The sequence below is a fragment of the Pelophylax lessonae genome, assembly GCF_965119305.1.
Source record: "Pelophylax lessonae genome assembly, chromosome: 7".
Classification (NCBI taxonomy): domain Eukaryota; kingdom Metazoa; phylum Chordata; class Amphibia; order Anura; family Ranidae; genus Pelophylax; species Pelophylax lessonae.
Genome location: NC_138774.1, coordinates 282,398,454 through 282,529,328, shown reverse-complemented (window position 1 = coordinate 282,529,328; position 130,875 = coordinate 282,398,454). Strand labels below are relative to the sequence as shown.

General features: G+C 45.2%; 1 protein-coding gene across 1 annotated transcript; it reads left to right on the top strand.

Annotated features, from left to right (window-relative positions):
- Nucleotides 1-9,502: 9,502 nt before the first annotated feature.
- TSC22D3 (TSC22 domain family member 3) lies at nucleotides 9,503-103,355 on the top strand. The gene is made up of 3 exons (XM_082263947.1): nucleotides 9,503-9,828; nucleotides 97,725-97,776; nucleotides 101,989-103,355. Exons 1-3 carry the CDS (start codon nucleotides 9,527-9,529, stop codon nucleotides 102,232-102,234), a joined length of 600 nt encoding a protein of 199 aa, XP_082120073.1. The 5' UTR covers nucleotides 9,503-9,526; the 3' UTR covers nucleotides 102,235-103,355.
- Nucleotides 103,356-130,875: the final 27,520 nt, after the last annotated feature.

Sequence of the window (130,875 nt, the reverse complement as noted above, 5' to 3'; positions counted from 1 at the left end):
GAGACACCTGAACGCAATCATTTGGAGGAATTTCCACATACTTTTGGTCAGAGAGTGTCACAGTCAGGGGTCAGGCTCAGAGACTAGTAGCTATAGCAGGAGAGAGCCTCACAATGACCAGCAGGATAGATATACAAGCAGGTCACCCTGGCAGATGACGTGGGCTCACCCGAGGTGCAGGGTCTAAGCACTAGCCGCTATTCACCAGAGCTTCTAATGGTGGAGATTGGTTTTGCTGCGTGTTAGTACCAGGTCACGGTCCTCGGGATCGCCCCACCAGAAGGTTAGAAATCTGGGGTTCAGTAGCAGATATAGCAGGTTGGGATCAAGCAGAAGCATAGTCAGTAAACAAGCCAAAGGTCAGTAACAAGTGGTTGCAGGTTGGGATCAAGCAGAAGCATAGTCAAGGAACTAGCCTAAAATCGATAATGAGCAGTAGCAAAGATACAGACGGCAGGAGCAACAAGAGTGAGATATTGGCTTGAAAAAGCACAATGATCTGGCAAACAGGATGTGCAAAGGACTTAATAAGAAGTTTATGGGAGGAGCAAAGGGTTCAAGGGTCAAGATAAACAAGACACAAAGCAAGGTTGTTCAGGGAAATAAAGCAGGGAGCTGTCGAGCATCTCAGATGGTACAGCAAGAAGAGATACTGCCAGACACAGCAGAGGTTGCCGGTTCAGATCTAGGTCCTGACAGATAGATAGGTATGATGGTCAAGTTTCCACAAATCTTTCTCCATGTAGTGTACACATACAGCAAATTTATCAGTTGACTACTATCACTAATGTTTCTAATGTATGCCATGTTCTTTACTCAAGGAAATTACATTGTAAATGCACACAAATTATCTCACAATATCTAGAAGCAATGAAATTTCAAATCCCTCAGTACTAGGGACAGGTCAAATTGGCAGAAGGGATGCCGCTTAATCCCTCAGTACTTGTAGTGCCGGGTCAAGCAATCTAATTTTTCTATCATCCCCAGAAGGCTTTGTCACTTACCAGAGCATCGGCACTGAAACTATGTTGTAGTGGTTCTGCTGTCCCTCAAAGGTACCTATGTGCCAATGTAAGGGGGCACCTATTAAAAACCACCAATATAAGGGGCACGATACCAACCATAACAATAAGGGGGCCCTTCTCCACTGACCACCAATCAAAGGGGACCCTTCTTCACTGATCACCAGTGTAAGAGGTCTACTGACCAACAATCCAAGGAGACACTTCAATGACTACCAATGTAAGTGAAGATACAGTATTTCCACTGACTACCAATACAAGGAGCAGTTCTTTACTGACCACTAATGTAAGGGGTGTTTCTCCACTGGCCACCAAAGTATAGGGGCACTAGAGCATCCACAATTGAGGTAGAACTATAGGCAAAACATTTTTTTCATTTTGGATAGAGCAAGAGAGGGTTATAACCCCTGTCAGATTTTTTTTTCGCCATATGTGTCCCATTGCGGAGATTTCCCTCCACTTTCTGTCCCATAGCTAAACAGGAAGTGAGAGGAAAATCCAGCAAATTAAGTAAATTCCCTGGGGACTCCCCCCCCCCAGGTCACCAGAACTTGTGTCCTCATTGGAAGATTTCCCCTTTATTACTTTTCTGGGGACAACCCAGAATTTGGGATTTTCTTTTATTTTCACTTTCAATGATAATCGTAAACAGGACAAATAGAGAAGGTGAATCTCCCTAACAGGGACAAAGAAAGCAATATAAACTGACAGGGGGTCTAATCCCTTTCCACTCTATCCAAAACTAAAAAAAAAAAAAAAAGTGTCTTTTGTTTTACTTTAAACAATGTTGTAGAGGTTCTTCTGTCCCTTTTTACCAATGTAAGGGGGCACCCCTTCAAAACCCCAATATAGGAGGCATTACATTGACCACCAAAATAAGGGGGCCCTTTTCCACTGACTGCCTATGTAGGGGGGGCCTTCTCCACTAACAAACAATCTAAGGTCACTTCCCCAGTGCCTCGCCCTCAACTGCCTCATTTGGAACAATGTCCCTTTGTCCCTCTTTGCTCCTCATTTGTCTACATTTCTGAATTTCAAAAGTCAGAATAATGAAATTGTAGTGAAAAAAAAAGCACTTGTGGGTTTCCCAATCCACTAGCCACCAATAAAATGGGTCACTTCTCCACTGGCCACCATAATAAGGGGGCATGCCTCCATTGGCCACCAACATAAGGGGGCCCTTCTTCACTGTCCACCAATATAAGGGGGCACTTCTCCACTGACTGCTTATGTAAGGGGGGGATCCAGGTCACTTTTCTGTAAAGGAAGTTCCCTTCTTCGTTGACCATTATAAAGGGGCTTCCTTCACACCTGGCCACCAATATAAGGGGGAACTTCTCCACTGGCCACCAATATAATGGGGCACTTCTCCACTGGCCACCGATATAAGGAGGCACTTCTCCACTGGCCACCAATATAAGGGGGCACTTCTCCACTGGCCACCAATATAAGGGGGCACTTCTCCACTGGCCACCAATATAAGGCAGGCCCTTCTCCACTGGCCACCAATATAAGGTTGCACTTCTCCACTGGCCACCAATGTAAGGCGGGCCCTTCTCCACTGGCCACCAATAGAAGGGGGCCCTTCTCCACTGACCACCAATATAAGGGGGCCCTTCTCAACTGACCAGTGACCACCAATATAAGGGGGTACTTTTTCACTGACCACCAATATAAGTGGGCATTTCTCCACTATTCACTAATATAAGGGGGCCCCTCTCCACTGGCCACCAACATAATGGGGCTCTTCTTTACTATCCACTAATATAAGGGGGCCCTTCTCTTCTGGCTATCAATATAAGAGGTGCCCTTCTCCACTGACCACCAATATAAAGGGGCCCTTCTCCACTAACCACTGATATAAGGGGGCCCTTCTCCACAAACCACCTATGTAAGGGGGGGCCTTCTTCAATAAATAACAATCTAAGGTTACTTCCCCAGTGAACACCAATGTGAGCGGGCATGTCTTTTTACTGACCACCAGTAAAGGGGGTTCCCTTCTCCACTGACCAATATAAAGGGGCTTCCTTCTCCACTGGCCACCAATATAAGGGGGAACTTCTCCACTGGTCACCAATATAAGGGGGCACTTCTTCACTGGGCACCAATATAAGGCAGGCCCTTCTCCACTGGCCACCAATATAAGGTGGCACTTCTCCACTAAACACCAATATAGGGGGCACTTCTCCATTGGCTACCAATATAAGTGGGGCACTTTTCCACTGGCCACCAATATATGGGGTACTTCTTCCCTGACCACCAATAAAAGGGGGACTTCTCCACCGGTCTCCAATACAAGGGAGCTCTTCTCCACTGGACATCAACATAATGGGGCACTTCTCCACTGGCCACCAATATAGGGGGCCCTTCTCCACTGGCCACCAATAAAGGGCTTGAAATTGTTGCAAGAACCTAAATGAACTCAAAAGGCATAGCTATAAGAAACAAATCTTATACACTCCAGTAAAGTAAAGGGGGTTCCCTTCTCTACTGACGAATATAAAGGGGCTTCCTTCTCCACTGACCACCAATATAAGGGGGCACTTCTCCACTGACCACCAATTTAAGGGGGCACTTCTCCACTGACCACCAATATAATGGGGCCCTTCTCCACTGGCCACCATTATAATGGGGCACTTCTCCACTGGCCACCATTATAATGGGGCACTTCTCCACTGGCCACCATTATAATGGGGCACTTCTCCACTGACCACTAATAAAAGGGGCACTTCACCACTGGCCACCAATAAAGGGCTTGAAGTTGTTGCAAGAACCTAAACTCAAAAGGCAAAGCTACAAGAAACGGATCTTATACTCTCAGAGCATTCATATCTTATGTGTTCAATTTCTCGACCTTGGAGTGAGTGATCTTTCCATCCATGTGGCTCTACAAAGCACCTCAAGCCTGATAGAAAGGACCCCGGTGTGAACGAGACTAAACTGCTTCTACAGTTACACTGCTTAAAGGCGTTCACCTTCTCTCCGCACAGAAAGCTGCAGGGTATAGGATCATGGTAACAGCAGACAATGCGATAATCTAAAGTTTCTATTAGGAAGAACCTGGAGCACACCTCTGGCAGGCTTGCAATTTGGACAAAAATGCTGCTTAATCAGCAGAGGAAGAATGAGATTCGCCTCCCTGGGAGGGGCCCCTGAGAAGTATACTTGACCCAGAAATCTGTATGTGATACTGTGCAGTGACAGGACACATAGCAGTCTCTGTATGTAGTAATGTACAGTGACATGCAGGGGCTGACTGGCAACTTTTGGCCAAGGGGGCAAGTACAACCCAGAGGACCATGGTGCAGTGACTCGGCCCCCCACCTGCTCTCCCTCTTTGCTGCCCCATCCTGACCCCCATCCCAGGCTGAAGCTTCGCTCCAGGTACTCTCTGCTCACCAGGCAAGTTTGGCTAGACAGAGCGACGGCACCTACTCGAGGTTCCTGAACTGGGTGGTAGGGGGCAGCCAGGGGCTGCAGGGGGGAGCTCGGTCGGGGATGGCCTGAGGAGGAGAGCTTCTGGTGGGGCAAAAAGCTGACCTCTGCTTGGACACGGAATACACTATCCATGCCAGGGGGGGGGGGGGGGGTGACCTGCGCCCTGTCCTCTTCCTTATTCCACACTCGGTAGGACACCGGCAGCGACTTTTTACTCCTCTTTTACGGGCATTAGAGTTGCCCGGGAGGCAATTGCCCCCCTGTCTGCCCCTGGTGATAGAACACATAGCAGTCTCTGTATGTAGTACTGTACAGTGACAGGACACATAGCGGTCCCTCTCCTCTTTAGTCTGGAGGACACGGCACCCACGGTTGCGAAAAAGAATGTCAAATTTTGATTTGTCTTAACAAAGAACAGTTTTCAACTTTGCAACAGACCATTTTAAATGGGTTTTGTCCCAGAGGTATCGGGATCATATTCACACGTATTAATGTACAGTGACAGAACACATATGAGTCTCTGTATGGTATAATGTTCCTAAGATGGCACTGCATTAAAAACAGGCATGATTCTGTGATGGACATAACTGCATGGGTTTAGGAATATTTAAAAAAAAAAAATCACTGCCTGGAAACACAGCTCGCTGTGCCATCCAAAAATGCAAGGTAAAGCTCTATCATGAAAAAAGGAAGACATATCTGAACTTGATCCAGAAACGCCGCCGTCTCATTTAAAATGGTCTGTTGCAAAGTGGAAAACTGTTCTGTGGTTAGACGAATCAAAATCTAACCTTTTTGGGCACCCCGTCCTTCAGACCAAAGAGGACAGGGACCTTCCAGCTTGTTATCAGTGCTCAGTTCAAAAGCAGGCATCTCTGATGGTATGGGGGGGGGGGGGGCATTAGTGCATATGGATATGGAATGGGCAGCTTACACATCTGGAAAGACTCCATTAATGCTGAAAGATAAAACCAGGTTTTAGAAATTAGTTGTGTTAAATTAGTGCAGGGGGGCGTGGCACGGCGCAGGAGGGCGTGGCAGTGTTTTATTACTTATATACCTTAACTATAGTATAATTTTATATGCGGCCCGAGAAAAGTTCTCTAAACTCAATGTGGCCCAGAGAAGCCGAAAGGTTGGACACCCAATTTCTAAAACCTGGTTTTATCTTTCAGCATTAATGGAGTCTTTCCAGATGTGCAAGCTGCCCATTCCATATCCATACGCACTAATCCCCCCCCCCCCCCCATACCATCAGAGATGCCTGCTTTTGAACTGAGCACTGATAACAAGCTGGAAGGTCCCTGTCCTCTTTGGTCTGAAGGACGGGGTGCCCAAAAAGGTTAGATTTTGATTAGTCTAACCACAGAACAGTTTTCCACTTTGCAACAGACCATTTTAAATGAGACGGCGGCGTTTCAGGATCAAGTTCAGATATGGCTTCCTTTTTTCATGATAGAGCTTTACCTTGCATTTTTGGATGGCACAGCCCTCGGGCCGCAGGTTGGACATGCCTGTTTTAGAACATCTTATGCTCCCATCCAGACTACGTCTTTTTCAGGGAAGGCCTTGCATATTTCAGTAGGACAATGCTAAACCGCATACTGCATCTATGACACCAGTGTGTTTTTTTTTTTTTTTACCAAAAATATGTAGCAGAATACAAATTGGCCATTAGTCAATGAGATTTTGCATTGAAGTCAATGGGATGAGATTTTGCATTGAAGTCAATGTGACGCGATTTTGCATTGAAGTCAATGGGACGCGATTTTGCATTGAAGTCAATGGGATGAGATTTTGCATTGAAGTCAATGGGACGTGATTTTGCATTGAAGTCAATGGGACGCGATTTTGCATTGAATTCAATAGGATGCAATTTTGCATTGAAGTCAATGGGACGCAGCATACCATTATCGGCACCTTTTTTTTTTTTTCGTCTATAGGCAATAAAAAACGCAGATAAATCTTTTTTTAGCCGATCGTTTTCAGCGGCTGATATATCGGTGTATTCCTAAAATGGTTCAGAATACATTTTAGCCAGAAATTTTATATATTTGCAAAATTTGATAAAAGAAACAAAGAAAAAATTTTTTTTTTCTCTAAAAGTTTTCAGTATTTTTTTTGTTTATATTGAAAAAGGAGGCTGTGTATGTATTATATTCCGTGAGAGGACATTTTGGAGGCTGTGTATGTATTATGTTCGGTGTCAGAACATTTTGGAGGCTGTGTACATAGATTTTTGGTGACAGGACATTTTGGAGGCTGTGTATTATACTGAGTGAGAAGACATTTTGGAGGCTGTGTATGTATTATATTCAGTGAGAGGACATTTTGGAGGCTGTGTATATATTATATTCAGTAAGAGGACATTATGGATGCTGTATATATATTAATATTCAGTGAGAGGACATTATGGAGGCTGTGTATGGATTATATTCAGTGAGAGGACATTTTGGAGGCTGCGCACGTATTATATTCAGTGAGAGGACATTATGGAGGCTGTGTATATATTATATTCAGTGAGAGGACATTATGGAGGCTGTGTATATATTAATATTCAGTGAGAAGACACTTTGGAGGCTGTGTATATATTATATTCAGTGAAAAGACATTTTGGAGGCTGTGTATTATATTCAGCGAGAGGATATTTTGGAGGCTGCGCATGTATTATATTCAGTGAGAGGACATTATGGAGGCTGTGTATGTATTATATTCAGTGGAAGGACATTTTGGAGGCTGCGCATGTATTATATTCAGTGAGAGGACATTATGGAGGCTGTGTATGTATTATATTCAGTGGAAGGACATTTTGGAGGCTGCGCATGTATTATATTCAGCGAGAGGACATTTTGGAGGCTGTCTATGTATTAAAATTCAGTGGAAAGACATTTTGGAGGCTGTGCATGGGAAATATTCGGTGACAGGACATTTTAGAGGCTGTGTATGGGGAAATATTCAGTGAGAGGACATTTTGGAGGCTGTGTATGTATTAATATTCAATGAGAAGACACTTTGGAGGCTGTGTATGGATTAAAATTCAGTGGAAGGACATTTTGGAGGCTGTGTATGGGGAAATATATGGTAAGGGGACATTTTGGAGGCTGTGTATGTATTAATATTCAGTGAGAAGACACTTTGGAGGCTGTGTATGGATTAAAATTCAGTGGAAGGACATTTTGGAGGCTGTGAATGTTGAGATATTCGGTGACAGGACATTTTGAAGGCTGTGCATGTATTATTATACGGTGGGAAGACATTTTGGAGGCTGTGCATGTATTATATTCAGTGAGAGGACATTTTGGAGGCTGTGTATGGAGAGATATTCGGTGACAGGACATTTTGGAGGCTGTGTATATATTAAAATTCGATGAGAGGACATTTTGGAGGCTGTGCATGTATTATATTCAGTGAGAGGACATTTTGGAGGCTGTGCGTGTAGAGATATTCAGTGAGAGGACATTTTGGAGGCTGTGCATGTATTATATTCCGTGAGAGGACATTTTGGAGGCTGCGTATGCATTATATTCAGTGAGAGGACATTTTGGAGGCTGCGTATGCATTATATTCAGTGAGAGGACATTTTGGAGGCTGTATATGGGGAAATATTTGGTAAGAGAACATTTTAGAGACTGTGTATGTATTATATTCAGTGAGAGGACATTTTGGAGGCTGTGAATGAATATTCAGTGAGAAAACACTTTGGAGGCTGTGTATGTATTAAAATTCTGTGACAGGACATTTTGGAGGCTGTGTATGTAGAGATATTCGGTGAGAGGACATTTTGAAGGCTGTATATGGGGAAATATTCTGTGACAGGACATTTTGGAGGCTGTGTATGTATTATATTCAGTGAGAGGACATTTTGGAGGCTGTGTATATAGAAATATTCTGTGACAGGACATTTTGGAGGCTGTACATGGGGACAAATTTGGTAAGAGAACATTTTTGAGGCTGTGTATGTATTAAAATTCGGTGAGAGGACATTTTGGAGGCTGTGTATATAGAAATATTCTGTGACAGGACATTTTGGAGGCTGTGTATATATTAATATTCAGTGAGAAGACACTTTGGAGGCTGCGTATGCATTATATTCAGCGAGAGGACATTTTGGAGGCTGTGTATGTATTATTATACGGTGGGAGGACATTTTGGAGGCTGTGTATGTATTATATTCAGCGAGAGGACATTTTGGAGGCTGTGTATGTATTATTATACGGTGGGAAAACATTTTGGAGGCTGTGTATGGAGAAATATTCGGTGACAGGACATTTTGGAGGCTGTGAATGAATATTCAGTGAGAAAACACTTTGGAGGCTGTGTATGTATTAAAATTCAGCGAGAGGACATTTTGGAGGCTGCGTATGTATTAAAATTCGATAAGAGGACATTTTGGAGGCTGTGTATGGAGAGATATTCTGTGACAGGACATTTTGGAGGCTGTGTATGGAGAGATATTCTGTGACAGGACATTTTGGAGGCTGTGTATGAGGAAATATTCAGTGACAGGACATTTTGGAGGCTGTGTATGTATTATATTCGGTGACAGGACATTTTGGAGGCTGTACATGGGGACATATTTGGTAAGAGAACATTTTGGAGGCTGTGTATGTATTAAAATTCGATGAGAGGACATTTTGGAGGCTGTGTATGGAGAGATATTCGGTGACAGGACATTTTGGAGGCTGTGTATTTAATGCTAATAACGTTGTTCCTGTGTTGTTACATAAGGTCTCCTCAGAAAATGCTGCTGTAAATCAGAGGATTCTGTGAGAGAGGACACACACCTCAGAGAGGGGAGGACATTGTGAGGAGGACACACACCTCAGAGAGGGGAGGACATTGTGAGGAGGACTCACACCTCAGAGAGGGGAGGACATTGTGAGGAGGACACTCCGCCCTATATAAGCTCTGTCACCTCAGAAGGAGACTCCATCCCTCATATCACCTCAGAGCAGTCGGCGTCTCCTCACACACAGTCAGTGTCCCTCATATCACCTCAAGCACAGCCTCCTTCCCTCCTATCACCTCTCTCCTCACACTCAGCCTGACAGAACTTTTCTCCCGCCATGTCTGAGGCGGACTGCCGCTCTCCCATCGGCCTGGACTGCTGCAGCTGCTGCCTGGACCTCGCCAACCGGGCAGAGCCGGAGGACAACAACAACCCGGCCAGCCCGACCTCCCCCGCCAGCCATTTCCGAGCCCTGAGGGAGCGGCTGGAGGTGCTGGAGGACCCGGACCGGCTGAACCGTATAATGAGGCAGGACTCCTTGGAGCCGGTCCTTCGGGACCCCAACTACCTGCTGGACCAGGGACTGTGCGATGGGACCATCGACCACACCATGCTGTCCATCCTCCTCTTCTTCCACAGGTGGGTTCCTCTCCTCCATCTTCTCCTCAGCTCCTTCATTAACTCAACTTTTCTGCCATTTTGTTTAGTTATGTTTGGAAACAGGTTTTTTTATTTACACCCCTCCCCCCCCATCACCTCTGGTATCCAATATGGGGGCCCCAGGGCCACTTGTGGCCCTTTGCTGCCTCCCCAACTCCGCAGTCAAAATAGACCGACTGCTTCGTTTTTTTTTTTTATTGTACGGCCAGTTTCCGTTTTTTCGAACGTTTTGTGTCAATTGAACGATTTTCGAATCGTTTGTGGGTCAAAAAATGTATAAATTGTAAGCAAAATCGATTGGAAAAAAGATGTTTGAAGTCGATTGGAAGGAACGTTGAAATCGAACGGAAATCCGGGTAGGTAGACCGCCAGCTTCAATTCTTTTTCGAGATTGGAAAAAATGTACATTTGTGTCAGTCGAACGATTATCTAATCGTTTGCGGGTCAGGCGTTCGAACAAAAAAGAAAATATATAAATTGTAAGTAAAATCGATTGGAAAAAAGATGATTGAAGTCGATTTGGAAGGAACGTTGAAATCGAACGGAAATCCGGGTAGGTAGACCGCCAGCTTCGATTCTGTTTTGAACATTTTTGTCAGTCGAACGATTTTCTAATTGGGTCAGCTGTTTCACGCGAAATCGATCCGAAAAGGACGATGTTTGAAGTCGATTGGAGGAACGTTGAAATAGAACGGAAAACCGGGTAGGTAGGCCGCCAGCTTCGATTCAGTTTTGAACATTTGTGTAGGTCGAACGATTTTCTAAAGGTTTTTTTTTTTTCTTATTTTCTGTGAGTACATTTTTTTTTTCTCCTCCACTGATGTGCGCTGATGAGGCTGCACTGGTGTGCGCTGATGGGGCGGCACTGATGTGCGCTGATGAGGCTGCACTGGTGTGAGCTGATGAGGCTGCACTGGTGTGAGCTGATGGGGCGGCACTGGTGTGCGCTGATGGGGCGGCACTGGTGTGCGCTGATGGGGCGGCACTGGTGTGCGCTGATGGGGCTGCACTGGTGTGCGCTGATGGGGCGGCACTGGTGTGCGCTGATGAGGCTGCACTGGTGTGCGCTGATGGGGCTGCACTGGTGTGCGCTGATGGGGCTGCACTGGTGTGCGCTGATGAGGCTGCACTGGTGTGCGCTGATGAGGCTGCACTGGTGTGCGCTGATGAGGCTGCACTGGTGTGCGCTGATGGGGCGGCACTGATGTGCGCTGATGAGGCTGCACTGGTGTGAGCTGATGGGGCGGCACTGGTGTGCGCTGATGGGGCGGCACTGGTGTGCGCTGATGGGGCGGCACTGGTGTGCGCTGATGGGGCTGCACTGGTGTGCGCTGATGGGGCGGCACTGGTGTGCGCTGATGAGGCTGCACTGGTGTGCGCTGATGGGGCTGCACTGGTGTGCGCTGATGGGGCTGCACTGGTGTGCGCTGATGAGGCTGCACTGGTGTGCGCTGATGGGGCTGCACTGGTGTGCGCTGATGGGGCTGCACTGGTGTGCGCTGATGAGGCTGCACTGGTGTGCGCTGATGAGGCTGCACTGGTGTGCGCTGATGGGGCGGCACTGGTGTGCGCTGATGGGGCGGCACTGGTGTGCGCTGATGAGGCTGCGCTGATGAGGCTGCACTGGTGTGCGCTGATGGGGCTGCACTGGTGTGCGCTGATGGGGCTGCACTGGTGTGCGCTGATGGGGCGGCACTGGTGTGCGCTGATGAGGCTGCGCTGATGAGGCTGCACTGGTGTGCGCTGATGGGGCTGCACTGGTGTGCGCTGATGAGGCTGCACTGGTGTGCGCTGATGAGGCTGCACTGGTGTGCGCTGATGAGGCTGCACTGGTGTGCGCTGATGGGGCTGCACTGGTGTGCGCTGATGGAGCGGCACTGGTGTGCGCTGATGGGGCGGCACTGGTGTGCGCTGATGGGGCGGCACTGGTGTGCGCTGATGGGGCGGCACTGGTGTGCGCTGATGGGGCGGCACTGGTGTGCGCTGATGGGGCGGCACTGGTGTGCGCTGATGGGGCGGCACTGGTGTGCGCAGATGGGGCGGCACTGGTGTGCGCAGATGAGGCTGCACTGATGAGGAGGTACTAATAATTATGGGCACCGACGGGCGGCCCTGATGGACACTGATGGGCAGCACAGATGAGCAGGCACTGACTGGCAACACTATGGGCACTGATGGTGGGCACTGTTTTGGAGCTTTTCTGTAATCAGGGCACTGATGATCAGTGCCCTGATTACCTTTTCTAGGTTCCCCTTTGAGGAGGAGCCGCTGATCATCTCTCCTCTCCACACACTGATAGTGCGAGGTGAGGAGAGCCAATAAACAGCACTTCCTCATTTACATGTGATTGGACACAGCCGATCACATGGATAAAGAGCCAAGTCATTGGCTTTTTACCAAGATCCGGGTCGCGCCGTGTCCTAGCAACTGACGCCTCCCAAAACAATTGCCGCACTGCGCCGCCATCATTTGACGGTGGGTGGCGCAGTGCGCAAACCGGGTAGGTAGGACCGAGAGCTTCGATTCTGTTTTTGAGATTGAAAAATGAACATTTGTGTAAGTCGAACGATTTCCTAACTGTGGGTGTTCCAAAATAAAAACATTTTTAAGCGAAATCAATCTGAAAAGGACGATGTTTGATGTTTAAAGTCGATTAGAGGAATGTGGAAATCAAATGGAAAACCAGGTAGGTAGACCGACAGCTTTGACTTTTTTTTTTTTTTATAGTGCGGCCAATTTCCATTTTCGAGATCGAAAAATGAATGTCTGTGTCAATTTCAACGATTTTCTAATCGTTTCTGGGTCAAAATTAAAAACATTTTTTTAGGCAAAATCGATCAGAAAAAGACGACGTTTGATGTTTGAAGTCGATTGGAGGAATGTTGAATTCGAACGGAAAATCGAGTCGGTAGACTGACGGCTTTGATTCTGTTTTCGAGATCGAAAAATAAACATTTGTGTCGATTGAAAGATTTATAATCGTTTGTGGGTCAGATGTTCCAAAATAAAAAAAAACAATTTCAAAATCGATCCGAAAAGGATGACGTTTGATGTTTACATGTCGATTGGATGGATGTTGAAATCGAAACGGAAAATCGAGTCGTTAGACTGCTTCGAGATCGAAAAATGAACGTTTGTGTCAATCGAACGGTTTTCTAATAGTCTGCGGGTCGAAAATAAAAAAACGTTTTTTAACTAAATCGATCCAAAAAAAATGACGTTTGAAGTTGATTGTTAAGATCGAGTCTGGTTTTCGAGTTCGAAAAACGAACCCGGTGGAAAGTTTGTTTGGTGGTCGGGGCCTATCAATAGTGTATAGTCAGCAGCAACACATTCTGCCCATCTAAGGAGCGATATATAAGAACCAACGATATGCAATCAGCAGCGACCGCCGCCACTGATCTCACAGTGTTTACATGTCATCCCTGAATGGCCGCTAGTGTCCTACAAACTAAGGTACTTAGTGGTTGGGGCCTATCACTAGTCTATAGTCAGCGGCTACACATTCTGCTCATCTAATGAGCGATATGCAAGTACCAACGATATGCAGTCAGCAGCGACTGCCGCCACTGATTACACAGTGTTTACATATCAGCCCTGAATGGCCGCCGGCGTCCTACAACCCAATGCGCTTGGTGGTCAAGGCCTATCAATAGTGTGTAGTCAGGGGCAACACATCATTGATATCTAGGTTTGTTCAGATAGAGCGCTGCCATGCAGGCTCTCTTTGTTATTGCACCTGCATCGGCCCCAGGATGCATGCGGGCAGCCTATGAAGGTGGATGCAGACGCAGCGGCCGCACAGACACGGATGCATGTAACCGTATATCAAAATTTGATTGGTGGGCGGGAGCTGAATGTTCGCTGTCTATGTGCTAATCTGTGCACCCGCTCCTGGCTGCATGGCAAATTGCGATATAATATTATTGTTAATATTCTTATTTATTTTTTTCCTATTATTATTTATTATTATTATTAATATTTTTATTTAATAATAATTCATTATTATGATTTACTCATTCGTTATTAATGATCAATAAATAGTAATAGTAATACATTTTAATAACAATATTTATAAAATAAATAATAATTATATCAATAATATTCATGTATTATCATTCATTATGTATTCATGATTTGTTATTTTATTATCTTTTATTAATGAATAATATTAGTATTATTCAATCAAGATTTATGTTAATATTATTGTTCTTGTCTTTTATTATTGAATAATAAAATTTGTAACAATAATATGAATAATAATAATAATAATAAAATAAGGAATATTAAAATGGTTTTAAAGGCTGAAAGATGTTTTACCTTCATGCATTCTATGCATGAAGGTAAAAAAAAAAACTTCTGTGTGTTGCTCCTCGTCCACTCCCCCCCAATACTCACTTGAGCCCCCTCTCAATCCCGTGATGGGCACGGGAGCCTCGGCTGTCATTGGCTCCCACTGCTGTCAATCAACGAGAGGGATGGCAGGGCTGAGCTGCAGATCTATGTGTTTATGGATGCATAGAGCAGGGCTCGGGAGCGAGTGAGCACGCATCAGTGCCCCATAGCCAGCAGCTAGCTATTGGTGGCACTGGTCAAGGGGGAGGAGCCAGGAGCGCCAGTTGGGAATCTAAAAAGAAGTGGATTGGGGCTGCTCTGTGCAAAACCATTACACAGAGCAGGTAAGTATATCCTGTTTTTTTATTTTTTTTTAAAGCTGAAGCTTTCATTTCACTTTAATAAAAAAAATAAAATAAATAATATTATTGTTGTTATTCATTATTTTTTTATTATTATTTAGTACTTGATATCATTCGTTATCATTATTCATTACTATTATTATTATTAATTTAATTATTTTGATTAATATTAGTAGTAGAAATATTCATTATTTTATTACTTTTATTAACATTTTTATTATTATTCATGACCTAATATTCGTTACTTAGCGTTCTTCATTACTATTATTATTATTATTATTATTTATTTTATTATTATGATTAATATTAGTAGTAGAAATATTCATTATTTTATTACTTTTATTAACCTTTTTATTATTATTCATGACCTAATATTCGTTACTTATCGTTCTTCATTACTATTATTATTATTATTATTATTATTATTTATTTTATTATTATGATTAATATTAGTAGTAGAAATATTCATTATTTTATTACTTTTATTAACCTTTTTATTATTATTCATGACCTAATATTCGTTACTTATCGTTCTTCATTACTATTATTATTACTATTATTATTATTTATTTTATTATTATGATTAATATTAGTAGTAGAAATATTCATTATTTTATTACTTTTATTAACCTTTTTATTATTATTAATCATTATTTATTTTTTATTATTATTATTCTTTACCTAATATTATTCGTTACTTATCGTTATTCATTACTATTATTTTTTTTAATATTAGTAGTAAAAATATTCATTATTTATTACTTTTATTAACATTATTATTCAGGATTTGTAAAGCACGAACAATTTGTGCAGCTCTTTACAATATATAGGAAGACACTACAGTTACAATAAAATACAAGAGGGTTCAAAGGGCCCTGCTCATAAAAGCTTACAATCTAAAAGTCCGTGCAGCCTCTGCGTTTTTACATCCACTTCCCATAGGCTGCCCGCACACACCCTGGGGTAGATGCGGACACAATAACATAGAAAGTCCGCACACAGGATGGGTGTCAGCGCCCGTCTGGACGTAGCCTTACATGTCAGCCAATGGGGCCCCTGTACGCTCTACCCCCAGATGCATGTAAACGCACACAAACGTTGCATGTGTACAGAGAACTAATAACGCAGAATCTTGCTGCCGGTGTTGTGAAATACTCCTCCAGCTTTCTATGTCAGCAGCTGGGCAGCTTTATACGTTAGTAAATATAATAAACGATTGTGACAACAGATGTCTGCTGGTTCTGGCCTTCGAAGAAAACGTTTACAGCTGTCAGGCCCCGTGCCTGCGATCGGCTGCTCAGATAAGAACGGTGTCTTCAGGACATGTTATGAAAAAGAATGACAGCGGGATAAGACGGCGTTTATATAAAGCGATCGATCAAAAAGTAAACTTTGTTGCGAAGAGGACACGCTCTCCGTACGTGTTGTGTAGAGGAGGTAATCCTCCATATGTAATAAGGGATCATAGGATCAAAGTGGGATTAACAGATGACTGAGAGTTTGGGTCGTATTGATCCTTCCTATTGCAGGTTCACTATGCAGGAGTGAGAACATCCAGCTAAAGTGCAACTGCTAAGGCAAGGGGGGTCCTTAACCTGGGGTCTATAGATGGGTTTCGGGGAGTTTGTAAGGGTCCAATTAAAAAAAACATTTACATTCACTATACAGACCCCACTCTGGAAAAGGGGTCCGTAGCTTTCATCAGAAGGGGTCCATGACTCAAAAACAGGTGAAGGACCACTGTTCTAAGGGGTGTGGATTTAAGTCTCATAGGTAGAGTTTGGGCGGAGTCACCCTCTGGTCTCTGTTGAAATCCCTGGCTTTGTTCCCAGCCACTGTGAAATGTTGGATGTCGAGTCTTGCAGCTCCAGTCTGAACTTTTTTGGAAAGAAGCCCTCAAGTGGAACTTTTACACAGAAGTCTCTCATATCTGCTCCATCAGACTAGCGGAGTTTGAACATTATGGGGAAAGCTTTGTTGTGCAGCCCTCCTAGGTGACCGTGATGTAGGGATTGCCACCTCTGACTTCTGGCATATCTCAGTCTTAGTAAGGGGGACCAAGCATGTTGCAAGATCTTACATTGGTGGTCATCAGGAAGAATGCTCCTTTACATTGATGGTCAGTGGGAAGAATGCTCCTTACATTGGTGGTCAGTGTGAAGAATGCTCCTTACATTAGATTAGTGGGAAGAATGCCCCTTACTTTGGTGGTCAGTGGGAAGAATGTCCCTTACATTGGTGGTCAGTGGGAAGAATGTCCCTTACATTGGTGGTCAGTGGAAAGAATGCCCCTTGCATTGGTGGTCAGTGGGAAGAATGCCCCTTACATTGATGGTCAGTGTGAAGAATGCCCCTTACATTGATGGTCAGTGTGAAGAATGCTCCTTACATTGGTGGTCAGTGTGAAGAATGCTCCTTACATTGGTGGTCAGTGTGAAGAATGCCCCTTACATTGGTGGTCAGTGGGAAGAATGCTCCTTACATTGGTGGTCAGTGTGAAGAATGCCCCTTACATTGGTGGTCAGTGTGAAGAATGCCCCTTACATTGGTGGTGAGTGTGAAGAATGCCCCTTACATTGGTGGTCATTGTGAAGAATGCCCCTTACATTGGTGGTCATTGTGAAGAATGCCCCTTACATTGGTGGTCAGTGTGAAGAATGCCCCTTACATTGGTGGTCAGTGGGAAGAATGCCCCTTACATTGGTGGTCAGTGGGAAGAATGCCCCTTACATTGGTGGTCAGTGGGAAGAATGCCCCTTACATTGGTGGTCAGTGTGAAGAATGCCCCTTACATTGGTGGTCAGTGTGAAGAATGCCCCTTACATTGGTGGTTGGTGGGAAGAATGTTCCTTACATTGGTGGTCGGTGGGAAGAATGTTCCTTACATTGGTGGTCAGTGTGAAGAATGCTCCTTACATTGGTGGTCAGTGTGAAGAATGCTCCTTACATTGGTGGTCAGTGTGAAGAATGCCCCTTACATTGGTGGTCAGTGTGAAGAATGCCCCTTACATTGGTGGTCAGTGTGAAGAATGCCCCTTACATTGGTGGTCAGTGTGAAGAATGCCCCTTACATTGGTGGTTGGTGGGAAGAATGTTCCTTACATTGGTGGTCAGTGTGAAGAATGCTCCTTACATTAGATTAGTGGGAAGAATGCCCCTTACTTTGGTGGTCAGTGGGAAGAATGTCCCTTACATTGGTGGTCAGTGGGAAGAATGCCCCTTGCATTGGTGGTCAGTGGGAAGAATGCCCCTTGCATTGGTGGTCAGTGGGAAGAATGCCCCTTGCATTGGTGGTCAGTGGGAAGAATGCCCCTTGCATTGGTGATCAGTGGGAAGAATGCCCCTTACATTGGCGGTCAGTGGGAAGAATGCCTCTTACATTGGCGGTCAGTGGGAAGAATGTTCCTTACATTAGATTAGTGGGAAGAATGCCCCTTGCATTGGTGGTCAGTAGGAAGAATGCTCCTTACTTTGGTGGTCAGTGGGAAGAATGCCCCTTGCATTGGTGGTCAGTGGGAAGAATGCTCCTTGCATTGGTGGTCAGTGGGAAGAATGTCCCTTGCATTGGTGGTCAGTGGGAAGAATGCCCCTTGCATTGGTGGTCAGTGGGAAGAATGCTCCTTACATTGGTGGTCAGTGTGAAGAATGCCCCTTGCATTGGTGGTCAGTGTGAAGAATGCCCCTTACATTGGTGGTCAGTGTGAAGAATGCCCCTTACATTGGTGATCAGTGGGAAGAATGTTCCTTACATTGGTGGTCAGTGGGAAGAATGCTCCTTACATTAGATTAGTGGGAAGAATGCCCCTTACTTTGGTGGTCAGTGGGAAGAATGCCCCTTGCATTGGTGGTCAGTGGGAAGAATGCCCCTTGCATTGGTGGTCAGTGGGAAGAATGCCCCTTGCATTGGTGGTCAGTGGGAAGAATGCCCCTTGCATTGGTGATCAGTGGGAAGAATGCCCCTTACATTGGCGGTCAGTGGGAAGAATGCCTCTTACATTGGTGGTCAGTGGGAAGAATGTTCCTTACATTAGATTAGTGGGAAGAATGCCCCTTGCATTGGTGGTCAGTAGGAAGAATGCCCCTTACTTTGGTGGTCAGTGGGAAGAATGCCCCTTGCATTGGTGGTCAGTGGGAAGAATGCTCCTTACATTGGTGGTCAGTGGGAAGAATGCCCCTTGCATTGGTGGTCAGTGGGAAGAATGCTCCTTACATTGGTGGTCAGTGGGAAGAATGCTCCCTACATTGGTGGTCAGTGGGAAGAATGCCCCTTGCATTGGTGGTCAGTGGGAAGAATGCCCCTTACCGTTCAAGGAACCCTGGTTGAGAAAGGTGGGATATAGAACATTGGATCAGAGCTTCTGTCCAAAGTACTTTAATAAATATCATGTCGTCCACCCTTCCTGAACATGAGCTCTGAGTGACGTAATCCCTGGACATAATAACTATTGTTACCGCTAATAACATGTTGTTCCTAATTTCTTCCAGGATAATAATTACCGACATTTGTATGTACCTAGCAAACTAGTAAAATTACTAATCGAACAAATGCTGAATTTTTTAAATGAAAAAATGTGAAAGAGAAATAATTGTGAGTGCATCCTGAACAAACTGTAAAGGTGTCAAATTTTTGACTTGACATTTTAATTCATTTTTTACCTTTTACCTTATTTATTTATCTGAGGGGTTCGCTTGCTGAGGCATTGAATGTATTTATTTAAAGGGGGAACTCCACTTTTGTTAAGAAAAAAAAAAAAATCCCTCTGGGTGATCTCTGTACATTGTAGGGATTGTAATAAACTTTGTTGCAGATTCCTACCTTTTTGTTATTCTAAAGAAATAGCTGTTTTTGTACACCCCCCCCCCCCGATATGTCACTTTTTGCTTGTGTGATTGGCTTGCTGATTTTCCCAGAAGTCTGCACGAAGATACAAGTCAGATTTTTGGGCATCCCCTGCAACAAAAAATATCATTTTTGGTGGGATACTCCCAAAGGGAAATCGCATCTAAGGGGATGCAGACCCTGCCACTTTCCTCATTTGAACCCTGCAGGTGCAGCAGCTGATGATTATAAAATCACTCCCAGTCAAATTCACTTTGCACATAGACACAGATAAACAAACCGCTATATCTTCAGAACAACAAAGATTGTTAAAATCTCTGCAATGTACAGAGATCACCCTGAGAGGAGAAGGTTTATTTTTTTTCTTAACAGAAGTGGAGTTACTCTTTAAAGGAGAAGTACAGCCAAAGCTTGTTTGGCTGTACTTCACCTGTGGATCACTGCCTGCTGTCGGCTGACGTCACAGAGCCAGGCTCAGGCAAGATCGCGACAATGAAGTCATGAGTCGACCAACAAGCCTTGATTGGCACCCACTGTCGGCAAGCAGCTGAGAGCCTGAGCCAGCCGCTCCCACCCCTTCACAGCTCAATGATGCTTAAGTAAGCGGGGGGGGGGGGGGAGTTAAGAGCAGAGATCTGTGCTCACGCAGCTCTGAGAACCAAGCAATTGGCGGTGTTCGATCGATCAGGTCTCAGTGTTAGAGGTGCTGGGGGACTGATGCTGCATCCAGCTAGGTTGGTATGAATCTTTAAAGGAAAAAAACAAAAACATTCACCTCTTTTAAGCTCTTTATTGCCCCCTTTCTTATGCTACAGCACTCTAGCAATTCTTAGGTAGCAGCTGTGAAAACTGTGTAAAAATCCACACTACCGTTATCTATTTTTTCCTTATTGGCTTTTGACATTATTATTATTATTATTTAAATCAGGGATCCTCAAACTACGGCCCTCCAGCTGTTGTGGAACTATACATCCCATGAGGCATTGTAAAACTCTGACATTCACAGACATGACAAGGCATGATGGGATTTGTAGTTCCCGAACAACTGGAGGGCCGTAGTTTGAAGACCCTTGATTTAAATTAATACACTGTTCAAAAAAAATGTAAGGAACGCTTTTTAAAAAGAGTACAGCATCGATCAAGTCAATTAAACTCCTGGGATATTGATCAGGTCAGTTAAGTAACAGAGGGGGTTGTTCATCAGTTTCAGCTGCTTTGGGGTTAATGATATTAATAACAGGTGCACTAGATGGGCAACAATGAGACTACCTCCAAAACGGGAACGTTTTTTTAGGTGGAGCCAATGACCTTTTCTTCCCTTCACCTCTTTTCTGACTGTTTTTCCCTAGTTTTGCATTTGGCTGGGGTCAGTGTCACTCCTGGTAGCGTGAGGCGATACCTGGAACCTATAGAGGTTGCACAGGCAGTCCAACTCCTCCAGGATGGCACATCAATACGTGTCATTGCCAGAAGGTTTGCTGTGTCTCCCAGCACAGTCTCAGGAGCATGGAGGAGATTCCAGGAGACAGGCAGTTACTCTAGGAGAGCTGGACAGGGCCATAGAAGGTCCTTAACCCATCAGCAGGACCGGTATCTGCTCCTTTGTGCATAGAGGAACAGGATGAGCTCTGCCAGAGCCCTACAAAATGACCTCCAGCAGGCCACTGGTGTGAATGTCTGACCAAACAATCAGAAACAGTCTTCAGGAGGGTGGCCTGAGGGCCTGACGTCCTCTAGTGAGCCCTGCGCTCACTGCCCAGCACTGGGGAGCTCAATAGGCATTTGCCATTGAACACCAGAATTGGCAGCTCCACCACTGGCACCCTGTGCTTTTCACAGATGAGAGCAGGTTCACCCTGAGCACATGTGACAGACATGAAAGGATCTGGAGAAACCGTGGAGAACGTTATGCTGCCTGTAACATCGTTCAGCATGACCGGTTTGGTGGTGGTCAGAGATGGTCTGGGGAGGCAAATCCATGGAGGGACGCACAGACCTCTACAGGCTAGACAATGGCACCCTGACTGCCATTAGGTATCGGGATGAAATCCTTGGACCCGTTGTCAGACCCTACGCTGGTGAAGTGGGTCCTGGGTTCCTCCTGGTGCAGACAATGCCCGGCCTCATGTGGTGAGAGTATGCAGCCAGTTCCTGGAGGATGAAGGAATTGATACCATTGAATGGCCCCCACACTCCCCTGACCTAAATCCATTAGAACACCTCTGGGACATTATGTTTCTGTCCATCCGACGCCACCAGGTTGCACCTCAGTCTGTTCAGGAGCTCAGTGATGCCCTGGTCCAGATCTGGGAGGAAACACCCCAGGACACCATCTGTCGTCTCATTAGGAGTATGCCCCGACGTTGTCAGGCATGCATACAAGCTTTTGGGGGCCATACAAACTACGGAGGACCCTTTTGAGCTGCTGCAATGGAATTTTAGCAAAATGGAGTAGCCTGCCGCATCATTTTTTTTAGGTTGATTTTCAGGGTGATTTGAATTCAGCCCTCGGTAGGGTGATAATTTTAATTTCCATCAAACGATGTGGCGTCCTTTCATTCCCATCACATTACCCAGTCCATACCAGTATAGATCCTAACACATTACCCAGTCCATACCAGTATAGATCCTAACACATTACCCAGTCCATACCAGTATAGATCCTAACGCATTACCCAGTCCATACCAGTATAGATCCTAACGCATCACCCAGTCCATACCAGTATAGATCCTAACGCATCACCCAGTCCATACCAGTATAGATCCTAACGCATCACCCAGTCCATACCAGTATAGATCCTAACGCATCACCCAGTCCATACCAGTATAGATCCTAACGCATCACCCAGTCCATACCAGTATAGATCCTAACGCATTACCCAGTCCATACCAGTATAGATCCTAACACATTACCCAGTCCATACCAGTATAGATCCCAGCGTGAGATTTTTCCCCGTTGAGATCTGATGTTTTTAAAGTGTTCCTTTAATTTTGTTCAGTAGTATGTATATGTATGTGTATATATATATATATATATATATATATATATATATATATATATATATATATATATATATATATATATATATATATATATATATATGTATATATGTGTGTGTGTGTATATATATATAATATATAATATATATTTTTTAAACTGACCTCATGCTAAAAAGCTTAAAGTAGGCTAAAGTTACTCTTTAATAACAATGATTAGGTTTATTCATCTTATATTTATTTGGTGTATTCATAATACTTAGCTGTTTTCACCCTCCTGAATAACTGTTTATATAACAGTTTTTTTGCCATTAAAAATAACCTTAGCGTTTAGTTTGGAGTTGCAGTTATCGGCGTGTTTATTAGTTCACGCACCAAGGGACCTGCCTAATCAAGTGGCCTAATAGCCGATGTGTAAATACTGCTACACACGGCTGCATTCTGAACTACCTTGGCTCGGCTGCCCCTGCGCTAATCTTTGAGAAAACACACCATCACTGATAAACTTAGAATGATCATGGCGTGTTCCAGCCTCTTAAATCTTGGCATAATAAATAATAGTACTGGACTGCGAAACAATAACTGTGCGACTCCTTATTTTGGATGCCAGTGTGGTGTTTCAAAAGTAGTCAGTACATCGTCGCTCTCCTTACGGTTAGTAGTTAGCCTTTTATTGCTGATGATGTATGGCCTGTGTTTACGAATACCAAATACACGCATGTTAAGGCCCCTTTCACACTTGCCGCTCCGTCGGCGGACTCCGTTTTTCTCAGCGGGGGATCGATCCGCCGATTCCCCCGCTGAGCAGGCAGATGGCAGCTCTGTCTCCGCGCTGTGTGTGGAGACAGAGCTGTCAGATCCCCGCTGTTCTCTATGGGGGAATCGGATGTGAACTGACCGCCTGTCCGTTCTCATTCGATCCGCCAGACAGATAGAAAATAGGGTTTCCATCCGTCCGGATTTGACGGACAGGATCGGATCGGATGTCAGCGGACATGTCTCTGCTGACATCCGATGCTCCATAGAGATGCATGGGGGGCATCCATTCAGATCCGCCTGAAAAACTGACAGGCGGATCTGAACGGTCCGCAAGTGTGAAAGGGGCCTAAAGGGATACATTTCATTCAAGTAAATTTAAATTCCTGTACAGGGCTTCTTTTTTTCTCAGAGAATAGGTGCAGGTACTCCCTCTACACTGTCACCACCTTGTCTCCACCCCTGACCTACATCTGAGAACTGTCCCCTGTCTCCACACCTGACTTACCTCTGAGCCCTGTCCCTTGGTTCTGCCCCAACCTACCTCTATGCACTGCCCCTTGTCTCCGCCCCTGACCTACCTCTGAGCATTGCCCCTTGTCTCTGCCTCTGACCTACCTCTGAGCATTGCCCCTTGTCTCAGCCCCTGGCCTACCTCTGAGCATTGCCCCTTGTCTCTGCCTCTGACCTACCTCTATGCACTGCCCCTTGTCTCCGCCCCTGACCTACCTCTGAGCACTGCCCCTTGTCTCCGCCCCTGACCTACCTCTGAGCACTGCCTCTTATCTCCGCCCCTGACCTACCTCTGAGCACTGCCTCTTATCTCCGCCCCTAACCTACCTCTGAGCACTGTCCCTTGTCTCTGCCTCTTGCCTACCTTTGAGCACTGGCCCTTGTCTCCGCCTCTGACCGACCTCTGAGCACTGTCCCTTGTCTCTGCCCCAACTTACCTCTGAACACTGTCCCTTGTCTTTGCCCCTGACTGACCTCTGAGCACTGTCCCTTGTCCCCTCTCCGACCAACTTATAGCACTGTCTCTGCCTCTGACTGGCCTCTGAGCACTGTCTCTTGTCTCTGCCCCTGACCGACCTCTGAGCACTGTCCTGTCTCTCCGCCCCCTACCCACCTCCTAGTACTGCTTCTTTTAGAGAATTCAGAGCCAAGTATCATTTTGTGGTGCTAGTAATTTGTATGGAGTTAGGTAATGATGCTAAACCCCCACCTAGCAACAATATATCCTTTCTCACAACAATAGACCCTCCTCCCAGGAACAAAATACCCCTCCAGCAAGAATTGACCTCTGCTGGCAACTATAGATCCCCCAGCAGCCATCGTCAATAGATCCCCCCACAACAGTAGATCCCCCTTAACAAGATAAGAACCACAGGGCAACAATTGATCCCCCATTAACAATAATAAATTCATGCAAGGAACAAATAACCCCCCAGCAAAAACAAATCTGTCCCAGCAACAATAGACACCCTGCTGGCAACTACAGATACCCCTGCAGCCACCATCCATAGAATAGACCCTTCCCCTATCAACAGTAGACCCCCCCCCCCCCCAACAACACAAGGACCCCCAGAGCAATAGTATATTCCTCATCAGCAACAATAGACCCTCCTCCCAGGAAGAAAATTCCCCTTCAGCAAAAATAGACACCTGCTGGTAACTATAGATAGATCCCACAGCAGCCATCATCAATAGACCCTCCCCCCTCAACAGTATATTCCCTCAACAAGACTACAGAGCAACAATAGATCCTCCAACACTAGATCCCTCAAGGAACAAAATACCCCCAGCAACAGTAGATCTGCTCCAGCAACAATAGACCCCTACTATCAACAATAGATCCCCCAGCAGCTAGCATCAATATACACTCCCCCTCAACAGTAGATCCCCCTCATTAACATAAAAACCCCAGAGCAACAATAGATCCCCCACCAGCAACAGTAGAACCCCACACAGCACTCCACCCCAGCTACAACAGATCCCCAGCAATCGGCATCAATGGACCCTCCAGAACACCCCAGCCCCCTCCCCCCCTCCCAGTACAGACATTATGTGCTGGAGGTGTCAGGACTGTGTTTCCCCATCATTTATAATATTTCCTTGCTGAGTGGAACTGCACTTGCAAAGTGCACAGTCTATTTGCCTTTAGTAAATTAACCCTGGTGATTACAGGTTCATATTTTGTATTAGTCCAAATATGAGCAATAATATGACAGACGGGGCACTATTCCTCCCACTGATACCAATGATGGGGCACTATTCCTCCCACTGATACCAATGATGGGACACTATTCCTCCCACTGATACCAATGATGGGACACTATTCCTCCCACTGATACCAATGATGGGGCACTATTCCTCCCACTGATACCAATGATGGGGCACTATTCCTCCCACTGATACCAATGATGGGGCACTATTCCTCCCACTGATACCAATGATGGGGCACTATTCCTCTCACTGACACCAATGATGGGACACTATTCCTCCCACTGATACCAATGATGGGACACTATTCCTCCCACTGATACCAATGATGGGACACTATTCCTTCCACTGATACCAATGATGGGACACTATTCCTCCTACTGACACCAATGATGGGACACTATTCCTCCCACTGATACCAATGATGGGGCACTATTCCTCTCACTGACACCAATGATGGGACACTATTCCTCCCACTGATACCAATGATGGGACACTATTCCTCCCACTGATACCAATGATGGGACACTATTCCTTCCACTGATACCAATGATGGGACACTATTCCTCCTACTGACACCAATGATGGGACACTATTCCTCCCACTGATACCAATGATGGGGCACTATTCCTCTCACTGACACCAATGATGGGACACTATTCCTCCCACTGATACCAATGATGGGGCACTATTCCTCCCACTGATACCAATGATGGGGCACTATTCCTCCCACTGATACCAATGATGGGGCACTATTCCTCCCACTGACACCAATGATGGGGCACTATTCCTTCCACTGATACCAATGATGGGACACTATTCCTCCCACTGACACCAATGATGGGGCACGATTCCTCCCACTGATACCAATGATGGGACACTATTCCTCCCACTGATACCAATGATGGGGCACTATTCCTCCCACTGATACCAATGATGGGACACTATTCCTCCCACTGATACCAATGATGGGACACTATTCCTCCCACTGATACCAATGATGGGGCACTATTCCTTCCACTGATACCAATGATGGGACACTATTCCTCCCACTGACACCAATGATGGGACACTATTCCTCCCACTGACACCAATGATGGGGCACTATTCCTCTCACTGATACAGGAGCATTTTCTCCACCCTCCCCATATCTACAGTGTCCCCCCTAAGGCCTGAAGGACAGTAAACTGGCCTTTTGTTTAGAAAGTTTGGAGACCCCAGTTTATACATGTAGATACAACAAAATAGATTCTAAGATACCCATACATCAGGTATTTACATTTCTTAAAGGAGAAGTGCGGGATTGTACTTATTTACTTGATGCAACATTGGTCCAATGATGCAGCTGTCCCCCATCACCTGTAAGCCCAAGAACTGAGCGATCACATTACCATTCAGGTCCGCTCTGAGCAGAGATCAGCTACTTTCAGTCACTGTTCTCTCTGCTCTGCCCTTCATGTGATCCATGGAGCCCTGGGCTTAAGAAGCGGCGGGAGCAGCTGGCTCAGGCTCTCAGCCAGCTGCTGATCCAGAAGCAGAGTGGATCCTGACATTGTCAGGATGCTTTCAGAGACCCGGAGCAGGTCTGTGGTGACTTTAGCCCTCTGTCAGCTTATTTTGGGTCACAGGAGTGCAGAAATAAATTCACTCCTGTAACCCACGTGAGAAGTACGGCCAAACAAGCTTTGGGCATACGTCTCTTTTACCATAACAAGAAGGCTACATTAATATGAAAAAAATTAGAAATGTAAATGCTTGAAATCTCTTGATCCAGGAAAAGACAACAGAAGCATTCAGCTGAATAGACCGTTGGATGTGTTCACCTCCTTATCAACTATACTTGCTGTTTGAGAGATTACAGATGCTTATCAGTGCTTCCAATAGACAAGTTCCCAAATTCACATGTTTGAGTAAATGGACGGATCTTCTTCTCCGTCATCAATGGAAACTATTGTTCATATTCTGGCCCGGCATGCTGGACTCTGCGGGCATAAAGCTACAGTTAGGTCTTTGAAGTTTCTTTTTTGAAAACCCACATTTAAAGGGATTGGCTGAGTTTCATCTTCACTTTCTTGGGAATGTCTTGTGAATTATCCAGTTTCCCAGTAATTGTCATAAATGGCTTTATCTTCTGTCATTTAATCATACCGATGTCATAAAAAGCATGGTAATAATTAGTTTATAACTACGAGAGAAACTGTCAGCTGATGTTCAGAGTTATCCTTCTTTTTTTTTTTTTTTTTATTTAACCACCACTTGACCTCCAGAAGATTTACCCCCTTTCATTACCAGGCCATTTTTTTGCGATGCGGCACTGCGTTTATTTTACCTGACAATTGCGCAGTCGTGCAACACTGTATCCAAAAAAAATTATGTACTTTCCTCACAAATAGAGCTTCCTTTGGTGGTTTTTGATCACCTCACCATTTTAATTTTTTCGCTATACACAAAAAAAAGGCCAACAAAAAAAAAAAAAAATGTTTTCACTTTCTGCTATAAAACATATCCAATAAAAAAAGTAAAAAATCGAATTTCTTAATCAATTTAGGCCAAAGAAGTATTCTGCTACATTGTTTTGGTAAAATAATTGATTGGTTTACGCAAAAGTTATAGCGTCTAGTGATGGACTGATATTGTTTTTTCATTGCCAATACCGAAACCGATATTTTGGTCATCGCGGAGACACAGCTGTCATCCTTCTGCTCAGCGGGGGATCGGCAGATCGATTCCCCCGCTGAGATAAACTGAGTGTGAAAGAGCCCTTAGATCTTTGAGTTCAGCTCATGAAAAATGGGGGCAAAAACAAAAGTCTTGCGTTTTTATAATTTTGTTCAGTGTACATATAAAAATGAATAATCATTAGCACCTGCTTGGTATAATTGGTTAATCACACAGCTGGCTTTAATCCTACAAAATCACTGATTTTGTGCAAGTGTAAGAACTGATGCTGATTTGAAGCCAAAGGGTGTTCACACCAAATATTGATCTGATTTAGATTTATTTGTTCTGGTTCAGATTAAGCGCCGGTTCACATTGCAGTGACGCTACTTCGCACCGCGACCTCTGAGGTCGCCCCAAAGAAGCTCCGGACCCTTTTTCTAGGTCGGAGCGACTTGTGTCGCACCTATTAGCACGGGTCCGCAGCTTCCCTATGGGAGGCGACCTGCGGCGACCTGTGAGGCGACCAGGTCGCCTCACAGGTCGCCCTAGTGTGAACCGGCACTTACCGTATTTATCGGCGTATAACACAAACTTTTTCCTCCTAAAAATGGAGGGTAAAACACCAGTGCGTGTTATACGCCGATATGTTAAAAAAAAAAAAAAGCCAGGCAGTGCTGAGAGGCAGAGGGGGGCGGGCCGGGCATAAGGAAGGACGAGCGGTTGCTTTCATAGGAAGTCCCGCCTTCTATGATAGACAGCACAGTGGCCCAATGCCGGGATGCGGGACCTGTGACGTCAGATGATAGCAGCCGCTCATCCTCGCTTCTCCTCCGTCCAGCCCGCCCCCTCTGCCTCAGCACTGCTCGGCTTTTTTTTTTTTAAATATATTGCCGCTCTGTGCGTGTATATGTAGTTTGCAATGGCGCTGGTAAGGCTGCATTGGGGACACTGTGCTGGCGAGGCTGCATTGGGGAGGCTGCATTAGGGGACACTGCGCTGGCGAGGCTGCATTGGGGACACTGCGCTGGCGAGGCTGCATTGGGGACACTGCGCTGGCGAGGCTGCATTGGGGGACACTGAGCTGGCGAGGCTGCATTGGGGGACACTGAGCTGGCGAGGCTGCATTGGGGGACACTGAGCTGGCGAAGGCTGCATTGGGGGACACTGAGCTGGCGAAGGCTGCATTGGGGGACACTGAGCTGGCGAAGGCTGCATTGGGGGACACTGAGCTGGCGAAGGCTGCATTGGGGGACACTGAGCTGGCGAAGGCTGCATTGGGGGACACTGAGCTGGCGAAGGCTGCATTGGGGGACACTGAGCTGGCGAAGGCTGCATTGGGGGACACTGAGCTGGCGAAGGCTGCATTGGGGGACACTGCGCTGGTGAGGCTTCATTGATGGACACTGCGCTGATGAGGCTGCATTCACGGGCATCGGTAAAGCAGGCCATAGACGATTCGAATTTCGTACGATTTATCGTTCGATAAACGAAAGCGGCACTCGTGCACATCATCGAGTGTACCATCAATGTGAGCCGAAAATCGTACGACAAAACACTATTTTTTGTGCCTTTTAACCACATCTCTACCGGACACACTCCCTACTGTTCTGTGTTTTGTTAGGCAAAATCATACAACTCCCCCACTAATGATACGAAATTCGGCCGATTTTCGCAAAAAAACCCAACATGTTGAATATGTGAATTTTTGCTGTCGTACGAAAATCGAACGTTTTACATACCACACTAACGATACGAAAATCGTTCGATAACACTGCCATTTACGATTTTCGAACGAAATTCGAATCGTCTATGGCCTGCCTAAGACTGCATTTGATTAAAAAAAAAATAGTTCTGAGTTCAATGCTGTTTATTTAAAATTTAAGCTTTTTTCCTAAAATTTCCCTCCTAAATTTGAGGTGCGTGTTATACGCCGATAAATACGGTATTTGTTCTGTACCCTCAGTTTGACATTTGTGAAATGATAAAAATAGGTAAAATAGTTCCTCTTAAAAACAATAGAAAATCCTGCGCATTCCCTTTAACCCACGCCATTGTTAAACGACTGATGGCATTGAAATGGATGGAGACAGTTACAATTTCATGTGCAAACAGCAGGTGTACGTGAACTTGTAAAGACAAGTTCAGACAGATCAAGACATCGTGTAAAGTGACCCGTGGAATGACAGGTCACATTACACGACATGGGATTCATTAACGCTCCTATTTTCTGCTCATAACAACAAGATAGAACCCTTTTGAGGACACTGTCTGGCCTGATATGTTTGTATCTGAAATCCTAAATAGTAACTCCACTTTTGTTGAGGGGAAAAAAAAAGAAACCCTCCCCTCTGGGTGATCTATATATACATTGCAGAGATTTTAACAAACATTGCTGCAAATTCCTACCTTTTTGTTATTCTGAATCTAAGGGGAGTGATTTTTTTAAATTATCTATCTGCTGCTGCACATGCAGAGCTCTAAAGAGAAAAGTAGCAGAGTCTGCATCCCTTTAGACATGCTTTCCCCTTTGGGAGTATCTCACCAAAAATTACATTTTTGTTGCAAGGGATGCCCAAAATCTGACTTGTATCTTAGTGCAGACTTCTGTAAAAATCAGTAAGCCAATCACACAAGCAGGAAATTACATTTCTTGGGGGGGGGGGGCTTCTGTATATCACTCAGTGTCGGTGCGATGTGGAAACCGTGCGAATCCACTGCGGGTTCCCGCATCGCACCCGACTCGCAGGCAGTTCACACTGCCATATGCAAACTGCTGGGAGTGTCAATACAAAGTTAATGACACCCCCAGATTAGTTTGCATATCGCAGTGCGAACTGTCAGTTCGGACAGGAATCAGATCGCATGGGTGTTCCAATTCTGGTGCGGATCAAAAAAAGGGTCCTGCGCATGTTTGGTCCGAATGCAGTGCGAATTCAGCCATGCAATCTGTATGGCTGTATTCGTATCGCTCAGACATTGAATGTGATTTGCATAGCAGTGCGGTGTGAATCACATGCAATGTCTCACATCGCATGTGTGAACCGGGACTTATACAGAACTCCTCCAGGCAGCCATATTGCATTTTAACCACTTCAATACAGGGCACTTTTCCCCTTCCTGCCCAGGCCAATTTATAGCTTTTAGCGCTGTTGCATTTTCAATGACAATTGCACGGTCATGCAACACTGTACCTAAACCAAATTTATGTCATTTTTTTACCCACAAATAGAGCTTTCTTTTGGTGGTATTTGATCACTGCAAAGTTTTTTCTTTTTTGCTACACAAATAAAAAAAGACTGAAAAGTTTAAAAAAAAAAAAAAAAAAGTTTTTTGTTTGTTATAAAATTTTTGTAAATAGATGCGTTTTTTCCTGCACTGATGAGCACTGATGTGGCCGCACTGACAGGCACTGATGGGGTGGCACTAATAGGCGGCACTGATATGCAGCAGTGATGGGCACTGATAGGCAGCATTGATGGGTACTGATAGGCGGTATTGGTGGGCATTGATGAGCACTGATAGGCGGCACTGGTGGTCAATAATGGGCACTGGTAGGCGGCACTGATGGATGGAAATGATGGGCACTGGCGGGCAGCACTGATGGGGAGGGCACTGGTGGGCTTCCTGAGCCCTGATTGCCATCCCTAGTGACCATGGTGGGCATCCCTGGGGTCATGGGTGGGCATCCCTGGGGTCATGGGTGGGCATCCCTAGTGGCTCTAGTGGCACCCCCCCCCCCCCAAGGGTCTGCACTGGTAATCACTGCTCTAATTACCAGTGCAGACCCCCCACCCCCTGTCAGGAGAGCCGCAGATTGGCTCTCCTCTACTCGTGCCTGTCGGGCACCTGTCGAGGAAAGCCGATCAATGGCACTTCCTATTTACTATGTGACCAGCTGTGATTGGACACAGCTGGTCACATGGTAAAGAGACTGCGTCAGAGTGACACACCGCAGCACCGATCGCAGCTCTGCGCGCCCCCAGAGCGCATTATCCTGCCACCATCATATGACGGCGTGTCAGGATAATACAACCACCTTCCCGCCATCAATTCCCTATAGGGCGGGGGGGCAGTGGTTAAAGGATATTACAGCGGCTGCAGATTGAAAAGGAAAGGTCATTTTTAATAACATTCAAATTCCAATATGACTTGTATAGCAATTGTATATGCTATATTATTATTATTATTATTATTATAAATTTTTTATTTGCTTATTTTTTTTCTCATTAAAAAATTAGCCCCCTACAAGAGAGGACTCTGGTATACTCATTTCACCTCTTTACTTTGTTCAAGTGATGTGGTCTTTATCTCTTTCAGAATCTTCAGCCTTCGACTCTTTTGAGAGTATTGATTGCCTGCGTTCTCCCTCCCAGGCTATAGTTCCATTCTTGCACCCTATGTCCAGAAGTGATGTAGGGGTTGGAGAATGAAACCATGGTGCATGGCTGGAGACACCGGCATCTGACACTCCTGGAAGTGTCAAATACTAAAGATTCTGAAGGGGGCTTCAGCACTGAAGCAGAGTAAAGCCACCCATAGATGGATTGAATCTCGGCCGGTTCATCAGGGACTGGCTGAGATTCAATCCATCTATGGGTAGACCGGTTGTGCCGAAGTCATTCCATCCATCGACTTTGGTACAACCAGCCCATCTGATTTTTTGCATGTGATTACTGCCAGTGGCTTTAGGCCGCTAGCAGTAATCATTGTATTCTGCCGGCGAGGAAGGCTCCCAGCACCCCCTGCTGACAGAATACAATAGCACTGTGGGAGGCTTTCCCTTATCAACACTGATTGTGTTGATGGGGAAATAAAGCATTTTACTTTCCTTCCACAAAAGAAAATCCATTATTTTATGGCTTGTTTAAGGGTTTGGTCACATGAGCCGTACGTGGTAGTGGTGTAACTAGGTGCTTCCCGATCACCTTCCTAAACAAGAGCATGCAGCTGAACAGGGCTGTACACACGCCACTTTGCCGCTGCCGTAGCAAAAATGAAACGACATGCCGCTTTTGTCCAGCGAACATGACCCATTTAAGTGAATTGGCTGCACTACAACCATCGTGCGGTGTGGTGGGTCAGCATTTTGAGGGTTAAAACAGGTGGGCATAAGTCAACATATTGCCTCCTCAATACCTGTTATTTCCCTCTGAAAAATGTTTTCCACCCTGTGTTGGCTATGTTAGCTGCACGAGTAAATGAGCCCCAATAGAAGAAATTAACCACCTGAAAGGTGAATACAGGAGAGGACTGGGGCAGGGGGGAAATTGCCCTCCGGGATGCTTCGATGCCCCGTTTTAAAAGGAGGTACTGCTTCTGCCACAGACATGCCTAAAGTATTAGTGGTGATGAGAAATAAAAAGTCCCCACTTCTGACATACTGAGTGCGAGATGAAGAAATGGACAGAGCAAAGCCTTCCCCCCCAGCATGGATGGTGTCTGAGCAGAGACTGGTTCCCTGCCCCACTGGAGGCTCTCCTCCCTCAGACAGCCCCAACCGAGCTGTCCCAGCTCCCCCCCATCTACCCACTAATGGCCAGGTCGGGAACCCAGATTCGCCCGGTGAGTAGAGAGTAACTGGAGAGAAGCTTCAGCCTGGGATTAGGGTCAGGAGGAGGGTGGGAAGAGTGAAAGCAGGAGGGGGGCTGAGTTGCTGCTCGATGGGCCTCTGGTTTGTACTTGCCCCCCCTGGGCTGAAAGTTGCCAGTCAGCCCCTGGGTAAATAGGTCTTCTTTTTGCAAAAAACTGCTTTGGCCACTTGCTTGGGACGATGACAAAGTCACTTTAATTATGCTGGACATCATATAACTGCACTACATGTATTGTTTTTGGAAGTCAATCAGATTTAAGCCCCGTACACACGTACTGATCGTCGGCCGAACGATCGGCCGTCTTTTGTCCCCGGGCTGTCGTGTCTGTTGAAAACTGCAAAAGACTGCACACGAATTTTCTCAGCCAACAACAGCCGACTGCAGAAGTGATGTCATATGATGGTTAACTTTCCTTGTCTTTTTTTCTTTTCTGAGCATGCCCAGTCTTGCTAATCTGCTGTCTGTCGGCCGAAATCTGTACTGACTGGCGAACAATCGGCCGTTCTGGTGTTGGCCAACAAAAAATTTTAATGCCTGCACGACAGATTCTGTTTGGCCGAAAATGCGCTGTCGGCTGTCGGAAGCATCATACTAACAAGCCTACAATCGGCCGATCGGTCGTCGGCCGAATATTTACGGCCGACAATCGGTACGTGTGTACGGGGCTTTACTGTCTATTGTGTAATGGCAAAAGAGAAAATCCGATTCATTTCTATGCAGAATAAGGGAGATATGCTTTGCCCTTTCAATAAGAGAAGTAGATTGTGTTGTAGCGTCATTTGACAGAAGCTACTCTACAGAGAGCAATTGGTAGCCATGTTTGGAACACTCTGGATAGTCTTTAGACCAGGGTTCACAAACCCTGGGCCACGGCCTTGTGCCGCTCTGTGGCCTGCTGGGAACTGGGTTGCACACCAGGGGGTTGGTAGCGGGCAGAGCAAGCCAGCACAACCTGCACTGCCACCCTCAGACTACCAGTGGGCACCCACTCACCTTCTAGCACCACCAGTGGGCACCCACTCCCCTTCTTCTAGCACCTTTACTCAATTCCCTCTCTGTGGGCACAAAGAAGGAGAGGGGGAGGGAGAACAGAGAAATGGTGAAACCCGGGCTGCACTCCTTCCTCCCCCAAGGCAGTGGTCCTCAACTCCGGTCCTCAGGGCCCACTAACAGGTCAGATTTTAAGTATTACCTTGAGGAGATGCAGACTAGAGTACTGCAATCACTGAGTAGCAAATTATATCACCTGGGATGTATTTCAGTTATCTTGCAAACCTGGCCTGTTAGTGGGCCCTGAGGACCAGGGTTGAGGACCACTGCCCCAAGGTAACAGGCTGTCTCCCCCCCCCCCCCAATTAACCCAACCACCCCCCTTCCTCCCCGAGGTTACAGACGGCACCGACCAACATACAACTCTGGCGACTAAACAACACCCGATTTGCCCTTTGGTCTGTGGAGGGGTTGTCTTTCGCGCGGCCAGTCCCTGGTGCCAGGAGGTTGGGGACTGCTGCTTTAGACCACCTAAAGCTACACAGTGTGCTCCTAAGCTGCACAGTGTGGACTATGCCAATTCAGCTCAATACATACCTTTTAGTTATTGCCAAGGGCGAAAGCGCCTGCAGAGTCCAAGAAAACCTCAGTGCAGAACTGCAATGTAAGCAACTCTAAAAAGGGTACAGAGTTCATATTTTTGTAGTTGGGGTTGCTATGCAGAAGATTTTGCTTTGTGTTGTTATTAGGCGCCCAGATAATCTGCGGTTTTATTACTGCACATTTTTTTACACTTTGACCTGAACATTTTTTATTATCAAGATCATTTGTCCTTGACGTTGGCAGTAATGTGTTGTTGATTATCAGGCTTATCTCATTCTAATATTCGTATTTCTCCCGTGTTTTATTTAAATGCGTGTTTGTGTGTACATAATATGTAAGGAGCTGAAGGCAAAAGTGCTTTCTTTTCCCCCAGTTACAGTGAGCAGCCAGGCACACTGCATTTCTCCACTTTCTCTAGCTTGAATAGAACAGTCTAGGGGCGTCTTTTTTTTTTTATTTGAAAAGTTGTACTTGGAGTTGGATGGCATTGGGTATAGAGAGCAAGGAATACCCCAAAATGTCACTGAGCTCTTTGAGGACTCTTGTCCTTATCTAATGGCGCTTTTCCATTGCATGGAACCGAACGGTTCGGCTCACTTTTGTGCTTTTCCACTGCTGGTACCGCATGGTACGGTGTAGGAACGGCGGCGCTTTTCCACTGCATGGAACCAAACGGTACGGCTCTCAAAAACGGTACCACCGTGATTGTGGTTCCAAGAGGTACCATATCCCACAATCCTTTGCGTGCAGTCACTACTAGCCACTGATTGGTCAGAGAATCGTTGTTATCCCACCCACTTAACTTTAGTACTACTTTAGTGGAAAAGCAAACCATACCGTACCGTACCAAACCGTTTCAACACTGTACCATGCGGTACCAGCAGTGGAAAAGCAAACCGGGCCAAGCAGGGCCGAGTAGAGCCGAGCCGGTACTTGCAGTGGAGAAGTGCCATAAGCTGCACAACAGCTTATGGCACTTCAATTATCCCGACATTGACTGGGACGAGGGGACTGCACACTCACAGAAGGCCCGCCTATTCACGGAAACCTTACTGGATAATTACATGTCACAGTTGGTGGATTCTCCGACTAGAGAAAATGCAGTCCTGGATCTATTGATCACTAATGACCCAGACCTAATCTCGCAGGTAGGAGTCCAGGACAATCTGGGCTCTAGCGATCACAGGATGATCACATTTAGTATAAATAACAATATAACAAGGCAAGTGGGGAACATAAGAACCCTAAACTTCAGAAGGGCAAACTTTCCAAAATTGTACTCATTGATGGAAAGGGTAAACTGGGACCAAACCCTGGGATCCCTGACCACAGAGGAAAAATGGGAATGCTTTAGGAACATATTAGGCAAAGGCATCTTGCAGTGCATTCCTATGGGAAATAAATTTAGAAGAGACAAAGCCAAACCTGGCTGGCTAAACCCTAGCGTCAAAAAACTTATTAGGGGAAAAAAATTGGCCTTCAAGAAGTATAAATCAGAGGGCACAGTATCGGCTTTCGAGCAATACAAGGAGGCAAATAAGAAAAGTAAACAAGAAATCAAGATGGCTAAAATCAACTTTGAGAGACAAATAGCGGAGGATAGTAAAAAAAACCCAAAGAAATTCTTTAAATATATCAACAGCAAAAAAACTAGGGCAGAGCATATTGCACACATAATTAACCATGATGGGAGGATGGTTACAGAGGACACTGAAAAAGCAACCGTGCTGAATGCTTTTTTCTCGTCAGTCTTTACACAGGAAACGGAGGGGTACACTGACCATGACTGTTTGGTTAGTAGTAATACACAGGACTTGCCACTATGGCTAACAGAGGGTGAAATCAGGGAAAGACTGGATAAACTCAACACAAACCAATCACCAGGCCCGGATGGCGTACATCCGAGAGTACTCAAGGAACTCAGTAAGGTTATATCCAGACCACTGTTCCTGATCTTTGCTGACAGTATTAGGACAGGAGATGTACCAGGGGATTGGAAGAAAGCTAACGTGATTCCGATATTCAAAAAGGGCCAGAGGCATATCCCGGGAAATTATAGGCCTGTCAGTTTGACATCAATAGTATGTAAACTTCTGGAGGGGATGATAAGGGACTATATCGTAGAGTTTGCTAAAGACAACAACATCATCAGCAGTAATCAGCACGGGTTTACAAATGGGCGTTCTTGTCAAACCAATCTATTAACATTTTACGAGGAGGTGAGCTGTGAGCTAGATAGGGGGAGACCAGTGGATGTGGTGTACTTGGATTTCGCTAAGGCGTTTGATACAGTTCCCCACAAGCGCTTAATTTATAAAATAAGATCTGCAGGTATTGACAGCAGGGTTTGCTCTTGGATACGGAATTGGCTTAAAGGGCGTGTCCAAAGAGTGGTAATAAACAGCGCATACTCAGACTGGTCTGAGGTAGTAAGCGGGGTGCCCCAGGGCTCAGTCCTGGGACCAACCTTGTTCAATTTATTCATAAACAACATTGAGGTCGGGATCAGTAGTTCGATATCAGTTTTTGCAGATGACACAAAATTGGCCAGAGCAATAACTGCACAGCATGAAGCAGATATCCTACAGAATGACCTGGACAAAATTACAGAGAGGGCAATGACATGGCAAATGAGGTTTAACGTGGAGAAGTGTAAGGTTTTGCACTTGGGGACTAAAAACATAAAAGCACAATACACGTTAGGAGGGGAACCCTTGGGGGAATCAAAAATGGAGAAGGATCTGGGAGTCTTGGTTGATGATAGATTAGGCAACAGCATGCAATGTCAAGCGGCAGCTGCCAAAGCCAGCAGAATATTGGCATGCATAAAGAAAGGGATTTATTCCAGAGATAAGACTATAATCCTTCCACTTTATAAAACTCTGGTCCGACCGCATCTGGAGTATTCTGTCCAGTTCTGGTCGCCAGTCCTCAGGAGGGATGTGTTGGAGCTGGAGAGAGTCCAGAGAAGGGCAACTAAACTAATTAGGGGATTGGAGGACCTTGACTATGAAGAGCGTCTACAATCGCTCGATTTATTCTCCCTGGAGAAGAGACGTCTGAGGGGGGACATGATAGCAATTTATAATTATCTTAATGGGGATCCCAGCTTAGAAAAAAAGCTGTTCATTCGAAGGGATTGCATGAGGACTCGAGGGCATACAATGCGATTAGAGGAGAAGCGTTTTAACCTCAGGCAACGTGGGGGGTTCTTTACTGATAGGGCTACAAGATTGTGGAATTCTCTACCACAAGAGGTGGTTTCTGCGGGTAGTATGGTGGCTTTCAAAAGACTCTTAGACTTACATCTCAAGGATCAGAACATTCAGGGGTATGTGAGATGATTACAGCCACACACACCTACACAGGTTGAACTGGATGGACTATTGTCTTTATTCAACCTCACCTACTATGTAACTATGTAACTATGTAAAAGTCCCACACAACTCTGCTGCCAACAGGTGACTCTGTCTTCTTTCTATAAACTAAGAGCTACACCCGGTCACTAAGGCCCCGCACACAGGTCGTTTATTCAGGATTTCACAGGATCATCGGTTGCCTCCTTCTGATATCCACCAGGCACTCTTCAGTGATGGAGACTCAGACTCGCACTACCACAGGCCAGATGGAACTTTTCCTCCCAACTTTCTCCTGGTACTCTCCAGTGAGCTTCTCCAAACTGAATTCAGGACCAGATTTAGCAAATAGACCCCCCAGCTTAAAGCGGAGTTCCACCCAAAAATGGAAGCTTTTTTTATCTGCCTCCTCCCCTCCTCAAGTGCCACATTTTACACCTTTCCATAGGGAGGGGGGAGCTGGTACCTGTTTTTGACAGGTACCCGTCCCCTCTTCCGGGAGACCTTGTCGCGGGGAGATTACTCTTGCACACTGCAGCTTAAAGCTCAGTACGGCTTTTTTTTTAAATTTTTCTGAGCAAAAATACAGCCCATTCATTGTAATGTGCCTATGCACACAGGCACGTAAATGAGCGCCGTGCATTCTTCAGTAAGAACAAAATAGAAAAATCTGCATTTTTGGACAGTAATTTACGCCTAATGCGCGCAAATACGCACACTTGCGAACAAATGAATTCATACGAACATACTGTTGATCTGAAAAATGCTAATTTGCATATTTTACAAGAACGCGAGAATACATTTGCGCGAAAAGACGCAAATGTGTGTGAACGCATATGTGCGAAAATGCATGCGAATGAGCGAATTTCAATAAGAAAATATGCCTGAAATTTACGGCTGAAAAAGGAGATGTTCAAACAGGAGTATCATGAGGCCTTACACATTTGCACGCTTTTACGTAAACGTTTATATCAATGTATGCATACTGTGTAGTAGTGCGATCATATATATGATATACAGTGCTTTGCGAAAGTATTCGGCCCCCTTGAACTTTGCGACCTTTTGCCACATTTCAGGCTTCAAACATAAAGATATAAAACTGTAATTTTTTGTGAAGAATCAACAAGTGGGACACAATCCTGAAGTGGAACAAAATTTATTGGATATTTCAAACTTTGTTCACAAATAAAAAACTGAAAAAATTGGGCGTGCAAAATTATTCAGCCCCTTTACTTTCAGTGCAGCAAACTCTCTCCAGAAGTTCAGTGAGGATCTCTGAATGATCCAATGTTGACCCAAATGACTAATGATGATAAATAGAATCCTCCTGTGTGTAATCAAGTCTCCGTATAAATGCACCTGTACTGTGATAGTCTCAGAGGTCCGTTTAAAGCGCAGAGAGCATCATGAAGAACAAGGAACACACCAGGCAGGTCAGAGATACTGTTGTGGAGAAGTTTAAAGCCGGATTTGGATACAAAAAGATTTCCCAAGCTTTAAACATCCCAAGTAGCACTGTGCAAGCGATAATATTGAAATGGAAGGAGTATCAGACCACTGCAAATCTACGAAGACCTGGCCGTCCCTCTAAACTTTCAGCTCATACAAGGAGAAGACTGATCAGAGATGCAGCCAAGAGGCCCATGATCACTCTGGATGAACTGCAGAGATCTACAGCTGAGGTGGGAGACTCTGTCCATAGGACAACAATCAGTCGTATACTGCACAAATCTGGCCTTTATGGAAGAGTGGCAAGAAGAAAGCCATTTCTTAAAGATATCCATAAAAGTGTCGTTTAAAGTTTGCCACAAGCCACCTGGGAGACACCAAACATGTGGAAGAAGGTGCTCTGGTCAGATGAAACCAAAATCAAACTTTTTGGCAACAATGCAAAACTTTGTTTGGCGTAAAAGCAACACAGCTCATCACCCTGAACACACCATCCCCACTGTCAAACATGGTGGTGGCAGCATCATGGTTTGGGCCTGCTTTTCTTCAGCAGGGACAGGGAAGATGGGTAAAATTGATGGGAAGATGGATGGAGCCAAATACAGGACCATTCTGGAAGAAAACCTGATGGAGTCTGCAAAAGACCTGAGACTGGGACGGAGATTTGTCTTCCAACAAGACAATGATCCAAAACATAAAGCAAAATCTACAATGGAATGGTTCACAAATAAACATATCCAGGTGTTAGAATGGCCAAGTCAAAGTCCAGACCTGAATCCAATCGAGAATCTGTGGAAAGAACTGAAAACTGCTGTTCACAAACGCTCTCCATCCAACCTCACTGAGCTCGGGCTGTTTTGCAAGGAGGAATCGGCAAAAATTTCAGTCTCTCGATGTGCAAAACTGATAGAGACTTACCCCAAGAGACTTACAGCTGTAATCGCAGCAAAAGGTGGCGCTACAAAGTATTAACTTAAGGGGGCTGAATAATTTTGCACGCCCAATTTTTCAGTTTTTTATTTGTTAAAAAATTTTGAAATATCCAATAAATTTCGTTCCACTTCATGATTGTGTCCCATTGTTGTTGATTCTTCACAAAAAATGAGTTTTATATCTTTGTTTGAAGCCTGAAATGTGGCAAAAGGTCGAAAAGTTCAAGGGGGCCGAATACTTTCGCAATGCACTGTATATATGATCATATATATGATATAGCACTATATGATCATATAGTGCTATACTGTTCCTCTCTCTTGTGCCAGTTCACATATATGCGATGCTTGAACCCTGCAAATTCACTGCGGCTTCCTGAATCGCATTCAGATCGCAGGCAGTTCACACTGCCGTTTGCGAATCGCTGGGGGTGTCAATATACAGTTAACGACACCCCCAGATCAGTTCGCATTTCGCAGTGTGAACTGTCAGTTCGGACATGAATCGGATCGCAAAGGTGTGAACCACCATGCAATCCGCTTCTGCTGCGGACCCAAAAAAGGGTCCTGTGCGTGGTGTCGGAATCCGATGCGAATTTAGCCATACAACCTGTAAGGTTGAATTTACATTGCACAGACATCGCATGTGATTTTTAGTCTCGGTTCACACTATAATGACAGACATCGCATGTGATTCGCAGCGCACCGCTCTAAAAAATCACATGCAATGTCTGTGCGATGCAAATTTAGCCATACAGATTGTATGGCTGAATTTGCATCGGATTCTGACACAACTCGCACAGGACCCCCTTTGTTGGGTCTGCAGCAGAATCCGATCGCAGAGACGAAGACCACATCATTTGAACAAAAGTAAAAAGGTGACATGAGTGCCCTCTCGTGTAGGGGGCTACTTTTTTTAATGAGAAAAAATTAGCAATAATAATAATATAGCATATACAATTGCTTTACAAGTCATATTGTAATTTGAATGTTATTAAAAATTACCTTTCCTTTTCAATCTGCAGCCGCTGTAATTTCCTTTTAAAATGCAATATGGCCGCCTGGAGGAGTTCTGTATAAGTCCCGGTTCACACATATGCGATGTCTGTGCGATGCGAATTCAGCCATACAGATTGCATGGCTGAATTTGCATCGCATTCGGGCCAAAGTCGCGCAGGACCCTTTTTTTTTTTTGGTCCGCAGCAGAATCGGATCGCATGGGTGTTCACGATGCATGTCCGAACTGACAGTTCGCACTGCTATATGCAAACTGATCTGGGGGGTGTCGTTAACTCTGTATTGACACCCCCAGCGATTCGCATATGGCAGTGTGAACTGCCTGCGATTTGGATGCGATGCGGGTACCTGCAGTGGATTTGCAGGGTTCCCGCATCGCATATATTTGGACTGGCACTCAGAGCAGTGCCCTCCGAATCACATGCGATGTCTGTCATCGCTATATTGTGAACCAGGACTAAATGCAAATCTTCCCCTCTGCTTGGAAACAACACTATCTGCCAAAATTCCTTTGTAAAACGTTAAAAGCAATCTTGACAGACTTTCAGTAGTGTGTGTGTGCCAGTATACAGAAGCATGGCAGCTTTTCCTGCTGCGTGTGCCTGCTGTTATGATTCACTTGGCTTGCTGCGCAGTAGGGGTTGCTGTCTAGGGGCGGCATATTTAACAGCTTATTCTGTCAGCACTTTGTGAGCTCAACACCTCACAGGAGGATATGCTGAATGAGGGAACTTTGGGTATAATAATGACCACAGAATGTGAAACTTAAACTGTCTTTGAATTTATGTTGGGAGATCGTATTGAATATAGCTGTAGATGGTCAATCTTGTTTTGTTGGGACACGGATCGCAGTCCTTGATATAGACCGGTACTAGGGAGCTGATCTACAAATCTGTACAGGAAATAAAAGCATAAAAAGGGGAAGCAAGCATGTAAACTGTAGAAGTCACAACAAGAATTACGGTGCTTTCGACTAAATGTTTGCATCAGGGGTGTCACTTTCAATTTCATCTTGGGCCGCATCTTGGTTGCCCTCAAACCAGGGCGGATTTGATTTAAATCACGATTTAAATCACTAGTAAAAAGGTTTGATTTAAATCCAAATTTTTACAGCAACTGTCCTATCTGGCCCACAGCGGCTTCTCCTCTGACCCACTGTTGACTCACCGACAGTCCTATTCACTTTAATGGGATGGCTGGTGATGCGGCAGTGACACAACAAGGTGAGGGACATGGCGGCAGCGGGTGAGTGGATGCCCAGAAACAAAAAAGGGTGCGTTGGGCGTGCTGACAAGTGTGACCCGCACTGGGATATAGGTGAAGAAGGGAGGGGATGGAGGGAAAAAATCCAGATCGTGCAAAGTTCCAGTGTTGACTCCGAGGGCAGCGCTGTAGGCAGGCAGAAGCCCAAAAAATCCCGCTGGCACATAAGAGATCGATCCCCTGCTGAGATAAACGGGTCCGCCCGACGGACGGAGTGTGTGAAAGGGGCCATAAAGAGCACCTGTCATTTCAGATCCATCATGGCAGCGCCTGTTAGCGGGCATCCACTCACCGGAGAAGAGAGGACAGGCGCCACTCAGTGAGACAATCAAGGTTTATTGCACAATAATCATTACACACTTGCATAAAGGCAAGGTGAAGGCTTCTCCTAATGGCTCCTATACCCCTTCTGTGGCATGGCACTTCCTCCCTTCGACCGAGCCGGGAGATGATGCAACCTCGGGGGAGTCCAATGGGGGAGCAGGATCAAGCCAAAGACGGCGGTAAGCCGCTTGTCGACTAGTGATGACGTAACGCGTTTCGGAGCTTGCGCACAACGCTCCTTCCTCAGACGATCGTCTGAGGAAGGAGCGTTGTGCGCAAGCTCCGAAACGCGTTTCGTCATCACTGTAACTTTGAGTGGCGCCTGTCCTCTCTTCTCCGGTGAGTGGATGCCCACTAACAGGCGCTGCCATGATGGATCTGAAATGACAGGTGCTCTTTAAGGCCCCTTTCACACACTCCGTCCGTCGGGCGGACTCAGTTTTATCTCAGCGGGGGATCGATCCGCCGATCCCCCGCTGAGCAGGAGGATGACAGCTGTCTATTGGTGAATCGGATGGGAACGGACCGATCTGATCAGCTGGATGGATGAAAAATAGGGTTTCCCTCCATCCAGATTTGACAGATCGGATGTCAGCGGACATGTCTCTGCTGACATCCGATGCCCCATAGGGATTCATGGGGGGACCGTTCAGACCCGCCAAAAAAATGGACAGGTGTATCTGAACGGGGTCCGCCTGTGTGAAAGAGCCCTAAATGTAAGGACTCATTCTTGATGGTATCATCCGTGAGTAAAATCCATAAAGTGAATAAAAAGTGAACTACTGCTTATGGATTGTCCCTTTTTATATTTTTGTGCACAAGTGATTGGGATATTTTTATTATTTATTCACGGATTTTATTTGTGTAATCATTTGCAATTCATTTTATGGATTTTATTCACAGATCATACTATATAATTTAACCCCAATGTGTATATGCAATTAATTTTATTGTTTCACAATATCACATTTCTTATGTATTCACGGTTATTTTAATTTGGTTATAGGCGCCGCACTTTTATACATTTTGCCAACTTGTATATTAGGTATTAAAAACTACTAATATAAACGCAGTAGCAAACAAATGTATAGCCCGCTGAAATGTATATATAATGCATGCCTAGGCATACGGAATGAAGGGTTGCATTTGCCCGTAGCAAAAACATGTTGTCTTGGAATGTGCAGAACATTATTCAGAATATGTTGTCTGGCAAGTATAATAGTGTGTTTGTCGTCATTCCAGGAGCGCAGACCAGCCTGTCTGCTTGACATTTCACAAGTAAATAGATGTGAGTAAACTGGAACACCTACCATTCACTTATCTCTGGTAGGGAAAGGAAAGTTGCCACCCCCCCCCCCCCTGGAGTGACCAACATTAGGGGCATCTCATTTTCTGTATTTGATAGCCACAGATTGTAAACCTTTCCATATACCAAGTGAAATAACTGGTCTCAGCTGATCCACAGAGATTAAACAAAACCTCCTACAAAAGTTGTACCTGTTTATCTGCAGTCTTCTCTACATCCTTTCAAAGTCCAGAATTTATAACGCTTGAATGAGCTGTCAGAAAACAGGGAGCAGAGAGCTGAAATTACATTCTGCAGAGCTCAGGGAGAGCTGATTGGAGGGAAAGAGCAACCCCCCCCCCCCTTCACACAGGAACAGAGCTGAGGCTGTCAATCAGTTGGAGGTCCCTCCCCTGTCACCCGTATTCTCTGCAAAACTTGTCAGAAGTGACTCATGCTGATAGCAGAGGAAAGAGGCAGTGGACAGAAATGACAGCGCTCTGGAATAAGTACACACTATAGAGCAGGGGTCTCCAAACTACGGCCCTCCAGTTGTTAAGGAACTACAATTCCCATCATGCCTAGTCATGGCTATGAATGTCAGAGTATTACAATGCCTCATGGGATGTGTAGTCCCACAACAGCTGGAGGGCCATAGTTTAAGGATCCCGGATATAGAGGGATATGCTTTGTTCGTATTTCATGTCTGAGGCTTACAACCATTTTAATTATTACAGAGCTGCATGAATCTCCATCTTTTACGTCTGCCTGGAGTCCGGCTTTAAAGTAGTTCTAAAGCCTCAAGGTTTTTTTTTAAATTTACTGTGTCACTGACTCATCCCCCTTAGTGCCGATTCACATATATGCGATGCGGGAACCCTGCGAATCCACTGCGGGTTCCCGCATCGCATTCAAATCGCAGGCAGTTCACGCTGCCATATGCGAATCGCTGGGGGTGTCAATACAAAGTTAATGACACCCCCAGATCAGTTTGCATATCGCAGTGAGAACTGTCAGTTCGGGCAGGAATCGGATCGCATAGGTGTGATCCGCGTTTGGTGCGGACCCAAAAAAGGGTTCTGTGCGTGTTGTCTCCGAATCCAATACAAATTCATTCATACAATCTGTATGGCTGAATTCGCATCGCACAGACTTCGCATGTGATTTTCAGAGCAGAGCGCTCCAAATCACATGCAATGTCTATCTGTCATCGCTATAGTGTGAACCGGAACTTATACTTGCCCGAATCCCATCGCGATCCAGCACTGTGCATGAGAGCTGTGTCTCTCCTTGCTTTGTCCCTCCCCGCTGGGCAGATCGATAGCAGCAGTAGCCATTGGCTCCCGCTCCTGTCAATCAACTCCAGTGATGAGGGAGCAGGGGGCGGGGCCGAGTCCCACTGTCTGTGTAAATGAATGCAGCAGCGGGACTAGAGAGCGAGCCTTCACCAGTGCCCCCATTGGGAATTGGTTTCCTGCTGAGGGTACAAGCAAGGGGAATGAGCCAGGTCCCGCTGTCTGTGTAAATGAATGCAGCAGCGGGATTTGAAAGCGAGCCTTCACCAGTGCCCCCATTGGGAATTGGTTTCCTATTGAGGGCACCAGCAAGGGGGAGGAGCCAGATCCCGCTGTCTGTGTAAATGAATGCAGCAGTGGGACTAGAGAGCGAGCCTTCAGCAGTGCCCCCAATGGGAGTCGGTTTCCTGTTGAGGGCTCCAGCAAGGGGGAGAAGCCAGATCCCGCTGTCTGTGTAAATGAATGCAGCAGTGGTACTCGAGAGCGAGCCTTCACCAGCGCCCCCATTGGGAATTGGTTTCCTATTGAGGGCATCAGCAAGAGGAAGGAGCCAGATCCCGCTGTCTGTGTAAATGAATGCAGCAGTGGTACTCGAGAGCGAGCCTTCACCAGTGCCCCCATTGGGAATTGGTTTCCTATTGAGGGCATCAGCAAGGGGGAGGAGCCAGGAGCGATGGCAAGGGACCAGAGAAGAGGAGGATCAGGGCCGCTCTGTGCAATTCTATTTCACAGAGCAGGAAAGTAGAGATGTTTGTTATTTAAAAAAAAATATATATATTTTACAACCACTTTAACTAATGGGACATGGATTTATCGAGAAACAAAGTAAAGTTATTTTTGCTTTTTTTATAAATGGTTTATTGTCACAAAAACGATGTGTTTAGGAGCTGAAAAGTTGCCCGTTTAAAAATGATTAATACTATTATATAAATGATAAGGCTTGGAAATTGAGTGTTGTGTTTTCTGGGTGGGGCACTTAGTGAGTATAACAATGGGACAAGTATTCCTCCAAGCTCCTTGGGCAAAGTAATGAAAGTCTGCTGGATGTGGAGACAGCGGTAAATGGAAGATTGTTCAGGGCTTCCATTTTATTAGGTTGGTACGTGTTTTCCTGTATCATTATATCTTAGAACGCAAGAGCTACATGCTTGCTTTTTGGTCTAAGAGCAGCTTCTTTAACCACTTGCCGACCGCCCACCGCAGAATTGCTCTCTGGAATGAACACACAGCGCCTGTGATCCTTCTATTTATTTATGCCATTGGCTCCCACTGCTGTCAATCACAGCCATTGAGCCAATGAGGAGAGAGAGGGGCAGGGCCGAGCCACAGCTCTATGTGTCTTATGGATGTATAGAGCAGGGCTCGGGAGCGACCAGTAACAAGCGGCTTGCTTATTGGGGCACTGGTCAAGGGGGAGGAGCCTGGAGTGCCGGCGGGGGACTCGAGAAGAGGAGGATCGGGGCTGCTCTGTGCAAAACCAACTGCAACAGAGCAGGTAAGTATAACATGTTTGTTATTTTTAAAACTGAACTTTTGATTAGGAATCGACTGATTATCGGTGGAGCCGATAATCAGAGGCAGATATTCACTCTTTTTGAAGTATCAGTATCGGCCACAAACTTGACCGATATTTCTTCAAGGGATTGTACTGGAGTGATGCCTGCAGCTAGAGGCAACACCCCAGTACCGTTGTTTAGAGCCAATGGTTGGCTTTCTTGTAATGACAACTGATGCGGCTGAGCAGCCACTTGGCTGTCATTACAAGGAACGGGAGGGGACATCCCGGCCTCCCCGCCGGGAGACCAGAGCAACCAGCCAGCATGTCCGCCCGCTGGCCGAAAATCCGAACAAAGCCGCATTCGGCTCTGATCGGGCCTCTGATGTGAAAGCCCGGAAGTGATGTCATGACATCACTTCTGGGTACTGGAGCCTTAAAGGCGCCAGATAAAAAAAAAAAAAAAAAAGACTGCATTCAAAACAGCCAAACTTGGCGTTTTGACTGCTTTTAAGTGCAGAGGAGGGATTTGGGGTCTTTTAGACCGCAGATCTCTCCATAAAAGAGCACCTGTCACTGCATATTATTGTCACAAGGGATGTTTACGTTTCTTGTGACAGCAATAAAAGTGATCAAAAAAACATTTTTTACAGTGTAAAAATTAAAAAAAACTTTAAAAGTGCAGAATATCGGCTCCATATCAGCTATCGGCCTGAAAGGGTGACCGATAGTTTTTTCAGGACCGATACCGATATCGGTCGATCCCTATGTTTAATTGGGGCTTGTTCAAACTCTGCCACCCCTCTGAAAAGCCACCTTTTGTAATAGTCCATTGTTTCAAGTAAGTGGCATTGATACCAGTGCTCTGCCTTTTAGGTGCGTTCACCTTCTCAAGTCAACCAAGATCCTTTCCAACTATAATTTTGGCTGTATAGGAAGGAGAGGAACCCCCCGAACGTAATACACCAGTAAGACCTGACAGTCATAGAGTAAAAGCAGCTTCAGCCCAGCTCCATCCAGGACATGCCACCGGTGCACTTCGCCCTGCCCACGGGGCTTAGTCATGGTATAATTTGACTGTGCTACTGTGTGTTCTTTGTACTAGAAACTACTTTGTATACCCTTTTGGCACAACTGGTACTCAAGTGTTTTACATATACATTACAGTGCCAATAATTTATGCAGTGCTTTCCATACTGTGCATTCACGTCAGTCCCTGCCCTCAGAGTTGGATCACACCATGATTCACATGTAATCTGGGAGCAGTGCCATTTCAGGCCTGTTTGTTTGAATGGGCTGATATTGCGCCGGACCACAGCAAAAGTAGTGAATGCGCACTTTTGAAAAGAGCAACTGGAGCGCATGGTACTTTGTTCTTTGTGTCTGGTGCACACAAACACTGCGATTACGGCCTGCATTTGGGGTGTCAGCATTGCAGCGACACACGCTGCAGATCGCAAGTGTAGTGCAACCTGCAGACCCCTGATGTCTCACATTTGAGACAGAGAAAGGGACCCAGGACCGAGATTCCCCGGCCCTTTTCTCTGCAGCCTCAGCTGCACTGGACAGTGAATGAATAGGAAATGCTCAGAGACTTCCTGTTTGTTCACCATGTGAAGCATAGTAAACACAGTTTACTATGCTTTGATGATGAATGGACACAGGAGTGATCGGTACTGATCGCTCACTGTGTTCATTCAGGAAAGGAAGGGGTCAGTAAATATGACATATTTGCTCTCCATCTTGAAACAATCTTAACTGCTGGCAGGAGGGGAGGGAAGCCGGCAGTGCTGCGGCAGAAAGGGTCAAACGGGTGCCTGGAAAGCAGGAGGATTGGGGTACAAATCCAAGAACCGATCCACCTGCAGGGCAGCTGGAGGGAGAGAGGAGAGGAAGCTGGCAGAGCTGCAGGGGGATCCACAAGTGTCAGCAATAGGCAGTACAACTGGCCCTCTTGCTCGGGAGGTGCCCAAGGCCCCCCTTTTGAACTGATGGGGCCCAGGCCTGGTACAGTATGGCTTGGCGGCCCTCATGATACCTACCAGCATGTCAACTGAGGGCCCCAAGGCAGAATTGTAGCCACCTTTTTATCCAGAGGTCAATATGGAACCGATACAGCAACCCGACCCGTACACACAGACATACACAGACATACTAATTACATAATTAAGTTGCAGAGATCAGTTTGAGTGACGGGAGGTGACAGCCGGCTCTCTACATAATCCTTTTGTGCTGTAAGGCACAATGATACAAATTCTTCCTACACAAAACATGTTGTTGTACTAAAAGAAGAGAACTCGGGTGAGGTGTCTTTGTGAACCAGTATTGATGAATGTACACAGAGAAGTAAATCACTCACAGGCAACAGATGCCTGACATACAACACAGCGAGTGGGAGAGGATCTGTTAGGACAGGATCAGTCTGTGTTGTGTTATTGTGTCTGAGCTCCGCCTCGTATTACAGCCACGGTGCATACCGCATATTCGCTTTCAGCACCTCATAAATCTTGTTTTGCAGACAGCGCTGCACCTCCTGTATGTCATGCTTGTGGAGCTGCACTACCAAAGAGGCATGGGCTGGATTCCACCATAGACACAGTTATGTCATTCATTTCTCTGCAAGCTGTATTATTTATTTCAGGTACTTGTATAGCACTGTCAATTTACGCAGAGCTTTACATATACATTGTACATTCACATTAGCCCCTGCCCTCAAGGAGCTTACAATCTAAGGTCCCTAACTCACATACATACACAGTAGGGCCATTTTTTTTTTATACATGATCCAATTAACCTACCAGCATGTCTTTGGAGTGTGGGAGGAAACCGGAGTACCCGGAGGAAACCCACGCAGGCACAGGGAGAACATGCAAACTCCAGGCAGGTAGTGTCGTGGTTGGGATTCGAACCAGTGACCCTCTGTAGCTCATGTAGGCCTGGTTCATACCTGTGCAGGCAGGGCCGGCCCTACCATGGGTGCCACTGGGTCCATATTAGCTTTCAGCACCTCCATAGTTCTTGTTTTGCAGACAGCGCTGCACCGCCTGTACATGTCATGGTTGTGGAGCTGCACTACCAAAGAGGCATGGTCTGGGTTCCACTATAGACACAGTTACGTCCTTCATTTCTCTGCAAGCTGTAGCTCCTGTGCATGCTCATGTAGGCCTGTGCAGGCAGGGCTGGCCCTACCATGGGTCCCACTGGGTCCATTGGACCCAGGCAGCACTTTGAGAGGGGCAGCATATTGACTCCCAAGATTTTTATTTTTATTTTTTTTACAGCAGTTTTGTTTGTCATCAGTGTGCGGCGGGTTATGGGTGGCATTTCTCCATCTCACACTGCCGCCCGTAGTGCAAATTGATGAGTATGAGGAGGCGGAGTGTCTCCTCCTGGGAACTTCCCTCATATGATTGTGGTGTGCGCAATGACGTCACACATCGGTGCACTCCATCTCACGCAGGGCAGGCTGGATCTTCTAGGGCGGTGGCCGCGGCAGACACAGGAGTGACAGGAGGACTGAGGACAGACAGTGGGTGTTTGGTGGACCGGTCCAGTAGAGCGTTATGGAAGAAGATAACAGTATACATAATATTTTCTAAAAGTTATATTTATATAAAATATTGGGGGGCCTTTTGTTGGGCGTGATTTTTATTTTTTTTATTGGGGGGGGGGGGGGCAGGGGCAGCATTTTATTCTTGGACCCAGGCAGCACAATGTCTTGGGCCAGCTCTGTATGCAGGTTGTAGTTTGCATACTCCAGGTGCATTTTGCTTTTTTTTAATACACGTTTTTGATTCATTGAAGTCTATGGAACCAAAAACCAGAAAAAAAAAAGTCCCTGGCCCCTTTCCATAAAATGCACAGATGTGATTGTGACCCATAGGAACCCTATTATAAAGACAGGGTTTGGCACTACTCCTAAATTAAAGCGGAGTTCCACCCTAAAATTAAACCTCCATCTTCTCGCTCCGGGTCACCTGAAAAACAAATGGATAATCGCAATTTTTTTTTTTTTTTTTTACTTACCTGGTTTAGAAGAAAATATACTTACCTTACTTCCTCTTCCTCCCCCGGGCGGCCACGGCGATTCGTCACTTCCTGGCTTTGCAATGATTCCTGGGAGCTAAACATCATCGCTCCCAGGAATCAATGCGCCTACACCGGCCCCGACGTCAGTTCCGGTGCGGGCGCCGTCATACCTTGCTAAACAGCTTCTGGCCATGCCCAGAAGCTGTGCAGCGATGACGCTGCGGCACCGGAAGTGACGGCGGGGCCGGCGCAGTGAATCGCGGGACCGAAGAAGACGGAAGAGGATCTGCCCACACCTGAGATGGCAGCGCTGGACAAGACATTTTCAAGGTAAGTATTTCTTCTTGCAGGTAAGTGTGACCCATTGTGGAATGCACTAGCCCTGACTGTCCCGGGGGTATTTTCATTAAAAAAAAATGTCCCAGGGTGGAACTCCGCTTTAATAAATATGAAATGTGCAAATTGCTACCATTGCGTGCTTCTCAGGTAAACATAAACTCTAAGGGTCCTTTCAGTTTTTTCATCCGCTCAGTGACTTTTTTTTTTTTTTTTTTGTAAACGGACATGGATGCACTTTTGGAGGGTCCGTTCCGTATGTCCTTTTTTTAATCCATCCATTTGTGGATGGAAAACAGACATAATGTATGTCTATGGGATTGCGGATGACACCGCTGACATCCGTTTTTGCGTCTGTTCCGTTTTTTAAACGGAAGGAAAATAGGGTTCTCTTCCGTTTCAAAAAACTGAACGGAATGGATGCAAAACGGATGTCATCGGATGGTCATCCCATGCGACGACTTGCACTTGTCTATTGAAGTCGCACCTGAAATCGTCAAAAGTAGTGCAGGAACTACTTTTGCAAATCCGTGCGACAAAGTCAGTGTCACACCAATTGAAAGGGTGCCATTGCTGGCAATAGGCTGCGACTTGTCATGCAATTTGACCTGTTATGGCATAATTGCTCCAATGATAATGAGGGCTTAGGGCAGTATGTGCTCAGGGACAAATGGCAGGAAGGTAGACTGGGCTGGACTGTGCGCTTTACCCAGATCAAAATGCCTGAAACTCATGCATGGGGCAAGGGGGTATAATTCCTACAGTGGCATATGTACAACCCTGATTGCTACCTCATCAGCTAAAGGGGTAGCAGTTTGGGGGGGTGGGGGCAGTAAAAGTGTGGCTCAGCCACAGAGCTTTACTATTCCACAAACACTAGTGAGAATGAGCCTGAAAAAGGTTAAGAAGCCCAGGTATAGGATAATTGGTTATATAGCAAGTCAAATACTTGCTTACTTTTTAAACACCTACCGTGCCACAGCAGTTCAGCATACAGTAAATGCACTGGTCCTCAGCTATACATACCACAATACGAAGCTATGATACAAATACATGATTCTGTTCAGTAAACTGAATTCTGGAAATCTGGGTCAGATGGATCCTTGAGATTTAGGCCAGGTTCAGATATGTGCGGCCCCGGGTTTCATGCCTGGGGTCTGTTGCAAATCTGTTCACCGGTTCAAGTGCGAATTGGGTCCAAATTTTTTCCTGTGTGAACCGACTCCATTGCGAGCGCCACACTTGCCTGTCATGTGATTTGGATGCAAGGAGAACCGCATTCCAATTCGCACATATGTGAACCCAGCCTTAAAGTCACGCTGGTCTAAAACTCACTTCCTGAACTGCATTGGGTTTAATGTTTAAAAAAATAAAAACATTGTCATACCTGCTCTGTGCAGGGGTTTTGCACAGAGCAGCCCAGATCCTCCTCTTCTGGGGTCCCTCACCTGCCGGGTGTCCCCAGAACAAGCAGCTTGCAACAAGGGCACCCAAGCAGGCACTGTGCGTGCCCATTCACACACAGAGCCACGGCTTGGCCCCCACCCCCTCTCTCTCCTCATTGGCTCACTGGCTGTGATTGGCTCCAGCTGTCTCAACCAATGAGGGGGGAGAATCCCCGGAGAGTCAGATAAAAGGGCACTAACTATGGCTGATTAAAGATAGAGGCTTCACACCAACAGCTCTGAGTGTACATAGTGTGAGAAGCAGCCTCAGACCCTACTTCTGAAGCATCCCTCTGACGCGTTTCACCCCACCTACAAGGGCTTAGTCTTAGAACTATAGCTGGTTGCTAGAAATTCGGCTGTTTAAGGCATCACTGAGATTAATGGGTATTCTTACAATGTTTTACTGAAATGCATAAAAAAATCCTGTAAGGCTTGGTCCACACTGCTCTATTCAAGGGTTCATTTTGCGCATTCCATCTCATGGAAAAGAAATCCCTGACTTTTTTCAAAAACACAAGACATGACAAGGACATGACTCCTGATGACGTCGGACGCTACTGACAAAACGCGTAGGGTCACGGGCTAACATGATACATCACTTCCGCCATTTGAAACGCAGGTGGAAGGCAATCGGCGTCCCTGCTTCCTGTTTTGAGCTGGTATCTCTTCAAACAGTACTTAGTCTTTTTTTACGATTTTATCTAAAAAATGCTTCATACTTCACTATGGAAGTCTTCCTCTTTAACTCCCTATAACCTGGCGATTCTTGGATGGAGTGTGTCTAACCTACATCCTATCCGTCAGATCTGGACGGCTGGAAACCCTATTTTCCATCCGTCCAGCAGACCTTTCTCATCCGATTCCCCCATACAGAGCATCGATTGACATCAGTTGACCGATTCTTTTATTATTTAATTTTTTTTTGCAAAAATGTGTCGCACCGAACATGCACCAAAAAGGTGCAGATGAACGTGTGCTTATAGATACGTGGGGGTGCCATTAACACCCCCACGTGTGTTTGCTAAAGTGCATTGTGTCTCTCTTGTCGGGAACGTTTTTTGGCTAGCTTCAGATTATCTTTCATATTAAAAAGAGCTTGTAGTTACCATCCAGCTTCTGATACAACTATCCCCTTGTGTTCTGTACAGACTTGCTTCTACTTAATTCTACCAGGAAGGCTTTGTTTTTTTTTGTTTTTTTATCACTAAAGAATTATTTTGTTTTGCAACCGCAGCTTTGTATCTGACATCAATGTTAAAAAATAACGTGATCTTCGAGAGTGCGATGAACCGTCACAGATTCTGGTGTCAGTAAACAGGTGTGTCTGCCTTTTTCAAGCAACGTGAGACGTGATTTTTACACTTGAAAAGTTCGGCATATAAGATGCACTGGGGAGCTTATGTTTCGTGTGAAAAAATCCTTTTACTAAGCAGAATGGGAGATAAGATCAATTGTGTTTATCATCTGTTATTCTAAGTTTTCACGAACGTCTTAAAAACAACATGCATTGTGGTTACAGTCTACCTGCTGAGTCCTTTACGTCTTTGTCATGATAATTTTTGTTTAGTAGAAAGAAGTATTATGGGCTAATGCATACATGCTGATCTGTTTTTTAAAGACTATCTCCACCCTTCGTCTGTATTTTTTTTAGAGGATTTACCATCAGCATGCAAAATAATTGAGAGATTTAACCACTTATGCCCCGGAGGATTTGGCTGCTCAAAGACCAGGGCCTATTTTGCGATTCGGCACTGCGTGACTTTAACGGACAATTGCGTGGTCGTGCGACGCTGTACCCAAATGAAATTGATGCCGTTTTTTCCCACAAAAAGAGCTTTCTTTTGGTGGTATTTGATCACCTGTGCGATTTTACTTTTTGCGCTATAAACAAAAAAAGAGCGACAATTTTAAAAAAATAACATTTTTTTTATATGAAATTCCCCAAAACAAAAATGTAAAAATCTAAATTTTTTAACATTTTAGGCCAATTTGTTTTCTGCTCCATATTTTTGGTAAAAAAAATTGCAATAAGCGTATTTTGATTGGTTTGCGCAAAAGGTATTGCGTTTACTAACTATGGAAAAGAATTATGTAATTTTTATTGCTTGTTTTTTTTTTTAACTAGTAATGGCGGTGATCTTTATTTGTGGGACTGCGACATTGCCGCGGACAGATCGGACCCTTGACTGATATTTTGGACACTTTTGGGGGTACCAGTGACATTACTGCAGTAATCAGTGCTATACATATGCACTGTTACGATAAAAATTACACTGGCAGGGAAGGGGTTAATTTTATTAGTGATCAGTGAGTTAAATGTATCCCTAGGGGAGTGTTTCTAACTGTGGGGGGGGGGGGGGTGTGGCTAGTGATGTAACCACAGAGACATACGATCCTACATAGCAGGATTGTGTAGTCTCTGCAGTTAGATCAGGGGAGAATGACAAGTGGCTTTGTTTACATCAGCCGCCTGCCTTTATCCCTCTCCAGCGGGAGATCGCGAGTGACCGGCGGACATCGGAGCCGCCGGTCACTCGCGCGGGGATGTCATGGAACGAGCGGGGGCCAGCGCGCCCCTGGCGGCGCACGCTCGCCCCCTAGAGGCTCCTGGTCGAGCGACGTAGCCCTACGTCGGTTTGCCCAGGAGAGCCAGACTGCCGCGGTAAATAGTCGTGTGGCGATCGGCAAGTCGTTAAAGTAGAAGTAAAGCCAAAGTTCATGTACTGTGGATCACAAGTGTGCATTTAGTTCTGCACTCCTGTAACCCATTTTCAGCAGACAGCGGGCTAAAGCTATGCTGATGTCACAGAACCGGTGTTCTGGCAGAATACCGCTGCCTATCAGATTCTGTTACCGGAAGTGACATACGGACTAGAACAAGGGTCTTCAAACTATGGACCTCCAGTCGTTTGGGAACTACAATTCCCATCATGCCTAGTCATGTCTGTGAATGTCAGTTTTACAATGCCTCATGGGATGTGTAGTTCCACAACAGCTGGAGGGCTGTTCGTTGAGGATCCCTGGACTAGAACAACATACTGCGCATAAAAAAAGACAAGTGAATGTCTCCTGCACTCGAATGTTGTGTGAAATCCAAAGAGGTAGTTGGCGTCTAGGGTCTTGCTGCCCTCTCAGGATGATGGGTATCCACACAAACTGAAAGCATAAAAACAGGAGAAGGGCGCACCGAACTAGTGCAATACCATAAAGCGTTTATTGGGAATGATTAAAAGTCACAACATACATTATACTCACGAAAGTACACTGTGTGTAAGCATAAAACCAAAGAATTCCTTCGGTTATCCAGACACCTCAGGACTAAAATCCTTAATGATGACAAGCGAACTTTAAACTGTCCATATAGATAGGGCTTACGCGTTTCAAGGGAGAACCCTTGGCTCTGAGGGAGAGGGTTCTCCCTTGAAACACGCTAGCCCTATCTATATGAATAGTTTAAAGTTTGCTTGTCATCATTATTAAGAATTTTGGTCCTGAGGTCTCTGGATAGCCGAAGGAATTCTTTGGTTTTATGCTTACACACAGCATACTTTATAATGTATGTTGTGACTTTTAATCATTTTCAATAAATGCGTTATGGTATTGCACTAGGTCGGTGCACCCTTCTCTTTTTTTTAAACTTACTGCGCATGCACCATGCGTTCCAATAGGTTTCATAATGTGACAGAACATGAAGCAGAGGCGGACATCTTCTTACACCCACGCAAGTCTTGAATTTTACATTTATTTTTAGCAGTAAACTGACCTTCTATACTAAAATAGACTGTTTCACCGCGACCGAGGGAAACAGTCTATTTCACTATATAATCAGTTTGTCGTTGAGCAGTGCGGGATGTAGCAAGATGGCCATCGCCACCTTCTACCTGCAGGTTTCTCGCTATATTTTCTAGAATACAATAATAGAAATTGAATACTGTGATTCAGTATATAAGGTGAATTTACTGCTAAAATAAATGTAAAATTCAGGACTTGTGTGGGTGTAAGAAGATGTCCGCCTCTGTTTCGTGCTCTGTCACATTAGGAAACCTATTGGAATGCTTAGCAGCCATGTTGGAATGCATGGCGCATGCGCAGTAAGTTGTTACAGTCTGTATGTCCCTTCAGGTAGCAGAATCTGATAGGTAGCGGTATTCTGACAGAACACCGGTTCAAGCTCTGGAAAGATCGCGACCATATAGCCCCCTGCTCCCGCCCCCTCCACAGGTCAGCGTTCCAGTGAGCTCAGGGGGAGCAGAGCAGGCAGCGGTGATTGACAGTTTCCAGGGCTCCCTGAGCAGAAAGCTGGTGATTGAGTAATCAGCAGTGTTTGATCGCTCTGTTCTCAGCCTTAGAGCCAGCAGGGGACAGATGTAGCATCGGACTGATGCTGCATCCACCTAGGTAAGTATGATTCTAAAAATAGGAAAAAATCCCATACGTCTGTTTTAACCACTTGACCTCTGTATGATTTACCCCCCTTCATCCCCTTAAAACGTCTTTGACCAAATTTGGCTATGTGACCATATGAGGTCCATGTCAAGATCATCCCTACCCCTGTTGTGTGGCTTCTGGGAATGCCATGGTTGCGGGCTTGCGGCATGTTGGGCACTGATTTGGCATATGGGAAGTTCGTCAGTTCACTCGGGTGTTGGAACACAAGCAGACACCATTTATTTCCAGTTGCCGGGAACGCAACTGGAAGACCCGCCCATTTCCAGTGACTGCAAGTATAAATATTCGCCAAGGGGCATCTTTGGCCACGCCCCTGACGTCCTATCATGACGAAACATGTAGGGAGGAGCCAATGACGCACAGCGTTCTTGCAGTCCGGGACACCTCGGCCATCTTGACGGTTAGACACAAACACACAACATTGCTTGCTGGAAGGGTTTATCCTCTTACCTTTGCGTAAGTGAATTTTATTCTTAAGTAAAGTGAGTTCAATAGAATACACTGAGGATTATTCCATTCATTTCTTTCATGACGATTTACTCGCTTGGAAGATATAGAGGAGATGAACACTCTGGTGACAAGTCCTTAGGTACTGACTGCACTGGAATCCTAATGAATCGTAATGATGATCTACTGCTTCCATAGACCTGCTTACATAGACCTTTGCAATGACGATCTGTGTTGACTGATAAGAGGCTAGGTGGTGGGGGGGGGGGGGGGTGCTGGTCTCTCCATAGCATACGATCAGAAGACTTCATTTGTTTTTCCCTTCTTGGATGAGGGTTTCTGAGAAACTGACCAGCGCTGCACCTAAACCTAAGTTCTCATCCCTAATAATAATAATGCCTCCTGGGATATTCACATTGCATATCCCAGTAGGCATTACTATCCTCCATTCATAGAACAATATGGAAAGAGATAGTGCCAGATCTAGCAGTGAAGTGTACACCTGAAGAGGGAACCCACCTAAAGTAAACCGAAGAGGAGATAAGACTGGGGACTACGGCGTCATGTGACTGCAACTTTAGGGTAAGGCTGGCCATACATTATGCCGATTTTTCCTTCCTTCAATCACCTTGAATTCCCCCATCAACACAGTCAGAGTTGATGGGGAATCTCTCCCGCAGCGCTTTTGTATTCTGGCAGAGGGAGCCACCAGAATACAATGATCACTGCTGCCGGCTATAGCCAGCAGCAGTGATCGTAAGAAAAATAAACAGGCTGCTTGCAATGAAGTCAATTAATTTAATAGGCTGAGTTCTGTACAACCAGCCTGCCCGTAGATAGACTGAAAAACCAATAAAAGAAGCTAAATTTAATTTCTGAACTTTACACACTGGAAAAATGAAACCCAGTTGTTGCAGATTGTTTGGAAAACCGAGCATCAGATGTTTTATCCTATCCAACAGCAAATCTGCCATCATCCCACCGCTTGGGGGGGGGGGGGGGGGGGGAAGGCAGCTGTGCTTCGAAAATGTGTAAATTTAACTCAATGTAAACCTGACAGTAGCCACAGAAATTCCTGAAGCATGTATGCAGCTGAGAGAGCAGCACGTCGCATGAGATTCCTACACCCACATGACACGGAATATACTTGAGATTATTGTACACAAGCTTGCTACATAAAAACAAAACAGATCATTATGTAACGGCCTGTTTTTATTGTTCAGAGCTTTTCACTAGACTGTGGGGGAATATTAGAGAATGCCTTCAGTATGTGTGGTCTATTTTGTTTTGGCTCATAGATTTTCATTGTATATGTTGCATTCTCTGCCCACATCTCAATTTTTGATGTTTGTCTACACCAGTCTTTCTTAACCTTTTCAACACAGTGGAACACTTGAAATAACTTTCCGGGCTCAGGGAACCCCTGCTAAAAATGACTATATCTAAAACTCATGATACATTAGTGTGATGATCAGTGGGAAGAATGCTCCTTACATTTGTGATCATTGGGAAGAATTACCCCCTTACAGATAGCTAAAAAGACCAACAGTGTAAATGGGAACTTATCTGAGAGGCAGAAATTGCTAATTTCTCAAGGAACCCCTAGCAACCTCTGGAGGAAATCTAGGGTTCCATTGAACCCATAGCAACCTCTGGAGGAACCCTAGTTTTCTGTGAAACCTATAGCAACCTCTGGGGGAACCCTAAGGTTCAGTGGAATCTATAGCAACCTCTGGAGGAACCCTAGGGTTCCAAAGAACCCATAGCTACCTCCTGGGGGAACCCTAGGAATCCACGGAGTCCATAACAACCTCTGGAGGAGTCCTAGGGTGCCACAGAACTCATAGCAACCTCTAGAGGAGCCCTAGGGTTCCGTAGAACCCATAGCAACCTCTGGAGGAGTCCTAGGGTTCCCTGGAACCCATAGCAACCTCTGGAGGAACCCTAGGGTGCCATGAAACCCATAGCGACCTCTAGAGGAGCTCTAGGGTTCAGTAGAACCCATAGCAACCTCTGGAGGAACCCTAGTGTTCTTTGGAACCCATAGCAACCTCTGGAGGAACCCTAGGGTTCTGTGGAACCCATAGCAACCTCTGGAGGAAACCATAGGGTTCTGTGGAACCCATAGCAACCTCTGGAGGAACCCTAGGGTTCTGTAGAACCCATAGCAACCTCTGGAGGAAACCTAGGGCTCTGTTGAACCCTGGTGGAGAAGCCCTGGTCTTCACTGGGTATTTGAGGATTTTTTTAAGCTTTTAGTGATTGATAGGAGAGGTCTATCTCATGGTCAGTGGGGTTGATTGTGGTTTCAGTGAGTGAGTTAAACTGAGAATACACAATTTCAAACAAAAACCTGTATGAAATTTTTTTAGGAAAATTTGTACCAAAATTCAATTGGCGTACTAAAGTAGTTCAAGATTCTTAATTGCTAGCTTTTTTGGCCATACTTCTCTTCTTGGGTCACGGGAGTGCACTTATTTCTGCACTCATGTGACCCAGAATCTGCCGACAGTGGGCTGAAGCCCACTGCCAACTAATGTCACAGAGCTGGTCCCGGTTCTGGAAAAAATCCCGCCTTTAGCCCAGGTTCACACGTTAAAAACGCACTTCCCTTGCAATCTGCAGCTAGTGTCAGTGCAATGTTAACGACACGCCAAACGCAAGTCGCAAATGCAGTTCGGTTTGCATGGGATTACATGGTACAAAGGAACCATGCAATTTCGGTCGCAGTTTGTTTTGGGAAAAGTAGTGCATGCACTTCTTTGTTTGGTGCAATTTGAGCCCTTTCAAAAACTGCATTCCTGTGTGATTCATAGGCGATTTATGTTGTTAACCCAGCATTAAGGTTGGGATCCCCCTAGATGCCTGACCGGCCGCTGCTTTAGCCTTTCAGTTCTCCACTAAGAGCTTAAGCCAGTCTCTTCCACCCCCTCCACACTCTACACACCAAAACCCTGCAAAATAATGTCCCTGACCCTTTTTCAAAATCACGCTGCACCGAACTGCGATTGTCTGAAAAAGTGCTTATTAGTAGATGCTTTGAGGGTCCATTGAGAATCACTACAGGGCAACAAGTTTGTGTACGTTGTGTAACCTCGTGTATGATACAACATCATATCCAGTTTTGATAGTTGCATTTATATATATTTGTTTACATACTGGATTCATTTTTCTATATTGTTTTTCACTACAGTATTTATATTTGAAGGTGGGCTTGGGTGGTGCGCTGTAAGGTTTACTATTCAAGCATTTTTCACATTGTGATGATCAGCAGCATACCCATTGGTGGTGCCCATATTACAATTTAGTGTAGGGTTGTATTTGCATTTACAAGCCTTATGATAGGCTTACCTATAGGCAAATGTCATTAAGAGGGGTTTACAACCTCTTTAATGGCCTTCAAAGTAATCGCCATCCTTTACAACACACTTTTGGCAACGTTCATAAAGCTTCTAGAAACTGTCAGCAAAGGTCTCTTTCGATCGGAAAAGCGCTGTCACACATCCTTGGATTGCAGCCTCGTCTGCAAAACGTGTGCCTTTCATGACTCTCTTCAGTCGAGAAAACAAAGATGTCTGCAGGCGCCAGATCAGGGAAATACAGTGGATGATCAAGAACGGGTACGCCACTCTAAGCCTAGAATTGGTCTCATCCCTTGTAATGATGGTTGGCAGAAAGGATGGATCCTGGTCACACGTGGTATTGAAATCTCTAGAGGTTTCCAGCCGTTTTGTTTTCTTTTCGTCTGTCAGCTTGTGCGGCACAAACCAGGAACAGATCTTACGCTTACCCAAATCTTCGGACGATGGTGCGCAACGTGTCCTTGCTAATGCCCAATTCCTCCACCATCAATTGTAAAGCCAGTCACCGATCTCGTGCTTGTATTTGTCACACTCACTTGATCACGTTTGGGATTCTGCTTATCGACAGCCAAACTGAACGTGGCTCATTCTCAGTTGTTTCCTTCTCATCGTGAAATCGTTGCAAAAAGACATTTTTCAGCTCATGGTTTCCATCTTATATACTGGCACCAACGTCTCTCCTGTTTGTAGCAGAACTTGATGGTCACTCGTTGCTCCATTGCTCTGTGACCCTACCTCTCACACTGACTGCAGTAGGTTTATGCCTCGTACACACAACGATTATTGTCCGACTTTTGTCCAGAGTGGTGTTTTGTTGGTTGGAATGTGCCTAGACTGCACAAGAATTTTCTCGGCCAACAAAAATCTACTTCAGAAGTGATGTCATGTGCTGGTTTACTTTCCGTGTGTTTTTTCTTCTCTGAGCATGCCCAGTCTTGCTCATCAGATTTTTGTCTGCCGAAATTTGTACTGACTGACGGAAAATCGGCCGTTGTGTTGACGGCCAACAAAAATTCTATAGCCTGCACACCAGATTTTTTTCGGTCGGAGTCGGTTGTCGGAAGCATCATATCATACTAACAAGCCGAAAATCGGCAGATCGGACTTTGGCCGAAAATTCCCGGCCAATAATCGATGCGTGTGTACGAGGCATTACCTTGATGGTTTCTATGCTAGGTGGCACTTCTCAACATGTCTGTGGGTGCATGCCCACGCACCTGGCCCATGTTGCTGTTGAGATATCAGACCATTCACCAAACTTTTTAGACACACCTCATGCATTATTGAAGACAATGTACGTGACCGTGCCTGTACCTGCCGCTCGCTAGTGGTCGGCAGGTGGTTAAATCATTCAACTTTTTTTTCTAAATGATATACAAATGAAAGCATATGTTTTCTGAGGTCTTTTGTTGATCGTATTTGCCTGTAAATTCCCAGTGGAGAAGCGAGTATAACGAACCCTTCAAGCCTTCCATACCCATCCCCACCTACTGACACCAACAGGTGCAAATACATGAAATAGATTCATGACTTGGCATAAGTACGAGGTAGACCTGTTCTGCCAAGTTTATGAATGTTTTCAGAGTTGTACGCTATACGCCATGTTCCCCAGATATTGATATATTCACTTATATGGCATTTGATAGTACCTGTCCATGACCTCCGCAGTGCAAATCTCATATCAGTTAGTCTGAATAAGAAGGTCATTTACTAAAGTCACCCCCAGACTACAGGACATTGTTTCTGCGAGCCTGTAAAAAAAAAAAAAATGAAATCCGTTTTCCAAAGTATATATGCCGTTAAATACACCGCAGCAGGTTTCCAAATGCCACTGCTGCTTATAAATAGATTCCATTTGCTAGTTTGGTGCCTCCTGCTGCCTTTCAAAGGTTAATATGTTATTCTGGAAAGTTACAGGACCTCCGCCAGTACTTAGTAGGGGATCCTTAGTTGACTTTTCTGAGAGAGTACAGCAGGACGCAAGCGTAGCGCGACATGGGGGGGGGGGGTCAGTGACAGATCAAGCGGCACATAGAACCAGAGTAGTGGTTCAGCTGTAGATGGGGGGGACAAGGACAGGATATGGGCTGGGCACAGCAGGACAGGTAACTAGTACTGCAGCGGGAAATGGATACTGCAGCAGGACACAAACAATAGCGAGACAAAGATAAAGAATAACAACATAAAACAACTGCAGGTAGCAGTGCAAACATGTTTAGTACATGCATCACATAATCCAGACTATTTTTAACCTTTAGTGTTATTTAAGGACCAAACCTACATACAAATGCAGTGTTTAGTGTAGATTTTTGATTATTGTGTGACTTGATTATTTTCAAGTAGATGTAAACCCCAAGGGCTCATGCACTTCGGTGCGAAAAATGAAGTGTTTTTATCTGCATTTTGTTCTATTTATTCAGTCGTTTTCTATGAGCCAATGCACACAGCTAAATAACGATCGGTAAACTCGCGCTGCGCTCGGATCCATAAAAAAAAAAAAAAGACCATTTGCATTTGTGGTCCAATACAGTATTTTATGTTGCATGCATGTAAGCAACAGAAGAACACTAGGCAACAGAAGCCACCTGCAGCCCAGAAACAGAAGGACATTAGGTGACTGAAGTTGCCTGCATCCTAGCAACAGAAGGACACTTGGCCACAGAAGCCACCTGCAGACTAGCAACAGAAGGACACTAGGCAACAGAAGGTGCCTGCATCCTAACAAAAGAAGGACACTTGGCGACAGAAGCCTCCTGCAGCCCAGCAACAGAAGGACATTAGGCGACAGAAGTTGCCTGCATCCTAGCAACAGAAGGACACTAGGCAACAGAAGCCACCTGCAGCCTAGCAACAGAAGGACACTAGTCGACAGAAGCCACCTGCAGCCTAGCAACAGAAGGACACTAGGCACCAGAAGGTGCCTGCATCCTCGCAAAAGGACACTTGGCGACATAAGCCTCCTGCAGCCCAGCAACAGAAGGACACTAGGCGACAGAAGTTGCCTGCATCCTAGCAACAGAAGGACACGAAGCAACAGAAGCCACCTGCAGACTAGCAACAGAAGGACACTAGGCAACAGAAGGTGCCTGCATCCTAACAAAAGAAGGACACTTGGCGACAGAAGCCTCCTGCAGCCCAGCAACAGAAGGACATTAGGCGACAGAAGTTGCCTGCATCCTAGCAACAGAAGGACACTAGGCAACAGAAGCCACCTGCAGCCTAGCAACAGAAGGACACTAGTCGACAGAAGCCACCTGCAGCCTAGCAACAGAAGGACACTAGGCACCAGAAGGTGCCTGCATCCTCGCAAAAGGACACTTGGCGACATAAGCCTCCTGCAGCCCAGCAACAGAAGGACACTAGGCGACAGAAGTTGCCTGCATCCTAGCAACAGAAGGACACGAAGCAACAGAAGCCACCTGCAGCCTAGCAACAGAAGGACACTAGGCGACAGAAGCCACCTGCAGCCTAGCAACAGAAGGACATTAGGCGACAGAAGTTGCCTGAATCCTAGCAATGGAAGGACACTTGGCGACAGAAGCCCCCTTCAGACTAGCAACAGAAGGACACTAGGCGACAAGCAGCCTAGCAACAGAAGGAGACTAGGCGACAGAAGCCACCTGCAGGGTCCCAGCAACAGAAGGATATTAGGCGACAGAAGTTGCCTGCATCTTAGCAACAGAAGGACACTAGCAAGAGAAGGAAACTAGGTGACAGAAGTTGCATGCATTCTAGCAACAATATGACACTATGGGGATTATTTAATAAAACTGATGAGTGCAAAATCTAGAGAAGCTCTGCATAGAAACCTTCCAGGTTAGCTTTCAGGTTTTATGGCCAAAGCTTAATTGAACAAGCTGAAGTTAGAAGCTGATGGGCTACATTGCACAGCTGCAACAGATTTTGCACTCTTGAGTTTTAGTAAATCAACCCCTAAGCGACAAGATTCCTGCATCCTAGCAACAATAGGACACTAAGGGGTTTGTTTTAATAAAGCTAGAGAGGGAAAAATTAGTAACAAGTCTGCATAGAAACCAATCAGCTTCCAGGTTTTATTGCCAAAGCTTAATTTAACAAACTGAGGTTAGAAGCTGATTGGTTTCTCTGCAGAAATGTGACTAATTTTGCCCTCTCTAGCTTTAGTAAATAAACCCCTATGCGAGAAAAGACAGCATCCTAGCAACATTCGGACACTAGCTGACAAAAAGATGTCTGCAGCCTAGCAACAGAAGGACACTAGGTGACAGAAGTTGCTTACATCCTAGCAATAATAGGACACTAGGCGAGAAGACGCATGCATCCTAGCAACAGGACACAAGGCGTCAGAAGCCGTCTGCAGCCTAGCAACAGAAGGATACTAAGCAGCAGAAGTACTTAGTATGCAGGATCTCGCAAGCAAAAATCTTTCATACTAGTTGCTATATTTTCATACGGCGATGTGCCAGATTGCTCAGGTCCTAACAGTTAGGTTGATTGATCTATAGGAAGTTTTCGATAACTGCACAAGCAAACATAGACAGGAATAAACACCTTGTAATTTTAGCAATTGCACACCCTACAATTATTTTTGTGGGGTAAATATCTTAGGGAAAAATAAAAAAAAATTAATTTTTTTCACAATCCCCCCCCCCCCCCCCCCCAAAAAAAAAACTGAGAAATAATAATATAAATGATACATAATATTATATATAAAATACAAATTGGCTACCAAATTTGTTCCAAACATATTGATCTTACGTTGCAGTGGGCTACAAAAGCTAAATGCATAATGCGTGGAACCAGGTTGAGAAATAAAAAAAGAACGTTCTGGGACTCAGAGGTATTAAGGGAGAAAAGGCCTGAAGGCTCAAATGGTTAAAATGCAGATATTTCAGTACACCTGCAGTTATGGAGTCAGCAGGTGAAGGAAAGGTGAAATTAAACCTTGAAATAGATTGTGTGCGTATACATTCTGGGCTCAGGTATGATCCTTGAGGGGAGAGTTAACCTTCGAAGCGCACTATGCATGAACCCAGGCTTCCACAGTTTTCATGTTGAGGGGCACTTCAGATAAAAATGTGAGAATCACTGTGCAAACAAAACAAAGTTTGAGTAAGACCCCATTTACACCTGATGATTTTTTTTTTTTGCGTGTCACGCATAGAGGATAGTGCGTCACGCACAGGGCATAGTGTGTCACGCATAGGACATAGTGTGTCACACATTAATTACAATCAGCTGCCCTACATGCGACAAGTGCAGCAAAGTAGCTTATGGAGCTTTTTGCCATGTTCCTGGTTGCATGGGTTTTAATGCTTTCTGTGCAAGGGTGCCAATTAATGGCAATGCAAGTGCAACGTGCATTTTTCGCTGCATCCTAGCAACAGAAGGACGCTGGGCGTCAGAAGCCCGTGGCATCCTAGCAACAATACTGTAGAACACGAAGTGGCAAAAGCTGCCTGCATCCTAGCAACAGAAGGACATTGGGTGACAGAAGCCGTCTGAATTCTAGCAACAATAGGACACTAGGCGATAAAAGCCACCTGCATCCTAGCAATAATAGAACACTAGGGGACAAAAACCACCTGCATCCTAGCAACAGGACACTAGGCGACAGAAGCTGCCTGCACCCTAGCAACAGAAGGACACTAGGAGACAGAAGCCGCCTGCATCCTAGCAACAATAGGACATGAGGGGACAAAAGCCACCTGCATTCTAGCAACAATAGGACACTAGGGGACAAAAGCCACCTGCATCCTACCAACAGGAGGACATTAGGCGACAGAAGCCGCCTGCATCCTAGCAAAAATACAACATTAGGGGACAAAAGCCACCTGCATCCTAGCAACAGAAGGACATTAGGCGACAGAAGCCGTCTGCATCCTAGAAACAATAGGACACTAGGAGATAAGACGCCTGCATCCTAGCAACAGAAAGACACTGGGCAGCAGAAGTTGCCTGTATCCTAGCAACAGAAGGACACTAGGTGACCGAAGCCACTATCCTCCTAACAGAAGGACGATAGGTAACAGAAGCTGCCTGCATCCTAGCAACAGAAGGGCGCTAAGCAGAAGAAGCACTTTGTAAACAGGATCTTGCTGCCCACAAACTCCTGCATATTAGTTGATGTATTTTTATAGTCTCAGAAATGCACAGATGTGAATGAAGCCTAATGGTGCGCTTTATATAAAAAAATTTGAAAGGTTCTTGCACTGCCTGCATGCTGAACACACTGTTTTAGCATGCAAGCAACTGTCAGTTTTTGCATGCAGTGAGCTGCAGAGGTGAAGAAGCATTGCAATGCATGTATTAGCACATCACACTGTTTACCTTTTTTTTTTTTTTTTTTTTTACTTTATTTGAAGTGACACTTTTATGCGTGTCTCCACACAGAAGTTCTGTGTTTTGCACTGCAGTACAGGGGCATGAAGTGCTTTTCAGTGCATTTCAGTTAAGTGTTTCATGCCTACATTTTACCGCACCTCCTGGCTGCATCGCAGTGTGCCCTAGAGATGACCTGCGCTAATCCTGTGCAGAAAAACGCAGGGTCAGCACATTTTGTCATGTTTGATACTTTTGATCGAGCCCTAAAAAACATTTTCCAGGAATAGTTTTCTTGGGGTATGACAGTGGATATCATTCATGAATACAGACGTTTCCTTTTGCTGAATCTGTCTTCATCAGAAGTTATCACACGGAAACCTCTCCCTCTGCGAAGTCCGACACGAATGCTGAGATCATTCTTCTGTTAGACAGACTTGGCAGAAAGTCAGATTTTACATGAGAAGTTATATAACTCCGTTAAATACTAAAACTTCCAGCGATCAGTTATATCATACAATGATACAGTTACTGTATGTAGTGCAGATCAGTGATGTTTACCAATCGGATCACCCGTCAACGATCTGGGTAAAGTACAAATGAAGTTATGGTTATTTTTTTTCTTTTGCATATTATTATCGCTCGTTTTGCTGTTTTATTTGCTTATTAGGTGTAGAATCAAATAAAATTAACTTTGTTAAAGTCCTAACACAGGATAAGTCCTTGAATGAACTCCCGGAAAACTGCTAAATATTTGTGTTACCTTCCCATCCAGTCCTGTCATTTACACAGCCCCCTTCACACAGCACAGCCTGGAGAATGGTGCTTAGGGCTCGTTCACACATGTGGTGCCCTCTGAAAAGTTATCTGTAGGTTGTGAGTAGGCGTTATATTGCCTCCCCATTTCATGATTTAACCCTGTTGCAACCCTGGGTTGCAGTCGTGTGCATTGGACACTGTTTCAGGGCGGCAGCCCCATAGACTTGCAGGCGTTGCGCTCAGCAGCGGTAATGCCTTATCCTACGTTCGCACCTATGCGTTTCTTTGTGTTTTGCAATTTGCAGGAACACACTATAGTCCATTTAACATGGTTTCCTATGGTACATGTTCACATTTATGCCTTTTTTCAGCCAGTGCGTTTCTGGAAAGGGTAAGGGACTTTTTTCACTGCAGCAGAAGTTTTGCCTTTTTTGCTACATTTTTACATTCATTTTGCATGTTGCGTTTTTTTTTTTTCCCCCCCTCTTTAACACACTGTGTATAACTAGATGACAAGGAGCGAGCCGGGAAGCTGGCTGCCACGTCCTTAAATTAGCAGTCCAGTCAAAACCTAACTAACGCTCAACCTGCTCTGTGCCACATTCTAAACCTAATCTATCTAACCCTGTAAAGCAAAAATCCCTGTACTTACCTATTCTACAGCTCGCTCGGTCCCAGCATAAGCTGTCAGCAGGCCAGTGCAGGAGAAGTAACTCTAAGGGTCCTCTCCTGCACACAGCTTCCACCATTGGAGACCGGACCTGGTCGCCTGCAGAATAGGAAAGTACAGCAATTTTTGCTTTACAGGGTTAGATAAATTGGGTTTAAAATGTTGTTTAGCGTTCGATTTTGCCTGGACTTTAACAACCAATGAGTCATCAGCCCCCCCCAAAATCCATACCAGGCCCTTTCAGGTCTGGTATAGATTTGGAGGGGAACCCCAGCCCAAAATTAAAAAGAAAAATGTTGTGGGGTCCCTCCAAAATCCATACCTGACCCTTATCCGAGCATGCAGCCCAGCAGGTCAGGAAAGGGAGGGGACAAGCGAGTGCCCCCTCTCCTGAACCATACCAGGCCACATGCCCTCAACATGGGGAGGGTGCTTTTGCACAGGGGGGCTTTTCTTAAATAGCTAAGGGGTTAAATAGCTAAGGGGTGGGAGGGGAACCCCGCTGACAACTGAAGACTCATCAGTTGTTAAGGATGCACACAGACATTTATTATCTCCAGGGTCCTCAAGCGCAAATCCCCTGGTGCTTTCCTGTGCTCAGGGAGACGCTGGTGGTGTAGACATCCTGCCATACAAGTGAATGGCTGCATGCACCCATACTGTTGTAAATGCCAAGGCTCTTTTGCATCGTACAGCATGTCAGCAGATTTCTGAGATGCGTCAGTCTTTGTTTGTGTAAAACTGCTGTATGTGCATCAATGGGTAAACGCCATTACGCAGGCGCAAAGAGGTTTACAAGAGTTTGGATGTGTATAGCCGCTTTTATGACAGACTTTGTGTTCCACCTGTGGCTCCCAAGTGCCAGAAAGCTCCAGGGGTTATGGCGTGTACAGCCATTAACTTGTATAGATTACCTCGCTTACATGGTTGGCGGCAGCGCGGCCTCTCTGCACTGGATCACATATCTGATACGTGTTCCAGCACCTCTGGGTATTGGGCATGCATTCGTCACGCCCGCCGCCCCGGCTGTGCTGTGATTAGTCACAGGGCAAGTCAATCAGCAGGTGCTGGCCAATTATTGACCACTGGCACCTGCTGATTGGCTCTGACATTTAGGGAAGGGAGCTCCGTGTTGTAAACAACACAGAGCTCCAAGTAGTGACAGACAATCTTGCTGTTTTTTTTGGTTGCTCTAAATCGGGGGCCGGCAAGCCGAGCAGCTGACCGGTATATCGGGAACACAGCCTTGCCTTCCTGGTCCTTCCATTGGGGGTGATGTGAAGGGGAGCAGAGGACACTATTGTGGGGGGAGGATGATGTGAAAGGGGTGCAGCGGACACTACTGTTGGGGGATGATGTGAAGGGAAGCAGAGGACACTACCATGAGGGGGGGGGGGATAAGAACAATATGCTGGGTTTATATTGGGGGCTTGATCTATTTTTAAAGGCATTCCCCACCCAACCTGGGTATTTGTTCTCCAGGTAGATCTCAACCTTTGAAAAGTTGCCTACCCCTCATCTAAATATTAGATTTCATCATTACAACTACTTTCTAGTTGAAGTAAGATGCATAGGCACTCTACCTAAAACTTTATATTCTGTTGCAGGTGGAGACTGACAGAAAACTTGGCTCAGGGAAGCTGGTATGGAAACCTCCCTAGTTCCCTGCCCAACAGTGGCGTCACTAGGGTTGGTGTCACCTGGTGCGGTAAAACATGGTGTCACCCCCCCCCCCTATATTTGGGCCGGGCAGCAGCTCAGCGTTGGAGTTTTTTGAAGCAGGTTGCGACGGTCAATAAGGCCTAGAGGATAGCAGGTTAGGCACTTCCTAATGGCTCAGTCCCTAGGAGCAGTAACGGATAATGGCTGACAGGCCATCCTGCCAGACCCAGCAAAATTGCAGCAGTGATCCCTCCGGTTATACGTTCGCTCCCTCTGGGTTAACCAGGCTGACTTTGGTCAGTAGTGTAGCCCGTCTGTACCCTGGCAGTGACACAGTCTCTCTCTCTCTGGTGGTGCTGGGAAGTGTGGCCCTCTCTCTGGTGGTGCTGGGAAGTGTGGCCCTCTCTCTGGTGGTGCTGGGCAGTGTGGCTCTCTCTATGGTGTAGCACTCACCCCCTCAGCTTTTTCCCAGTCCTCAATCTCTCCCCCTAGCAGAGTGCATTCTGGGGGCTGTGGTCTGCTCCCTGTGGACAACAAATGGGGCCACCAATCTTCCGGGACTACATGTCCCATGATGCCCCCTAGTCTCTTCTGATTGGCCCTCCGTGGTGGCCAGCGGGAAGGGAAACAGACCGGGCAGTAAGCTGGGCGGCAATCAGATGAGAGCAAGTGTCATCCGTGTCCGTAAAAAAAAAAAAAAAAAAGCTGAAGCGGATCAAAATACGGTCCGCCCCGTGTGAAGGGACCCTTATGCACAAGGTGCAGGGTTCAAGAGAGCAGTAGGTACAAAGTCTATTCATATCTCACTATTGCACCTCTTGTTAGCTATAACCTCTACACACACACAAACACACAAACACACACACACACACACACACGTACAAACACACACATGTACAAACACACACACGTACAAACACACACACACACACACACAAACCACATGCACAGACACACACACACAGCAATACATACACACACATACATGCAAACACACACACACACACACACACACACACGTACAAACACACATGCACAACACACATGTACAAACACACACATACAAACACACACACATGCACACACACACACACCACGTGCACAAACCACATGCACAGACACACACACACACAAACACGTACAAACACACACAAACCACATGCACAGACACACACATGTACAAACACACACACACACAGCAATACATACACACACATACATGCAAACACACATGCACAACACACATGTACAAACACACTCCTCTGCTCCCCCCCCCCCCCCCAAAACTCTATCATCTTCCACATGGTTACCTTTGTAAAAGCACCTTTCTGTAGCTGGCTGTCACAGCTTCGTTTTCCTTCTCAATGCACTCTCACCTCATTTTCAGTTCCCAAACTCCCGGAGCAGGAAGGAGATAAGGATTGCAGTGCAGCTCACCCCTCTCTTGCTCTTGGACAGGCTTCACTCGGTCAGACCAGCAGCACTTATCCTGGTTCTAAGTGCAGAGCAGAACGTAGCAGAAATCTTACTTTCACTTTTAACTGCCGAAGCCAGGCTGTGAGTGCAGGGCTAGTACTACAAGGCTGGGAAACCTCTGGGTACAGTATTTGAGTGAATGGATTCTGAACCTTGGCATCTTTTCCCGCCAGCAATGTTTAATTGCCGGCTGTTTCCCCATACGCTGGTTGCCTCACAAAGGGGTGGGCCTGGGTAGAAGTCCCGCCCATCCCGACATCACAGCTTGAATTTGACAGCTGTACGCTCTGCAGCCTCACATAGCACATCCAGGGGGTTTATCTGCCAGTCTCTGGTTCTGCTCCATGTTCACACTTGCACTGGAAGTTACTATTTAAATGAACAAATGTAGTGATGCGGGACAATGCCCTTGTACAGCGGGACAGGCGCTGCGGGCATTTCAGGAAGGTTGGGAGGAGGTTTAGGCTTAGGTGGTGTCACCCCTCTGGCGGGTGTCACCCGGTGCGGACCGCACTCACCGCACCTGCCTAGTGACGCTACTGCTGCCCAACCATATAAGCCAACATAGCCAACATCTGCAGACGTGTATTATCAGTATTGTATACAAAGAATCTTGTAAGGGAGTGATAGGAATATGTTGAGTCATGCTTATTACAGCCTGTTTATGTTAAATGTCTTCTATTGAATTCTGCAAAGAAAATATAGAGAACAAGCTGCAGGCTACAAAGGCTTCTTGGCTCTTGACCACACAGCAGCTGATACAGGCTAGTTGGGGTGGTTTGGGGATGGGGATGAGGTTCATGTTGCACAGCCAGGTCTAGGATTAAAGGCAGCTGAATTGCTAAGCACAACCCAGCATAGGTGCTTCCCCCAAATCAAAACCATTCCATCCATAGATGTATACTTACCAAGGTCCGACTGCTACAGCCTCCATTTTACAACCTGCACCCTAAGTCTTCTCTGTCCTGGCTATGCAAGTGCATTGCTGCCCCATAGAAACCTATGGGACCCGTCTACCGTTAGACTACCAGCCGGGAGGCAAAGATAGACAAGTCCCATAGAAGGGAAGATAGGACTTGTAGCATGGGATGTAAATGAACAAAGAAGGCTGCTGATAAGTATATACTGTATATGTGGAGGGGGTTGTTGGTTAGCTCAGGCCAAAGGGGTAAAAATACTTTTTCTTTAAAGAGTAAGGGCCAGTTTACACCACATGCAGTCCATGCATCAAAAATGCATGGAAAGTAGGTTATATGTTTTCCAATTGCATAGTTCACACCGGGCATTCTAACTCCAGAAAAAAAAGTAGAACATGCTGCATTTTTCCTGCACTGGACTGTACAGAAACGTGGTAAAACGTATCAAAAACGCACCAGAATGCCCTGAAACACATCAAAAACTAACCAGACCCCAGTACAGTGGGAAAAAAACAGGAAAAAAAGCATCTGGAATGAAACCGGAAACGCTTTAAAAATGCACCGGAATGCGTTAGGAACGTGCATGCAGAAACACCTATGGAACGGATCTGGAGTGTGCTTTTGTGGTGTGAACCAGCCATAACTCCATTTTTGTTGGGAAAAGCACTCCCCTCTGGGTGATCTATGTATATTGCAAGGATTTTAACAAACTTTATAGCAGATTCCGACCTTTTGTTATTCTGAAGAAGTGGCTGTTTGTGTTTATTTGCAGAGTTAATCTAATGGGAGCGATTTTATAATTATCAATCATCTGCTGCACCTGCAGGGCTCCAATGAGGAAAGTGTCAGGGTCTGCATCCCTTTAGACGTGATTTCACTTTGGGAGTATCTCACCAAAAATGACATTTTTGTTGCAGGGGATGTCAAAAATCTGACTTGTATCCCGGCGCAGACTTATGCGGAAATCAGTCAGCCCAGGGCTTGACAAACCCCAGGCGCCAGAATTAGCAGCCTGGCGTCTGGACTACACTGTGGCAGGTGTCTTGTCTCCAGACATCCCAAGTCTCTGGCGAGATACGGGTGTCTCTCGGACACCCGCAAGTGCCACTTGATGTCCCAGCTGTCTGTGTCAGCAGTGAGAGAACCGAGCCAATGCTTCCTGTATAGTTGTGGCTCCGTCCTGTCACAGCCAGAAGTACCAGTCAGCAGTACCCACAGTACCAGTCAGCAGTACCCACAGTACCAGCCAGCAGTACCCACAGTACCAGCCAGCAGTACCCGCCAGAAGTACCAGCCAGAAGTACCCACAGGACCAGCCAGAAGTACCCGCCAGCAGTACATGCCAGCCAGTAGTGAGTCACATCTGCTATGGGTGCAACTAGCCCCAGCACATAACTGTAAATATCCCAGCATGTGCAGTGCTTCGGACTCCTCCCACCATCACCACTTGGAGTGGTCATGGTGGTTGGAGTGTTCCTTTAATATCTCTCAGAAGAAGTAAACCAAGTACACACGGGTCGAATGCTGGGCAACATCAGCCGGTTCATTAAAAATTGGCCGCCATTGAGGCCCGTGTGTATGGCAGCCAGTCCAACAGAAGGTGGCCATTCGGCATGCGCAAAAAAAAAAAAACTGGCTCCTAACTTTTTTTTTTTTAAGCTAGATTTTAGATTTCAAGCAAATTTGTCAGCCAATCATAGAAGCAGGAAATTACTTTTTTTTTTTTTTTTTGGGCGGGCTCCGTACACCATCTGTATACAGAGCGCCTCCAGGTCGCCATATTGCATTTTACAGAAAATGATATTGCTGCAGATTCAAAAGAAAAGAGAATTTTATTACAATATGACTACTGTAGCAATTGTATATGCTAGATTTTTTTTTTCCCCCACGAAAGTGGAGTTACCCTTTAAAATAAAATAAACCTATCTATTTGGAGCCCCCTTTCCTTGCTCAATGGTTATCCAGCCCTATTTACAGCTCTCAAGACCCAAAAGGACATCCATTTTAACTTGTAAATGTTTCGGGTAAAAGTTTGAACACCATATCTTGGCAAAAAAAAAAACAAAACCCTGAATAACTAAAAAAAAGTATAAAAAAAAATATAAAAAAAAATATATTAAAAGTATAAAAGTATTAAAAACAAGTATTCAGCCAAGAAGAAACCAGGCTAACTAATCCCTGTTTTTCGGCACTATTGTTGAGTTGTTGTTGCCAGACTCATAAACCGCCTCTTCACATATTTTTCTGCCCGGTTTCATCATGTTTATGGAGACAATCGATGGCGTAAAGTGTTGTAAATAAATTATGAACACATAAAGCACAGCCCGAAAACCTGCTGGATTTACCTCCTATAGTATCCATTTGTTTTATATCATTTTCAAAATTTTGCATACAAAGAAGAAAAACTATTTACATGACATTGATGGAAAAAATTAAACAAAATGATTGATTGTGAATAGATCAGATGGAGCAATATAGGCAAAGCTAATGCAGTATATATGGCATTATAATTTATTGTGCGTTTTCACACGTCAGCCTAAGTGCTGGTGTTCTGTCGAATAGTGCAGATCGTCGGATAATGCCTCTGACGATCTGCACATGCACAGTAGTGACGTCACTCCATCTGATCTGCCTATCAGCCGGCGTGACGCCAACACTGCTCATTATCAGACACCAACAATGCGCATTATCCGACAAATCGTGATCTGCAGCAATTGACAGAACACCGGCGTCTCCCATTGGTGGCATACGGTGTCTGTCAGTATCACTGGTACACCCGAGTGACACCCCGCAGCGCAGGAGGGGAGAAGCAGAGGCTTCTCTGTATTTGGTCACAGAAGTGTGACAGGGAAGTGACGGATATACACAGCACTGACCTCTAACCGGGGAGTATGTACGACCAGAGTGCTTCAACCTGCCGGTGTTCCATCAATTACTGCAGATCACGCTTTTTAGATCATCGGAAAATTCCTCAGACGATCTGCGCATGCGCAGTGTTGATGTCACCCCAGCTGGAGTGACGTCACTGCTTCCCATGCGCAGATCATCGGGGGGCTTTATCTGATGATCTGCACTATTCGACAGAACCCTGGCATTGTAAGATGAGTATATGTGATAGGTCACACTTTTGTTGAGGGGAAAAAAAAAATCTCCCCTCTGGGTGATCTATGTACATTTCAGGGAATTTAACAAAGTTTGTTGCAGATTCTTACTTTTTGTTACTCTGAAGAAATAGAGGTTAGTTTGTTTGTCTGTGTCCATGTGCAATGTGAATGGGAGTGCTTTTATAATTATCAATCAGCTGCTGCACCTGCAGGGTTCTAATGAGGAAAGTGGCAGGGTCTCCATCCCTTTAGATGTGATTTCCCTTTGGGAGTATCTCACCAAAAATGACATTTTTGCTGCAGGGGATGCCCAAAATCTGATTTGTATCTTAGTGTAGGCTCCTGGGAACATCAGTGAACCGATCAAACAAGCAGGAAATTAAATTTCTGGGGGGGGGGGGGGTTTCTGTATGCCACCCGCGTACAGAACTCCTCTAGGCTGCCATATTGGATTGCATTTTACAAAAAATGACAGCGCTGCAGGAGGAAAGGTCATTATTACCATTCAATTACATTATGACTTGTATAGAAATTGCATACACTATATATATATATATATATATATATATATATATATATATATATATATATATATATATATATATATATATATATATATATATATATATATATATATATATATATATAATTTTTTTTTTTTTTTTTTTTTTTTTGCTATTTTTTTGCCCACAAAGTGGAGTCACCCTTTAAATAACTGAGCCATGGACGGCTCAGTAGAACGGTTCTACGACTGGCTTTTCTATTCCAAATTATTTATTTTATTTTTTTTACAGGTACTTGTATAGCGCCGTCCATTTACGCAGTGCTTTATACATATATATTGTACATTCCATCAGTCCCTGCCTTCAAGGAGTTTACAATCTAAGGTCCCTAACTCACATTCATACTTAGTGCTGGTTCACACTGATCCGACTTAGTCCGCGACTGGTCAGCCTGACAAGTCGCGGTCCGTCGCGCTTCCATTGTTCGGTACAGGAACCGTTCTAATAGGAGCGACACAAGTCGCTCCGACTTAGAAAAAGGTTCCTGTACTACTTCGGGGCGACCTGGAGCGACTTGCATAGACATTCATTTTATTAAGTCCGTGCAAGTCGCGGGGCACGCGACTTCACAGGTCGCCCCCAAAGTCGTGCCGCTGCAGTGTGAACCGGCACTTAGTCTTCTTTCTCTGCTCCTACCAAACAACAATATTTTATAACAAAAAAAACATTAAAAAAAAATAGTTTGATACAGAGTGCTTAGGTAAGCTAAATACCATTCAGTTCAGGTTTCATATCCACATTAATTCCTTGCAGACAACCAAACATGATCTGTTAAACAAACAAGCTGCTCTGCTGTTATTTCTTTTTTTTTTTCTTAGATGGCCACTGTAGGATTTTTTTTTTCTTCTTGTTTTGTGTTGTCTTCTTACTGTACGTAGGCCTGTGAAGAGACAGAGAGAAGGGGGGGAGGCCTTTGGACAAGGGTTGGTCTTGTCTGGGGCGTAGCTGGGATGCCAGACGTTAAGAACTGGGAGTACTGCCAGAGGTTTTATCAAAGGAAGCAGATCAGCTGGCAGCTGTAGATGGGAGCGCGTGCCAAGCTGTCCGTCTTTCTCATTTCTTTATCTCTTATTTTTCTCTATGTGAAATGCTATAACAGCCCTGTGTGGTTTTTTTTTTTTTTTTTTAACCGGCTATAAAAATTCTTCATCTTGGCTACAAGTTGTATTTTTATTTTTATTTTCAGTTCCTTCTATGTCCCCCTTTTTTGTCATGTGTTAAGCGTGATACAGCTGACTCACGCTGCACTCGAAAAGATTCACAGTCAGTATAGTTAAATCATGAGCACGCCGATCGCACCGGGCTGTGCTGCTTAATGCAAAGACAAGGCAAACAAATTTGCTGTGTATGGGGCCTTTACACCACCATGCAATGTTGGTTTGTGTTGCAATAAAATTATGCATTTAACGTTTTTTTGCAGCACAGTGCATTGCAATGAGTTGCAGCACATATAGTAGAAGTGGTTCTAAAGGCAGAAAGTTTTTGCATTCTCTGCATGAAGATAAAAAACCTGCATGCCACCCCCCCACCCCTTCTTACACTTGAGCATCGTCTCGATCCTGCGATGTGCACGAGAATTCTCTACCACAAGAGGTGGTTTCTGCGGGAAGTATGGTGGCTTTTAAAAGACTCTTAGACGTACATCTCAAGGATCCGAACATTCAGGGGTATGAGAGATGATTACGGCCACACACACCTACACAGGTTGAACTGGATGGACTATTGTCTTTATTCACCCTCACCTACTATTCAACCTCACCTACTATGTAACAGCGTCTCTCTCTTGGCTCTCTCCCTCCTCAGTGGCTCGGAGACAGCAGCCGGAGCCATTTGCTCCTGCTGCTGTCAATCACAGCCACCTAGGGAGCAGGGGGTGGGGCCGAGCCAATCTCCGTGTGTCAGTGGCGTGAGCACGCACCAGTGCCTCCATAGCGAGCATCCTGCAATGGAGGTCACTCGGCATGGGGGGGAGGAGGAGCCAGGAGCGCCAGCACGGGACCTAAAAAAAGAGGATGGGGGTTGCTATGTGCAAAAACATTACACAGAGCAAGTAAAATTAGCATGTTGCTTATTTTAATTTTTTTAAAAATGGGCGTTTACAATTACTGCACCTGAAGCACAAAGAAAAGAAAATATAAGCAATGTAATACCTTAATGCATGCTCACACCTCATGGAACATTGCCATATGGTGTGGTGTGCATCAGGCTTTAGCCCTTGTTCACACTAACTTCATCTGAAATCGCACGGTCAGTGCGACTTGGAAGACTTCTGTGTGGCTTGTCGCAGGAACGACTTTTTCAAATCAGTGCAGCACTGCAAAGTCGGCGTTGCGCCAGTTTTGAACAGTGCGAATGCCAGCAATAGGGTGTGACTTGACCTTTCAGATCGCATGACAAGTCACCCCTTAGGCCCTTTCACACCGTAACCAGTAGGATGCATTTTGAACTGCACTCCAACTGCATAGACCAGTGTTTCTCAACCTTTTTTCGGTCAGGGCACACTTTAAAATTATGGACAGTCTCAGGGCACCCTCCAAAATTATGGACAGTCTCGGGGCACCCTCCAAAATTATGGACAGTCTCGGGGCACCCTCCAAAATTATGGACAGCCTCGAGACACCCTCCAAAATTATGGACAGCCTCGAGGCACCCTCCAAAATTATGGACAGTCTCAGGGCACCCTCCAAAATTATGGACAGTCTCGGGTCACCCTCCAAAATTATGGACAGTCTCGAGGCACCCTCCAAAAATTATGGACAGTCTCGGGGCACCCTCCAAAATTATGGACAGTCTCGAGGCACCCTCCAAAATTATGGACAGTCTCGAGGCACCCTCCAAAATTATGGACAGTCTCGAGGCACCCTCCAAAACTATGGACAGTCTCGAGGCACCCTCCAAAACTATGGACAGTCTCGAGGCACCCTCCAAAACTATGGACAGTCTCGAGGCACCCTCCAAAACTATGGACAGTCTCGAGGCACCCTCCAAAACTATGGACAGTCTCGGGGCACCCTCCAAAATTATGGACAGTCTCGAGGCACCCTCCAAAACTATGGACAGTCTCGAGGCACCCTCCAAAACTATGGACAGTCTCGAGGCACCCTCCAAAACTATGGACAGTCTCGAGGCACCCTCCAAAACTATGGACAGTCTCGGGGCACCCTCCAAAACTATGGACAGTCTCGGGGCACCCTCCAAAATTATGGACAGTCTCAGGGCACACTCCAAAATTATGGACAGTCTCAGGGCACACTCCAAAATTATGGACAGTCTCGGGGCACCCTCCAAAATTATGGACAATCTCGAGGCACCCTCCAAAACTATGGACTTGTCTTGAGGCACCCCATTCTAAAATGTAGGAACTACTCTGATAGTGTTACATAATGCAGCAAAATCAATACATGTAGGACACCCAAAGTTAGAGGTGATTTATTCTTCCAAAGCAAATACACTTTTGCAAACTGGTACTGACTAGTATTTCTCTTCTCCCTCAATCTTGAGACCCCCCAAAGCTGATGAAGCGGGGCAAGGGAGGGTCAAACACGGATGATATGCAGTCAACTGACATCCTCATCAACTGATGATGTCATTGGTCATTAGGATGCCGCCAGCTAGAAGGCTGTAATGGTGTACAATAAAAACCTGTGGCTTTGTGTAACTAAAAGGCAGCCTTCTTCCACCCACCGGGTTTTATACAATTTTGGGGAAAATTGTAGGCATTTTGCCAAGGCACCTCAGGGTGCCTGGGCACCCTGGCAGAAAAAGGCTGGCATACACAACCCAAAATCAAGGTAATCCTATGGGCACAGTTCACATCATTGCAGTGCAGTTCAGCGCAGTAAAAAAAAAAAGTAGAGCATGCTGGATTTTTCTGCACCGCAAATGCAGGGAACGCACTACAGACGCGCTTCTAATGCACTGTGCCCCTTTTAAGCCAAGAAAGTCAAGCCGAAAAAATGTATAGAAAAATGCACTGCGAACGCACTCAACTGCACATCAACTACAAATGCAGTCAAAAACACGCAGTTATGTGCAGTTTCCGGTGTGAATGAGCCCTAAGGTTGGGTTCACACTGAATTCGAAGCAGCTCACAGCAGGCGGTCCAGTGCAAAGCTTCAGGTCCGAATTTTTGACAGAATTAGGATCTGAAACAGACCAGAACAGGCACAGGACTTTTCTGCAAGTCACTCCATTGAGAGCCGGTCACACTCTCCTGTCATGTGAATTGGATGCGAGGAAACTCCACATTACTGTGAACCCAGCCATAATCGGTGTGTACGAGTATCAGAAAAATGTTCCCCCGAGTTGAGATGTTCAGTAAATTAGGAGCAGTATATGTAACAGCCGCGGTGAGCATGCAGGAGCACGCTAACAGGAATCTGGTGAAACGTTTTCCTGTTTCCTGACATTGTGTAACCATACATTGGCCTGAATGAATACTGAGGCTTGAATGCAGCTCTTTTGCTTATATAAAAAACGGTAACAAATGCTTTGCTTATGAAGAAAAACACAAAAAAAAAAATAACAATACAAACTTAGTAAAAGGATACTTAGGCCTCTTGCACACTGCAGCTTGAAAAAGCTCAGTACAGATTTTTTTTTTTTTTTACGGAGATAAAATACAGCCCATTAATTGGAATGTGCCTATGCACACAGGCGCGTAAACAAGCGCCGTGCGTTCTTCAGTAAAAACAAAATAGAAAAATCTGCATTTTTTTGGTCAATTTACATCTCATGCACGCAAATACACAAATGTGCGCAAATGGCCATTTACATGATGTGCGGAACAAGAACGTGAGAATACATTTCCCAGCATTTGCGTGAAATACACGCAAATACATACAAAAAAAAAAAAAAAGGATGAAAAAATAGATGCTCAAACAGGAGTATCGTGTGCAAGAGGCCTAAGGCCCCTTTCACACTTATGCAACGCGATTTTGCGGCGCGACTTTGCCGTGATTTTGAAAGCAATGGCTATATACCTCAAAACTAAAATCGTGCCAAAGTAGTGCAGGAACTACTTTGAAGTCGGTGCAACTTCAAAACGCACTGATATGAATGGGGCTCATTGAAAATAATGGAAAACGACTTGTCATGCGATTTTGCGGTCCAAAATCGCGGGACAAGTCGCACTAGTGTGAAAGGGTCCTTAAGGATACGCACTGCATCTGATCGCTGATTGCTCTCGTGCTTGATTCCTGCAGAGGGCGGGGGAGACTTTGGGGTTCTAATAGACCCCTTGTGTCTCCATAAAGAGGACCATGCTATTACATAGGGGGCTTGTTACCCCCCTTGTGATAACAATAGTTAAATGAAAAAAAAAAAAAGTGTAAACAAAAATTAAATGGGGGGGAAAAAATTATTTTTTTTTCAACAGCACTCCCATCTCCCCCCGTCGTAGGTACAGCGATGTGGGGTATCACCACAAAAAGAGTGAAAGCATTGTAATTCTAGGGCCATATTTCATGGCTAACTCTAAACTGGTAAAGACTTTTAATTTGTGATCGACCAATATCGGTTTTTCATTGCCGATACTGATATTTTGGCCATTCAATATTGGTATTGGCCGATATTTTTTCGTACATTAAAAAAAAAAAAATAATAATTTTTATAATCACTTGACAGGTACTGTTGTGGAGGGATCTGAGGGTCTAAAAGACCCCAACCACCTCCTCTGCACTTAAAAGCATTCAAAATGCAGAGTTTGGCTGTTTTGAAAGCTGTCATTTTTTTAATCTGGCGCCGAGACCCTGGAAGTGATGTCATGACATCACTTCCGGGGTTTTTACATGGAGACCCGATCAGAGCCGAATGAGGTTTTGATCGGGTCTTCGGCAGCCGTGCAGGCTGGTTGCCCGGATCTCCCGGTGGGATGGGAGACCCGGGCAAGCCGCGGGAGGAGGGGAGGGGGGGGGGGACGTCCCCTCCCGCTCCTTGTAATGACAGCCGAGTGGCTTTTCAGCCGCATCAGCTGTCATTACAAGTCAGCCGACCGTCTGCTATGGACGCCGGTACCGGGGTGATGCCTCTAGCTGCAGCCATCACTCCCGTACAAGCACTTTCCTGGAATATCGGTAATGGTGGCCGATTCCGATATATTGGGCAAAGTGCAGATCGGCCCCCGATATATCGCCTTTGCCGATAATCGGTTGATCACTACTTTTAACGTTCATCAAAACTTTTTAGGTACCATCGTTTTTTTTTCGTCCTCTCACGGCTTCCGCAATTTAGAGTCTTCACACATTTGGTATCTATTTACTCTACGTAACCAAATATTTTATATTTGACCATAAAATGCCTATTATGTTGTATTTGCGTGCAGCAAAAAACATTTTAGTCTATTTTTTTCCACTGAAAATAGGGGTTTAGGCTACATTCACACCTGAGGGTAGCGTTTTTTACCGCGATTTTTACCGCGATTTACAGGCGTTTTACAGGCGTTTTTTGTGCAGGCGTTTTTAGATTGAATATAAACCAATGGAAAACGCCTGTAATCTGCCCAAAAAGAAGCTCATGTACTTTTTTGAGCGTTGGGCGTTTTGCTTACAGCGTCAAAACGCTCAGATGTGAACAGGGGCCATTGAAATGAATAGGATTTGTCTTGTTGGGCGTTTTGAGAGCTGATCCTAGAGCAGAAAAACTCCCCAAAAATGCCCAAAAACGCCTACATGTGAACGGAGCCTTAATAAACAGCTGTGCAAATATCGTGCAACACACGAGTTGGCAGGCATCACCTGCTACCGTTTTTAACTAGCTGCTGGATTGCTTTTACAAGCAGCGGTAGGGGACGTTCTCCTCCTGTGGCTTTCTCTGGCTCTCCCATTCCTCCAGGGGCCCCGAGTTGGTCGGGGAGCCGAACAAAACTTAGATTGGTTTTGATCGGCTCTTGGCCATGGTAACCTGTCACTGGCGCCATTTTAAAAACATCAAAAGCATTCTAAAACATCAATCTTGGTGTGATCGAGAGCTTTTAAGGGCAGGGGAGGGATTTGGGGCCTTATATTTTCCATAAAGAGTACCTATTGCTGTCACAAGAATGTTTACATTCCTTGTGACAGCAATAAAAGTAAAAAACAAAAAAAAAAAAAAAAAACAGCAGTGTAAAAATAAAATAAATTAAAAAGAAAAAAAAAATTAAAGTGCCCCTGTGCTCGCATGCAAAGGCGAATGCATGCGTTGGTCCTGCTCGCACGCAAACAGCGATCGTCCCATGCATGTAAGGTATCAGTGTGATCGCCAAACCATGAGCAGTAATTCTAGCGCCAGACCACCTCTGAATTTCTAAAGTAGTAACCAGTAAAGGCTTTTAAAGCTTCGCCTATAGATAGTAAAATGTTGTTTGTCGCCAATGCACAGGCGTGCACAATTTTAAAACATAACATATTAGGTATCTATTTACTCGGCATAACATCGTCTTTTATATTTGACAACAAAATTGGGTTATGTATTGTGTTTTTTTGCAATGAAATTTAAAAAAGTATTTTTTTTTTTTTTTTGCGTTTTGAAAAACTGTTGTGCAAATACTGTGTAACATAAAACTTTGTAATAGCCACTCATTTATTCTCTAAAGCTTTTGCTTTAAAAATATATAATTATATATATATATATATATATATATATATATATATATATATATAATATATATATAATGTTTGGGGTTTCTAAGAAATTTTCTAGCAAATGATACTAATTTATAGAAAACGCCGTTCTGGAAGTATATATTAAATGTTATATATATTAGGTATATAATGTGTGTGTATGTGTGTGTGCGTATGTATGTATGTATGTATGTATATATATATATATATATATATACTGGCTACAAAGGTATTGATTATTTTGGTGGTATTTTATTCGTACGGAAAGGCAGTGGGTGTCCCTGGCAAACATCTGGTGTTATAAAAGTTTACATAATATAATAAAATGAAGGAATCCTCCTCTGTATGTATAGAGCGATGTATTCATCTCTGGTATACTGAACTTGTACAAAAGCCAGACGACTATCCTGCAGCTTCTATTTGCGGCCGGCTCTCTATTTTTAAGTTTTTACAGACTGGGAAAGCTCGCTGGTAGATGAGATGTTTTCCTCGCACACTGTTGACCTCTAATTGTTTACAGCTGACAATGAACTTCTTAAAGTGCAAGTTCTGCCTGTTCCCGATATGTTGTTATCAATGTTAGAAGACTAAAGTCCTCGTATAAAGGAAGATTATTGGCAGAGAAGAGTCATCCGAGATCTTTTCTGGAGATTATTATTATTATTATTATTATTATACAGGATTTATATAGCACCAACATTGCGCAGTGCTTTACAATATGAGGGAAGACAATAAAGTTACAATACAGGAGGAACCAGAGGGCCCTGCTCATTAGAGCTTACAATCTAGAAGGATTGTATCAAAAGAAAAGGATCTCTTTTGGGATCATTTCTTCCCAATTACATTTTAACCACTTAAAGACCAGGCCTACTTCTGACATTTGTTGCTTACAAGTATATATATATATATATATATATATATATATATATATATAGGAATACAATAAGACACGTGGCCATTCACTACTAAAACTAGAGGAAAAACGGTTTAACCTCAAAATACGTAAGGGGTTCTTTACTGTCACAGCGGTGAGGATGTGGAATTCTCTTCCACAAGCAGTCGTATCAGCGGGGAGCATCGATAGTTTCAAAAAACGATTAGATGGGCACCTTAAAGACCACAACATAGAGGGGTATACAATGTACAACATACAGGGGTATACAATGTACAACATACAGTAGTATACAATGTACAACATTGCAAAATTCCAATATTGGCGTTTTTGAATACTTTGGATTTTTTTAAATCAGTGCCGTTGGCTGCTGAGTAAACCGGAAGTGACGTTGTGACTTCACTTCCTGGTTACTACATCTCAGACCGGATCGAAGCCGAACCCGGCTTTGTTCGGGACTCCGACCAACCGGCAAGTCCAGTGGGACAGGAGACCCAGGTAGAGCAGCGGGAGGGGCCCCTCCCCTTCAGCTGCTTGTGATAATGGTCGAGCGGCTGCTGAGCCGCATCGGTTGTTTTCACATGAAAGCTGGGGATCAATGCGGCGCTGCAAAGTCAGAGTTGCACCAATTCGGACAGTGGCATTGCCGGCAATAGGCTCTGATTTGACATGTCAAATCTGCCTGATGTGAACGGGGGCTTAATGTTTCATAAATATACCACAATATTGCTGCGCTGTAATAAATAAATTATAATAATTATAATCTCAAAAAAGGCGAAAAGCAGCCAACACAAATCCTGAAATGACAGATCAAAGGCAATGTATATATAAATGTGGCGCTAATCTAAAAACTGTTTACACAGAATGTCCATATAAATCCAGGAGAGAAACAGTCCCTAGGTGACCAGTACGGATATATGTGAAGATCCTTATGCAAAATAGAGGTGAAGATCCTTAGTGGGAGAGGTGAAGATCCTTAGTGGGAGAGAGCCACCACCAAACACCCGTACACACTGACTCTTACCGGATGTATATGACCCTCATCACAAAGGTCATATAAAGCATGCAACATAGGCAGATAGGATCCTCCACTCCTTATTCCCAGCATTTAGCAACCGACCGTCACATCATCATCATAGAGCCCTAAAAAGAAACAGAACACTTCCTCATAGTGTAACTTGTCTTGATAGTTTGGCCCAAAAACAATGTAAATCACTTACAAGATCACCGCTAGTAGTAGGCGTCGTGTGTTAATCTTCTCTGATGGTCTGATGCTGCTGCATCCCACCGACAAGATGGCCGTCGTGTCTCTTCCGCGTGTGGCGAGCGTTGCCGTGAGCTCCACCCAATGTTCCATGACCGACACCCCGAAACAGATTGCAAAATGCAGTGAGCTTGACAGAATTGCATCACCCATGTGATGCGATTTTGATGCGGGGTAAAAAAGGGTCCACATTTGCACCAAAATGTTGTAGGACCCTTTTTTTCCCCGCACCTAAATCTTATCGCATGGCTGTGAGCACTCATGCGATGCAATTCTGGAAAGCATTGCATTGTGGGAAAGTGGGAGTTACTAAAATAGCAGAGAGGTGATTTCTAGCTAAAAAACGCTGAAAAACGTCAATGCAAAAAAGCTAAAAACCGCTGAAAAACTCACTACAAAGTTACTGGCGTTTTTAGAACGTCCCGTGTGCCTTATACTTAAAATCCAACTTGTTGCTAACGCCTCCCCCCCCTCCCTTCACATCTTGTCCATAGCTGGGCCACGCTGATGGACAATGATGATAAAGTCTTGCTCCATAAAATCATTTTGTAGCCTGGTCTCCTCAGTATTGGCACCTGGCTGTGCCGTGTCCAGTTAGTAATAATTGGAAACTGAACACATGCTAAAAAAAAAAAACCAAGTGCTGGAACAGAAGCTGAAATTGGTAATGTAATAAAACCACTCGATGATATTGGAGCATTTCATGTATTCTTCTGCCTGGTGAGATTAACATTCCATCGACTTGAGTCAGAAGCGGCTTTAATTGCATGTTATTGTGTGACCTTGTTTCTAAAACACTCTGTGATTAATTGTTTGGCACACATTTCACCGCAAGCAGATCCAAAGTGGCAGAGTACGACGTGCACATATCATACCCGGAGTGTTCACCTGTATTGTCAGCACCTCGGCCCAGGCACACGGTCATATCATATACTGGGCAGTGAAAAAATAGATAGAAAAAAAAAAATAAGTAGCCGCTGCCAACAACCACCGACATCGTACCTCTCTCCTCGTCCCAGTGAGTGAGGATTGGAAGACTAAGCCTATGTACACACTCGGTTTATGTTGGGAATATGCGCAAAATCCCACGCTTTCCCGTCGCGCACAGAAAAGCGCTGCCCTTTAGCAGACGGGCGTTGTTGCAAATAAATTAGATTTCCAGGCAGAGGCAGAACTGGAACTTTCAGGGCCCCGGTGCAAGAAACCATGAAGGGCCCCCCCCGGACCCCTGGCCAGGGCCCTTCCCTTCAAGCCTGGGGCTCTTCCCACTGATCCTGGGGCCCTTTACACTCGTTGCGGGGCCCTTTCACAAGTAATGCAGTGGGCAGCTTCCTGCCATCTTGGGGCCTCCCCACGGTGGTGGAATGCCAGGGACCCGGTCGCAAGTGTGACCTTTGCGATCCTGGAAGTTCACCCACTGGTGTCAGTAGTTTTTATTTTTTGGTATTTTAATTGTATTATTTTTTTATCCTTTTATTTTATTTTATTTTTTTATCATTTTATTTTATTTTATTTTTTTACAATGTCACTGACTATGACTCTGTCCCTTCAGAAAAGGAAGGAGCTGGTAAATGACATTTTTCCTGACCCCTTCCTGGTTCTCTATTGTGATACATCCCCTGCAGCAGCCAGCAGGATAGGAAGGGGAGCACAGTGGGGGGGGGGGGGGCAGGGGAGCACACAGGGGCCCAGAGACAGCAGAACACAGGGAATGTTCCCTCCCACCTCCTAACACCTATGCTGACTACTATTTAATAAGGATGCATATACTTATTTTCAGGCTGCTCCAGTACGGTCACTTGATCCCCTTTGTGAGCCAGTGGCTGCTGCAGGGGAGAGAAGCAACGCCCCTTAAAGCCTGGAGCGGTGACGTCACCCATAGATCACTATGGCCCGTTTTTGTCAGTGCACCCACCTCTCCCCTGCGGCTGTAGCTGGCTGACGCAGTGGAGCTGGATCACATCACTGGACCAGAGCAGGGTTAAAACAACTAACTATATACAGTACATGCTGACTACCCAGTGTAGGAAAGATGGACTAGGCTAGCTACTTACCTTGTTCCCCCATGTCAGCCAGTGGCAGCTGCAGGGGAGAGGAGGGAGTGCTCGACAAAGCCTAAAACTGACATCACCCATAGACTTTCATGGCCCATCCTTTGCTGCTGCTCCCTCCTCTCCCCTGCAGCTGGCTGACACGGGAGCAGGATCACGTGACCAGACCAGAGCGGGGTGAAAATAGGTAGGTGTATACATCTTTCTTACACAAGTTAGTCAGCTCTGTGTAATGGTTTGCGCAGAGCAACCCCAATCCTTCTCTTCTGGGGTCCGCCGCTGGTGCTCCTGGCTCCTCCTGCCTTCCAAGTGCTCCCCCTAGCAAGCCGCTTGCTGGGAGGGGTTCTCTTGCCTCCTGCATGCCCGTGTGAATGAGCCCTAAGGATTAGTATAGCTGGTAAGAGAAAATGAATGTTTGTTTAGTTGACTGTAAAATCTGATTAGGGACACACATAGTTGCATACAGGACATTCCTGTTTTGCTCACTAATCAAGGATATTATTTTGAAATTGCACACTTAGTCACTATAAATACAAATATAAGACTTTAATAATGTCACACTTGCAATATAAAAAAAAATACAAACATACAATACATACAGTACATCTAAAATACTAAAAGCAATTTGCACTTCATCCTTTTGATACCTTTGACTCTAAAGAAATGCATGTTTTCCCGCTTTCTACCAGCAGGTGGCAGATGGGGACAACGCAGAGTTTCATGATCATTGTGATTCAGTTCAGTTCCCTGTTATATTTATTTACATCATCAACATTATGACTTATCAGCAAAATATTTGGGAAACAAAACAAAAGGTCCCATTTTTTTAAGATGTAAAAATAAATATTTACATAGACCCCGGCTTAATGTGTATTTTTAGCTGCAGAGCTTTTGATCTCATAGGCAGTTCATTGTATATACCCAATAATAGAGTCCTTTAAAAGTTACAGTATTCACAACTAGGCATCCCCAGTTCAAACCTGCTAATACTATAAGCCAGAGGTATTGAATTACAATTCACTGAGGTCCGGTCAGTAAAAATTTCTTCTAGCAGAAGGCTTAATATCATGTCGGTACCGTTGCGCATTTTCACGTGCGCCAAAGTTGCTGCAGCACCATGCGGCTTGGTGTGGCGCAATTTTTTTTTAAAAAGGTAAAGGACTTTGAAGGTGGTTGGCTCAACCCTTCTGGATAATTGTTTCATCCACAGACTTCTTTCTGTGTTTCTTGCGGGCAGTGCAGCCCAAAACGTTTGCGACCAATACACATGCACAGATCTTAACCCATTCTTACATCAGCGTCCTCGGTCCCCACTGCACATCAAGATCCCCTCTTGGGGAGTGTCCTCAGCTCCCCCTTTACATCATCCCCCCTCCACCCCTTTCACAGTAGTACTCTCACACTTCCTTGACATTAACCCTCATTAACAGTAATGTCCTCTGCCCCTATTTACAGTATTCCCCCACATTACAGTCCTCAGCTCCCCCACACTTTGATGTCCTCAACATTCCCCCCCCCCCAAATTCAGTCCTTAGCCTTGTTTAACTTAATCTCCCTCACTGTCCTACGTTACACAGACGGATCAAAGGGAGACATGCTGCGCTGTCTGGATGGAGGCGGGTATTGCAAGCTGGCGATTGGCTGCTAGGACTGTCCTTCATGTCTTAGCAGCCAATCGCCTGTTTCTTAACCTCAGGCAGCGCCCCCATCCCACCAGAACTGTCCGCCTCTCACTGTCGGCTCTGTGAGGATTACAGAGCGACAGCAGGGGGGAAGAAAAGGCTCCTAAATGGCGGGACCGCGCCGGTCCGAATGGGAGAGTGACTTGGTCCGCAGTCCGCCATTTAGTGATGCCTGCTATAAGCATTCACTGACCATAAACTGAAATTTGCATATGTTTAACCGGTTGCCGACCGCCGCAAGTACATATACTGCGACGGTCAGCCCCGGCCAGGCAAAGTGACGTACCGGTACGTCACTAGCCTGTCACTTACTTGTGAGCCAATAGCTCGTTCCCTGGGAAGTCCGTGCGTCACTCGCGATCGTCCGCCTTGAAGGGAGAAAGGCAGGCGGCTAATGTAAACAAGCCGCCTGTCATTCTCCCCTGTGTAGGAATAGTGATCATACGGTTCTACTATGTAGGACCATTGATCACTGTTCCTACACCAGTAGCCATGTCCAATCACAGTAAAAAGCACGCCCCTAGGACACACTTAACCCCTCCTTCCCCAATAAAGTTAACCCCTTCCCTGCCAGTGTCATTTTGCAGTAACCGTGCATATGTATAGCACTGATTACTGTAGTAATGTCACTGGTACCCCCAAAAGTGTCAAAAATGTCAGTCAAGGGTCCGATCTGTCCGCTGCAATGTCGAAGTACCGAAAAAAAAATCGCAGATCGCCGCCATTACGCGTTAAAAAAAAAACACCAAAAATGACAAAAATCTTTCCCTTAGTTAGTAAACGCAATAACGTTTGCGCAAACCAATCAAAATACACTTATTGCAATTTTTTTTTTTTACCAAACCTATGTAGCAGAAAACAAATTGGCCAAAAATGTTAAAACATTTTGATTTTTACGTTTTTTTTGGGGAATTTCATATAAAAAAATGTGAAAAATATTGTTATTTTTGCAAAATTTAAGCTATTTTTTTTGTTTATGGCGCAAAAAGTAAAAATCGCACAGGTGATTAAATACCACCAAAAGAAAGCTCTGTTTGTGGGAAAAAAAGGACGTCAAATTAGTTTAGGTACAGCGTCGCACGACTGCGCAATTGTCCGTTAACCACTTGCCGACCGCCGCACGACTATCTACGGCGGCGGTCAGCCCCTCACAGGCAAAGTGACGTAGGTCTACGTCGCTCGCCTGTGAGGGTTTAGGGAGCGAGCGCGCGCCGCCGGAGGCGCGCTCCCGCTCCCGCGTGGTCACGGACCCCCCCGCGCGCGTGACCGGCGGACCCGATCGCCGCCGGCCACTCTGCGATCGGCGGGGGAGAGGGAGATAGTCAGGCAGCTTGTGTAAACAAGCTGCCTGTCATTCTCCTCTCTGTATGAGAGCTGATCACATGGATCTACTATGTAGATCCATTGATCACTCTGCATACAGTTGAAGCCACAGCCAATCACAGTTAGAATCACGCCCCTAGGGACACACACAGCCCCTCCCGCTCAAATAAAGTTAACCCCTTCACTACCAGTGCATTTTTACAGTAACAGTGCATATGTATAGCACTGATTACTGTAGAAATGTCACTGGTAACCCCAAAAGTGTCAAAAATGTCAGTCAAGGGTCCGATCTGTCCGCCGCAATGTCGCAGTACCGCAAAAAAAATCGCAGATCGCCGCCATTACGCGTTAAAAAAAAAAACAACAAAAATGACAAAAATCTTTCCCTTTGTTAGTAAACGCAATAACTTTTGCGCAAACCAATCAAAATACGCTTTTTGCGATTTTTTTTTACCAAACATAGGTAGCATAAAACAAATTGGCCGAAAATATTAAAAAATTTTGATTTTTACATTTTTTTTTGGGGGAATTTCATATAAAAAAAAGGGAAAAATATTGCTATTTTTGCAAAATTTACGCTCTTTTTTTGTTTATAGCGCGTGATCAAAAAATCGCACAGGTGATCAAATACCACCAAAAGAAAGCTCTGTTTGTGGGAAAAAAAGGACGCCAAATTCGTTTCGGTACAGCGTCGCACGACCGCGCAATTGTCCGTTAAAGTCACGCAGTGCCGAATCGCAAAATGCCCTCTGGTCGTTTAGCAGCCAAATCCTCCGGGGCTTAAGTGGTTAAAGTCACGCAGTGCCGAATCGCAAAAAAAACCCTGGTCGGAATGGGGGTTAAAATCTTCCGGGGCTTAAGTGGTTAAGATCACTTTTAGGGTCCTTTCCGCTCACTTTGCAGAGACGGAGCTGTCAGAGGCCCGCTCTCCAGCTAGGAGATTGGATTGGATGAAAATGGACCATCTGTCTGCTTTAATTCGATCCGTTAGTCCAGGGATCCTCAAACTACGGCCCTCCAGCTGTTGCGTAACTACACATCCCATGAGGCATTGTAAAACTCTGAGATTCAGAGACATGACTAGGCATGATGGGAATTGTAGTTCCTGAACAACTGGAGGGCCATAGTTTGAAGACCCCTGCGTTAGGGTTTCTGTCCTTCCGGATTTCACAGACAGGATCGGATCAGATAGCAGCGGGTGTCTGCTGCTCCATAGGGCTGCATGGAGCATCCGATCAGGTCCACCTGAAAAAACTGACAGGTAAACCTGATTGGAAAGCCCGTGTGAAAGGGGCCTTACGGTTAACATACACTTTAAATTATACCACCAGTAAGGTGTATCCGCAGGCATATCCTTTTTTGGGATGACAACGCTTACTGTGTCCAGCTGTAGCGTTGTCACCCTTTTTTGCAAGCAGCCAAAGCAACACACAGTACGCTGACATTCTTCACTTGAGAGACCGTGATTACATGTTCAGCCACTGCTGGATCATGCAAATATCCACAGAAAGTTGGCTGTGCAACACGGCTGCTGTTGGGCCCGAGGGTGGAAGAGGCCCCCGTTGGGGTGGGAAGGAGCAGATGAGGTCATTTAAACTTTAGAAAAAAAACTCTGTGTGCGTGTGTAGATAACAACACATATCCAGGACTGTGTGATTTCTATTGACACTGACCCCGTATGATCTGTGACACCTCCAATCAAGAAGAACTGACTTCAAATGTAGAGGAGGAGATTTCAGAACCGTTGTCACCAGTCACAGATCGGACCACACCATACCCCCCCCCCCTTCCGGACCACACCATACCCCCCCCCTTCCGGACCACACCATACCCCCCCCCCTTCCGGACCACACCATACCCCCCCTTCCGGACCACACCATACCCCCCCTTCCGGACCACACCATACCCCCCCCTTCCGGACCACACCATACCCCCCCCTTCCGGACCACACCATACCCCCCCCCTTCCGGACCACACCATACCCCCCCCTCCCTTCCGGACCACACCATACCCCCCCCCCTTCCGGACCACACCATACCCCCCCCCCCTTCCGGACCACACCAGTCTGCACACCATACTTTTTAAGAAGCGATGGGCTTGGGTTTCGAAGACATTGTAAGGAAATTTAGAATAGAGGAACAAGAGCGTCAGAAAAACAATTTAAAGGTGTGAGAAGAAGGTTCAGGTAATCCTTAGGAGATGAGGAACTTCTTATTGTCCCATAGTCGGTATATAACCAATATTTGCACTTGCAGAGGAGAAGAGAACGTGCCATTCCCTCCATTCCTCTTCGCATCTGCTGCTGTGCAGATAGCCGAAACATCTCTATGGAAAATTTATACTCGCTGTTATTAATAATAAATGGGAAAATGCTTGCCATGACAAAGTTTACCTAATCCTTGGATAATATTGAGTCATACTTCGAAATGAGGTCGCGTTAAGGACGACCACACCTTGCAAACAGCTCCGGCGCGCAAACAAAAATGTATCTGGCTTGTGTAAGAAGCCACAAAACACTTTGCCTTCAGTATTGTTTTGGCTATATCATATCAAAGGAGAACACAGTGTTCTCTCTGTCTTGTGAACAAGTGTAAATAGGACTTTGGTGTTTTTATGTAGAGGAGCGGAGAGGCCAGTAGGGGGAGCCATGGGTTCAGAGCTGCAGATGGACATCTAGGAATGCTGAAGCGGCTGAGGACTTCCTCTCCCAATGTGTGTATACAGTCTGGATGTAGGGATAATGCAGGATCAGCATTTCCACAAGAGCCATATGTCACTCAGTGAGATCATATGTGGATGCTGTTACTGAAATATTTGTGTCCTATATATCACCAGGGCTTATATCATTATAAAAATAGATTTGCATAATGTTCCTGCGCTATGTAAACATTATTTGTATCAGTTAGAAAAGGTCATAATTTGTTTGTTGCTCTGCCATGCTACAAGGTTATCATTACCCCAGGGCTTGACAAATTTGCTTTGGATCAAGGAGCCAGCTAGGTGCTATTTTTTTTCTTAGTGTAGTGTGGGTTATCCGCACCAGAGGCAAGGCGATTCATTTGCACCCCCTAACCCTACCTTACATACAGCAGAGCAGTCAGGAAATAAACCCAACATAACGCCGTTCTAGGCTGGCCAGAAAGAATGACAATAAAAACATGTTATGGGGGGATTCTGCCTGCAATCTCAGAACACACTACGAGTGCAAAACACGGGTTCAGGTGTCATTATTTTCAATGGCCCCTAAAAGGCGGTGCAGTTTTTCCTACGATTGTCATGCGATTCACTGCAAGTTTTCTCACAGCGGCGCAACTGCGCCTTAATATACAAAAGCAATTTTTGACACGCCATACATTCATACATAGATACATACATGCATGCATACACAGCCATAATATATGCATACATACACCCATACATAAATGCATACATACATACACACCTATACATACATTCATACATACACACCCATATATGCATTCATTCATACCCATATATGCATTCATACATACACACCCATACATATTTGAATGCTTACATTCATTCATACATACATATATGAATGCATGCATACATACATACATACATACATACATATATATATATATACATACCCATACATATATGTAGGTATGCATGCATACATTAATTCATACATACATCATACACACCATTACATACATACATACATACATACACACCCATACATACATACATACACACCCATACATATTTGAATGCTTACATACATACACACACACACACACACACACACACACACATATTATTGCATGCATGCATACCTACATATATAAATACCCATACATATATGTAGGTATGCATGCATGAATTCATACATACATCATACACACCATTACATACATAAATACATACATACATACATACATACACACAATTATAAATTCATACATACATACCCACACATGAATGCATACATACAATAATTCATACATACATTCATACACACCCATACATATATTTATACATATGGACACATTTTATTTTTTAAGCAATTTTTACATGCATGCTAATTTTGGGTGTGCTATACTAGTGATATTGCTGTAGTTTTTTAGGGGCATTGCATGATTTATTTTAGTGCAAACATCCAAAAAAAGCACGGAATATCACTGGAAATGACATCATTGCCATAAAACAACATCCTTTATCACATGTGGGCTCAGGTCTGTTTTTTTATTTTCTCTCTTTAGTTACAGGTTCAGCATAGTACAATCGATGTTCTCAGAGCAGCCGGCTTGCAAATATATGTCAGTGTGCTGCAGTGAACCGAGGCTGTTTATTAGCTCTCTGGTTTGGAGTGAAGAAAGGAGGGGGGGGGGGGGGGAGTTACGAAAGCAGCTTATTTGCATGGGAGGGTGACACCATATGATGTCACCAACCACAGCTATATAAGGACCGAGCCCTCTGAAATAGCAGTCAGTCTGTGCCTTGGTTGCATCAGCAATAGAAGTCAAAGAACAGTCTTAACGTAGTTCATTCAAACACCCGCTACCGTACAGTAAGATACACCCCAGCTACTGGAGATTACATTGTAGCTTGTGGAAGCCGAGATATTTTTCCTGCAAAGATGAGTACAGGAATGTGTAAATACCCCATGGAGGTGGCAGTCTACGAACTGCACAATTTTTCCATCTCATTTTTCTCCTCCCTTCTGGGGGCCGACACCGTCTCCGTTAAACTGGATAACAGGTAAATATTTTATCCCTTTTTATGTACATTGGGCTTAGCGGCTGATAATTTTACCTTCATAGTGTCGCTGCAGAAATGGGGCGCCTGCCTGCACACAGGGAACAAAAAAGTCGACTTTTGTATTTTTATATAGCCGTCGCATTGCAGTTCATTTTTTAATTTAGAAAGTAATTTTTATAAAGTAATCCAAAATCATTTAACAAATGCTGCAAATTTTTAACTAAATGCAGAATTTGTTGTTAAAATCCTGCGTCTTTTGCATTGCAACGAATAATATTATTACTATTATTTTTATTATTATTGATATTTTTATCTATTATTATTATTTGCTGCAAATTTTTAACTAAATGCAGAATTTGTTGTTAAAATTCTGCCTCTGTTGCATTGCAATGAATAATATTATTATTATTATTATTGATATTTTTATGTATTATTATTTGCTGCAAATTTTTAACTAAATGCAGAATTTGTTAAAATTCTGCATCTGTTGCATTGCAGTGAATAATATTAGTATTGTTATTTTTATGTATTATTATTGCTTTTTTATTATTTTTATTAATGTTCTTATTTTTTTAATATTATGCAGGATTTATATGTATTGATGTTTGTTAGAAAATTTAATTGTTGCGTTACCGCAAATAAAATTAGCAGCATTTTTTTTGTTTCTTTGCGTCGCAAGGTTACATCACAAGTAACCTGTTTACTGATAACGTCGACATGCCCAAGCTTTGTTACAATGCCTACAAAAAAAAAAAAAACCCACGGCTGGTCGGTTAGATCAGGATTTTCCTGGTTTGGACTGGAACAGCTAGACGCTTCCTCCTCCTTCTTGGAGGTTTGCACGAGACGGCTGCTGCTTTGTCTGTGCTGTCAGGTTCAAACCCCCTCAGGGGAATATACACTGCATTCTCTTGCCAGAAGAATGCTATAGAATGCCTGTTATATAACTATAGATCTATTCAATATTTTTTTGCATGACTATGATGTTTTAGAAATTAAAATTAAAACCGCATTTAGTAATAACATTTTTTTTTTTCATGTTTGCAGTGCTTCAGGAGCAAGTGTGGTGGCGATTGATAACAAAATCGAGCAAGCCATGGTGAGTATTATCTCTGTGTATGCCCATGCATCCACTGTTTTTGATATGCCTGCATCTGCCTTATTTTTTTTTGCTAGGGTCTTTTTGCAAACTCTTATGGTTTGCAAAGAAATGATATGCAAAATGCAAAACATATCGTTTGCATTAAAGTAAAGCCCACCTGGAGGACACATTAAAAAATAAATTAAAAAAAAAAAACACCTTTTGCAAAATAATGCTCCCATAAAGATGACATTTTGCACTGTATTCCTTCACTGCAAGTATCCAGGTCAGAGAAATGTGTCTTTTATTAAAGAGGAGTCCCATGATGTTCTTACCCAGAGGCAATGTGTATTTACTGTACTGGAATCAGTGCAGGATTTTGCACACAAGCAAATATCAGATGCAAAGCTGGCAAGCTAAGGAGAATTTCCAGTGAAGGTTTCCTTGTTTTTCCCAAAAGGCTGCATCCTGTGGCGAAGCTTGTTACTGAGCAGATTTTTTTTTTTTTTTTTTACCACTGAGGTCCTGAAATCTCATTGGACAGCTCGCGACTGCAGTGTGAACTGCGGACCTTCGGTCTAAGGCCTATGGGAAATTCCTATTCCTTGAGAGGGAAACTGAGCAGATTGAGTTACACATTAAACAATAATTCTTTTTTTTTTTTTTTTTTGTTTCCTTTAACCCCTAAAATGTATATGCTTCAGCCTTAGAATATTAAAAAGGTCTTCCATGTGTCAGTAATGAATATTTATTAAATATTTAATTTATTTATTATTTTAATTTATTAAATCTTTTAAATATCAACTAATAGTATTATCCCTAGTCTGGAAATGATATTATTGGTCTCATTTATAGATGTTTTAACGTATGCTTAAAGCTAATTTGTGTAATATTCATTCATTATATATAATTGGTGTTACATTAGAACAGACTTTGCATTCTGCAGCAACTAAGCCCTCCTTATTAACCCCCCACCACCTGATCCTAAATCTCAAGTCCTAATATAACAAAGATACATCATTTAGTCCCTAGCATCTGTCCAAGAGCAAACTTTCCTGAGATTTGGCATTCTCAGCTTTCTCAGGAACCCATTAAAGCACTGAGTGACTTCATCGTCACCTAGATCAGGGTTTCTCAACTAGGGTTCCTCCAGAGGTTGATAGGGGGTTCCTTTACTTTCACCTAGATCAGGGTTTCTCAACCAAGATTCCATTAAACCCTAGGGTTCCTTCAGAGGTTGATGGGGGTTCCTTTACCTTCACCTAGATCAGCGTTTCTCAACCAAGGTTCCATGGAGCCCTAGGGTTCATCCACAGGTTGATGGGGGTTCCTTTACCTTCACCCAGATCAGCGTTTCTCTACCGAGGTTCCATGGAGCCCTCGGGTTCCTCCACAGATTGATGGGGGTTCCTTTACCTTCACCCAGATCAGCGTTTCTCTACCGAGGTTCCATGGAGCCCTCGGGTTCCTCCACAGATTGATGGGGGTTCCTTTACCTTCACCCAGATCAGCGTTTCTCTACCGAGGTTCCATGGAGCCCTCAGGTTCCTCCACAGGTTTATGGAGGTTACCTTACCTTCACCTAGATCAGCGTTTCTCTACCGAGGTTCCATGGAGCCCTCAGGTTCCTCCACAGGTTTATGGAGGTTACCTTACCTTCACCTAGATCAGCGTTTCTCTACCGAGGTTCCATGGAGCCCTCAGGTTCCTCCACAGGTTGATGGGGGTTCTTTTACCTTCACCTAGACCAGGGTTTCGAGGTTGCTAGGGGTTCCTTGCGAGTTTTAATATCCTCGGCTTTCTCATAAGAGCGCTAAGTGGCTTCACCTTTGCCTAGGTGGGGTTTTATTTTGCCATTTTAGAGCAACTAAGCCCTTTATATTAGCCCTCCACCACCTGATACTAAAGCTCAAGACCTAAGAAGAAAAAAAAATGCATACCTTGGTCCCCAGTGTGGGTGCAGGAGCAGACTCTGTAAAGATTTGGCATCCTTAATTGCATTCAGGAACCCATGACAGTGACTTGGCCTTTCCCTAGGTGTTTTTTTTTTTTGGCATTCTACAGCAACTCAACCCTTTATATTAGCCCTCCACCACCTGATCCCAAATCTCAAGTCCTAAGAAAACAAAAATACATACTTTAGTCCCCAGCATCCGTGCAGGAGCAAACTCCCATGAGATTTGGCATCCTCAGCTTACTCAGAACCAATAAGACCACCTTCACCTAGATCAGGGTTTCTCAACCAGGGTTCCTCCAGAGATTGGTAGGGGGTTCCTTTACCTTCACCTAGATAAGGGTTTCTCAACCAAGATTCCATTAAGACCCCTTTTACACTTGTGCAACCTAAAAGTCGCACGATTTTGCTGCGATGTTGTTGCTGCAATTTTGCAGCGATTTTGACTAGATTTGACCTCTTTAGACCTGAAAACACGTTAAAATCGGCCCAAAGTAGTGCAGAGACTACTTTGAAGTCTTTGTGACTTGAAGTCGTACAGATATGAACGGTACTCTCCGTAAATCATGAAGCACGACTTGTCATGCGACTTTGCAGTCCCAAATCGCAAGAAAAGTCGCACAAGTGTGAAAGGGGCCTAAATCCTAAATGCATACCTCGGTCCTCAGCGTCGGTGCAGGAGCAGACTCTCATGACATTTGACATTTGTCATCCTCATCGTTCTTCACCTGACTTCACCTTTGCTTATGTGGGGTTTTATTTGGAATTTTGCAGCGACTAAGCCCTTTTTATTAGCCCTACACCATCTGATATTAAAGCTCAAGGTCCAAGAAGAAAAAAAAATATGTACCTTGGTCCCCAGTGTCGGCGCAGGAGCAGACTCTTATGAGAGTTTGCATCCTCATCGTTCTCAGGAACCCATGAGAGCGCTGAGTTACTTCACCTTTGCCAAGGTTGTTTTTTTTTTTTTGGCATTTTGCAGCGACATAGTCCCTTTATATTAACCCTCCATCACCGAATTCTAAAGCTTAAGGTCTTAGAAGAAAAACAAAAATACATACCTTGGTCCCAAGTGTGTGTGCAGGAGCACACTCTCACAAGCTTTCGCATCCTCATTGCATTCAGAAACCCATGAGAGTGTTGAGAGACTTGACCTTTCCCAAGGTGTTTTTTTTTTCTTGCATTCTACAGCTACTAAACCCTTTATATTAGCCCTCCACCACCTGATCCTAAATCTCAAGTCCTAAGAAAACAAAAATACATACTTTAGTCCCCAACATCCATGTAGGAGCAAAGTCCCATGAGATTTGGCATCTTCAGCTTACTGAGAACCAATGAGAGCACCTTCACCTAGATCAGGGTTTCTAAACCAGGGTTCCTCCAGAGGTTTATAGGGGGTTCCTTTACCTTCACCTAGATCAGGGTTTCTAAACCAGGGTTCCTCTAGAGGTTGTCAGGGGGTTCCTTTACCTTCACCTAGATCAGGGTTTCTAAACCAGGGTTCCTCTAGAGGTTGTCAGGGGGTTCCTTTACCTTCACCTAGATCAGCGTTTCTCAACCAAGGTTCCATGGAGCCCCAGGGTTCCTTCACAGGTTAATTGGGGTTCCTTTACCTTCGCCTAGACCAGGGTTTCTTAACCAAGATTCCATGAATTCCTAGGGTTCCTCCAGAGGTTGCTAGGGGCTCATTGCTCAAAGAACCCCTAACAACCACTGGAGGAACTCTAGGGTCCCATGGAACCTAGGTTGAGAATCCCTGAGGCCCCCCTCAGATCACTTCCCACTGACACTATTGATTTTTTTTTGGAAAATTCTTCCCAATGACCACAAGTGTGTGTTCTTCCCATTGACCATCATGGTTCATGAGTTGTATATATAGTAAATTTTAGCAGGGGTTCCCCAAGAGCAGAAAGTTATTTCCAGGGCTCCTTGGGGTTGAAAAGGTTAGGAAAGTCTGGCCTAGATGAACAAGTAATTTAATTTTTATTTTTAGGCCTTGCGATGTAGGATGCGGGGCTGTGGGCTTCCATATAGAGCTTAGTCGCAGCAGACAGCAAGGTCCACTTTAGGTTACGGAAATCCAATGTAGTACTGGTTGGTAGGATTTTAATGCAGGTTTTGGATGTTTTCGTCTTTGTAGGACTTTGTAGAAGGTTACAGATCTATGTATGGTGAAACTCTAGAGTTGGCCATATTAATTTACAAACTTGACTAAAAAAAATGCTACGTTGAGTTGCATTGTTCGCTAATGTCTTTTTTTAAATTTGTTCTCTTAGGACTTGGTCAAGAACCATCTCATGTACGCAGTGCGAGAAGAGGTGGAGGTTCTAAAGGAGCAGATCAAAGAGCTAGTAGAGAAAAACTCTCAGCTGGAAAGAGAGAACTGCCTGCTAAAGAACCTGGCCAGCCCGGAACAAATGAAGAAGTTCCAGTCTCGGCTACCTTCTGACGAAACGACGGGGGTGTCAAACCTGGAGTACCTGCATCCATCCCAACCACGCTCAGCAGGATCTGCAGTCTAAGTGGCTCTGTCTGTGGAGTGGGCAGAGCCACTGAACTTTTCCTAATCGTTTATGCGAGAAAAAAAAAAATGTCATTTTTTTTTTTCCTCCTCCCTCTTTAAAGTGTCACCTTGGCCTTGGAGGGTCGTTGACTAGCCTAAAAAACCTGGCATCCTTGAGTCGTTACCAGGGCTAGAGCAAAGGCTTCCTCACAAAGTCTTTTCTTCAACAGTGAGTGAAGCCAAACCTCATGGACTCTTCCCGAGAAAAGAGTGCCAACCAAGAGCGTGCTCGTCCGCTATGGAAGCTGCCTTTCTCGACGTCGGGCTTTTTTTATACGCAAGCCAAGAGCAGTTGCTGAAGAAAGACCATGGACCGCTTTAAGACAGGGTTGATTAACCAATGGAGTACAAAGCCGAGCCAGAGGTAAACGTCTCTGTTTTTTGCTTGACCACGAACCATGTTTGAAAACAGAGAATGGGTAACCTTTGGGGAACAAGAGACTGGTGAAGAGTTGTTGCTTCATTGAGTTTCTCACACACACGGAAGAGCTTGATTATGCACCTCATCACTTTACAATGGGAACCTGTCGTTTAAGTTGGGAACCTGTCGTTTAAGTTGGGTTAAGCATTTGTCCTATTAAGTGCTAGTGGGGGGTTTGCTGGCACCCTCCACAAATTTAAAGGGCAATGAAGTGTAGGTTTACACCGTTAGTGTTCAGCGTTGGTTTAGCGGTTGCCATAAGTCTCACTGAGGACTTGAAATATGCTACATGTATCATGGACAATGTTCATCTATGTGTCTTTCAGTCTTTTTTTTTTTTATATGTCTAGAGTAGATTCTGTTTCTTGAATTTTCTCTGCTACCGTGTGTCTCCATGCCAGACATGGGCTGACAAAGAGCCTCCCGAAAAAGAAATGTTCACGCATGACACTTTAAAAATCTGGAAAAAAAAAAAAAACTAAAGACTGTGGACCTTCCACTGCAATATTAATGACTTTCAGGACTTAACATTTTTTTACAAATAATAACTTGACGTGGCTCAATGGAATCAGTATCTTCTACTGTTCAATGTTACCGTCACAGATCTCTACATTGTACATAGATTGATGGATTATGCAATAAAACATGTTTTTTTATATTTATATACATGCATGATTCTTTCTTGCAGGTTCAATCTGCCCACTGTCAATGCATATTATACATCAGCTTTTCTCACCCTTTTTGTCCCATGGGAAACCCTATATGCCCCTACATTGGTGGTCAGTGGGAAGAATGCCCCTACATAGGTGATCAGTGGGAAAATGCTCCTTACATTGGTGGTCAGTGGGAAGAATGCTCCTTACATTGGTGATCAGTGGGAAGAATGTCCCTTACATTGGTTATCAGTGGGAAGAATGTCCCTTACTTTGGTGGTCAGTGGGAAGAATGTCCCTTACTTTGGTGGTCAGTGGGAAGAATGTCCCTTACTTTGGTCAGTGGGAAGAATGTCCCTTACATTGGTGATCAGTGGGAAGAATGTTCCTTACATTGGTGGTCAGTGGGAAGAATGTCCCTTACATTGGTGGTCAGTGGGAAGAATGTTCCTTACATTGGTGGTCATTAGGAAGAATGTCCCTTACATTGGTGGTCAGTGGGAAGAATGTTCCTTACATTGGTGTTCATTAGGAAGAATGCTCCTTACATTGGTGGTCAGTGGGAAGAATGTCCCTTACATTGGTGGTCAGTGGGAAGAATGTCCCTTACATTGGTGGTCAGTGGGAAGAATGTCCCTTACATTGGTGGTCAGTGGGAAGAATGTCCCTTACATTGGTGGTCAGTGGGAAGAATGTTCCTTACATTGGTGGTCAGTGGGAAGAATGTCCCTTACATTGGTGGTCAGTGGGAAGAATGTCCCTTACATTGGTGGTCAGTGGGAAGAATGTCCCTTACATTGGTGGTCAGTGGGAAGAATGTTCCTTACATTGGTGGTCATTAGGAAGAATGTTCCTTACATTGGTGGTCAGTGGGAAGAATGTCCCTTTCATTGGTGGTCAGTGGGAAGAATGTTCCTTACATTGGTGGTCATTAGGAAGAATGTCCCTTACATTGGTGGTCAGTGGGAAGAATGTTCCTTACATTGGTGTTCATTAGGAAGAATGCTCCTTACATTGGTGGTCAGTGGGAAGAATGTCCCTTACATTGGTGGTCAGTGGGAAGAATGTCCCTTACATTGGTGGTCAGTGGGAAGAATGTCCCTTACATTGGTGGTCAGTGGGAAGAATGTCCCTTACATTGGTGGTCAGTGGGAAGAATGTCCCTTACATTGGTGGTCAGTGGGAAGAATGGTCCTTACATTGGTGGTCATTAGGAAGAATGTTCCTTACATTGGTGATCAGTGGGAAGAATGTCCCTTACATTGGTGGTCAGTGGGAAGAATGTTCCTTACATTGGTGGTCAGTGGGAAGAATGTTCCTTACATTGGTGGTCAGTGGGAAGAATGCTCCTTACATTGGTGTTCATTAGGAAGAATGCTCCTTACATTGGTGGTCAGTGGGAAGAATGTCCCTTACATTGGTGGTCAGTGGGAAGAATGTCCCTTACATTGGTGGTCAGTGGGAAGAATGCTCCTTACATTGGTGGTCATTAGGAAGAATGCTCCTTACATTGGTGGTCAGTGGGAAGAATGTTCCTTACATTGGTGGTCAGTGGAAAGAATGCTCCTTACATTGGGGGTCAGTGGGAAGAATGCTCCTTACATTGGTGATCAGTCAAAAGAATGCTCCTCGCTTAAGTTGTCAGTGGGAAGAATGTCCCCTACATTGGTGGTCAGAGGGATAAATGTTCCTTAATTGGTTATCAGAAAATCCTGTGCTGTTGGCCCTGGAACTATGGAGACATCATCAAATGAGAGGCCCCAGAACAATTCTAGTTTTAAAAAATTGTCAGTAATGTCGAGGTGCAATACATTTTTAAAGCCCAATCCAGGCACCACAAAAATGATCCCTTATCGTGGACTGGTCCAACAAACGATTTACTGCACTAACAGGTGCGCTTGCCAGGCGTGTTATATTACCTCAGCTACATACAGTACACAGCGCTGTATTCCGGCAGTGGGACAGGAACTTCCGTTTAACTCCTGGAGTCGGGCAGAGTAATGTTTGGCTATTCAATGAAAGCTTCGCTTTCTATGAAATGAATATAAAGCTTCCTCTGATTGGCTGAGAGGCAGGTGGATGCTGTCATAATCTCCGCCTCCCGTCCCACTGCCGGAACACAGTTCTGTATTTTTTATGTAGCTGAGGCTACATGGAGTTCACACAGCTCTTCCAACAAGCGCACCTAATGATTTAGTAAATAGTCCAGTGGCGGTCCGTCTATTGGGGGTGCAGGGGCGCCACCCCCCCATCCATGCGCCGGCCCCCTAATCTACATGTAGGGCGCCGAACTCATGGATTCCAATAGGGTTTTTTTTTTTTTTTTAGCACGTGATTAGAGCCAGAGGCTCTAATAGGCTTCAAAAAAGGGTGGGCTCGGGGCGCAGAGCACTGCACCCTGAGCCCACCCAGTTGTGTGACATTTCCTATTATCACACTGATGCTTCTCCCAGCCAAACAGAAAGCGGGTCCTGAGACCTTTTTTCTGATTGGCCGAAAGGAGAGGCCATGCTTTTGGCCAAGGAGGAGGGAGGAGACGCAGGGGGTGCCGGCGCCGGGGGAAGCTGCCGCCGCTGCCTACCCTCCACATCAGTCCAGGGTGAGTGAGACGAGGGGGGTGGTATGGTGTGCGAGCTGGTGTGGTCAGGGGGCGGGTATGATGTGGTCTGTCTGTTAACCCCCCCCATGGAGCACCAGCTGCCACTGAAATAGTCCACTTAGGCCTGGGGAGGTCGGGAAGAATTGGCGATCATGTGACCACTGTGATTGGATGATTAGTGGTCACATAATGGGGAGCTGGTCCCGCAGGATATCGGTAGTGGAGGCCAAGAGCTGTCCTTGACAGCTCAGTTTTTTTGCTGGGCACGTGTAGTGATCTCGGAAATATCAGCTGCCCAGAGACCTCTATGTGCAGTGTGTGTGATTTAAAGCTCAACCTTTTTGCTAGAGCACATACGCTGTTGTCACCATGTCTGGAAGTTTTTTAGCCAGGCTTCTGGAGGTACATAAATGGCCTACATCTAAAGCAAGGGAATTACACAACTTCGATTGAAGGCTGGCCAAACATTAAGCAATTTGCATTCCTTTAACCACAGGTTGAAGGAAAGAAAATCCCTCTTTCCCACCATAAACACAGTCAGTGTTGATGGGGGAATCCCTCCCCCAGGGCTATTGTGTTTTTACACCGGGAGGTTTCCTCATCATCTGAATACAATGATCACTGCTGGCAGCTATAGCCAGAGGAAGCGATCGTATTAAAAAAAAACTGACAGGCTGGTTGTATTGGAAGTCGCTTGATAGATCCACTTCAGGACAAATAGTCTGCCCATAGATTGATGAAAAATCATCTGAATCCCGCTGAACTGCTGTGGCCGGTTAAAGCTGCACAGTTTGCTTTTATCTACAGGCGCCCCTTACCTGCATAGCCAATATTTTTTTTATAAAGGTGAGCGAACCCTTTTATTTTACATGGGTGTCCAACCTGCAGCCCACCAGATGTCACGCAAACTGCAAATCCCATCATGCCTCTGCCTTTGGGAGTCTTGCTTGCAACTGTCAGCCTTGCAATGCCTCATGGGTCCTGTAGTTCCACAACAGGTTGGATTGCGAGATGTTAATACGTAAATGTGACTTTAGTGATGCCTTAATCACTTTATGACCGCCCGCCGCAGTTATACTGCAGCCGCTCCTGAGCAAACCGAAATGGCTATACGTCGGTCGTGCGCAGGCAGCTAGAGGGGCGAGCTCGGCAGTGGGGAAGCCGATACACGGGTCAGGTGACTCCGATTGCCATCTGACCCCCGCGATCGCTCCCCGCTGAGAGGACGACGGGCAGCTTCTCCCTGGAAGGATCACAGGTCTCTATGATCATTTCAAAGGCCCCGCCCCCCACAGTTATAATCACTCCCCTAGGCTTACGTTTAACCCCTTGATCACCAATAGTATTCCCTTCCCTGCCAGTGTCATTATTACAGTAACAGTGCATATTTTTATCACTGATTACTGTAGTAATGTCACTGGTCTCCCCAAAAGTGTCAAAAATGTCAGTTAGGGGTCCAATCTGTCCGCCGCAATGTCGCGGTCCTGCAAAAAATCGCAGATCGCCGCCATTACTAGTAAAAAAAAAACAAAAATGACTTAAATTTTTCCGGTAGTTAGTAAATGCAATAACTTTTCCGCAAACCAATCAAAATACGCTTATTGGGATTTTTTTTTTTTACCAAAAATATGTAGAAGAAAACAAATTGGCCTAAAATGTAAAATTTAGATTTTTTTTTTTGGCAATGTTCTATAGCAGAATGTGAAAAATATTTTTGTTTTTTCAAAATTGTGGCTATTTTTTTTGTTTATTGCGCAAAAAATAAAAATCGCACAGGTGATCAAATACCACCAAAAGAAAGCTCTATTTGTGGAAAAAAAAAGGACGTCAATTTTGTTCGGGTACAGATTTGTACGACCGCGCAATTGTCTGTTAAATTAACGCAGTGCCGAATCGCAAAATAGGGCCTGGTCATTAAGGGGGAAAATCCTTTGGACTGAAAGTGGTTAAGTTACATGGGTGTCCAACCTGCGGCCCACCAGATGTCAGGCAACTGCAAGTCCCATCATGCCTCTGCCTTTGGGAGTCTTGCTTGCAACTATAAGCCTTGCAATGCCTCATGGGTCTTGTAATTCTGCAACAGCTGGAAGGCCGCAGGTTGGATGCGGGATGTTAATGCGTAAATTAGACTTTAATGATGCTTTAACCACTTTAGCCCCGGAAGGTTTTTCCCCCTTAATGACCAGGCCATTTTTTTTGCGATTCGGCACTGCGTTACTTTAACTGAAAATTGCCCAGTCGTGTGACGCTGTACCCAAATACAATAAATTAGGGATGCACCGAATAATCGGCGGCCGAACATTATTCGGCCGAAAATAGAAAAAATAGCACTTTCGGTGTTCGGCCGAATAAGTCAAAAGGCCGAATAATTTTGTGCCGAATAATAGGGCTGAACGATAGTCGATATGATATTGACTATCGTTCTGTGGCCGTAGGCGATATTTACAGGGGGAAGGGACTCGGAGGAGGACTCACAGACTTCCGTGTTAGGCAGGGGAAGCCGGGACACTTCAGCGGTGAGCATACATACATTACTCACTCGTGCACTGCAGCCCGCCCCACACATTCAGTGAGTCTTACTCTCCTCCCTAGTTTTTTCAATGGCACATTCAGGAAGCCAATCACGCCGTGATTAGCTGCACAGCGAACCAATCACGCGTGCCTGCACACCTGATTGGTTCCGCTGTGCCGCTACTCACGGCGTGATTGGCTTCCTGAATGTGCCATTGAAAAAACTAGGGAGGAGAGTAAGACTTACTGAATGTGTGGGGCGGGCTGCAGTGCACGAGTGAGTAATGTATGTATGCGGCTGTGCTCCTTTCCAGGCTCCTACTAGTCCACCTCCAGCCTCCTACTACCACCACTGAGAGACTGTCTGTCACTGTATAATCTGATCGAGTCCACACTGACACTGACTGACTGTCACTGAGTAATTGATGTTACCACATTAACCCTGACCTGCCCAGTGCCCTGTATCTGCAATTAAAATTTACAAGGCTGCCTGCATACTTCCTGATTTCCATTCCCAGCATCCTTCCCAATCCCTACAGTGTCACTAACATTAACCCTATGGTACAAGGCTGCAGTGTGCACTGAATCCCATTCCCTACAGTAACATTTAGGGAGAGAGAGACATGAGAGGACGAGAGAGAGAGAGACACGAGAGGACAAGAGAGAGGACAAAAAATTGGCAAAATAAATGGAAAAAATGCAAAACACCGCGTTCGGTATTCGGCCTTCGGCCAAACATTTTATTATTATTCGGCTTCGGCCAAGAATTTCATTTCGGTGCATCCCTACAATAAATGTTCTTTTTTCCCCACAAATAGAGCTTTCTTTTGATGGTATTTGATCACCTGTGCAATTTTTATTTATTGCGCTATAAACAAAAAAAGAGCAACAATTCTGAAAAAAAAAACTATTTTTACTTTCTGCTATATAACATTCCCAAAAAAAGTTTTTTAGGTCGGCCACGACGTAGCTGCACTGGACGGGGGCTGGCCTGCAAGTTAAACGCCTCGTGAGGTCGCATGTGACCAGGTCTCGGTCTGAGTCGCAGCGTTCCTCCTGGCCGACAGCTTCCCCCCATTTCGATGGAGATGGGTTCTGTCTGGAGCAGTGCCCACCTGGTTCCTGGTATGGTGTGTAGCTGTCCCCCCTCTGCCCCTGGAGGGTTTTGGGGAGGACGTGGGCCCCTCCTTGGGATGGTCGGGCCCCCAGGTTCCCGTCAGGCTCTCTCCCTTGTCATCTGTCCCCGATCTTACCCCCCTCCACATATTTCGGGGCTGTTTGAGTGGTCCAGACGATCGGCTGTGGGGGAGGGGGGGGTTGTACCTGGTGGGGGCTCCTGCCAGGGCCCCCCTGTCCTGCCTGGGTGTGTCCTTGAGGCCTGGGTTCCCTCTTGAGTCCCTGTAAGCCTCATGGGGCCGCCATTTTGTTGTAGCCTGTGTGTTTCTATACACAGCGGCAATGTTTGTGTAGTATTCCGGCGGTGGTTTGCCATTGACAATAGCGGCAACCATGACAGTGGAGCCCTGTGGGCAGCGATTTCAGTGGTGGGACCCCCTGTTCATCCCCTGGTGCTGACTACTGGATCCTTTCACTTCCTGATCGACGCACATGGAGTGCAGATTATCCTGGTGGCTGCAGGTGACTGTTTCTGCTGGGTGGTGAGTCTGGTGGGCTTCTCTCCCTCTCTGCTGAGGATCGCTTTGTGCTCGTGTGCTGCCAATGTGGTGGGGGTTGTCCCTTGCAGTGTTTTACACTTTTTGTGGGGTCCCCCTGGTGACTCATGGAGTCTTTGGAGTACATCTCCCCACCTGATCCCCTCTCTGAGGCTGCGAGGCCCTCCGGGTCCCAGCCATCCATCAATGCACTAATGGCGGTCCTGGAGTCCCTTCTGTCCCGGGTGGAGGTGGTCTTCGGGTGACGGGCTAGCAAAAAGCACTCCCGGCCTTCCCCTGCCTCATCTGTCTCATCAGATCCTGAATCTGATTAGTCCGGCGCAGACATGAGCTACCCTGCTGGACCTGCAACCACGCGCCCGGAATCCTCTGATAGTGAGGATGATTCCTCTACATCTGCAACTGCGCACGAAAAGGCGCTAGTGTGCGCACTGATTGTATCTGTGTGTGAGGCCTTGAAAATGGAGGACGCAGCTCTGACGGAGGCGCAGGTTCCCTTTGGCGCTCACAAGCCACCCAGAGCGCCGTTCAGTGTCTCTCGGAAACTATCGCAGGTGACCGGCTGACTTCAGGTTGATTGGCTCCCCCTCTAGTTAATCAGCGTTCAATTGCGCTTGCGGTGGCGCGTGAGAGCTCCTCGGAGCCCCTGCGTGAACTCACGTACAGGTACGTGATTTCGCTCAGGGGAGCTGACTTGCTGCAGTAAAAGTACATTAGGCGCTCGGCAGCCGCTACATTGCAACGCAGGGGCTGGTGTGTGTTGCGCTGGGGATCAGCGCAATGAGATGGGCGTATTGCACCGTTTCTTTTCTTTTAAGGAGCTTTATTGAGATGTCACGCAGACGTTTTATGAAGTCCAATTGCTGGCCACACATTGGAGGCAGTGGATTGTCTGCGCAAAGAACGATACTGCATGCAGTACTTTTTTTTATCAGCGCGCCATGCCTACCTACCACCAAAATGCAGTAGCCTGAACGGGGCACATAGATGACGAGGCATTTTGCCTTGCCCATGGGCAGGAATAGCCGCCCATTGCAGTCGCACCATAGGTGAAATGAACCTAGCCTAAGGGCCCATTCATACTAGAAACTTCACATTTACTGCGTGTTTTTGCATGCGCATTTAGTGCTCATTTTTACGCACATTTGCAGTGCATTTTTCCTAAGCCTGCATTTCCTTTGAGGACACTTCCGTCTTCTTACTTTTTTGGGCTTTTTCTGTATATACACTGCGTTGTGTTGCATTTTGGTGTTTTTACATTTGCGATCATGTCTGTGCATTTGCAGTGCAGAAAAATGCAGCTCGCTTTTGTGCTGATGTGTGGTGCGATCCGACAGAGCTCAGCGCAGTGATGAAATGCTAAGCTCTGCGGATTGTGTCACTTCCTTTTTTTTTTTTTTTTAACAAATTTTATTGATGTCACACAGACATCTCACAAAGTTAAATTGCTGGCCGTGCAATGCAAGGATTGCCCTGCACTGCACTTTAAAAAAAATACTGCATGCAGTACTTTTTTTCCAGCGCACCGTGCCCGCTCTCTACTGGCTTGGACCGGGCACATAGGAAATTGCCTTTTCTATGCGATGGGACTGCCCTGGAATAGCTGCCCAATTTAGTCTCGCCGGATATGGTGTGAACCTAGCACCGTTTCTTTTTCTTTTAAGGAGCTTTATTGAGATGTCACACAGACCTTTTATAAAGTCCAATTGCTTGCCACACATTGGAGGCAGTGGATTGCCTGACGCTGCGCTGAAAAAAAACAATACTGCATGCAGTACTATTTTATCAGCGTACCATGCCTACCCACTGTCACAATGCAGTAGCGTGAATAGGGCACATAGGTGACAAAGTATTTTGCCTTGCCCATGCGATGGAATAGCCGCCCAATGCAGTCACACCGGATGTGGTGTGGACCTAGCCTAAGGGCCCATTAACACCAGAAACTGCGCATTTAATGCGTATTTTTACAGGCGCAGTGATGTGCATTTGACGCACATTTTTCCTTGCATTTGCGGTGCATTTTTCCTAAGCTTGCATTTCCTTGGAGATCACTCCTGTGTTATTGCGACTTTTATGTGCACTTCACTGCATTGTGGTGCATTTGTTGGGCGTTTCTGTGCATTTGGTAAACCAAAGGAAATTTCTGCGCTATGAATAAAATGAAAATCAAGTGAACATCTGTGACAAAGAAAGAAAGCCGCATACGCAGACCTATAGAAAAATCCAAAACCAATTGTGCATAAACGTGTAGTGCTAAAAAATGCTGAAGTCAATATAAAGTGTGTGATAACTCAATGCAGTCCATATAAAAGTCCTTGAATGAGAAAGGAATTCATAAAAAAGCGTGCAAAAAATTGTAAAGGAACCACAAGTCCCAGCATGTGGATAATGTCCAAACTCTTCACACTGTGGATGGAGAGGAGATCACCCGTGAGATAGGAACATACAAAGTGGCTGCTTACCAGAAGAATATGGCCATCCAACCTAATGGAAAAGCCACAAAACGCTTGACAGAGGGGGTATGCAGGAACACCAGGAGTTAACGCCCCAGACGACGTCCACCTATGACGAAACGTGGCGGGTGGTGCCAGACGTGATGTCACCACGCCCCCTTTTGCCGGCCTTTATTGCTTCTGTGAACGCAGGACGCCGTGGATTCTATCTACACAAGCGGTTTATGCTATTTGGATGCGACTGTTTTATCTTCATATATGTGAGTGTATCCTTTTAATAAACCTGCTTTTAGTGATATACAGTATCACGCTATGTGCCTCATTTATCCCTTTCTACCCACATGGCTTTGTGCGGTCCTATATGATTACATCTTGATTCCCTGAGGATTAACTCCTGGTGTTCCTGCATAACCCCCCCCCCCCCCCCGTCAAGCGTTTTGTGGCTTTTCCATTAGGTTGGATGGCCATATTCTTCTGGTAAGCAGCCACTTTGTATGTTCCTATCTCACGGGTGATCTCCTCTCCATCCACGGTGTGAAGAGTTTGGACATTATCCACATGCTGGGACTTGTGGTTCTGTATGCAGGTGGATTGCAGTCAAAAATGCATTCAGTGTGAATAGGCCCTAATAAATGAAGAAATTGGTGGCACACCACCAGGAAATTTGACAGAGAAGAAGCATGTTTGGTTCGTGTGGGGCGCGTCTGCCGGGTCCATTCTTCTGCTGTGCCTTGTACCTGTGTGTGCACGAGTGGAGAGCTTCTTCTCTGTCAAATTTCTTGGTGGTGTGCTACCAATTTCTTCATTTATTCTGTTTGTGGTGGCGAGCCGGGGTTCAGCACCCACCATGGATCGTGGATACAGACCCACCTGAGCGGTGTTGCTCCTCTTCATATGAATAGGCCCTAATTCTTTCCTGGTTTTTCTCAGGTCCTCTCGCAGTTGGAAGAATCAGGCACGCACATTTGGTTGTGCTTTGACAGAGTGAGCTGACATTGCCTCATTCACCTAACGGTTTGGTTTTGAGACTTGTACTTTTCAACACGCGGTAACAAGCTGACCACAAGAGCGTCAGCAGATGAACATGGGCGGTGAGCGAGGAGGAAAATAGTGAAACTTAGCTCAGTGGCTCCACCCGAGCAATAGAAAGATTGTGTCCTATCGTCTGTTTGTTGTTCCCGTTGCCTTGGTAGCAGGAGGTGACACCCACATCAAGACAGAAAGAACAAAAAAGGAGTGAATGCTCTGCTCTGCTCTGGGCTGCGACCTTTGTACTGAGGGACAAGAAATTACAGGCTGACATTAAATTTCCCAAGATATGGAGGCAGAAAACAAAATGTCACTAAGTGTACTTTAATCTGAACTCTGGCCTTCCCTTCACAGTTGTACCAGCTACTCTCCTGGACTGAAATGTCTTAGAGTCCTTTCACGCGAGCGGTGCCCCCGGCGGACTCCGTTTTTGCTCAGCAGGGATCGATCCACCGAACCCCGCTGAGCAGGCGGATGACAGGTCTGTCTCCACTTACTTTGCAGAGGTGGAGCTGTCAGAGCCCCTCTGTCCTCTATGGGAGATCGGATGAAAATGGACCACCTGTCCGTCTTCATCCGATCCGATCCTCCAGACGGATGGAAAATAGGGTTTCCATCCGTCTGGATTTCACGGACAGGATCAGATCGGATAGCAGCGGGTGTCAGCGGAGGTGTCTCCACTGACATCCGCCGCTCCATAGAGCTGCCTGGAGCATCTGATCAGGTCCGCCTTAAAAACTGACAGGCGGACCCGATCAGAAAGCCTGTGTGAAAGGGGCCTTACTCTGATTTAACTGCACAATGTGAGCTTTTCACAATGTGCATCAGCAGCTGCAACAAGTCAGATAGAGCCCCGCCAAATTTCCTTGCGGACTGTCCATAGCCTGCCAGTTCTTTTGATTTTGCTTCTCTGCCTTTTGGCTAAAATCAATCGTAGTATCTGTTCTTATCAGTTTTCGGGAGGGAGAAAAGTCTAGTATTTGCCCGATGTAATAAGGTGGGAAGAATGGGAGGGCCTTTTTCCTCCCAGGTTGATTCTGATGGTGCACCAGGCTTGGCGAAGGCAAGGCTCTCCCTAAGTTCTAATGCGCTTCTGGTAGGGATGATGCTGCTTTGGTCTGCCTTTTGGTTAAGATCAAGTGTAATATATGTACTTATCGGTTTTCAGGAGAGGGAACGGAGTGCCCTGTATGGCAAAAGGGGCCCTGCCTAGTACCTGGCCTGATGTAATAAGGTGGGAGGGTCTTTTTCCTCTTCGATTGATTCTGGCCTGGTGTAATAAGGTGGGAATGGTGGGAGGCCCTTTTTCCTCCTGGGTTAATACTGGCCTGGCACCAGGCTTGTCCCTGGTTGAATGCGAGGCTCTCCCTAAGTTCTAATGCCTTTCTGGTACGGATGGTGCTGCTCTAAGAGTTGGCATTTTGGCTAAAATCAAGTATCTGTTTTCGGGAGAGAGAATGGAGTGGCCAGTATGGCGGGGGGGGGGGGGGGGTGCTGACTAGTATCTGGCATGATGTAATTTGGTGGGAAAGGTGGAAGTGTTGGGAGGGGCTTCCCCCCCCCCCCTCAAGTTGATTCTGGCCTGGTGTAATAAGGTGGGGGTGGTGATTCTGGCCTGACATAATAACCTGGGAAAGTTGGGAGGGCCTTTTTCCTCCTGGGGTTTTTTCTGGCCTTGTCCACCAGACTTGAAGGCAAGGCTTTCCCTAAGTTCTAATGCCTTTCTGGTAGGGATGGTGCTGCTCTGGTTGGCCTTTTGGCTAAGATCAAGTGTAGCATCCGTTTTTATCAGTTTTCCGGGAGAGAGAATGGAGTGCCCTATATTTGCCCAATGTGAGAATGGTGGGAGGCCCCATCAACCTCCCTGGTTGATGGTAATAGTGTACAAGGCTTGTCCCCAGTTGAAGTCCTAATGCCTTTCTGGTAGGGATGGTACTGCTTTGGTTGGCCTTTTGGCTAAAATCAAGTGTAGCATATGTTCTTATCAATTTTCCTGGGAGAGAGAATGGAGTGCCCTATATTTGCCCAATGTAATAAGGTGGGAATGGTGGGAGGCCCCATCAACCTCCCTGGTTGATGATGATGGTGTACCAGGCTTTTCCCCGGTTTAAGTTCTAATGCCTTTCTTGTAGGGATGGTGCTGCTGTGGTCGACCTTTTGCCTAAGATCAAGTGTTAGTATCTGTTCTTTTCAGTTTTTGGGAGGGAGAACGGAGTGCCCTATATGGCAAGGGGGAGCACTGTCTAGTATGCGATCTGATGTAATAAGGTGGGAGTGGTGGGGGTCCCTTTTTCCTCCTGGGTTGATTCTGGCCTGGTGCACCAGACTTGTCCCCTGTTAAAGGCAAGGCTCTCCCTAAGTTTTTAATGCCTTTCTGGTAGGGATGGTGCTGCTTTGGTCAGCCTTTTGATTAAGATCAAGTGTAGTATCTGTTCTTATCAGTTTTTGGGAGGGAGAATAAAGGGCCCGCCATGGCGACGGGGGGCGCTGTCTAGTATCCGGTCTGATGTAATAAGGTAGGAATGGTGGGAGGGCCTTTTCCTCCCTGGTTGATTCTGGCCTGGTGAACTAGGCCTGTCCCCCAGTTGAAGGCAAGGCTCTCCTGGAGCTTCTGAGTTCTAATGCCTTCCTAGTAGGGATAGTGCTGCAGTGATCTGGCCAGGGGCCAGGCTGAGAAAATCCCGTAGGGCGCTGGAAATTCTCACGGTGGGCTCTCTATGAGTTTATTTGGCCTGTGGTCACTACACCCACTGCATGCTCTTTTCTCACCTTCCGAAAGGCCCGTCCTTGTCTACTTTTGAAGCACTTATCCACGTCCCCATTCCCTTTTTTATTTGTTGTATGTCACTTGAACTTTTTTGCACAGCGTGCCGTGTATGCACTGTACTTACCCCCCAATTAGTAGGGTGTAGGTCCTTAGGCTTGTCCTCGAAAGTCTTGGCGGTTGAGGGCATGTGGCCGTTTGGTCAGATTCTCTCACTCCCATGGCCTCTCCTTTCAGCCTCCCGAAAAAAGGGGTCTGCTTGGTTTCAGCTGGGTGAAGCAGGAGTACCCCAGTCCCTTTCAGAAGCCCTGCTCCCCAGGGGATCAGGGCCTACAGAGGAGGACCCATGTGTACACCCTGTGCAGTCTTTTGTGTGCTCACTTTTTTGCACCTGGTGTTTAGTTTTAAGTGTGCTCAGTGCACCGTGGAGCTTCAAAAAAAAAAAAAAAAAATTTAGATTTCAGTGCTTTCACTTACGCATTACCTATGCAAATGTAGCCTGCCTAGGAACACCAACTACTCCAGACTGATATTTGCATAATCAAGAGCCAGGCCACTGCTTGCACTAAGACGAAGATCTCTTGAGAGGAGTACTGAGGCAGGGGTATGTGATGTTTTCAGGAAAATGTCTAGCACCCTGCCAGCTTCTCTCACCAGCCATGACCTGTCAACATTGCATAGAGCACTGTTTCACAACCTTTTCCCAGTCAAGGCGCCCTTGAAAAGTGTTTTCAGTCTTGAGGCACCCCTGTCCAAGGCTTGGTTCACGTTACTGTATGTTGCGGAACACGCGCAAAATCACGTTCATTCCTGACGCAAAGACAAATGCTCTGATGTTTAGGAGTGCCATTAATTCTTAATGGTAGCCCGCACATTGGAAAATGTGGGGTGCTTTTGGTGCGGCGCAATTTTAAAAAAATGGTCACTTCTTTCCCTGCATTTCTGCGGGTAGGGGCAGGATTAAAAGTAACATACATGTACACACACATGTATATATGCACACATACAGACATGTACACACACATACAAACATGTACACATGTACACACACATACAAACATGCACACACGTACACAGACACATCTACACACACAGACATGCACACACGTATACTCATACACACACACACGTACATATACACGCACACACACACACACACGCGCACGTATAAAGCCCTTTTAAAATATTTTAGCACAGTACCTTTCCTCATTCAGCTGGTTACTGCACTGTAGGGGAAAGCAGAGAGCACAACACACTCCCCCCCACCCTTTACTTTCACTTTGCTGAGGCTGACAGAGCTCCCTCACAGTTCCGATGTACAGTTCGGCGGGAGATCGGGCTCATCTGACAGCCCTTTTCTCCTATGATCCCACGGCACACCTGAGGACCTCTGGCGGCACACCAGTGTGCCGCGGCACACTAGGTGGGAAAGGCTGGCATAGAGAACCACGGAGACCCAGTGATGATGTCACGGAGTCTAAAATAAGATATGGACTCAAAATGGAAAAATTAAACGTTTCATCAGCTTGTTGATGAAGAGGAACAGAGGTACAAGTGAAGGCAAAATATAAGCAGATTAAACCTTGCCCCCCGCATAGCTGATGAATAACAGGCATATCAAGGCTGTCTTGTAAAATCAGACCACGTGGCAACTATGCAGGTCTTAGCTCTTTGTTATACTGAATAGGTCACCTTTGGTAAGTCTTTTAAAGTGGCCGCATACACTATATTACCAAAAGTATAGGGACACCTGCCTTCACACACATATGAGCTTTAATGGCATCCCAGTCTTATTCCGTAGGGTTCAATATTGAGTTGGCCCACCCTTTGCAGCTAACAGCTTCAACTCTTCTGAGAAGGCTGTCCACAAGGTTTAGGAGTGTGTCTATGGGAATGCTTGACCATTCTTCCAGAAGCGCATTTGTGAGGTCAGGCACTGATGAGAAGGCCTGGCTCGCAGTCTCCGCGCTAATTGATCCCAAAGGCGTCCTATCCGGTTGAGGTCAGGACTCTGTGCAGGCCAGTAAATTTCCTCCACCCCAAACTTGCTCATCTATGTCTTTATGGACTTTGCTTAGTACACTGGTCCAAATCATTTGGTAGAGGGGGGATTATGGTGTGGGGTTATTTTTCAGGTATTGGGATTCCAGTGAAGGGAACTCTTAAGGCATCAGCATACGAAGGCATGTTGGACAATTTCATGCTCCCAACTTTGTGGGAACAGTTTGGGGATGGCCCCTTCCTGTTCAAACATGACTGCGCACCAGAGCACAAAGTAAGGTCCATAAAGACATGGATGAGCGAGCTTGGAGTGGAGGAACTTGGCTGGAGGAACGTCTTGGTATGCTGACTGTCAGCGAGTCTGTGGTAATGAGCCCTTATAGATTCCCAGCTCAGGATTCCCCAGGGCGTGGGGTCTAAGCCCCAGCCTGCTTCTTCACCAGGGCCCCTGATGGTGGGGATGGACTTGCAGCAGACTGGAACCAGGTCGCGGCCCCCAGGTAGGCCCAGCTGAGGATGTGGAGAAATGTCTTGGTATGCTGACTGTCAGCGAGTCTGTGGTAATGAGCCCTTATAGATCCCCAGCTCAGGATTCCCCAGGGCGCTGGGTCTAAGCCCCGCCTTCTTCTTCACCAGGGCCCCTGATGGTGGGAATGGATTTGCAGCAGACTGGAACCAGGTCGCTGCCCCCAGGTAGGCCCAGCTGAGGATGTGGAGACCGCTGGCCTGTGCAGAGTAAACAGGAGACTATAAGGATATCCAAGAGACAAGCCGAGGTCAGGACAGGCAGCAGACGAACATAGACCGCGAAACGAAGCCGGGTCGGTACACAGGAAATCAGCTACAATAGCCAAGGGGTACACGGATGGGAGCTCAGAGAACAGTGATGTTGCTCAAGCAAGGAGCAGTGCACTGAGCATGTGTATATATAGGGAAGCACACAGGGAGGTGACCCAGGAAGTAATAGACAGGAAAAGGATATAACCCACAGTGGAGCCGGCGACGCCCATAGGAAACAGAGAAGCCCAAACACCACATGTGAAGGGAGGCAATATAGAGGCACTAGCAGCAAGGAGGTAAGAGATACAAACAAAACTACAGGATAACTTGTGACACTGACGCCTTAAGAGTTACCTTCACTGGAAGCCCAATACCTGAAAAACAACCCCACACCATAACCCCCCCCCCCCCCCTCTACCTAATGATTTGGACCAGTGCACAAAGCAAGATCCATAAAGACATGGATGAACGAGTTTGGGGTGGAGGAACTTGACTGGCCTGCACAGAGTCCTGACCTCAACCCGATAGAACACCTTTGGAATGAATTACAGTGGAGACTGCGAGCCAGGCCTTCTTGTCCAACATCAGTGCCTGACCACACAAATGGGCTTCTGGGTCAAAACATTTCCATAGACACACTCCTAAACCTTGTGGACAGCCTTCCCAGAAGAGTTGAAGCTGTTATAGCTGCAAAGGGTGGGCCAACTCAATATTGAACCCTACGGACTAAGACTGGGATGCCATTAAATTTCATATGCATATAGGCAGGCGTCCCAATACTTTTGGTAATATAGTGAATATACATTGTGGCTTGCAAGTGGTTTACCCGTGTTATGTCAATAAGTGATGCTCTGTAGGTATGGGATGCTCACAAAGTGCGCATGCGTGTAAAACATACAATCTTATGTCAATCCGGTATGCGTCCCAAAATTTTAATCTATTAAACAGTGTTGCGTGATCATTATGTCATTTGTTTTTTATGCCATTTACTATCCATTTTCTGAGGGGGAGGACAACTGTTAAGGTGGATTGCGCTTATCATGGAAGAGTTTTCCATATCTCTGGTATATACAAAAATGTGAAAGTGGTCCCTGTGACCTGGGGGCTCTGGTGAGTGCATTTATATACTCGCCCCTGGTGGAGCACTGAATACATTGGAAGAAGAGCACTCATATTGCACAGCACGGGTTTGTGGTTACAGAGACTCACGATCTATAGTGAATTGTCACTATTCACAGTGGACTTTTTATTAATATTTTTTGTCACATTTTTTTTTTTCCTATAATAATTGATTTTGATACACATATATGTGCTAGTGATCTCACTACCGAGGTCACAGTTTTCTGGATTTCTAGGTATTTGTCACGTGTGTTGTAGCACTTGTATCTTCATTTTTATTTTATTTTTTATTTTATTTTTTGAGCATTTAACATTAGGCTGTTGTCTATGTAGCATATACAAGCATTTATTGATAATTTACATTTTATTTGTATTTTGTAAATCGCAGCGCCTTACTTTACCAGAAAAGGAATTTAATTTTTGATATGTTACCAAAAAAATTGGGTTATATGTTGTTTTTTGTTTTTTTTTTGCATTCAAAGTGTATTTTTCCCAAAAATGTATGATTTTTACTTTTACACAAAAAGTGCCAGAAAAAGCTTGGTCTTTAACTACTTACTATCTGCGCTATAGCCAAAAGACGGCTACAGCACGGACCTTAATCGCTGGGAGGGCATCCGTGTATGTCCTCCCGTCTATGAGCTGCCTGTGCGCTCCCTGTGGGGTGCGTGCGTCTCGCTCTGTGATCAGCAAGTCCATGAAACTTGGCTGATTACAGATCTGAGTAAGGGGCCGGTCTCGGTCCCTTACCACTTGATCAGCTGTCCGCCAATGACAGCTGATCACGTAATGTAAACAGCAGCCGGAGATCATTTTTTATTTTCTCCTCACACTGTTAGAGGGACATCGGTCCCGAAGAGGAGAGGATATTCGGTGCCCCAGTGCCACCTACCAGTGCCCACCAGTGCCACCTATCAATGCCCACTAGTGCTAAATCAGTGTCTACCAGTGCCCATCATTGCCACCCATCAGTGCCACCTATTAGTGCCCTTCTGTGCTCATTAGTGCCACCTACCAGTGCCCACCACTGCCACCTATCAGTGTCACCTACCAGTGCCTGTCATTACCGCCCATTAGTGCCACCTTTCAGTGCCCACCAGTGCTGCCTTAGTGCGGTCTTATCAGTGCCCATCAGTGCAGCCTATCAGGGCCCATCAGTGCCGCCTCAGTGCACATCAATGAAGGAGAAAATTTACTGTTTGTAAAATTTTATAAAAAAAAGACTATAAGGGCTCTTTCACACGGTCCGCCTCCGTAGGCGGATCCATGTTGCTCAGCGGGGATCGATCCGCGATCCCCGCTGAGCCGGCGGATGACAGCTCCGTCTCCGCTTGCAGAGCGGAGAGGGAGGTGTCTCAGCTCCCGCTGCCCTCTATGGGGGATCGGATGAGAGCGGACCACCTGTCCGCTCTCATCAGATCCGATCCGATTACTGAACGGATGGAAAAATAGGGTTTCCATCCGTCCAGATTTCAGCACAGGATCGGATGCGGATGGCAGCGGGTGTCAGCGGAGGTGTCTCCACTGACATCCGCTGCCCCATAGAGCTGCATGGAGGATCCGATCAGATCCGCCTAAAAAACTGACAGGCGGATCTGATCGGATCGCCCGTGTGAAAGAGCCCTATAAAGATTTTTTTTTTTTTTCAAAATTTTCGGTCTTTGTTTAGCAAAAAAACAAAAAACACAGTAGTGATTAAGTCCCGGTTCACACTAAGGCGACCTGTGAGGCGACCTGGTCGCCTCACAGGTCGCCGTAGGTCGCCTCCCATAGGGAAGCTGCGGACCCGTTCTAATAGGAGCGACACAAGTCGCTCCGACTTAGAAAAAGGGTCCGGAGCTTCTTTGGGGCGACCAGGAGGCGACCGCCATAGACTTCAATGTTATGAAGTCCGTGGCGGCCGCTCCGAGGTCGCGGCGCGAAGTAGCGTCGCCCCTATGTGAACGGGGCCTTAATACCACCAAAAGAAAGCTCGATTTGTTTGAAGAAAATGATAAAAAATTTAATTTGGGTACAGTGTTGCATGACTGCGCAATTGTCATTTAAAGTGCGTCAGCGCTGAGAACTGGCCTGGGCAGGAAGGGGGTTTAAGTGCCCAGTAGGCCCTTTTTTTTTTTTTTTCTCTCCTTTTTTTTTTTTTTTCCCTTTTTTTTTTTTTCCCTTTTTTTTTTTCCCTTTTTTTTTTTTTCCCTTTTTTTTTTTTTTTTTTTTTTTTCTTGCACATGGGAATCTGTATCTATATATGGTATACATGTTAAATTTTATATCCTAAATAAAATTTAAAAAAATTTAAATAAAAAAAAAAAAAAAAAAAAAGTGCCCGGTAGGCAAGTTGTTAAGTGGCTAAAGAGTTCTGAATGCAAAGGGGGAGGAAAGGATCAGCAATCCTGTGACCACAGTGGTCACATGATCAGAAGCCAGTCCTGCTGGCTACCAAACTTTAGTCCAGACTAAGAGCTGTCTTGGACGGTTCAGTCATTGCGCTGGGAGCGCACAGTGAGCTCAATTGCAGCACATAAACATCGTCTGCCCATATGTGCGACATGTGGATGTTAAAACCCACCCCTTTTGCCACCGCATATATGTGCTTGCCGATCCTAAAGCGGTGAAATGCAGCGCACCACTAGCAAATAAGAATACCGTTTGTAAGTTGTGGTGTGCTACAGCATGTCGTCCCACACATTATAACATGTCATTAAATGCGTTATAACATGTGGCGTGAACAAGAACATACTATTAAGCAATGTTCTAGAAATCAGTGCCCAGACTGAGGTCTGACTAACCACCGCCATAAATAGTCCTCCAGATTTCCAAGATGCTATTTAAAGCATGAAAATGTAAAATCATATCTTCATCTCCATGTTGTATTTCATTTATTTTACATCTACTCCTATTACTCTGAATCATCCTAAAGTTTGTAAACTGACTTTGTGAAGATCCCCGCACTTCTACTTCCTTGTATTCTGTGATGCGTAATCACCATACCTCCCAACTTTTTGAAATGGGGCGTGGCGGGGGGGAGGTGTCCTATGGTGAGGTGTGTGGCCTGGGATGCGGTAAGGTGTGTGATGGGGTGTGGTGGTGGCGAAGTGTGTGATGGGGTTACATAGTGAGGTTGAAAAAAGACATCCGTCCATCCAGTTCAACCTATGATGTGTGTGTTTGCTGTTAACCGTACATTGTATACCCCTGTATGTTGTACATTGTATACCCCTGTATGTTGTACATTGTATACCCCTGTATGTTGTACATTGTATACCCCTGTATGTTGTACATTGTATACCCCTGTATGTTGTACATTGTATACCCCTGTATGTTGTGGTCTTTAAGGTGCCCATCTAATAGTTTTTTGAAACTATCGATGCTCCCTGCTGATACCACTGCTTGTGGAAGAGAATTCCACATCCTTACTGCTCTGACAGTGAAGAACCCCTTACATACTTTAAGGTTAAACCATTTTTCCTCTAGTTTTAGTGAGTGGCCACGTGTCTTATTGTATCTCCTTTCTCTGAATAGTTTGTTCCTTATGCTAGGGTCACCAGTACAGTATTTGTACATTGATATCATATCCCCCCTCAATCGTCTCTTCTCCAGAGAGAATAAGTTCAGTGCTTGTAGTCTTTCCTCATAGCTGATGTCCTCCATTCCCCTAATTATTTTTGTTGCCCTTCTCTGGACTTTCTCCAGTTCCAGCACATCCTTCCTGAGGACCGGTGCCCAGAACTGGACAGCATACTCCAGATGTGGCCGGACCAGAGTCTTGTAGAGCGGGAGAATAATCTCTTTATTTCTGGAGTGAATCCCCTTTTTATACATCCCAGTATTCTGTTGGCTTTGCTTGCGGCGGCTTGGCATTGCATGCCACTGCCAAGCCTGTTGTCTACCAGTACCCCCAGGTCCTTTTCCATCCTAGACTCACCCAGAGGTTCCCCCCCCCCTAGTGAGTAGCTTGCTTTCTGGTTTCTGGCACCCAAGTGCATTACTTTACATTTTTCAACATTAAACCTCATCTGCCATGTAGTTGCCCACCCCATAATTTTGTTCAGGTCTGCTTGTAAGGTTTCCACATCCTGCATAGAAGATATTGGCATGCCTAATTTAGTATCATCTGCAAATACTGAGATTGTACTCGATATCCCCTCCTCTAGATCATTTATGAATAAATTAAACAGGATTGGTGTAGTGTGGTCTAGTGTGTGATGGGGTGTGGGTGGTGGCGAAGTGTGTGGGGGTGGCGAGGTGTGTGATGAGGTGTAGTAGTGGCAAATTGTATGATGGAGTGTTGTGGCGAAGTGTGCAATGGGGTGCGGTGGTGGTGAGGTTTGTGATGGGGTGCGGTGGCGGCGAGGTGTGTGATGGGGTGCGGTGGGGAGCGCCTGTGATCCTTCTATATAGGAACACAGGTCTCTGTGTTCATTTCACAAGCCCATCCCCCTGCAGTTAGAAAACATCCCCTAGGCTCACAGTTAACCCTTTGATCACCCCTAGGTTAACCCCTTCCCTGCCAGTGTCGTCATTACAGTAACATTGCATATTTTTAGCACTGATTACTGTAGTAATGTCACTGGTCCCCCCAAAAGTGTCAAAAATGTCAGTTAGGGGTCCGATCTGTCCGCCGCAATGTCGCAGTCCTGCTAAAAATCGCTGATCGCCGCCAATACTAGTAAAAAAAAATAATAATAAAAATTGCATAAATCTTTCCCCTAGTTTGTAGACGGGATAACTTTTGCGCAATCCAATCAAAATACGCTTTTACCAAAAATATGTAGCAGAATACAAATTGGCCTAAAGGGATGAGAAATTTGATTTTTTAATTTTGTTTTTTTGGGAATGTTATATAGCAGAATGTGAAAAACGTTTTTTTTTTTTCCAGGATTGTCTATAGCACAAAAAATAAAAATCACACAGGTGATCAAATACCACCAAAAGAAAGCTCTGTTTGTGGGGAAAAAAGGACATCAATTTTATTTGGGTACAGCGTCGCACGACCGCGCATCTGTCCATTAAAATAACGCAGTGCCGAATTACAACAAACGGCCTGGTCATTAAGGGGGCAAAATCCAGAAGTGGTTAAATACGGATCAGAATGTGACAGAATTGGGATAGTTTGTGTCGATGCACACAATGCTGTGTTGTTGGTGGAATATATGGATGTTATAGTATATCACTGGCATTTCCTATGAAAGCCATCAGGCGTGGGAAGTAGTCGGTGAATCAGCATCTTACTCTTTTTTTTTTTTCCATGCCTAGAGATCAGGCTCGAGATGGTTTCTGCTTTGTTGTTTTTTTTTTGTTTCCATGGTTACAGGATGCAATACTTTCCACTAATCTCTTCATCGTCTATTGTACTAAAAGCAGTAACATTGCTGTATAGACAACGGGTTTGTTTGTGTTTCCAACTATACATCAGATGCCTGCAGCTCGTCTGCCTCGTCAGTGTTTAATTAGCATAGTATATGGAAGTGGCGGGGTGTGTAGGAAGGTATGTAGACAACTTCTCCCTGGTAACCGTTATCTTTTACAGTTCCTAAAAGAATCTTGTGGAACTTTGAACAGTGCAGTAAAGGGCAACTAAATTACTGAAAGGCATGGAGGAGCTTAGCTATGTATAGGTTAACTGAACTAAATTTATTCTTCCTTGAGAACGGAAAAGTATGAGTGGTGATGAGTTTGGGTTCGGTGTGAACCCTGAAGTTATCTGTCATTGCTGGACCAGTAAGCTGTGGACAGGCGCTTTTCCACCCTGTGGCTGACGTACACGAAGGGGCAGCATTGCTCATGACATCGTTGACCTAATATGGGCACGTGGCAGCCCAACGCTCCTTGCCAATGGACATGTGTTGCTGTGCACCAACATGCATTTTGACACACTTCCAAAAATGGTGCATGCACCAGAGGACTGTGGATACCTTCAACTCTTCTAAGCAGAGTACTGCACAGAATGATCTGAGTATAAAGCCCCGTACACACGCAACGATTATCGGCCGACCGATCGGCCGACTTTTGTCCAGTGTTGTTGTGTTGGTTGAAATGTGCTCTAGACTGCACACGAATTTTCTCGGCCAACAAAAATCTACTTCAGAAGTGATGTCATGTGATGGTTTACTTTCCGTGTGTTTTTTCGTCTCTGAGCATGCCCAGTCTTGCTCATCAGATTTTTGTCTGCTGAAATCTGTACTGACTGATGGAAAATCGGCCGTTGTGTTGACGGCCAACAAAAATTTTATAGCATGCACACCAGATTTTTTTCGGCCGAAAAGTCGGAGTCGGTTGTCGGAAGCATCATACTAACAAGCCGAAAAACGGCCGATCGGAAGTTGGCCAAAAATTCACGGCCAACTATCGACGCGTGTTTACGGGGCATAAGGCAAGCCTTGTTTACTGCTGCCAAACTCCTAACCAACGAACCAATAAACCAACTCCTAACTAAAAAAAAATTCCAACTAAACAACCTGTAAACCTAAGCAAACAAGCTTCTAATCAACCAACCAGCAAACCTTCTAATTACCAACCAACAAACCTAACCAAACTTCTAATCAACCAACCTAACCAAACAAACTTCTAATCAAACAACCAACAAACCTTACCAAATGAACCTCTAATCAACCAGCCAGCAAACCTTCTAATTAACCAACCAGCAAACCTAACCAAACGTCTAATCAACCAACCAACCTAACCAAACAAACTTTTAATCAATCTACAAACCTTACCAAATAAACCTCTAATCAACCAACCAGCAAACCTAACCAAACTTCTAATCAACCAACCAATCAACCTAACCAAACAAACTTCTAATCAATCTACAAACCTTACCAAATAAACCTCTAATCAACCAACCAGCAAACCTTCTAATTAACAAACAAACCTAACCAAACTTCTAATCAACCAACCAAACTTCAAATCAATCAACCAACAAACCTTACCAAATAAACCTCGAATCAACCAACCAACCAGCAAACCTTTTAATTAACCAACCAACAAACCTAACCAAACTTCTAAGCAAACAACTCACAAACCTTACCAAATAAACCTCTGATCAACCAACCAGCAAACCTTCTAATTAACCAATCAGCAAACCTAACCACACTTCTAATCAACCAACCAACCTAACCAAACAAAATTATATTCAATCAACCAACAAACCTTACCAAGTAAACCTCTAATCAACCAACCAGCATATCTTCTAATTAACCAACCAGCAAACCTAACCAAACTTCTAATCAACCAAACAAACTTCTAATCAAACAACCCACAAACCTTACCAAATAAACCTGCAATCAACCAACCAGCAAACCTTCTAATTAACCAATCAGCAAACCTAACCAAACAAACTTCGAATCAATCAACCAACAAACCTTACCAAATAAACCTTTAATCAACAAACCAACAAACCTTACCAAACAAACGCCTAATCAACCAATCAGCAAACCTAACCAAACTTCTAATCAACCAGCCAACAAATCTTGCCAAACAACCTTGTAATCAACCAACCAACAAACCTAACCAAACAAACTTCTAATCAACCAACCAACAAACCTTAGGGCAAGCCATAGACTATGTGATTTTCTTTACTGCAACCACAGAGCCAATGTGTTCTCCCCGTGCCCCCTTGTCAGGAAAATGTTGTGATTATGGTTAGCAGCTATAGCCACTGGCAATAATCTCATGCTAAAGCTCTGACATGCTGGTTGCACCTAAGTCGATCAATGGATACATGCAAATGGATCGAAAGTCCCTGCTGAATTTCGATCCACATATGGCCAGCTTAACCAAACAAACTCTATCAACCAACCAACAAACCTAAAGCCCCGTACACACGCAACGATTATCGTCCGACCGATCGGCCGTCTTTTGTCCAGTGTTGTCGTGTTGGTTGAAATGTGCTCTAGACTGCACACACATTTTCTCGGCCAACAAAAATCTACTTCAGAAGTGATGTCATGTGCTGGTCTACTTTCCGTGCGTTTTTTCTTCTCTGAGCATGCCCAGTCTTGCTCATCAGATTTTCGTCTGCCGAAATCTGTACTGACTGACGGAAAATCGGCCGTCGTGTTGACGGCCAACAAAAATTTTATAGTCTGCGCACCAGATTTTTTTCGGCCGAAAAGTCGGAGTCGGTTGTCGGAAGCATCATACTAAGAAGCCGAAAATCGGCAGATCGGTCGTCGGACGAAAATTCCCTGCTGATTTTCGACGCGTGTGTACGAGGCTTTAGACATGCTGGAAGAGATGGAGGCCACACTCCAATGTACTTCCACAATAAAGCTTATTGACCTAAGTTGTCAAACTCCCGTCAACAAGTTTCCCTCACTAAGAACTAACTTATAAAATGGCGTATGTAAAAAGTCTACAGTGTAGTGTAGCAAATTTTAAACACCTTATCGGGTATATAGTTACCCTTAGTGCCAAGGGTAATAACCGGTAAGTGCTGCTAGACAACACTTTTTCTAATTAAAGAGCGGCTCTGTCTAGTGACACCCCCTGGACAGTTTGAAAAAAGTGTAGGAGGGAGGTGTTGAAACCAAACTTGGTTTGGTTTCTCAGTAGAAAGTTCATACTGTAGAGTGCAATGTCTCTGGTTAGGCAGCTCTCTAACACAACACAAATGTGGTCCTGGCTTTGGTTTGTCTCCAAATCGACACAATCAACTGCTGAAGCATGCTTTTTGAGTAAAGGAGAATGTTTATTCCTGAGTTGAATCAACTTTCTACTAGCCCATACGAGTCCAACAATCTACAAATGGGGTACTGAAGGCCCACACAATCCGTTGCTGAAGCGTGCTTTAGGAATAACGGAGCAAGTTTGTTCTTGAGTTGATGAAACTTCTATTAGCCCATAAGAGTCCAACAGGCTACAAATGGGGTCTTAAAGGCCTACACAACCAGTTGCTGAAGTGTGCTTTAGGAATCATGGAGCCAGTTTGTTCCTGAGTTGATCAACCTTCTGTTAACCCATACAAGTCCAACCCTCCAGATGAAGGAGGGACCCTGCTGCCCTCAAAACATGTAGGTGGGAGGTGTTGGTTCCAAACGTGCAATATCTCTGGTTAGGCAGCTCTCTAACACAAATGCGGTCCTGCAGACCTACACAACCAGCTGCTGAAGCAGGCTTTTGGAATGAAGGAGAATGTTTATTCCTGGGTTGAATCAAACTTCTATCAATGTATAGGAGTCCAACAATCTACAAATGTGGTCCTGAAGGCTTACACAACCAGTTGCCGAAGCGTGCTTTAAGGATAATGGAGCCAGTTCTTTCTTCAATTGATCAATCTATTATTAACCTATACCAGTCCAACAAGCTACAAATGGGGTCCTGAAGGCCCACACAACCAGTTGCTGAAGCATGGTTTAGGAATAATGGAGCAAGTTTGTTCTTGAGTTGATCAACCTTCTATTAGCCCATACAAGTCCAACCCTCCTGATGAAGGGGGGACCCTACTGCCCTCAAAACATGTTGGCTTGTTGTTAGTAGGATGTCTGTACTGTAGAGTGCAATGTCTCTGGTTAGGAAGCTCTCTAACACAAATGCGGTCCTGCAGACCTACACAACCAGCTGCTGAAGCAGGCTTTCGGAATGAAGGAGAATGTTTGTTCCTAGGTTGAATCAAACTTCTATCAATGTATACGAGTCCAACAATCTACAAATGTGGTCCCGAAGGCCTACACAACCAGTTGCCGAAGCGTGCTTTCAGGATAATGGAGCCAGTTCTTTCTTCAGTTGATCAATCTACTATTATTCTTTACCAGTCCAGCAATCTACAAACGCGGTCCTGAAGGCCTGCACAACCAGTTGTGGAAGTGTGCTTTAGAAATAACAGAGCTAGTCTGTTCCTGAGTTGAGCAACCTACTTTTAACCTATACAAGTCCAACTTTCCAGATGAAAGAGGAACCCTACTGCCCTCAAAACATGTTGGCTTGTCTTCAGATTTCAGCGATTAAATTATTACTCTTTGACTCCTAAACCTTTGTTGAGGTGCTTTTGGTTTCCTACAGACTTTCAGATTTTCTGGACAGTAAAAGCTCAGGGGACTTCAGATGCATTACTGCATTCAGACCAAAACTTGAGTTGATGTTAGTTAAGTCGTGGAATGTCTTTTATGTGAGCATATTTGAAAAAAAGAAGAGTTGTTAGCAGGCTTTCGGTCCATTTTAGGCAGGGGCTGACTGGCAACTTTTGGCCCGGGGGAAAGTAGAACCTAGAGGACCATGGTGACTTGGCCCCCCTCTTGCTCTCTCTCTTCACTGACTCCTCCTGACCCCCATCCCAGGCTGAAGCTCTGCTCCAGGTACTCTCTCCTTTCCAGGCAGGTTGGGCTAAATCAGCCTTTTTCAACCCTGGGGTGCCTTGAGGCTTCTTCAGGGGTGCCTTGGGAAAATGCCTAAAAATTTATCAAAAATTGTATACAAGCCAGTAGGTGGATAAAGCCTTTTAGTTACACAAAGCCACCGGTATTCATTATACACCATTATGACTTTCTAGATACTGGCATCCTAACAACCAGTGATGTCAGTTGATAAGGAGGATGTCTGTTGCCTCCACAGCATCCTTGTTTATCCTTCCTCTGCCCTCTCCCTCAGCACTGGGTCACATTAACTG

Coding starts and splice junctions, on each gene's coding strand:
- TSC22D3 (XM_082263947.1), top strand. CDS start 9,527: ATGTCTGAGGCGGACTGCCGCTCTCCCATCGGCCTGGACTGCTGCAGC. Junction 9,829..97,724: donor ATCCTCCTCTTCTTCCACAG/GTGGGTTCCTCT, acceptor TCATGTTTGCAG/TGCTTCAGGAGCAAGTGTGG. Junction 97,777..101,988: donor ACAAAATCGAGCAAGCCATG/GTGAGTATTATC, acceptor TTGTTCTCTTAG/GACTTGGTCAAGAACCATCT.